Genomic DNA, 144,179 nt, shown 5'->3' with positions numbered 1-144,179 from the left:
TCAAAAACTGTAAATTTAAGCTAAATTTAATATAACTGATTAAACAAACTATACCTCATTTGATTAGCCTTCCTCTATAATTTTACCTGTACATATGTGGCATTTTTCTGCCAGTATATATATATATATATATATATATATATATATACATATATATATATATATATATATATATACATTTGTGTGTGTGTGTGGGTGTTATCAATAAAATACTGTTTTATAGAAATCAAATGGTTTTGCCTATAATGATCACACATATTCCGTTATTTGATGTTTCTTAGTACGCTTCTAATCTATTTAGTTTATGTTAATAACTTTTTAAAGTTCATTTAAATAGCTTCAGAAATGTGTTATGTTTATTGTATCGCAATATTTAAAAGAAAAATAGAAATAATAAATATTTATGTAAATAAAATAACTGTGTTATGTTTACAAAAACACGCATGCATGCATATATAATTTGAGAGAAATTAAATGCCTACCTCAAAGGACTTGAGTGAAGACAATTCGAATGCATAAAAAAAAGTATTTGCATCCGCACTGGAGAAAACTTGAATGCGTACCGGAGAAAAATTGAATGCCTACTGATAGTATCAGCAATGCTTACTAGACAATGGACATATATGTCTACTAACAATTTGAGAGAATTCAAGTCCCTACTAAAAACAGGAAAGTACATGAATATTTACGGGTGCCTAACGTCTCTCTGTATTGGGATTTGCCAGGACAATCTTGCAATAGAATACTTTCCCAGACGTAAACCCTGACTAAATATTCAGAATAACACAGTATTCATAACAAAATAAACTCTCTTTGCTAAGACTAACCTACACCGGCTTGGTCGCAGTATGGTGCACCTTCCCCAAGTAATTGTTTCTCATGTAACAGCACTAAGTTTGATACTCCACAACACTAGAAGAATTATTTTCCTGGAAATCAGTAAAACTAACAGACTATAAGCAATACATTATATCACATATTTAAATGATCAGTAAGTTGGTCGTTGGTTGGTTGTTTTTGTTTTACGGCATATCAATATTTTCAGATTATTTAATGCCGAATCTAGTTAGTTTGAGGAAGGATTTTTAATGGAGTATATATATTTTTAAGTAAGATTCTATTTAACCAATAGCTGGGACCCTAACAGGTACTACCACTCCGGATCAGAGTGGACCTGGGAGCAATGGCAATTAAAGAGTGGCTCCACACTCCCCAAGGCCCACAAGGTGGGGCCTCACCATCGGATATAATTTTAGGTCATATCCAGGACCAATGATCAGTGAGAGAAAAAATATGTCCTCTAACTTAAATAACTCATTTTGTGAGAGGTAAATAAGCATTTTATTAGAATATATAAATATATATGCATCTTATATAAAGATCAGGTCCTCTCGAGGTCTTAGCACTTAAACTGAAGTAAAATAAACAAAAAGAAAACTTATATTTTCGGCGGTGTTATCTCACCAGACACAGCGTGTGCTTACTATTGTAAGAACCAGCCAATACCTGTTGAAACTCAATATGCACACTTTCAAATAATATAACTAGATAAAGTGAAAAGGGGCAACAGTACAATCAACATTACCAAACTGAACCCACTATGTAGTCTTAAAATCGAAATAGAATGAGAAACACGTATGCTAAGGAAATAGCTCAAAAGAGCGGGGGGAGAAAAAACAGTGCGCTATTTTCTGAGTGAATCTATCCTTGACTATATTGATAAAACGGCTCTATGGACGTACTAACGAGAGAATCGATCTACTCTGAGCAGAAGGGGGTTGTATTGGCTGCCCAAGATATAAAATTGATGGCCAATGGTTTAAAAACAGATTGTTATCGGCAATGTTAGCAGTGCAAAATCTGACAACAAAATAAATGTTGGAATTACTTGACATCCTTAATTAATTTTCTGCGTAGGCCAGCTACAATGCATATCGACACACTTGAGTGGCACATATACTCAGTGATCGATCAGAAAAATTGTTGAATATCGAAAAGAATATCGGAAAAAAGTCCGAGAAATATATACCAGAAACAACCGACGTTAATAAGCCAGGCATGATCCATTGTAACTATACATATCTTACATCTATGCACCTAGGAAACATGCCCATAAAATCTGGTACAGGAATATAGAATAAGAAGGAAGAAGAAGCAATAGTAGATGTCATTTTCTGGGCAAAACAGAGGTAAGAGAGAAAAACTAACAAAATACAAAGTCATTATATGCGACATGAAAGTGTCCAGAATCTTACGAATATAGATAGCATTCAAGTAATCATAAGCCACACCGGACTCATGAAAAATAATTTGAAAAAAGCAACGGAAAAAATATTCACGGTGAAGTGATAAAGAGATGTCAGCAACCACAATAAAATGTCAGTAAGAAGCTTTAAAATATCCATAGGTTTCAATATATATATATATATATATATATATATATATATATATATATATATATATATATGAAGTGAAACCGATGTTTAATTTTACTTATAAATTAGTAATCATCTTACTCAATATTAAAATAGCTCTAGTATATCTATGCCTATCGAGCTTATTATATATCTACATTACAACGAAAACTGGTTTCTTTTATTTAAATTATATTAATGAATTTACTAATACATTAAAATAAACTCTGCTCCTTAGACTGTTGTTCTAATCCTCTTATAATGTATATATATATATATATATATATATAGAGAGAGAGAGAGAGAGAGAGGGGGGAGAGAGGGAGAGAGAGAACAACGAAATAATATAATCATCAGACAGTTGTCATTCTTGTCTACGATATGTACGTATTGCATGACGTGGCACATTAATATTCTTCAAAAATGATGCTGTCAATATGTTATCAAGGATGGCACGAAATAAAAAATGTTCAATATTACGAATACAAAATCATGCTTACCATGACAGCATGCAGGAGTATATCGATTCTATTAGTTCATATTTATGAAATATTAAAAAGTTTTTGTTGTGCGAAATATGTAAATAGGTATTTTTACGCAATGTAATTAGTTTGGAATAATACCTCAAGATAATTTGTTTTCCTTTACTATATTTTCAAATGAACGAATAAGTCATTTTAAAAGTTATTAAATTACGCTCACTTATCTGATCACACCTTCATCCTTATCGTAGAATACTAATATATTCAGACTGACAGCGATCGATAGGACGGCATTTGCTGTCTGATGTGTCTCCTTAACGATATTAATAGTTGCTAATTATTAGATTTTAAAGCAACGTGTTACGCTAAATAGAGTCTTATCAATAAACACAAGTACCGAATGACCTTATTATGAATAACTTTCGAACAAACGTGTCACAGGAAGATTATAATGTTAAAGAGAAATACATTTGTGAGATAGGTATTGATAATATGTATGTTTATATATATATATATATATATATATATATATATATATATATATATATATATATATATACATATATATATTATACCCTGACATGTGTTTGAATGTCTACTACTAATAAGATTGGGTGAATAAGTCTACAATAAAACTCGTGTCAGAGGACAATTCTATTTTAAAAGTAATATAGATATATCTCCCCATTCTATATATATATATATATATATATATATATATATATATATATATATATATATATATATATAGTAAATAAACACTCGTATAGTTGCTTTCCTGGGCAAGTTATTATATATATATATATATATATATATATAAGCGATCATGTATGTATGTATGTATGTACGTATGTATGCATGTATGTATGTATGCATGTATGTATGTATGTGTGTCTGCTAAAAACTTTCGACTGACACAACGACAATTCACAAACACGGTATCATATCGAAGCCCCATCATTCGCTCGAAGAATATCGAAAAATTGGCCAAAAAGGGTAATTTTTTTACCCCGAAATCGACAATTCTCTACATGGGGAGTCAACAAAAACGGTCTTCTCGTGACGACGAGAGGCTCTACGCATGCGCCAGATGACGTCATGGCCTGATTTACTTTAAATAGTTGAAAACAGAGCAAATTTGATGTACATCACGTTAGGACAGTCGATTAGCGCGTTGGTTCATTGTCTAAACGTTTTGGGTTCAGATCGTGGTGTGAAATCTCTTCTTTTTTTCGATTTTTTAAATTTAAATATTGAACTAGTGTTATTTAAGCCATTTTTCACGTAACGTTCGTTGTTCTGTTTTTTTTTTACTTCTATTATTCACCCCCGACCGCACACCCAAAAACACCCGGGTACCTACCGATTTTTAAAATTTTATTATCGAAACAGGCTTATTTAAGCCAATTTTCACGTGTTCGTTTATATGTTTTCATCGTTCGTTTGCCTTACGTTAGTTGTTTTTGTGTTTTTCAATATTTTTATTACCCCCAACTTAATTAAAACGTTGTTTTCTTTTTTACTTCGCGTATAACAAACACACCTACGTCATCGTCGCCATCGTCGTCGTCATAACGCTTGATGAATTCCGGGCGGGTACCTGTCAATTGTGTTCTTACTTAAATAAATTCAAACATCTTTCACTAACTCATTCTGGTTGGCCGATTTTATTTTCAAACTTCGCCTCAGGGCCTCGGGTTCTATCCTTCCCCCCTCTGCTTTCTTTTTTATTTTATACCACACGCACCTACAAACACCCGAACAACGCCGGATACCCTCGCCGGATATATATATATATATATATATATATATATATATATATATATATATATATATATATATATATATATAACTACTTAATTTACTCACATACAATTAATATAGGAAAGTATAGATTTATGCGTAAAGTTTAAGTATTTATTCAAAAGTGCTCAATACGTAGGTAGAACTAGTTAGTAAGTTATAAAATGTATATGGCGATTAAGCTACACTGAATATTCCGTGCTTAGTCCACTCTAGGATTCTCCAGGTTTATGCGCTTATATATATATATATATATATATATATATATATATATATATATATATATATATATATATATATATATATATATGTATATATATATATATATATATATATATGTGTATGTATATACATATGTATATATATTGAGAGAGAGAAACAGTCAGAGAGACAGACAGACAAGCAGACAGACAGATAGATAGATAGATAGATAGATAGATAGATATATGTTGTCGAAAGGTGAACGGCTGACCGGTTACATTAAATAGTAAAATCTTTTTTTCGCCCGGAAAATATGATATAGGTACAAGAATTTTTCGAATATAAACTTTCGTCAAGGAATTAATGCGGTTCAAGATTACATTTCTTGTATTATCAACATCTTTTATTTTAAGTCATTTCGCTACATTGCTTGACCAAGAGCTGAGCATGTATGCCTTAATGCGCATGTTTATTGCAAGAGGCAATTAAATACTAAAAAAAAACTCTTTTGTAACAAAGTAATAAACAAACACGTTTATATATAAATTAGCCAATTATTTTTAATGGGATGATGACTGTATATTTAAAAGGAAAGCTAGTGATAATTATTCTTTTTTAGCAAGAATGGGTAACCATGTGCTTAACATCAATCCTACAATGAAAATACCCTTATATACACACATACATACACATAATAGATTCTAACGTAATTTTATTAACTTAAATTAAGAAAAAAATCTGTTTAAAACTTAGCATAAAGGCGCCATCTTCGCTAAAATTGTGCTGATTAAATAAAAATTTGATACTAAAATGGATATCAACATGCATCAATAATACTTTGTTAAAATTATTTATTATCTGCGACAGTATATTAAAAACCTTATTTAAATTTTAATTGATTAACAATTTTAAAGGAAATCTATTACAAATTTGCAATTTCAACTTCCTTAAAACCTATTTTAAGACCCTATGAGAAAATGTATAAATGCTTTCACATTATGATCGATTTATGTTTGAGGAAAGGATTGCAAAAATATATCATTAAATGTTGATTTTAAACGGGTGCAATGTTAACTTATGAATTCAATTACGTGTTAATATTTACTTGCTTTCATTTGTAACAAATATAAACCCCACATTATATTTCCAACAAAAATGTCCACCTTTTTTTAAGATGTAAAATGCTGAATAATTATTTATATTTTGCCCAAAACATCAAAACCATTAAAGACCAGTTTTATCAATCTCCTTTAAAGAAACGAAAGAGCAAATGACTATCCTTGGTAATACTTAGTACCATAGCCGTTGTGACGTATTAGGTACCATAATTTCCCTTAGAACCAGCCTCCTATTAACGTTTACTGGAGCGTTAGCCATAGGTTTTATTCACCCTTATTTTTGGCAGCTATAGTTGAGTTTTTCTTTCGTTTTTGTCTTTTTCTTTTGTTTCTTACACAAAGGCAATGTTTCATTTCTTTATGCAAATTGCGTTTTGCCAAATAAATCGTTTTGTTAACTAATTTGATCTTTTTCAACAATTTGTGAAATAAACGAGCAGTATCGTTTCAATCGTTTTTTTTTTAATACTCCTCCTTTCATTTATTTGTTATAGTTAACATTTAACTGTTTCTCTAAGAGATTTGCATATTTCTTCAATTCGCGAAAAAAGAACAAAAAAAACACACACATGCGAAATTAAACGATCAGGACGACTAAAAGCTATTAAAAATAAAAAGGCAACTTTTGAATGCTGGAAAGAAAATAAATTCAACCACAATTTACTAGAATGTGACATCTGACACGGACCAGATTTCCGATGAGGCGCATTCATTTCATGGACATGATAAACAGACACATCTAATTTTTAGTCCAACTACAATAATTTATTATTGGTTGTACAAATAGAAATTTATTTCTAAGAGTTCAATCGAATCCATGGTCCGTTTTTATTCCCTTCGGTATTATTTTAATCCCCCATTATTATCGGTTTCGAATCATTGTTTCCTCGTTATAATTCTGTTTTTACCATAACATTTTAACAATTCGCTTTACCTTCCTTGCGTTATTTAATTACTATTTTAAATTATTTGTGTATGTTTTAATTACTTTAGGCATGCTTATTCATATTTCTAAGATTTTGTGTGTGTTTTACTGGACGTGAATGTATCCTTTTTTCACTTTGATGAGTCTCTGTGGTCAAAATTAAAGTGTAGGTAAACATATAGTTTAATGAATACCTACCAATTTTATGAGTCAATTCGAGAGGATATTTAAATGCCCCTAAAATTTTCTACGTGTTTAATGGAAAAAATTTCATTTCATTTCTATTAAACGTTAACCAGCCCACTTTAGATATTGGTCAGATATTTCGCGAATGTACTTGCATATCCGAGTTCGATCCGTTTTAGTAGTACCAAAGGCTGCATAATAATTCTTATTATAACCCGTGCTCTACAATTATGAATACAAGGTCTAAAATATTAATGAAATAGAGTTAGCTTAGAAAATACGCGGACGTGTTTTGTATATATATATATATATATATATATATATATATATATATATATATATATATATATATATATACATATATATATATATACATACATATATACATATATATACATATAAATATACATATATATACATATATACACACACACACACACACATATATATATATATATATATATATATATATATATATATATATATATATATATATATATATATATATATATATGAATGCCTTATAAAATCGCAGCACTCTGAGCGGCATGGAGTGTTAATTTGATATTTACATAATTTACAACTTAACATTTGTATGATCTTCTATTATTATCGTTTACTTTCATGGTGTTTAATAAGCATAATCAAATAGCTGAATTGAACGATCAGAAAGCAATACAACAAAATGGAATAGATTGATGTAAGAGTATCGTATATCTGTATTACATGCGAATCAACATACTGCAAATCGGTATTAAATTCGAATTGTTCATTCGAATGACATCGCTTATAAAGAGGTGCAATACATTGTTACGTTAGACGTTATTAGATTAGATGAAGAAAAACGTACAGCTAAATATTTAAGACAAGGATTAATTTCTGAAGCATCCCCAATGAAATTGTATGACTGTAACGCAAACTTAGAAAATGATATGTTCCGCTATTACATACGTTCATATCTCCCAGATCAATAAGTTGTGTACAGAACTATTAGTCACGTTCATCTCAATCATTCACCAGTAGTAATTGTTCCGCATGATGTATATATCTAAAGGTGACCTATCGAATAATAAACATACTAATGTATTAGAGAGTCTATGAAAATCATCGGATAAGTGTAAGTTAATAAATAACGTGAACTAAGCAACAAATAAAGAATCGCACGTAAAATAACAAACGAACATCAGAGAGTGTAATTTAGTTTTTCTGTAAATATGTGTTTTTTTTATTTTCCTGTATTCCCTTGTACCAAATAGCATGCACGTTTTATTTTATTCTACTTGTGGTTCAGACTTAATCTCTATATAGGAGACAATTGAAACATTCTAGTAAACTTCATTTTGACATCTCAACCAACGAGTTAGCAAAAAAAAAAAAAAAATAGGAATCTACTTTTACGCTCTATACTTAATTGTTTAATGACTCGGTCATTTGATACATTCGCTGTCGTACAGCTGCTGGTGACATCCGCGCATCCGCAGTGTGTTACTTTAACTGATGAGAGGTGTTCCTTGTCGTAACGGAAATATTTATATGTAAGTAAAAAATAATAATAACAATATTAATTATAATAATAATAGTAATATAATTAATAAAGCTCACATTAATAACAATGATAATAATAATAATTATAAAACACATATCATTAATAATAATAAATATAAGAAGGAGAAGAAGAAAAAGAAGAAGAAGAAGAAGAAGAAGAAGAAGAAGAAGAATAAGTGTACCTTGTTAAGAACTGTCAGAATCTTACGGAAAGTGCTAGAAAACAGTAAAAATGAACTGCTGATTGTGTATGGTAATTTGCTATCATCCGCCTATCAGCATAAAATCATTCGTAGCAACCGGCACACATAAAATAACACGACAATAATAATAAAAATAATAATAATAATAATAATAATAATAATAATAATAATAATAATAATAATAATAATAATAATAATAATAATAATAAAAAGAAGACGAAGATAATCACGAGCATGAAGAAGAAATACACAAATAATATTCAAATAATTGAAAGTTCAATTGCGTTTTCTATAACACATTAAACTATACAGATAAGGTTCTAAACGTTTTATGGGCGGGTTTCTTCCCATTTGCAAATACATGTGTATTGTTTCATTTTCTTTCTTTGAAAATTGTCCTGCTTTTATTGAAACAAACTGAGATCCCTTTTCAGTATGTTACTTTTCCTTGAAGTGCACTTGTCTGAATCTCTTTTGCACTTGGTTCACCAGGGATATTATTTAGGTAATTCTTCAGGTTTTTTTTTATATACGCCCTAATTTTGGTGACATATAATTAAAATATTTTTAGATATGGCAATATATGCCAAATGGTTTTTCATAAAACCTGATGGAGACTTACATCCTTAAATAATGAAATCACATCAAACAATGATGTAAGAAACGGGTTATCTTTCGTTTTGTGTAAGTTAACGAGCTATAAGCGATACTACAGATCGAATAAAAATATTCCTAATGTTTACTTTAAAAATGTTCTACTTTAGAAGGGTAATAACGTTTCAATTTCTATTTTAATTGAGTAAGATAAGAAACAAAAGAAGGACATTTTTGTAGGATTGATTATTGATATTTGAAGTAGCATAGACCTTCAAATAATGCAATAGAATTTCAAAGGCCAATTATTTTCTTACCCTCAATACTGATGTTGAATGCTTACTATCATAGCAGATAATTTCTATTAAACGAACGAGCAGAAGTTTATACTGTTGTTATAAATGCATGTATTCGCTATCTAGAATAAACAATTTCCTATATAGAAGATCATTGTACGAATATCATTTTAATTTTTTTACGTAAATACAACATGAAAAAATGTATCTCACTATCTAGCAACAATTTATAAGGTCGTTTGACCATAGCTTTAGGTTTTATCCTGCCATTTGAAAACTAGCATGCAAACTGCTGGGATCATGTAAATTGCTTTATCTAAATAAAATATATATTGTTCTCCATTTAATAGGCTCTCAGAAATACCCTGTTAAATTCATTAGTTTTCACTGTTGATAAACTTTAACCTGGCATATATATATACACACACATATATATATATATATATATATATATATATATATATATATATATATATATACATATATGATTTTATTTGTATACATTTATTAGATTAGTCATCCCGAACTAATGGGGACACATTTAAAATGTAAATAAGATGTCTTCTCGTTTCAAATGAGGTAAATAATAATGATTCGACGTCCAAACGTCGTCTCTGATCAAATTAATGCTGGCCTTTTCCGGGCCACTTTTAATCCCAAGGGAGGTCGGCGATCGGCAATATAAATTCAATAGAAACAAATTGTTCAGAATATGTTCGCTGGAATTTGTCTGCTACAAGATTGTCTGTTCCGTTCTCCCGAGAATTATTTGATCTTTAGTAAAGTAGCCTGCTTTCATGTTCACTGACACTCACGCTTCAGCTCACACTGAAATGCACATATTAATATGTATGCCTATCTCTCTCTCTCTCTCTCTCTCTCTCTCTCTCTCTCTCTATATATATATATATATATATATATATATATATATATATGTATATATATATATAGATGCAGGTATATATAGATACATATATGTAGGTATCGATATATATCAACACACGCATTCACATATATGTATATATATATATAAATATATATATATATATATATGCTGATTGTCACTTCTTGACAGAAGAATACCATCTTTCTCTTGCTTTATTGTTGATATATATATATATACATATATATATACATATATATATATACATATTTAAATGTGAATGGATGCATACAGTCACACACATATACGCTCAAACACACACATACACACTCACCCCCATATATATATATATATATATATATATATATATATATATATATATTTAGAATGTTTATGTTAAAATTGTTGTTTCTGTGATAGATATGTTGTCCAAAGTCTTGGCAGGAAATGTATTGAAGAAAATATAGACAACAAATGCATATGTTTGGGCTATATTTTTTTTTAAACTGGACTGACTAATGTTTGAAATATAGAATCTTGTTCTTCTGTGGTTAGTCTAGTACCTCACTTATCTGTAGCCGAGGAGGGCTTGTCCCTTTTCTATTATTACAACTTTACGCACACACACTTACACACTTATATGCCCATACACACATACACATGTACATACACAATATGTACGCATGTATGTATATCAGTAATGGAAATTCCATAGTAAATTGATAGATTTTACATACTACATTATTGTTTCTTACACGGGTCTTTTGGATAGAAGAAAATTAACAAACAGCTCATTAAAGACAGTTTATATATACCACGAAAATAAAGCTATTTACCTTACATTCCTTTTGCACTCATAACGTAAAACTAAACTCATTAATAAAATTTGCACAATATAACTTTAATTTTCAAATATATTTCTTATTATTATCTGCGTGCTTGGTAATTTTTTATTTTGTTTACTTTCTTTGCAATGAAATTGTCAAAAAATAGTTTCTAATTTGATCAACAGAGCAACGAAATTGTACATGTTTAGTGTCGTAGGAAACTTCAGTTTGATTTAATAATAACTTTTTACATATATTTTTCTGAATAATAGCCTCTAAATTTTGAATAGTTTGCTGGATTTCCGTTTGAAACAATAATACATAAACAGAACTATAATGATACAAGTTTAAACGTTACACTTTAAATACTGTTCTATATTGACGCCTTACAATTATTTTGATTTTTCTCTAGATCCAATATATTTACAATAATTTGTTTTATTGAAGCGTATTATGTCAAAGGATTTCCATTGCTGTTCACAAACATTTTTTTTTCCTTTTAAAGTAAAGAGGAATGTCTCCATCAACACATTATTTTTTCTCGAGAACAATATGTACATATTTTTGCCTGAGCTGTTGGTTTTTCTTTCTATCTTTCAATTAAACTTGTGTAAATTGCAAGAAACTATTATGAATGTATATATATATATACATATATATATATATATATATATACATATATATATATATACGACATTGGAATCTTCACTATATATATATATATATATATATATATATATATATATATATATATATATATATATATGTTGGGCTTAATTCATTTTGCAATATGCGGGATATGTTTACATTGTTTTATATTTATATAATTCATAATGGAAAGTACACAAACACACACGCACACACACATATATATATATGTGTGTGTGTGTGTGTGTGTGTGTGTGACGAGTATTACAGTTTTATTGAGAGCAATTATTTAACACATTTGCTTTTCGTGCAATTCCAGCAAATGTTATTATACAATTTAATTTTATCATAAACAGCGAGATATTTCTTGTGAGAATTTATTTGGATTAGATGATTACTTTTTGAACCTCAGATATTTTGTTGTGTTTTGAGTTTTTGTGAAATCTTATCATGAAATAAGCCGTTAAACTAAAAACTATTTGTATTGGGGATGCTTTTTTTATCGATGATAAAATCCATTCCTTCCGAACAGATATCTAAAGCAAGTTTGCTGGATTTTCTGGACATGATTATTAATTTTCACCTTGTAATTGCTATGTTGAGACTACTTCTATTATTGATAGCGATACATTCTCATTGAGAGTATAAGATTGATTTGTTCGAATATATCTGCTAACTGACATGAGGAAAATGTTGGTATTGTTCGTCATCTCATATTCCATTAGCTTAACATGTAGATATTACAGCAAATAAGGATATATAGTACATGCATATATATATAAATATATATATGTGTGTGTGTGTGTGTGTGTGTGTGGATTATGTGTGTGCGTGTGTGTATATATGTGTGTGTGCAATTGTGCATTTGTGTATATATCTGTGCAAAGAATAATGTAAAACCTGACACATAGCGTAGATTAATCAATTTGCATCCTATCTTTTCTACGTCTACTCACCAATATTTTTTTTTTACATTTCTTATGTTACTTTAGGCTACTATACTCACAAATCAAAGTATGATATACTCATATAATTCAATATTCAATGATTATTTAAACATTTAATTGTTTTAATGCTTCGTTTAATTTGAACAATCAGGTCAAACATCGCGCTATAATAACAATAGATGCAGTGAAGTATTACTCGAAGATGATATATGTATATATATATATATATATATATATATATATATATATATATATATATACTGCTATAAATTCGTTTTTGTGTATCAATATTCATTGTTTTCTTTTTATTTTAAAATAAATTAAAACTGTTTAACATGTGATTCTGTTATATATATATATGTATATATATATATATATATATATATATATACCTTTATTTGATGTTTAATTAAAAAAAACGTAATCAATTTGCATATTCTTATTAGCATACATTATATTTAATTCACTATCTTTAGATTTTGTTTCGTTTTTTATGGGTATATATTGGTGGTTGGGTAATTCCAAGACCTTTCCGATTCCAATCCAATTGCCGATTCTGTTTGAAATTCCCGATTCCGAATCAGTTCCAGTGTCCAATTCGTATTCTTTTAATATCTAAAATATTTAATAAGATAATTTTTTCGTACATGTTACAATTATTACATTAATCCCCGGGTAATTTCCGGGTATATTTTTCTCACATGGTTTCCTTGTAATGTATTGCAAATTGAAAGACAACAAAAAGTTTATTTTGATTTTAAATAAAGCAAAAATATATCATTTCATCGTTAGTGTACAACTTGCTACTTGAACGTTTTCATAACTATTTGAAAATATTCGACAGTAGGTATATAAAATGAGAAAACGATGTAAGAACATAATATTTACAATGCCTCCTTCTATTGTTGCGAACGAATTTTTAAATAATTATGTTAATATTTAGAAAAACATTTTTAACATGGACAGGACGGTGGGCTTCGTTAACTATTATTTGACTTCCTTTTATTAATGTTAAATTTTATTTTAATTGTATGAATTTGGTGGGTCATTAAATCGATTTACTTTGCTGTAAAAACAACAAAAACTAGATGCAAATAATTACAACTGACGGAACCTGTGGGAATTCCACGGGGGACTCATTCGTATGCAATCTATTTATGTTAGTATTCGTGGCGTAAATAAGGATGCTCTGCTAAAACTGCAAAAGTATGTATCTTAGCTAAGCAGGACGTCCGGGGTTACCAGATCGTTAAGTACGTTTAAATTGGATATTATAATCGTTGCAGATTTCGTATATATTATTGTAGAGTTAATGTTCTATCGCCTTTTTTATATTATAAAGTTGCAATTTCAAATATACAGAAACATATCAACATGACTTGGGTGTATCAGCTTGAGTTTCTTCAGCTTTAATCGGAACCGAAGCCAGCATTTATGAGGTATTCTTACTAAATTATTTATTAATAAAAATTGTTCACCTGAATTCCACCAGATATAAACGAAATCGAAACCAGAACTTGTGAATAGTTCTTGGTAAAACTATTTATAAAAAAATAAATTAAGAAAAACTCGTACATGGAATACTTGTACCCAGAAAACTTGTCCCTTTTGCTAGGTAGGAAAACTGGTTCCTTATTGAGGAAATATCAATTAAAAACACACTTTGGGGCCCTTCTTGTACGAGATATTGTTTTAAACGTAGAATTGTCCCATAATATTAAAAATATATTTGTTTACTGTTTATTGTTGTTTAAAAAAATTAAATTGCTTTTTATAAGTGTTTATTTTCTACCTAGCTGTGTAATATGTAGGTGTTCAACTTATTTTAAAGAGTTTATTTAGTTAAAAAATAATGGCGAGTGTTACTTTTGAACAACTAATGTCCGATGTAAGAGGACTATTTCTTAGGAGTCTCGATAATTGCTCAAAATAGAAACCTGTAGAAAATACTAAGATAAATACAGTTTGAAAACAACACCCCCCTACAAGAAAATACATTTGTATATTTTTAGGTAATATCCAAGATGACTGCTCGGAAAAAAAATCAACTACCGGAAGTGGATACGGTTAATTATGTACCGAAACCGAGACACGACAAACGAGACCATATATTTATTAAAAAAAATATGTTAGTTTTTAACGTTTCGTGCGTTATTACGAAACAAAAAAAAAATATATAAAGAAAACACTGCTTGTATTATCAAATAATAAACACATCTTTTACTTAGAATAATTGTATTAGATTTAACACGTTTTGTGTTCAGTAAACAACAAAAGACACTTGTGTAGCATGCTGACAGCGTACATCTTTTATTAGTGCGTTTTAATTAAACTGTCTCTAGGTGGCCTTTCTCGATCAAAACACATTGACATTATTAATTGTTTTTCACCTTTCAATGTTTTTTTAATCCAAAAATGTTTCATTTATTTATTTATTTGTTCGAAAAAAAAAACAAGAAGCTATTTTAATTAATAAAACTCCTTTGTTTTTTTTTCATTACAAAATTGTTTAATTAAAAAATTATATTTTTACGCGGACTTTTAGATAAACGTTTTACAATTATACATTGACACCTTTTTATACAATAAATCTTGTGATTTTCGCATATTTCTCTGTTCGGAAAAAAATCTTGTTTGTTTCTTTTCTGCAGCATTATTTGACCAAGAAGAAATTTGCGTTATCACCCCCTAACAATGGCCTCTCTGCATACTGTGAAAGTGCACCCAAAATGACTTTTAAACGCTGAAATAGATTTTTCTTTTTGGATTTTTCGTAATAACACAAGAATGTTTTAAACTGAATTAATAATTCCAAATAAAATTATTACTTTCTTTGATAATACGGAAGTGTTTTCTTTATTTTATTTTTGTTCATAACAATAACACAAAATATGTTAAAAATAAATTATTATTCAGTATAAATATATGTTTCTTTTTTGTCTTGACTCTGTGATCAAGTTTATTTTTTTAAAACAAGAGTTAAAATATTTTTTTTTAAATATGGGGGGTGCGAATTCGCCTTTTAAAAACAATATTTCTCTCAAGAAAATTCATTAAATGTGTTTTCAATCAATATTTATTCAATAATGGACCAGTATTCCTACCTAGCAAAAAGGTACAAGTTTTCCTGGCACCAAAAAACAAAAAAAATAGATGGCTTAAGTGATATCAGATATAATTTAAACCGAAACAAAAACGCATGAAGAATTATTTGTAAAACTATTAATGAGAAAATAAATGACTTGTGTACATCAGCTATAATCGAAACCAAGAGAAAAAACTGATAAGGAATTTTTGATAAAATGCTTTATTATAATAAATGGGATTCCATAATTAAACAACAGTCATTCAGATGTAATTGTGAAACACAAAACAAATAACAGACACACTAATGTGTTTATATGTAGTACTGTTAAAAGTCATAAAAAACAATGCTTGTTTCCTCCTATTAACCCTAAGTACGGGTGGCAATACGAAAATATAGCAATTACATGTGATTTTATGATTTTGCCGATCGTCCTTAGAATTTGTGGCGAAAATTACTTAACTGCTTAAAAAGTAATAATACACTGAAATATGATCAGATTACATTATATGTATATGCACATCTTTACCGCATTCTAAATTGTAATAGAACGTGTCAGTGTGTTTACACATAGTTGCGTAAAAAGTAGAATATTATATGCTTTTGGTATTTTAAATGTGAATGAAACTTTTTTTTTAAAGTTTACAAAGTTCTCAATATTTGCTCTTACAGAGTTCTGATAACGTTGTATTTTTTTTATCTATCTTCACAATTCTGCCATAAACAAACCAAATATTAGGAAATATGAAATATTTCCAAGATTGAGGTAATCAGAAAAAACATATAAATTAGGTTTAGAGAGTCTAAGGATTTCCTTGCATCCAAAAAGGTGTTATAAAATGTGTATTATTTCAGAAGAAGACTATGACAACCACCCCAATTTACTGCTGGCGCCAACGAAATCAACCCCCACGCCCAGAGCATTTAAAACTTGTTAATAATCATATTAACCCCCTCTGATGAGGGCACAAGATATTTTAGCGAATAGATGCTAAACGATTACAAAAATAAAAGTAAAGTTATAAATGGCCAATAAATAAAATAAATTAAACTCTGTGAATCTCTGTTAAATCTGTAAATGGGAGTTATAACCCATTCTGTCAACCTTTTCTGTCTTATGTTGTACAGGAACAACTCCTAATAAAAAAATCTCATTTGTGCTTATTTCATTTTTTATGTATATAATTGAAAGAATCGGTTTGGAATCGTAAATTAGAATATAATTTTTCCGATGCGGACACCGATTCCGATACCACAAATAATCCGATTTTTCCGATTCTCGGTTCCGATTCCGACTAATCTTCCAACTACTGGTATATATATATATATATATATATATATATATATATATATATATATATATATATATATATATATATATATAAACTGCCTACTTGACTTTTCTGTGAGTTTTTGTCTACACACATGAAGTGTTACATATAAGGTATTCGAACCCATGCGCTTCTTTATATTTGGCTTTTAAAAGGGAAACTCGGTGCACACTGGTGAAAATTAAAAAAAAAATCCACTATACAGTTTAAGTTGTAATGACAGCTTAACGAATATGCATGCATAAATTAATAGCTATTGGTTCATGATGAAATTTAAGCCTTGAAACACACGTCTTTATAGTACGGAGATTAATTTCAAAGGAAAAAGTGCATCGTAAATGTTTTTGTTTCTATTCTCGGTTGTGCGACAGGAGTCCTATTTTACGTTTAAAAATCATTACTATGTATTGGTTTATATATAATATAATAATAAACACGAAATCTACATTAATAAAAAATATCATATTAAAGCGTATTTTACGATCGGCAATGCAGGGCGGCGTGCTATTTTTTTTATATATCTTGCTAATGGAACCGTTAGATATCTCCAAAATATTAAAACTAGGTTTAACTAATTGAAGAATAAATGCTTGGTTTTGGTGATATATTTTCTTTTAGCTGGTTTACTAGTTACATTAAAAATCATTCTTTTTGGGGTTGCAGGAATGTTCTCAAGTATTTTTATTGTGGAATAATGATCTAGTTTAAGGCGCTGGAGAAGGAAAAAAAAACAGCGTAAGGCCATTGTTAAATATGCAAGTGATTAAATATAAATGCTTTTAGAGTGCCTTTATGACTTAATAGTAAAATATCTAATGCTATAAAATAAAAAAATAAAAAAAATATGTAAGATTATATTATCATTGTTGCACTCATAGACATATGTTAAAGCTAGATGAAAAGAGTATTCTTTTTTACACACAAGTATATATACACAATGATGTGTATGTTTATTTGTGTATCTATGTGTATATATGTATATAAATATATATACATATGTGTACATTTATATATGTATACATATATATATATATATATATATATATATGTATATATATGCGTGTGTGTGTACTCGTTTTTGTGCGTGTGTGTATGTATAAACAATTCTCGTTTTAATGTTTTTTAATACAATGTTTTTTTTTTTAAGGAATTAACATCAACACATTTTACATTATTATCTCTGTCGAAATTAAATATAGGACGTCGAAGGACATATTGCAGACAATGACGAGGGTACAGTCGAAAACTTACATTTCCAACTTTCATGTCTAGCTTTTCAGTCACGCATAAGGCACGTAAGCCTTTATTACATGATTAATGAAATGACGGAAATGTCACTACAAATAATTAAATTAGCGTCTAGCATGTTAAAACTATGCTATTAAAAAAGTGCTCAGCCGAAGTAGCTCCAATTTTCTCCAAACTCTACAAAAAATGCCTTAATGAAGCTTGCTTTCCGGGCTGTTGGAAAACTGCTTCTGTTGTACCGGTATTCAAGAATTCTGGCGAAAGAACTGACCCATTAAATACTCGCTCCATTAGCCTTCTCCCACTTTTTGCCAAAATATGTGAGACCTTAATTAACCATGCTCTAGTCCATCACCTTACAGATGCTAAACTTCTGACTGACCAACAATATGGATTTAGACAAGCCCGTTCCACAGCAGACATCCTAACTGTAATCTCTGAACATGTATACCATTCACTGGACAAAGCGGGGGAGGGCAGAGCGGTAGGTCTAGATATATCAAAGGCTTTTGAAAGGGTATTGCATGAGTGTCTCCTCAGGAAAATGAGATCATACGGGATCACTGGTAGAATACTTAACATAATTAAATCCTTCTTATATAAGAGAAAAATCCAGGTTGTCCTCGATGGGCGTACATCTAAACAATATGATATAAATGCGGGAGTGCCCCAGGGTTCTATCTTTTGACCTGTATTGTTCCTGATATTCATAAATTACCTCACCGACAAAATTGCCTCTGAACTGGGTACATATGCTGATGACACTACACTCTATGGCAGGCACGACAAGAAGACGAATGAACACATTTCTAAAGAGGAATACCTCCAATCTGTAGTGGAATGGGGGGGGGGGCAAAAATAGTTGGCCACGTTCAATGCCACCAAGGCTAAACTAGTTTCATTCAATAATTACAAGAACCCCTCTCTACCACCTATAGCAATGGCCAACGACTCTTTATCTGAGAGTCCATCTTTCAAACTCCTTGGCCTAACGTTCACAGGAAACATGAACTATAAACACGTGAACAATAACATTAAACGCATTGCCAGGGACGCTGCAATCAATGCTGGCTCTCTCTACCGTGCTAGACAACAACTAACACCCAAAAGTATCATGTACATCTATAAGGCCACGATTCGCCCATGTATGGAGTATTGCTGTCACATTTGGGTTTGTACATCTGCTACTTGTCTCTCGCTCCTTGACAAGGTTCAAAAGAGAGTCGCAAACCTGATAGGCCCTGAACTGGCATATAAGCTTCAGCCTCTGTCCCATCGACAAAATGTTGCATCCCTCTGCCTTTTCTACAAGTATTTTAGTGGTGAATGCTCTGACGAACTACAATCACTTGTGCCCCCACGAAGGGAGCATCCTCGATAAACCCGACAGGCTGCTAAATCCAACCCCCACGATTTAGAGATCCCTAGATGTAAAAGATTTTTCTACTCCAATAGTTTCTTCCCCAGAACCGCTAGACTTTGGAATTCCATTCCAGGTCCCTGCTTCCCCAACAGTACTGACGTGCAAAAGTTCAAGTGTAACGTGAACTGATATCTTGCTGCTGAAATCCCTACATAGTACCCCAATAGTTGTTACCCCTGATAGTAGTCCCCTACACCAAAGTGGCAATTTGACTTGTTTGGGGTGAAAATGTAATTAAAAAATATGTTAAAACAGTTTAATAAAAAAAATAATGCAAAAAAAATATATATTTGTTTTGTTAAATTGTCTTGCTTGGGCATTGAAACAATCCATGCGTTTTACACATTAAAGTGTGAAAAATTCTAAGAACGCGTAATAAAAGAAAAACAAAGACGTTTTATAATCAAATATATTTTCCCGTGTTAGATATGCAAATAAATATAAAACACATTTCTTTCTGATTTATATACACTTTTTTTTCATTGCAAGTTGGAATCGTTTTAAAAGAAGAACAAAACACATGTTTACAATTTCATCTACTTAAAGATGTTTATATAATCTGTTTTTGACAGTTTTAAAGATGTTAACATACTCAAATAAGCTTGTTTTTTTTTCTTTATGCCTTCCTATAAATATTTTTCCGATATACTTCAGGAAATGCCGCAGAAGTTTTTTTAAGTATGTTTCTTTAAGAAAAACAAATTCTTTCATTTTCATTTTTAACAGTTTTAAACTCATGTTTTAACATTTTTCATGGGAAAATAGGAACACTAATGTCAGCGCAAAACATATAGCTTTACAAAGACAGTTATAACAGAGAATAAAGTGATTGTTTTGCTTTACAATGAATTTTCTGGAAAATTCTGCGAAGTTAACTGCAGATAAAAATGCAATATTATTAAACAAGTCCGACGACTTTTTAATGAAACAAAGTAAATAACATTAAGTAAAAGGGCTCTAGCTGGTCAACTAAACGTGCCTTTTACAAATGATTGTTATGGGTATACTTTTTTAACTAAATATAAGTATTAAGCAATATAAGTGGTAAAGAAACGGTAATTGTGTATGCATAATAGTCCTTCTTATTATTGTTTACCAGCTGTATTTTTTCGAGAACAATGAGAACATTTACGAATATGAATTTAATCGTATGATAATGTTCGAAAATTTGCATCAAGTGTTGTCAGGTAGGTCTGCTTTAAAACAGCGGGATGTGAGTATGTATATAGTGGCCGGCGAATTTCTGGAGTATTTTCTGTTTTCATACCAGAGTCCGTCTTTAAAAATCTACCAAACAGCAAGTAATAATCTAATCAATATAATATTTTCAGCAATTGATAAGTAAAGCCAGCACCTTATATGGATGCAACGTTTTTATATTCGTTGTATAAATATATTTGGGGGGACTTCATGCCCCCCTTCCTCATCTGTCCCTTTTTCGAGCTTTTAATGTCATAGCGATGCATAAGCACCCACTCATTTTATGGTACGAGGATGAACGTGTGTTGAACCTTTTTATATCATAGCGATCCATAAGCACACACTCATTTTATAGTAGGAGGATGGACGTGGTTTGTTCGATATCGAAGATTAAATTTCTTTCATTTTTTGTATCTTTAGCGTTATGAAGTGCTAGATTCATTGAATATGTTATCAATAATTATAATCTTTCTGATGAAGATATGATATCATTTTTTTACGAAAACGATAAAACAGGCATAATTTTAAATCTTTAAAGATAAATAGTTTTTTTTGTAAAAAGTATATATATATATATATATATATTAACACAGGCATCACCACTTATCAAGGCCGAAGGGGCACTCCAGGATAAGTGTAAAGAGTGTATAATAGTCAATTAGACAATATATATATACACACACATATATATATATATATATATATATATATATATATATACATTTGTGTGTGTGCGTACCTTTCATGTTCTAATACATAAAGAATGATTATAAAAATCGATACCAACATAACTTTAAAGAAAAACAGGCCGTGTAAATTATAATTGATTATTGTATTCGCGTATTACGGTTTTTTTTTTCAGGATACGGCAGCCAGTTACCGTTTTATAAACAGTGTTAAACCTCTATTTTGAAAATTCACTATAACTATGAAGACATGGATTTCCGTAGATGATGGTTCTGATATTCCACCAAGTTGCATCCCTAAGAGGGTTACTAAATACAGCCATTTTAAGAGCCATTAAATTCTAATGAAAGTATTTGTCAAGTTTCTTTATGCTATAATGGATTGAGGATAATATTGTATGATCTGCTTAATAGAAAAAGTGTAGCTCATTGATTATTATTAATTAGAAAATAAGAAATGAAAAAAATGATTTTAATCATGAAATAAAAATGATTAAAATGATATTAACACTGAGAAATATGATGCTAAATTTCATTTTGGATGTAAAATTGGAAAAAAAACAGTGTTTCCTTACTGTTAAAAAGTATTAGCAAACATTTAAAGCTTGATAGATCATCTATTATGAAGAAAAAATCATAAAGCAAGAAATGCAATATCTAAACATAAATGGAGTTTGTACTTAGAATTAAAGTCAATTTGTTAAACAAATTGTAGTCGGCTGTCTAGTCACATAAACGTGCAATAAAATACCTAAATAAATATTTACACACGACTGGTTTTTCATACCTTAAATTCAAGATGGTAGCGATCAGCACATGGTTACTAAAATGTACGAGATCGTGCAAAGTAATTGAATTATTTGAATCTATTTGATCATAAGGTAATTATGTTCTAATATTTTTGCATATTCTCAGAGCCAATCATAGTAAATTTTATTATTAAGACATGAAGAGGTTAGTTTAATTGATTCGAAAACCTTTCAAAATATAATTATGTTTTCTTGATATTCGACAGGTAATGGGGAAAACGTGTTTTCTTGGAAAACTATATAACTTTTAAAATCAATTAAAAATATCGAAAAGTATCACGCTATTCTGATTTTTACATAAAAAACTGCAGGTTTTTTTCATCTTTTTGGAAAAAAAAAGGTGTTAAGAAATAACGGATTTAAATAGATTTTTATAAACTTTCGAAAAAGCAGTTGTCCATCGATTACCGGTATATATATATATAAATATATATATATATATATATATACATATATATATACATATATATATATATATATATATATGAACAAATGATTAATAACACATGTTAAAAGACATCTCGAAAAAGAGTTAAAAACATATTTAATTTTAAAAAGGAAGCACAAGATAAGTGGATAGTCATTCATGTGAAATCTTTTTATCATTTTTCTTTTGCCTCCTGTTCCCCTTACCTCACCCTTTGTTTGACCAAGTAAGATCTGTGACTTACTTGTAGTTTCATTAAGTAATTTTATATGCAAAATCCGATCCTGCATTTTGCTAATTCCTGTCCTCTGATGAGAAGAAGAGTATTTCTTCGAAACTCCGCGGATTAAGGACTATCCACTTATCTTGTGCTTCCTTTTTTCAAATTAAATATGTGTTTAACTCTTTTTCAAGATGTCTTTTAACATGTTTTATTAATCATTTGTTCATATTATAAGCTCTATTTCCTTTTCGGTTTTATTGAGCTTTAACATCTGGCTGAGTTTATTTTACTTGTAAATATTAACTCTTTAATATTTATAATATATTTTAAGTTTACCATTTTGATTACCTTGGTAAACTTATTGTAATTTATATATATATATATATATATATATATATATATATATATATATATATATATATATATATATATATATATATATATATATATATAATGAAATAAGAGTTACAGTTAAGTTTACCAAAATTATCCAAGATTGAAAAACTAAAGGATATGCTAAATATTAAAGAATTAATATTTATAAAGTAATACCAACTAGATGTAAAATGTCGATAAAACCAAATAGGATATAGATCTTATAATAAGAAAAATTAGTTAATATAATATGTTGAAAACACTTTGAAAAAGAGTTAAAACATATTTAATTTTAAAATGGAAATACTAAAAAAGTGGATAGGCCTAAATCGGCGGGGTCTGTATAAATACTTTCTTTCTCATCAGAGGGTAGGATTTATTAAAGTGCGGGATCGGATTTTCCGTGCAAAAGTATTTGAGTAAACTACAATAAGTCATAGCTCTTAATTGAACACAAAAAATGAGGCAGAGGGAATAGGGTGATTCAAAAGGTAATTTCATGTGAATAGATAGTCTGGTGAATGATTCCCGTTTACTTATATCTATTTTTGAATTATTCCACGGATTTCTGATTTTGGATTACGTTGGATCATCTTCCAATTGCGCGATTCTCTTGAATTTTAATTGTGCGAATGGAAATTTAAACTATATTTCTTGGAGTCTGCATTTTTGGATTTTACCCTCATTGAATACTTTATCCTTCACCAGACTATCCATTCACAGGAAATCACTTTTTCTTATTCGCCCTATTCTCTCTGCACCATTTTTTGTTATCAAGTAAGATCTATGACTTACTTGTAGTTTCATCAAATACTTTTGCAAGCAAAATCCGATCCCCCCATTTTGCTAAATCCTACCCTCTGATGAGAGGGAAAGTATATCTTCGAAACTCCGCGGATTAAGGACTATCCACTTATTTAGTGTTTCCTTTTAAAAATAAAGTATGTTTTAACTCTTTTTCAAGGTGTTTTAAACATGTTTTATTAAGTACTTGTTCTTATATATATATATATATATATATATATATATATATATATATATATATATATATATATATATATACGAAGTGCCATAGATCTTTTTTTTTATTTATGCATAAAACGTGAATTTATTCTTACGGTAGTTTTATGGAGGTGTTCATAATAATACAATTTATGCAGAATATCAGATTTCTAAAATAAAGTTTATCAAGATTTGAAGGTATATACATCGCAAGCATTAAAGCACAATAAAGCTGATATAAATGAACCTAATGTTGCGTCGCTCTGCCTGTCCTACAAAGACTTTAATGGTGAATGCTCTGATGGGCACAAGTATTTGTACGTCCTCGACATGATTACTTTCGATATACCCAACAAGCAACTTTGTCCCACGCCATTTACACTAGAGAGCCCCAGGCTTTTACTCCAATAGTTTCTTCCTCAGGACTGCAAGACTTTTGAACTCCCTTCAGGATTCTGTTTCCCGACTCTACTGATATGCAGAAGTTCAACTGTAAGTGAACAAACATCTTTCTACTCATCTCATTCATAATACCCTGGTAAATTATGCCCCCCCTATAGTAGCCCCCTACTTCAAAGTGTTGTTGTGCCTTGTTTGGAGTGAAAATTGATAACAAAAGAAATATATGCACAATGTTCATATTAAGATTAACACTGTTCATACTGACTGCAGCAGTTTATATCAGGACGTCAACCGCGTGTTTGGAAATCTATGTTAAATAAAATCGATTCAATGCCTGTCAGCAAGGGTTTGAGGAACGACATCTACAAAATACTCGTTCAATACCGGACAAGTAACCATAATTGTATGCTGTTCTACTTCGTTCTCTGTTGATTAACTCTCCTTTATACTACGTTATTAGAGTTAGTAGCAAAGGAACGTACCCACTGCTTGTACCATTCTACCAGTCATTACCGGAACAAAAATTGCATACTTTACACTAATGGCGAAACAGCGTATGTAGTATTTATAGGTGCATATAAAAGTCAATATTTTCTCAGAAACTATTGACTGCTCCCTATACATATCCGCCTGTTTATCTACGGTCTATTTATTAGTTGTTCAGGAATAAACCAGTATTCTATGTTTCGCACTTATCGGACACAGCAGAATATTTTCATTTGAGTCCCTGTAGCTGACACACTATATTATTGCAGAACAATTATCCCATTAGTTATATCATAATAAATACATCAAGCTACAACGGAATTAAAGTAACTTTCCTCGAATTATAACTTACGATACTAATGTCTGGCTAACCGCATTCACTTGTCAATCAGACGGGTTTCCAGGTATGTGTTTATTGATCATAGAATGGGTGTGTTAAAGAGCGAGAAAAGATGAATATATATATATATATATGTATGTGTATATATATGTATACATATATATAGATATATATAGGTATGTGTGTGTGTGGACGTCTTGCTATATTTTGCCTTCTTATTTGCGCCTTACAATATTACAATAATTAGACTATTACTTCCTACAGTAGTGATAACAATAATTCATTTCGTACTGAGATATAATAAAAATGCGCGAGGACTCATATTCTATTTTCTATTTATAGTTCATAGTTATTCTTCCAGATATGGAGTTTAGATTGTTAAGATTGGCGCAAATTCTATGGTGAATTCTTTCATGCAACATATGCCTATTTAACTAAATATGCAGGAAAAATATTCGCTGAACACTATATGTAATTTTAACAAGGATAACATTGTGTTTTGTAGTTAATATTTTTTCTAAGTATATTAGCGAATAACAAAATAGATTAGACATGATTTTAATTATACTTTACTTGTTCTGTATTAATATTATGGATTTGAAAATAATATCGATTTAATCAATGTTCTGCAACTTATTCAATTGTAATGCAACGTGTTTGCTCTTTTGCTGTTTGGCACAATTCACTGATTGCTTGGGGCAGATGCTGAGATCGATTTAAGACAACTTGTCTCGCATAAAGGTGTTCGATTATCTGTTTAAATATCAACAAAACTTTCTCACATTTACTTAGCTGGACGCTGACTTGCACGCATATATTCTCTTACGAAATAATATAGTTATACAAATAATAAATTCTACATATTATTAGATTTCCACAATCTAATTACAATGCCCAAGGAATTGCATCTTTGAGATTGATGTTATTGATGTTGACGCGTAATCACTATTGGAACTTAATAATGAAATCTATTTCTACATTAAAATGTGTCTGTATGTAAGTCTCCGTATACATCATGAACAAATTATTAGAGACCTAATGTCGCATGTGATTTTGAATTTAATAAATATATATTTCGTTTGTGCTGAGTAAGTCTTTAAATCCGGTATAAAATTGAAGAGACAGCTTGATAGCTAAGTACTTCGATACTAGAGTAGACCTTCAAGAAAGGTTTTGTAATTGGTTAATACAACGTTATTTTACCGAAGTAGCACTGTGGTATGTATACCTACATAAATCAATACAACACATTACTTTATTTGATTTAGTAGAGGATCTATATTTATAAAAATAAATATAGTTTACACTTAGCCCCAGTGGTAACTATTGAATTGTCTGCCAACTCCGAACATAACACCAGGTTATTAATGTAGAAGGTTTACTATGAATATAAAGTATCATATATTGCACAATAAGCTTAAGAATAGTTTCCAAATTGTCGGAAGAATGAATTCTTGTATGTAACCGAGAAGCGATGCTAATTTGTAATTTATTCACCAAAAATATCAACAAAATATTAAGTAATGTAATACTTAATTGATCTCATAATCAAGTCATATGAAACGACATATTACCATCTGTTTGCATGATTCCGTCTTGCTCTATATATGCGTATTAAACGAAATACAGCTTTTTTATTTTGTTATAGAAATCGTAAATAACTAAACAGATGAGGGTTGCTCCAAGTTTACTATGTGTTCACTCAATCAGTTAAAAACAACGAAGACATTTTTGTTATCCTATAAACGATCGATCATTTTTGCATCAGAATATATTCAGTTAATCCAAAAGCTGCATTGCTTTTTAAGCAATCTGGGCATGTTTTTTTTTAAATTTATGATAACGTATTTTTACGTTTTTGATTATACATACACATGTTGGTAGTATTTCAGAGGTTAGCATGGGCACAATACAATATCGAATATTTTTTTTTACTGAAAACGATTATTTACATCCATAGTATTTAGGTGCAAAGTGTCGCGGTAATTATGTCAGAAGGGGATTAGTTTTTAGTTATAAAACCTGGAAGTATTTAAAAAATTACCTTCAACATGTAATAAGAAAGGCTGCCCTGTGCACGATAAATTGGTGCACTGCAAAGAAACGAACGTAATCAACAACTCTATAGAGGACAAACAGATAATACTTTTCTACCTGCTGCATGTCAAGCTCGCCTTAATCAAACATTTTACCAAAGTTCTGGACAAGAATAGAGATTGCTTAGCTTACTTCTTCTGCAATGCTATTCAAGAATTATGAGCTGACATCTTTGATACTTCTAATATTCGACAGCTTATCGGATATTCATATTTTTAAGATCCAATGAACGAAGTGGAACCGGAAGCCTGAAACTCGGTTGTTCTGGCAGTGAAGAACTTTATTAGAAACAATCTATCTAGAAACTGTTGAAGACAAGTCAACAATATCTCGCTGCTTTTTGTAACCTCGGCTGCAATATTAACGTCAAAATGCAATACTTATTTTCAAGAATAAACCAGTTTCCTGCGTACCTGAGTTAAATTAATGAAAATCATGGTGAGTGATTCAATCAGGAACTAAACGAGATGGTATCATGATCTCTACAAACGTTCCTGATGGCTGACTAATTTTAGAATATGTATAAAGACACCCAGAAAAAATATCACGAGTTCAAAGAAACGAGGGTTCAAACCCTAGAAGTTTGAATAATTGTGAGCATACTATAATGTACCTGTAATTAATTTTATAAATGCATAATATTCAATTTATTGTATTCAAGGTTTCTTCCAGGTAATGGATGTATGATATTTGTAACCATAAGCAATAGCGCCACACAAAAGAAAATTTCCGGTTTGTTGGCTGTCATGTCTTTTGTAAGCTGCGAGATATTTTGACAGAAAATAATTATATAATCTCTCACATTCTGGAAATGCTATTACTAATTGCTCACTAGGATGCGTAGTCGAATTTTGCCGCGGTTTGATTGGCTTGTGTTAGTTAATAGACTTTCTTGTGTATATTGGTGTTTCTCCTGTGCAGCGTACTGACCTTGCATGCAAGAGGTTCGGGTTTTAATCTGAAGTTCGCATATGCCAAACTGATGAGCCCAAATAAGGATGAACCTTGAGTTTTAGACTTCCGGTTTGTTTACTGTCATGGCTCCCGTGAGCTGCGACGTTATTTGACTTGTGAATATATATATATATATATATATATATATATATATATATATATATATATATATATATATATGTGGGCGCGTATGTGTGTTTTTGTGCCCGACAACGAGCAAAAATTTATCACGGCAAGGTGAGGATACAGTATCATGTGTGTAAGGTTGTGATTGAGAAACATTAGTAATCGTTTTCTGTGGTAATTGTTATGGAGCGGAGCAGCAGTGACCTCTTTACCTAGTACATGAAGACACCTCTCTTTTAGTCGGCTGGAAGGCTAGCGAGTGGGACAGAGTCCAATATATGAAAATTATATGAAAGAGTCTGTGTCTATGAAATCCGCGATAACATTTAAGCACAGGGTTTCGGTAAAATATGTTAGTTATTGTAGTTGGACAAGCATCGTACTTAAGCGATTTGCCATTGACGATACATTGAAGCTTAGATAAAAAAAAACAATGTTTGTTATATATCTAGCAAATTGCGAAAAAATTGTTTATTTTTTATCGATTTTATCATTGCCATTTTTATAAAACACATGCCCTTCTAATATTTCGGAGTGTAATACATGCACCTTTTTCAGTAATAGTTAAAATACTATAATTTTGATAAAAGTATTGATGCCTTCAACTACTTTTATTTTTCAAATACAAGACAATCAACTTTAGGAATCATAGATTAAAATTTAAAGTTAGTAAACAAAAGTAATATACTATTGTTCATTCAATTATACACGACGAATAAATAAATGGCCTATGATTCGGTTAAATAATATAAATATAAGTCAGATGTGGTTGGGAATTATTGCTAGCCTTTTTTTGAAATGGTATTAACCATTACATAAGCGAGATTAGATTTTCCTCAATCCGTAAATTAAATTATGTTCAGATTGGCCTAAGGGTCAACTGCAATGTTACTAATATTCATTAATATTGTAATAGTTGTATTACAAACACGAACTCATTAACTATGTTACGAAAATATAATTCAACGTACTTTATATTGGCTAATATTGGTCAGAGATTTAGTCATTGATAAAGTGCGCGTAACGTCAACGATGGCCTAGATTTATTTTCGTATATTATTTACCCCATATAAATTTTAATAGACACCTGTAATTTATATTCTATTCTGAAAGCAAGATTCACAATTATATTAATGCATAACTTTTAACAAATACAACACAATCAGAATTACGCCATTTTTTTAAATATAATGCACACGATACTCGAGAAAGTGAAAATTTGTTAAATTAGAAGTAGTCATAGAATTTCTGCAATACAAGTGTACTACTAACTTTAAAGTATGTTGAGATCTTGTAAAAACTATAATGCAGCGTTTTACGTTGTTTTTATGTGTAAGCGTACAGACAAGAGTACATGATATTCGGAAATTGAAAAAATAGCATATAATTAACATTCAAGAAAACAATAATTAGGTTTTATAAACGGGAAAAAACTTCCATTCAATATAAACAAAGAAATACATAATTTGATTTGGTGATATCTCTGTTTTTTTTTTATAAATGACTTCTGGAAAATTATGAATAAATGTAAACGCACACAGCATATATACATATATATATATATATATATATATATATATATATATATATATATATGTGTGTGTGTGTGTATGTCTGTGTGTGTGTCTATATAAGCAGGTATATTGAGGTATGTATATATAAATATGCATAAGCATTTATATGTATATTCATATATATGTGAGAGATACGTACACACACACACACATATATATATATATATATATATTTATATATTGAAGTATGTTAAGCCTATAATTATAAATAGATGAACAGTGGTTATTCTGCGTTTTTAAGCAGACACACATACAGATTTATATATATATATATATGTGTGTATATATATACAAATATATATGTAAATTATATATATATACATATATATATATATATATACATAAACACGCACCCCGCATATATATATATATATACATATATATATATATATTTTATATATATATATATATATATATATATATATATATATATATATATATATATATATATATATATTACCACATTCTCTTTGGAATTTATATGCGCACCGCCAATTTTATATATACTTTTTTGCATATATACTCACAAACAAAAAATTCAACCCAGTTCTTCACACATGCACACACACACACACACACACACACACACACTCGCACACACACACACGTACACACATATATATATATATGTGGGGGGAGTGTTTGTATAAATAGCAATAATGATAACGTTGTGGTAATTTTTATCAAAATATCCTCCCTTGTGCTTACGACGTGAACAGAGTTGACATTTGTATCATTTTAATTGACAAAAGCAAGCATAGTGCATTTGCTCACATGACAACAGGGTGTTTTGGGCTTACTTCTCTTTCCAGTCGGAGATTTCCCTATGGAGTTAGAAACCGATCAGCTTTGTCGTTGCACTAATTCCGTGTCTTCTTTCTGATTGATTTGTCGTTTACATTCTATGGTCAGAATTGTTACCGTAATTTCTTTGTCTGTTTCAACTATAGACAGTAGATGTGTGCGAATATTTGACTCTCCTGCAGGTTGTAACCCTGAAAATGAGGCATTTGAATTGATCAGTTGTCAGCGATTTCAGTCAAACATTTTTGCATTGTAGATAAACAATTCGCCCATATTTGACAAAATCTTCTCTAGTAGTTTTCTTTAATTGTAAAGCATATTAAACAAAATTGGTGACTTTCACAACATGTCCGATAACTGTGGTATCAAATATCATCAAATGTTATCAAATGTGAAATCTCTTGCTTTTATCGGACGTATGTTATTTGAATGTCTTTCATGTCTTGCTGTCCGGAGTTTACGAAGTAATAAACGCACTTTCAATGATTCGCTCACAGATGTGAACTCATGTTGAAATCTATTCATCCATCGCCCATATAAAGCGATAAAGTAAAATTTTAAACATGGATTGATTGAAAAAATCCGCTATTATTCTTTTTATTGTGTTCAGCGGAATTAATTTCGGTGTATCAATCAATTGCTTGTGGAATTGAGCTGGTAACTTTTGATTTAATTATTGTGAGCTTTTTAATCATTCTTTTTGCAATATTTTTCCAACGATTTTTGATCCATGACTTAAATAATTCAAACTTTTTTTTTTTGTCGTTTTTCACAAAATTGTCCTTTTCTGTTACGAGTTCACAAAAAATATTGTGGAAAAAAGCTTCACAAAAAAAAATCATGTGTAAACATATTTTTTCCCGTTCGTGCAGAAAAAAATATCTCGGACGTACGTTTTTTTTTATTCTTAAATTAACATCTTGTGCGAATTCAGTTTTAGGGGTTTGTTTTGTATCCAATCTCATCTTTGCCCCTTTTCTCTGGAACTCTAAAGTCTTCATCTCTAATCTATATCTAAAGGCAATAACTCTTCCTTTATCAAGGTTATTTCCTCTTTAGCTTTTTATCGCCATAATGCATCAATTGAGAAATATAACATTAAATCTAAATGTCATTAAAGATTTACGGATGCAAATGATCAAATATATTTTTCCACTAATAATTATGAAGAGATTGAAAATTTACAAAATACGAAAATCGTTGGCATAGTTGCTATTTCAACACTTTTTTCTGCATAAATCATTATATACTTTAACGTTACCCAAATTTTTTAGACTCAGTCGCTACTATATTTCAACTCGGCTTTTTTGTGTTGTTGTTTTATAACCACATTTACTTTCTCATTTTCAGCGACTCGCGACAATTCGAAATTGGCTTTCTCGAATGTGCTATTTTTTATAGCAATATTTTTCCTTGCCGTGACAGCACATTATTAATTGCTCCGTATTTGCAAGTAGCCGTCCGCTCAATGTAACACTATGTTAGCAACGACATTATTGTTAAACTTATACATTAAAATGTATATATCATATCTTTCTAATCAGTGGATCACTTACAAATGTTAGCCATACTGGCAAGCAAATAAGTGTACGTGTGCGTTTGTCGTCAGCTGAAGTATGTTGAAAATATTTCCTTGAATATATCGTATGAGTCTATAGAAAATCTCCTTGCTGGCGTTCGTTTGTGTGATGTTGTAGAATTATAACAGGACTGTTAAAACATAACAATTAGAATGTGCCTAGTAGGCAAAATCGATTTTTTTCCCAGAATGGCTCAAGCAACCTGGATAATTTGAAAATATTTTATTCTGATTAATATAGTAAACTGGAGAGGATTTAAACATTTAATATACTCATTTGTTATTATAATTTTGTTATATGTGCATCATGGATTGTATTTACCCAGTGTTAGTTTTTTTTTTTCTTCATTACATTATGAGACACTAGGCTTATGGGTCAATGTAACTGAAAACCGAAAATGACATTCTTTAGTCAAATTTTCCCTCATGTATATTTTATAGTTTAAAATTAATACGTCGCCTGAAAAGGAATACAGTTCTTGAAAGTCGCTTTACTAAACTGTGTTCGTTGTAGGAATATATATATATATATATATATAAACTGAACTTAGGGATGCGGTAAAACCCCTTTACAGGTGGCTTCCTTGGTCGCAATTTATGGTTTAATAAGGCAAGCATATTATTTCAAGAGTGGTGAAATTGGATTTAATTATATTTATTATTTAGAAAAGACACAAATTTACTGGTTCCTATAGAGATTTGCCCATGTAAAACGTTCTAACCTACACATTTCCTCTCAGTTTCGGTTTATTAATTTCCAGGCCTTAAATAGTATCAGTAAAAATTCTTCCGTGTTGCAACTATATTAAATAGGTGTTTCTGACAATACATATACGTTAATGTTGAGTTTCGATGCCATAAGGCATGTTAATATAACTATATTATCATCCAGTATAGCGTATAACAACACATAAGCAAAATAAAACATAATCTAAAACCTACAATAATAACCATAGCTGCCTATAAATTCTTCCTCGCTTTTTCGCTAACTATATTCTCTTCTGCTTCTTGCCATTGCTTTTTTATAATAGAGTCGCCGCTTATCGAGTAACAGTATCTATTTTAGGACAAGAGTGTATGATTATCTATCGGTTGCCGAGGCATAACAACAATGATAAGCAGTGGTGGAAATTGTATAGAATTTCATTGTGAAATATGACGACTTTACTAGGACTTGCTTACATCAGACTTGAAAACGGATATTCTTAAGTAAGATGAAAATATCACACTCGGTAAGGAGTACTAAACCCAGGCGGTTTAAAGAACGGAAATTGTCCAAGAAATGGCGTCTAGTATGAGACACAAATAAAGAATTGGTTGAATTATTATACATGGACGTAAGCACACGAATGTTTCTTTAACATGTTTACCTATAGTAATAGACTTAAACCATGTGTAGTACTTTTCATGAAAAAATATGTAGGATAGATGAGAATAAAAGAATAGAAAACGCAAAAATTCAATGAAAAAATATAAAAAAGAAGCCAAAAAATTGAAGTAAAAAGAATAATAGAAAAAGAACATCGGTATCCCTAAAAAATTCTAGAGAATCATATAAGACGATATATGTTTTTGTATTTAGTATACCTTAATATATATTTTTCGATTTATTTCTAATGGAAATGTTATTACGCTAGCTTTTCTCGATATTGTGTGGCTGTATAATTCTCCCATTTTTTTTCATGTCATGGATTAAAGAGCTTGATCTCACGTATTCTTTTCCATAATTTTATTTGTAATATTACTTGCTCATATACAAACAATATATGTTCTTTATTTTTCGTTTTCTTTTTACAGAAATTATTTTTATTCATACGTTTATATTCAATTAATAATTCTATCACTTTCTAATAATTAATTCTCATATTTTGTTTTTAATTATAGCATAAAATTTGCTATTCGTTAATAATATATAACCACACCTTGTTTTTTATTTCAAATTTAAATGTAACTAAGGGAGCTTATATTTATTTCTTTTTATAATTCTGTCTAATCCCATCATTTAGGGAGATGTATTCGGCTCCATAATACCATGGTTTACGATGCCATTTTCTCCTTATTTAATACCTATTGAGTGATGGAAAAGGTATATGTAAAATGTATATTTAAGATTTTCATATATATATATATATATATATATATATATACATACATACATATACATATATATATAGTAAGTGATAATATTTATATATGGCGATTAAGCTTAATCGCCATATATATTTTATAATTGACTTAATAGCTCTACCTCCGCATTGAGCACTTTTGAAGTAAATACTGAAAGTTTACGCATAAATTTATACTTCGTACATTGATTTATGTGAGTAAATGAAGTAGTTATATATATATATATATATATATATATATATATATATATATTTATATATATATATATATAGAGAGACAGACAGACAGACAGAGAGATAGATAGATAGATAAATAGATAAGCCTACATGATACATATTTCAGAGAAGTAATATAGTTTCTTTTCAATACATCTACTTTTAAACTTGCTTTGTTTAAAAATCCAAACAAATCACCAGCAACTTCTGAAATAAAATGAAATCGAGGAATAACTTTTAAATTCATTTCCACTGCAAATAACTGTGCTGCGTATATTAAATACGTAAAATAGTGTTTATCTATAAATAATATGTACATCTTCTCTCTCTCTTTCTATCACTATATATATATATATATATATATATATATATATAAATATATATATCTTCAATAATATAAAGCTGAATGTGTGTGTCTGCGTGTGTATGTCTGGTCACGAATAGGCTCCTGTATGGTTGACTATTTTAAAAGATTGACTACATATAATGATAGAAGATGTATCCAGACACAGGTTGGGTATGTTTGATCTGGCAGAACGGTGGTTCATAAAAATAGTGTGGTATTCGTTCGCGCCTGGTCCACAAAGTATTGAAATAAAAATTTAAAAAAATAAAAAAAATAAATGTTTACAAGTGTTTTTGATATATATGTACATAATAATACTTTGATAAGTATGTTTTAACTTAAATAGGGATGGTATAATAAAATTGTTGGGTCTGCGTTCGCGCCTGGCAAGCAAAGAATGGAAATAGGAACAACCTTTAATAAAGACTTTTCATATCTATCCGTAAGTATACTTTGATGATTATGTTTCAGTTTTAAGAAATATGGTATAATAATATTATGGGGTGTTCGTTCGCACCTGACCTCCATTGAATGGAAATATGTCACAAATTTTAACAAGGTATTTTAATAGAGATCCACGGAATAGTGTGATAAGTGGGTCAGTATGAATAGGTATGGTATAATAAATTATGGGGTTTATCTATTTTATTTTTACTTTCGTCATATTTTGCTTTGGTTTGGATACCCCCAATTTCGAAGCTATCTCTTTACCACCCTTCCTTTTGATAACCTATCATACTTTCATAAATCAGAGTCCAGTTTCTGTAGGCTTTTTCTGAACTCAGTCAACGACAGGTACTTTTGCATATATATATATATATATATATATATATATATATATATATAAGTAGGTTGTCGTTTGCTTGAAGCATTGTTGAAGAAAATTATAAGGTAAAATTAAAGCTAAGAACAATGCGAGATTTTTTTTATATAGATTAAATTATTTCAACTCTAAACAACAGTATTTTTTTTTTCTGTTGTATCCAATGGTGTTATAAATCTCAATGTATTTCAGACTTATTAGTCCTTTTTCAAGAGAAGACAGCGGAAGAGTGTTCTTCATGAGTGCAAACTCTGTCTGGCCGAGACTGAGGGATATAAGTAGGTTGTCGTTTTCTTGAAGCATTGTTGAAGAAAATTATAAGGTAAAATGGTCAGTCTCGGCCAGACAGAGTTTGCAGTCATGAAGAACACTCTTCCGATGTCTTCTCTTGAAAAAGGACTAATAAGTCTGAAATATATTGAGATTTGTAACACCATTGGATACAACAGAAAAAAATTACTGTTGTTTAGAGTTGAAATAATTTTACTCTATATATATAAAAAAAAAATCTCGCATTGTTCTTGGCTTTAATTTTACCTTATAATATATATATATATATATATATGTATATATATATATATATATATATATATATATATATATATACAGGGAGAGATAGATAGATAGAGAGAGAGATAGAGAGAGAGATAGAGCTGAACATGTTATTTTTCTTAGTAAACCTTATGTAAGGGAGGTAAATATTGGAACATGCCAAAAATATAGTAAGGATTAAAACAATAAAAACTACCATATTAGTCAAAGAATAGAAGACACTTTGTTTATATCGTAGAATTATTGAACCTGAAATTGGTTCCTTAATAACCTTAATTTTCAGACGTTTAACAGCTTTTTTCTATGAAGTTCAATCCAAAATCCGTGTAGTAATATATTAGTAATTATTTTTTGGTCTTTTCATCTCTCTGTCCCCATTATTCTCTCTCTTACTCCCTTCTCTGACTTTTTCTCCCTCTCCTTCAATATATATAATGACAAAATGTGAAAAACACTGAGTTAAAGAGAGAAAGAGAGAGAGACAGACAGAGAGAGAGAGAAAGATTTAAAGCGATTTAGACGAAATAGCTTCACTAAATAAAGCGTAGATGTGATATCTAACGAAGCAAACCATTTCATATATTTTTTTTTATTTATAGGATCATGCCCATTTAAAAAAAAGAAAGTCTATTCAAAGTTTAAATGTTAATACTTATCTTAAGAATCAAAGCGAAGAATACTTAAAAATAGTAGAATAATTATAGTGCAGAGTAAACGCTGCGCTAGTAAAGAGATAATGTCAAGCGTGAGTATATTTACATGATGAAAACAAATAGTAAGATGTATAACAAAGTAGAATTATAAATACATTTGGCAGGAAATATATATATATATATATATATATATATATATATATATATATATATATATATATATATATACTTTTGGAAAGGTGTATGTCTATGTGCGAGCATATTTTGGTGCATCTTTAATGTTCTCTTCATTACTCCCACTGTATAACTGGCGGAATATTCATGTTAAGAAGAATAGTCACACAGTCACACACACGATGCACACACGAAGACAACGATATATATATATATATATATATATATATATATATATATATAGAGAGAGAGAGAGAGAGAGAGAGAGAGAGGGGGAGAAAGAGAGAGAAAGAAAGAAAGAGAGAGGTTTTCACCGACACAAAGCGAAAGTTACAAAAAGTTCCACTGTTTGTCGATAGAATTTATTGGATGTATATCATTTATAATATGTTTTCTGTGCAATTCCCGGAGAATTAGACCTTTGGGTGCGATATATAGACTCGTCTCGATATTTGTATCGTTATACACTGACTTTGCTACTCCCATTGGGACGGAGCTGCTCTACTTTGAAGCCTTTGTAGTTGCAACAATCATCTGAGTAATTCGTCGCGTCCAGACATCAAAAGAGATGCGGACGGTGTGATTGGCTTTGCAGATCGCTTTGCTGTCCACTAGAATGGGACGTCTTTTGTTTGGCGAATGACGATCGATAAGCGTTTCTCGTGTTAGCCGTCCACAAGTATTTACGACAGATTGCAATCCTCTTCCATAGACGAGAAAACTCCTATGAGAATATAACGATAAATTTGCTATGCGTGCAAACTCACATAAAAACACATAATTACAGACCGTCAGACATATTCTTCCATATGAAGTCCAAAACGTCCATATTAACATCAGTGGATACATTCTACATTTCTATGTGAGATAGGCAGAATAGCACACATACACACATAAAAGCACGCACTTGTATACACAGCACACACATATATATGGATAAATATATACATGTTTGTATATGTATATATATATATATATATATATGTATATAAATATTTATATGTATATACGTGTGTGTGTGTGGGTTTGACTAGTTATATATAAATTTATTTATTTTACAATTATTAATCAAACAGCAAGTACGAATTTATGGATGAATATATTAATACATAATGTCATACTAGGAACTCTTCCTTGCATAGATGGTAATGTTTTATCTACTCTCGAAGATATATATATATATATATATATATATATATATATATATATATATATATATATATATATATAAAGAATCCTAGAGTGGATGAAACGCAGAATATGCAGTGTAGCTTAATCGCCATGAACATTTTATAATTTACTAATAACTCTACCTACGCATAGAGCACTTTTGAAGTAAATACTTAAAGTTTACGCATGGATTTTTACTTTTGTATTCTAATTTTATGTGAGTAAATTATGTACTTAAATATATATATATATATATATATATATATATATATATACATATGCACGCACACATGTGTGTGTGTAATTCTACGAGATGAAATACACAATGAGCATCAATGAAACGACCATTTCCCACTAGAATAATGCTGTATCCCATTATCTATTTCTTTCTCTCTCTTTCTCTCTATCTCTGTCTCTATGTCTCTCTCTGTCTGCATTTATGGATGTATGTCTCTCTTTCTCTCAATATATATAACACACACACGCAAGTATATATATATATATATATACATATATATATATATATATATATATATATATATATATATATATATATATATATATATATATATATACAAAGTTACCTTGTGCGTGCGGGAGTTACTTACTCAAAGATCAAAAAACGGCTAAGCATAAAGTTCTCAGCTTTCACAGAAAGAGGATTTATATTTCTGACAGTGTTCCTACATACGTTTTATACAGACTAGTATCGAAAAAAATCCTGTCTTGAAAGGGTTGTTATTCTATTAAAGAAAAAATAATCAGAGTAATATATTGAGGTACACCGTTATAACCTTTATTGGTGTACTCTAAAATATTTTCCCTGTAAAATTATATTTTTTTCATATCTAAGAGCGGAAGGGCTGTCTTTTAAGATCGCCATACTTAATACCAGATTGCGTGCTTTTAAAAACATACACAAGTGTAATTCGATGAGCTACGTTACCATTATGTGTGTTTTTTAGTTTATGTTCTAATTAGTCCACAAAGCAAATAATTCTACAAAAACTGTCTACATAGCTGCATCAAACGTTGGGAGAAATGCATAACTCTGCGTGGTTCCTATGTAGAGAAAGACTTATACTTGTACCGAGTTTCATCGCTCTACCGCTATGAGAAGATGAAAATGCTTGCTTTTTTGCTGGCCAATCAAACCATCTAATATAGTTAGTTTATGTTCAAGTACATTCGAAATATAATACAGTGCAAAGAAAAAGTTACCCATGAAAACGAACCTCCTAAAGTAAAACCTTGAGTTATTATCTAAACTCGAATTTAAATTAATATTAAGCCGACTTTACAAATTTATAATAGTTAATTATTGGAGTTTAATTAATTATAAGGTGCAACTCTAATGCCTCAAACTCGATAGATAACGACAAACTTCCACCAATTAATATGGGAGGGGAGATTATCATCAAAATGTCCTGAATTATTAAATTAGCACCGGACTTAATACTTAGATATAAACAGGTCACATGTCGCCATGCCCTTCCCCCTTTTTTTAAATGGAGAGTAGATAATACAGTGGATGTGTCATCGGCAGCTCCAGTAACTCTCGCTTCTCCTATTTTGTCATTCCGTCCTCATTCAATGAGTGATTTTTCTAACAAAGCGTGAAGAAAAAGTTGCTTAAAGTTCGATAGTACTTGGTGACCAGTAGACTGAGATGTCGGAAATTTTTTCTGTCTCTGTCTGTCCTTGTGGCCATGCCACTAGTAATCGTGGTGGAGGTAAAAGTTTTGTCTGGCTGACGTCATCCGGTTGAGAGTCAGTGACCGGAACCTTGGATTAACCAACAAGGAGGCTGTGCTATCAGCAGGCGCAAAGAACTGGGACTGCTGTATTGCCATTTGGTGAGTGGATCTGCACCATGCAGTGGTCTCTGGTACGGCCTCTCGATGCTATACTAGTGGGTAATTGTTACGGCTTTACCTTTTCGTGTACTACAAAAAAATCCTGTCTTTTTCTCTCTTACTTTCTCTCTCGGTACTGCTCTAACAAAGTATGCCAACATATTCCACAAATCTTAAAACCTCAACATGAAATATCTCCAGAATAAAAACTCGACTAAACCTAGAACCCCATCCTCCTATGTAGACCTCTACTACCAGGTCACCTTCTCCAACATCAGGGGTCTACGTTCCAGCCTTCCAGGGGTTGAACCCCAATTACAGTATACGAAACCGGACATATTATTTCTAAGTGAAACTGGAATAGGGCCGACCACTTCCCTAGATGAGGTCATAATTAACGGATACTCTAATTTAACAGCTAAATCTGACACCCAAGATAGCCATGGGCATGGGATATGTGCCTACATTTATGATGGCTTCCCGTGTGGCAGGGATATCTCTAGAAAATATTCTAATTTACCCTATATGTGCTTGAGAGTTGCACTTTCTAACAGCACTGCATTTATATTTGCCGTCTATAGGCCCCACAACAGCGGAGTTACTATCTTTAAGAGCATATCTGAGAAAATAAACCACATACAGTCTTCACATCCCTCGGCTAACATCAACATCTGTGGTGACTTCAACGTCCATAACGTGGAATGGCTGACCCATTCAAATAAGACAGATGATGAGGGGAGGTTTTGTCATGATTTTGCCATTGCTTATGACCTCACTCAGATTGTTCGCGAACCCACCCATGTGCCCGATACACCCGGACAATATGCAAGCCTCCTAACCCTTTTCTCTCAACTTCCCCTGAGATATGTTCATGTTCCATTAATTCTCCTCTAGGATCCTCCGACCACTCCGTCGTATCAGTTAAGATAAAAACGAAATGTAAGAAGGCCCCTAAATGTACCCCTCCATCGTACTGTATACCGATACTCTATGGCTGACTCAGATAGCTTCCGTACATTAATATCTGATTTAACTCTGCACTCCATGTTTAAAAAAGAAGTGTCTTCTATAGTATCAAATCCGACCGAATGGTTAATTGTAGGTATAGACCAGTTAATACTATCTAAAAAGTTCCAACAAAACCCTAACAGCCAGCCATGTTTCTCCTCAGAATATGCTGCTGCTATCGCACACAGAAATCACTTTTTCCATAGATACCAACGTAATAGATGAACTAAAACTAACGCTACTTTCAGGACTGCCAGCAAACACAGTAAAAGAGTAATAAAACATGCAAAAGAGCTATATGCTTAGTCTGTTAAACCCAAGGTAGCTGATCAGCGGCTTGGTTCCCACCAGTTTTAGCAAATAACAAATAGGATCCTGAACAGAACTGTACGTTCTATCCCAACCATTATCAATGGACCAGAGGTCATCTCGTCAGCATCAGACAAGTTAAACTATTTGCAAAGAAATTTGCAGCTAATTCTACCCTGTGCGTGAAAGGCCATTAACTCCCCATATGTCCGCCTATAACACAGAACAAGCTAGGTAACATACAAAATTTCCGTGCATGAGGTCGCCAAGCTAATCAAGAACCTAGATTCCAGGAAAGCAACTGGCCCTGATGGCATCCCAATTATAGTGTTAAAAAAGCTTACACCAGAACTTGCTTCCATACTTACGAAACTATTTAAGCGCTGCCTTAAGGAGAAGTGCTTTCCGACTCCCTGGAAGACCTCATCAGTTTGCCCTGTATTTAAGAATTCAGGTGATCAGTCATCTCCCTCTCAGTACAGACCAATAAGTCTCCTGTGTGTTATGAGTAAGTTGCTGGAATCCATATTAAATAGAGACATAGTCAACCACCTAAGCAGGAATAACCTTCTTAGTGACACACACAATATGGTTTCCGCTCTGCAAGATCTACCGCAGATGTGCTGACGGTTATATCCCACAGGATTATTGAATCTCTTGACAAAGGCGTCCTTTCTAGGGCAATTGCTCTTGACATATCAAAGGATTTCGACAAGGTATGACCACAAGATTTCCAGCTACGGTATAACTGTAAATGTTTTCTCTATCATTAAATCATTTCTCTCCGATAGGCTCATAAGAGTAGTGGTAGATGGAAAAAAATCGGAGGCCTGCAATATAAATGCTGGAGGTCCTCAGGGGTCAAACCATGGGCGCAACCCTCTTCCTGATCTACATCAATTACCTCCCTTAACACATACTTAAATCATTCGTTGACATCTATGCTGAGGACACGACCATCTACGGCAACACATCAAAGGCTTTAAATGACAAAGTTCTCTCTGATTCTCTCTCCTCTGATCTCGAGCGCGTGGTTCAGTGGGGGGAAGATGTGGCTGGTTACCTTTAATGCATCCAAAACCAAACTCCTATCCTTACATCATCAACGCTCTAATCCCCATCTGGCATCAATTGTGATGGATGGCTTTCGTCTGGGTGAGGCCCCGTGTTTTGACGAGCTTCTGGGTTTGACCTTTTCTCCTGATCTAAATTTGAACACGTATATTAAGTCTGTGGCCATGGTCGCTGGAAAGATGGCGGGATCCTTGTACCGCTCCAGAAGATATCTCACTACTGATGCAATCCTCTATCTATATAAAAGCCAAGTACGTCCAAGGATTGAATACTGTTGCCATATCTGGGCAGGAGTTGCTAAAAACAGTCTATCCTGCCTTGACAGAGTACAAAATAGACTTCGTGGCTTAGTGGGGGATGCCCTTTTCTCTACCCGTCAACCTCTCTTCCACAGAAGAGACGTTGCGAGCCTATCCTTGTATTATCGTTATTTCCATGGCAGGTGCTCATCTGAACTCCAATTACTGGTACCCCCTCGCCAATCTTTCACGAAAAACACCCGTCTAGCTGAATGCACTGTGAAAAATTGCCCCCACTCTATATCTGTTCCTAAACCAAACGCGGATTCCATGAACAAAGCTTCTTTCTTAGAACTGAACGCCTGTGGAACTCTGTACATTCTTCCTGCTTCCCACCGGACTACAACTTGGATGTCTTCAATTCGAATGTTAACAACTTCCTAATGAACCGCCCCCTTAAGTAAACACTTCATCAAATCTCCACACTAACGTAATGTACTTGCAATAACCATTATCCCTGAGGGGCTTCCGGGCCTTGATAAGTGGTGATCATTGTGTAAATACATACATATATATATATATATATATATATATATATATATATATATATATATATATACTCCTTGACATTTCAAAAGCAGGTAGACCTAATCACATCCCAGTGTGCTATTAAAAAATACTCCACCGAAGTCGCTCCAGTTCTCTCCAAAATTTACAATAGATGCCTTAATGAATCTTGCTTTCCGGACTGCTGAAAATCCTCGTCTGTGGTACCGGTTTTTAAGAATTCTGGCGAAAGAACTGACCCATAAAATTATCGCCCCATTATCCTCCTCCCACTTTTCGCCAAATATTTCAGTCCATAATTAACCAACGGTTCTCCATCACCTTACAGGTGCTAAACTTCTGATCGACTATCAGTATGGATTTAGACAACCCCGTTACACAGCAGACATCCTAAATCATATCTATTAACGTATATGCCATTCACTGGACAAAGCAGGCGATGGTAGAGCGATGGCTCTATATATATCTAAGACTTTTGACAGTGTATGGCATCAAGGTCTTCTCAGGAAAACCAGATCATACGGTATCACTGGGCAGTTACTTAACATAATTTGATCTTCTTAGAGAAGAGACAGATCCAGGTTGTCCTCGACGGTCGTGCATCTAAAAAATATCATATAAATGCGGGAGAGCCTCAGGGGTCTATCCTTCGACCTTTATTATTCCTAATACTCATAAATTACCGCCCTGACAAAATTGCCTCTGAGATTGGTATATATGCTGATTACACCACGCTCTATAACTGAGATGACAGGAAAACAAATGAACACATATCTAAGGAAATTGCAGAAAACTAGAGGATTACCTCCAATCTGTAGTGGAATGGGGACAAAAAATGATGGTCACATTCAATGCTCATAGACTAAACTTTTTTCCTTGAATAATTACAAGAAACCTTCTCTACCACCAATAGCAATGGCCAAAGATTCATTATCTGAAAGTGCTTCTTTTAAATACCTCGGCCTTAGGTTCATAGGAAACGTGAGTTGGTACAATTACATTGAAAGCGTCCCCAGGACCGATGCTAAGAAGATAGGCTCTTTCTACCCCGCTAGAATACTACTAACGCCCGAAAGTATCATGTATCTCTATAAGGCCACCATTCGCCCATGTATGGAGTACTGTTGTCATATTTGGGCTGGTGCATCTGCTACTAGTTTCTCGCTCCTAGACAAGGTTCAAAAGAGAGTCACCAGCCTGATAGGTCCGGAACTGTCATTTAAGTTTCCGCCTCTGTCTCATCGACGAAATGTTGCATCCCTCTGTATGGTCTACAATATTTTACTGACAAACTGCAAGTACTTGTGCCCCCATTATTTAAATAGGCTCGAAAACCCGACAAGCAACTAAATCCCACTCCTTCACTGTAGGCATCACTATAGGTAAAACAGATTTCTGCTCCAGCAGCTTGTTCCCCAGTACAGCAAGACTTTGTAATTCCATTCAAGGGTTTCTGCTACCCCTACAGTACTAACATGCAGAAGTTCAATTGTAACGTGAACCAACATCTTGCTGCCAAACTCCTTACATAGTACTCCAGTAGCTCATTGTATAATGTATTATCTATAATTAAAGCAAACTATATTTATTAGTAGTTCAAAACAGTTTGCATAAATATTTTATAGATCCCGTTTATTTACCTACGAACATTGCGCTTATACTTTTTATAATGTGTTCTTATATTGAAAAATTAAAATATCCAGATGGCACAATCTTAATGGCTTACGACTATCCGGAAAGTTTATGCGGTTTTTAAACTTCAATTTCCGATTAAATATGTCTCGGCAGGGCAAGATCAAAGTGTAGTATCTGTTTTTTAGATATTGCACTTCCATTTCTTGTTATCTTTTGGTGGAGGAGCAGTCCTTCACGACTGAGACATTTTTTTTTTATTTTTGTACCTTTTCTCCACGTTAAAAAACGACCCTGGTGTCAAACTCTGTCCTGTGGGGAGGCATTGTAAATAGGTACAAAAAGCATTTATTGACGGAACAAGCACCATTAGAAAAGAAAAAAATGTCTATTCATGCCAGTAATGTAAAAACCGTTGTACTGGCGATAAATTCACTGAAGGCGTTTGTCATATCGCTCAGGATTTTCGAACTATTTCTCAAGCAGCAAGTTGTCCACATTCTTGAAGACGTTGTAGTCGGTAGATGAGAAATGTCTGAAGTAAGGAATAGACTACTTTTCGTTGCCAAATTCGATTAACTTATGTAGAGAGGGTTGGGTTAGCATCGTGCAGCTCAGCATTGTCGTGCAGGAGAATATGTGTTTTTCTGTTAACAAATGTTTCGTATTGTTTTCGAAGTTTCTTATGCCTATTATTTATTTGTTGACTATACTTTTCCACCGTAGTTGTTTCGGCTACATTCAAACAACTATAATGGATGAGGTCGGTCGCAGATTACAAAACTCTCAACACAACCTTCTGTTTGTGAAACTCTCGCTTTGGGAAGTGTCCTTAACCTTTGTTAGCTTCTAACCACTGAGCTGACAGTCGCCGTTTGTCGTAAAGAACTCATTTTATCGGAAGTAACAATTAGATCGAGAAACGGGTCGTTCCTGTTTTGTAAAAGCAAGGAAGATGAGAGTTAATAACTACATTTTTTTCGGTTGTGTTTCAATTAATAAGACACCCATTTTTGTCATTCCAATCCATCTCATGTTCTTGAAAATTACCGTATATGTTACAATTTAATTAGAAAGTCTCAAACAGTTGTATTTAAATTGGTTTCCACTAAGGCTCTTAATTTATTGTTGTCAACATCCAATGGTCGTACATTATGCTTATCTTCAATACTCTAGTCGCCGCACGACTTTTTTTTATAAACAACAATTACGCTGTGCGTTCCGAAGTGATTCCGGGGCAAAACGCTTTGTTAATATCGCGAGCTGTTTCCTCAGCTTTTCTGCATATCTAATATTTAAATGAGAATATTGTGCAAATTTACTTGTGTTCCGTTTTGTATGCAACGTTTTTGCTTTAAAGAAGGCACTAATGTTTTAAATGTCTATAAGTTAGACGGTTATATATAGAGAAAAAGGAATTATAACGAAAACGTATTTGCAAATACACCATTTGAAATCAAAATTTAAATTTCCGCAATTTTTTTTTCAACCTTAGCCATAGAAAGTCTTTCCTATTTATAATTAGGTATGCAAATATAAGCAAATATAAAAATATATACTGATATATGAAACATTTAGAATATACATATAACACTGCAAGAAAACTAAAAACAATGGAATTCGCTAATTAAACTAAAATTTGAACACATGTATAACCCTGTATGAATAACATTCTGATATAATTTCATACTAACGCAGAAATGTACCACGTTGTTATCTAACATTATCCAATATATATTAGCCAAATAATTTAGAGAAAATACGGCAGTTTTCATGTATAGTAATCAGAAATATATTAACTCTTCACAAATCTGTTGCCATTTGTGTCAAAGATTGGGATTACTGGCCATTATATAAGAAGCGATATGAATAATCGAAATAATTTTATAATATTTGCAATCGTTCACTCTACTAATTAAATTCGAAAATGAATATTTTCCTTTTATCCATGGTGGCATTTCCGGCTTTCACTCATTTACTTTTATAATACAATAAAAATTAGATAAATCTTATCTATTTTCATAACATCACGACCTTAGGAACATATAAAATGAAATTTAATAACAAGAGAAACTATGTAAAAAGAATAGAAAATTAGTATAATAAAAACAGTATATGCCTAGAGAAGATCCTTTATATTGTAATACCAATATTATAATTATTAGATAAAAAATATATTATCTATAATTTATGCAAGAATATATTAGTAATTATGGGCAGTTAGTAAAACATGTTATAGATCTCGTTTATTCACCAACGAATCGGATTTATGTGTTTACATTTTAATTTAATTACAACCGAGAAATATCAAGTTATTCAAAACGAATCTCTGACGTTAAACTCAATATTAAATAAAACTAGGCTTACAACCTGTGCGTAAATAATGCTCATTGATTAGAATTCATACAGTTCGAAAATATACTGTTTTAGGCTACACAGAAAAAACATGAGATATATTTAAATCTCATTGAAAAATGGGCATTTATTATTCAGATTATACTGATTATTAATATTATGCAGAGTGTAATATTTTTAATGCCTGCCTGTTTTATTGTCTTCACAGTTAATATGCAATTTTGTATATATAAAATAGAATGAATTGCTGTTTTTCATGCTGTACGCAATCCTATAAATTTAATTGTTAGATATGATTTTAGATTAGTTTTTACTGGCTTGCATTTCCTGACTAGGCACCTTTTCATTAAGAAATGCAATCCTAAGTCTAATAGCTTACTACATTACTGAAAATGTGCAATTGGAAGAGACATACAGTTGGTCTTTTATTAAAGAGCAAAGTGTAGTACCTGTCCTTCAGATGCTGCACTTCCATTTCTTGTTCTCTTTCGGTGGAGGATCAGTCCTTCACGACTGAGGCAATTGTCTTTTTTTATTTTTGTACCCTTTCTCCACGTTAAAACCGACCCTGGTGTCTAACTCTGTCCCGTGGAGAGGCATAGTAAATAGGTACAATAGGCACATAATGTGCGTGAGTCTGTGTGTTACTCTATATTAATACATTTCTATATCTAATCGAAAAGTATTATATCGCTTTATAACTATTAACTTATTATAGTACGTATTTATTCATCAAAAATATGGAAATACGTTGCGAGTGTAAAATTTCAAAATATTATACATTGAGATACTTCTTGACAAATTGTGATCACTCATGGCTGATCTTTTACCTACTGAGCAATCACATTTTAAACGGAAAAGTATAAAATAAAATTAACAAAACATGTTAAATTACAATTGTTCATGAAGACCAACGAACCGATGTGTTTGGGAAAAAGCGGGAAGTAGAAAAGTCGTGGCCAATTGGCGCAACCGGATGTAAACAGTAAGAAAAAAGAGAATTATTTGTCCTCTTTCAGCAGGATTGATTGAATAAACATCATCCACAAACACACCAACAAACTAACACAACACATAAACACACACACACATACATAATGTGCGTGAGTCTGTGTGTTACTCTATATTAATACATTTCTATATCTAATCGAAAAGTATTATATCGCTTTATAACTATTAACTTATTATAGTACGTATTTATTCATCAAAAATATGGAAATACGTTGCGAGTGTAAAATTTCAAAATATTATACATTGAGATACTTCTTGACAAATTGTGATCACTCATGGCTGATCTTTTACCTACTGAGCAATCAACCCAGCTACCGTTGTTATATATATATAGTTTCTCTATTCGTATTCATGTGTATATATTTTAATTTTATTATAACCGAGAAAAATAAGTTGATTCAAAAGGAAACTATGGCGTTAGAATCAATATTAAATAAAACTATTATTTACATAGATCCATGTATTATAATTTACTTACTGACATTCCCCACTTAATTCGATTTTGTGGAGCTCTTTTATCGCACTTAGTAAAAGCGTCAATCTTTCCTAATTTATTGTTTTCTGTCTCGGGCTTGATATTTCACGGACAGAAAGAGAAAAAATACATCGGCAACAACATTCCCAGGTCTAAATACGCAAAGGCCCACGTGCATAGATAAAATATATTGTGAACCTAGTGTGAGAAACGGATGGAAACGGTGATAAATATATTGGGGGAAATACACTATAATAAAGATATTAGTGTCTAGACAGACGGTCTCTTGAGATATGCCAGTGATAAAACGTAAGCATAAGTATATTCTTTCGAGGTGTGGACTAAGAAAATTATATTTGTGTGATTAATTTGAACGGTAATTATGACGACTAAAGTGGATATCAATAATCGATATTTCCTCTAATATCTTTCTTTGTTTCTCTGCTTTTATTCTTTGAAGATTTTACCGCGTTTAGCTTCATTTATCTTAGATAAAGATTGATTAGTACATTCGTTACAAGAAGGTGGACATTAATTTCCGGGTCGATATTAGTATGATTACAAAAGTATTGAATTAGAAATCCACAAGAAAAGAATGGAGATTGTAATATACACGTTCATATTCAGATCAATATAGTACATGTTAAATAGAGGAAAATCGAATGTAACAAATGAAAGCAAAACTTTAGTATACAAATCTAGTGGCGTTACGACTATACGAACGTGACACGCATATTAACTGATTAACATTTAAAATTAAAAATAAATTAACATAAATGCGCAAACTGTAAGAGGATGTTTTCGATTCGGGCACACATAGAGATCTTCAAATCTAATTTAACCAGTTAAAGACACATAAACGTACGGGTAAAAACACGTATTTGAGGCACTTACACAGGTCTTACACTTTTAATTTCGGGGAGATTGAATTTTAAGAAATCGAGTCGAGACAGACAGACGGAGATATCACCTTATATATATATATATGTATATATTACATAAGTATATACATACATACTTATATATATATATATTGTATATATTGTATATACTACACGTTGGGGGAACCTGGCTTTGTCCCGTTGTAAAAGACGATTAAATATGAGATGTTAATGTGTTTTACTTTCGTATATATTAATAGTCGTGATTTCCAAGGTAAAATGTAAAATATATGTAATGGTGTCCTCTAGTTTTTCTTTATTAACCAATTAGAAACTTTTTTTACCGGATAAATAGTTGAAAAAGAACGGCCCATAATAAATGTAATCATTGTATGTAACTATCGCCGCTCTGCGACTTTTAGTTAGATAGAGGAGAAATATATAGAAACAGACATACATAGTGCATTTTATAAATTATGTATATACATATATATATATATATATATATATATATATATATATATATATATATATGCATATATATGTATATGTGCACACATACACCCACATATATGCATTATATATGTGCACATAATTTTCTTATTTAAAACTTGTACATGTATATACATATACATGTATATACATACACCTGTACATGTATATACATACACACATACACACACATATATATATATATATATATATATATATATATGTAGTACATATGTGCACATAATTTTCTTATTTAACACCATGTGTAATTTATCGTTTTTCAGTATTTAATTTAAAGATCTTCAATGCATTCCTATACGAATAAGACATGGTAACTTACATTTCATTCGGTGAGCTTATGAGTATTCAACACTGGAAAACATGTGACTCTTTATTGATATTGATATTTGCAGGACGTTCTACTATGTTTCCATCTATCTTTCTACATCTATCGATCGATCTATTTTCATCTATTTTTGCATTCACAGACATACAAACACACACACAACATACACCACTGTTACACACTCACATATATATATATATATATATACACACATATTCACATATATATATATATATGCATATATATATAATTTGAATAACACTGATGTTATGTAATGATTAGTAAACATACTGGCATTTCGTTCCAATTCTCCATTTTCTTTCTATTTTAATTTATATTACTAACAAAGTACAAATGCATCACAGCGAGGGTAACACAAAAATTCCTATAAAATATCCCCCCTTGTTTCTACTTCGATGTTAAAAAGACTTGAAATGGCGATACGAAGAAAATGCAGAGAAAATATATACTGCAAATATTTCGGTCGACACTTTGCATAGCTATCATCGCCACTGAGAAGCAAAATCGATTAAAATGCGGTCCAAAAATACAGTCGAGGGTTAGATGACAACAACTAGTATGGGAAATGGGAGTAAATGTATGGAAGAAACATAGTCAAGATAAACCCACGGATTTTAACATTATTGGCGAATTCTTTTTGCTTGCACCGCTATCATTTACACAAATCAATAACAACTACCTGTAGACTGTGCGAATTAGTTTATGAGCGTGCTCTGTGAAGAGTAGAGAATACTTTGTCTGTGCACTCTAAAGTGCTGTCTTGAGATTGCAATAACAATTCATTAATACCTTACTTACAAGCTTATAAACGCTTGGACTGTGTTATTTTCTGTGTTTTGGTATCAAAGGTAGATTGTGTCGAGAAATTCACACATCCAAGCGCTGAATAATAATTGGCTGTTATATTAAAGCAATACACTGCCATATTGTACAATGTGACGGAGATAATATCATTCGGAAAATATAGGGAACGGCTTTTCGTCCCTCATAGTTCGACTGGTAATTGGAAAATAATAATTATAAAACGGCTCCAGCAAAGTTTGAGTTCACTTCTCGCTTTTACTACTGATAAAAAGAAGCCCTATATATAGAAGGCCTTCTGAGAGGTTCAAAACTTTCTACGTTAAAAAGCAAATATTATATCCCGTATAGATTCTAGAACTGTGTGTCATTTTAATCGTCGTTAAATAAATACCATAAACATAGAACATCGGTTTACTCAACCAATCTAACCGACTCTATACTGGATATCGTCCATAAAGTGTGCAAATATTGGACCGAAGTTACTTCTCATAGAAACCCTTTCTTGTGACGATACATATACCTGCCAGTAATAAGTTTAACATAGTTGTTGTTTGTGTAAAAGAATGTGCCAACCAAACTGCTTCTTGGTGTTTGTTTTTTTTCTAGCGGCATGATACTTATTAATAGACACCGTGCAGGGCTTTATATTTGGGTTTTAGCCGAAGAAGATTTGTGCAAAATTTTGAAAATTATATATATATATATATATATATATATATATATATATATATATATATATATATATATATATATATATATATATATATACGGAAGTTTAAAACAAAGAGAACTGCGGAAAGGACCGGACCACCAAGAGGAAAGAAAGGAAAAACAAACTATTAGAGGGTATGTTCTGATAGAGAAATATCTAACTATTTATTTATTTATAGCTCCTACTTTCGGTACATAATTGATTTGCAATCAAGTTATTAGTATGTCTGGTGTATATAAATTCGGTGGGGATATGGAACTTGGATTACTTTCGAGAGAAATTACTCCCCCTTTTCAAAAAGAAAACAAGAGTATATTGAAGATGGCGAAAGAGGTTATGATGGCAGTAGAGTGTAGAGCCGCAGAAAGTTGTGACTAGTAAAATCTGCAGGATAATTGGTATATTTTTTAGTATGTATATTTATTGGCTATATTTTATTACATTTTTTCTTGGTTATTCCGTTATCATTTTTTATATTACGATATATTCTTATGATTTAATTTATTATTCCATTATGATAATGTATTTAATCTGATCAATCCATTATTATTACTATTACTATCATTATTATTATTTTTTTTCAAACTAGCGACAGAGCTGAGACCTTTTCTGTCTTTTGGTTATAGTATCGCAGTAAAATTTTAGTAACTAATGGTGTAAGAGAGATAACTGAACTTTTTTTGTTCCAAATTATTTATAATATATTTTATTGTTCATGCTAATATTTTCTATATTTATTTTCATTAATGCGTAATGGAGCAAACTGAACTTAATTTCAGCTATATTTTATCAGAGTTTGTGACTATAATATTCTTTTTTGTTTATATATAATACATTTTCCTTTCTCCTGTGGTTATTTCTTCGCATTTGTGGCTTGTTAACTTAATCCTCTCTATCTCTCTATATCATCTTGCATCAATATTCTCTCATAAACTCCCATATCTATTAGGATTAATTCATCTAGTATTATTATTATTATTATTATTATTCTTATTATCATTATTATTATTATTATTATTATTATTATTATTATTATATAAGTTGATCTAAAATCTGATTCTTATATAAAAATCTGTGTGAGGTTATAATGGCATAGAAGTGAATATTTTGCTGTCTACATATATGAAACCTAAATATATATAAGTATATATATATATATATCTATGTATATATATATATATATATATATATATATATATATATATATATATATATATATATATATTCCATTTGTGTGTATTATTATATTAATCTTACTATCTACTTTCTATCCCATATCGTTTGTTCTTTGGTTCGTATCCTGTTATATGTTCGTATTATAATTTCCTCCCTTAGTTTACCGCAATGTTTCATGTTGATGTTTAATATTTTTATATACCTTGTAATCAATGCCTATATTACTGTGTGTACATGTTACTTTTCTTTTTCTCTTTTTAATATTTATTTTTTTATTAGATCATATATTATAATTTATATTTTATACCTTGTATATCGTTGTTACTATGCCTTCTCTTGTTAATAAGATTCAAAGAATGAATGGAGAGCTTGGTTTAAGCCTGTTATTAAGGGAAGGTGAGTGTTTAGAGATAGGGATTGTTTAAGCAATTTTGAGAATTCCAAGGTTTCTGACTGATGCAAGGGTACTACCGCGCATGTTACATTGTGTATGTTGCATGAAACAATGTGCTTGTGGAATGAGAAGGTTCTAGTGTTTCCATGTTCTTTAATGTAGCAGTCTGGTGGTACTCCCTATGTAGGACTTGTATCATTTAGTGCATTGCGGGTCATAGACAACGTGGGTACACAAACATAAGCCTGTATCTGCAATGGAGCTTTTGGATACGGAGCAAGAATCGGGTGTGTGTAATGACTGTTCCCGAGTGATATGGTGTCGTAAGGATGTGTCTGTGGTGATAAGTAGCATGTCTAGCTTCTCGTGGTTTATTGCTTTACCGATAGCTGAGGAGATTCTATCGTTGAAGAAGGGGAGCGTGAGAAAACAGGTATTCGAGAGATTGGCGTTGGCGTTTGTTTTCTTTTTTTGAGTGAGGATAAGGTGGAATTGGGATAGCCGTTTATCGAGAAGGTGTGTAGGGAGTTGCTTGTGTTCAGGATTTTGTCGGATGTGTTAGTGCATGTGCGTAGCTTAGTTAGTATTTGAGGGGTAACGTTAACGAACAGACGTCTGCACGCTCTTTCCGTGTAGAATTCTGTACATATGTAGTCGTTTCCATTGATGTTGAGTGTAAAATCAAGGGAGGAGCTAGAATCATTAGGGTATTCTATAGTGAACTGCAGGTCGGAGACATTATTGTGGAATGTGTTGATGATTTTAATGGCTTCGTCACGGGAGCATGCAAGCATGAGGATTTTATCGCTTGAAGAGAAGGAAAGTGTTGTTGTCTCTCGAGTTTATTAATGTAAGTTTTAGCTAGGACGACGGAGAGGTTATAACCCATGGGTAGACTATATACTTCAATACAGAGGTGGTTTAAAATTTGAAGAAAGTGGGGGGCGTTGGCAGGGTTTTATCTGAAATAGTGTAAGTTATTTGAGGATACGAGGTATAGCTTGAGGTTGATAGCGGATGTGTAAAGGGAGACGACGTCACGGCTGAGAGAATACCTATTTAGACGTAATTGTTGGGAAGGTAACCTTTCAAGCGCATCAATGACTTTGTCAGAGCTATTCACATGGGATTGAAAGGTAAAGTGTAGTGGGTTATGTAGTCTTGAGAGGGGCCAGGAGATCTTATAGAGGTGAGTGTTGATGCTGGAAACTATAGGCATATTTGTGCGTGTGGATGTCTGTGTTTAGTGAGTTTGTTGAGATGGTAGAAAGTAGGGAGTTTGCTGCTTTTGATAGTAATGTTTATGGGAGCAAATATGTGACCAGGTCTTATTGATAATGTTTCCTATTTGGGTGACACTGATATTATCAGCTAGGGTGTATAGGTGTTATTACTTAGGTAATCTTGGGCAAAGTTGTCATAAGAGTCTTAAGAGATGACACAGAATTCTTTACCATTGTCGGATGATAGATAGACGATATTCTTTCTTTTGAGGCACTCCCGAGTGAGGTGTTGGGTTGTTTACACGTTTTGTATTATGCGGGGCTGCTCATGTTAAAGTATGGCGAAAATCTTGGGTTTAATCTTGTAAGCTTCCTGTTTAGAATTTGGTTATTGGTGTAAAATGTGATCGAGCTGAAATAGAGCAAAAGCGGTGTTAAACTATCAGAATGAATGTGACTGTTGTCATTAGAGGAGGTGAGGGTTACAGCAATTTGAGATGATATGCCGTTCTGTAAAAATGAGTTTCTATGTTGAGTTTTCGTTTGTAAGTTTCTGTGTAGTGATGAAATTGGGACTGAGGGGCAGAAGGTCAGTCTTGATTGTGGATAGGGAATCAGTGAAGTCAGTGACAGGGGGTTTAAGTGTAGGATGGTTGTATGAGGTTGACTATTAAGTGTCACCCTTGTGACTGTTGGGATGTGGTTGCAAGGATTTCAGTTGTACCCATGTACATTTTTTATTTGAGGCGTTTAGTCTTGATATCGAGGCACATGTCGTAGACGCCGTCAATAGCACCGTTTATGTTTCCCAGTGATCGTTTAGTAGACATAGAGAAGTCGAGGGGAGTTCTGATAGTTATGATTGAGTTTATATGTTGGTGAAGTTTGCTATGAACGAGCAAGATAATTTTTTTCGAGAAAAGTTAATAGATATTTGAGAGCGAATGGGAGAAGATTAGTGTAAGACGAGATAGAGAAATAGAAGTGATGAAGTGAACAAGTACAAAATAAGTGGAAATATACGAAGAAAAAAGTAAATATTAATATATGTAAAAAATGAATGAATATAATAGCCACGAAGTATAATAAAAATAGTTGAAATTCAGTCCAGTTTACTCTCTTACACTTTAATACACATAAATATAAAAATAAAAGCATAAACAATAAAATATATTTATAACAAGCTATAAAAAAGACAGAATTAATTTTAGCTGCGCGCTAGTTTGAGACAATAATAATAATGATGATAATAATAATAATAATAATAATAATGATGACGATAAAATTAATAATATTAATAATAAAATTAATAATAATAATAATAATGATAAATTTAATAATAATAATAATAAAATAATAATAATAATAATAATAATAATAATAATAATAATAATAATAATAATAATAATAATAATAATAATAATAATAATAATAAACACACAGAGAAAAAATACATTATCATAATGGGATAATACATTGAACCAAAAGAATATGGCCTAATAGAAAATATAATAACGAAAAAAACAAGATTAAAAATAATAAAATATGGCCAATAAATATTAATTAAAAAATTATCTTCAGTTACCTGCAGATAAAACAAGTAAAATCTTACAACGGTCTAACCATTTCCGCGGGGCTAGCCTCTTTCGCAATCTGGAATATACTTTTGGTTCCTTTTTGAAAAGGGGGGTATTTTTTCTGAAATTAATAAAAGTTCCATATCAGCAATGGGGTTTATCTACACCGGACATTCCAATAACCTGGTTGCAAATAATTATGTAATAAACGAAGGAGTGATAAATGAATAAATATTTGGATATTTCTTTACTCGAACATACTCGTCTATTTATTTGTTTGTTTTTACTCATTTCCGCTTGGTGCTCCGAAATATTTCGCATTGCTCTCGGCTTTTAAAACTTCCATATATTTTCACCTGCAATGTTTACTTCTACTAATGCTATCATATACTTACATATATTGTTTACAAGCCAACTGCCATACTAAACCGCACATTGATTTTATTTCTAATAAATTTATTTGTAAACCAATAAATGCTTAAATCCTTCCGTGTTTAATTTATACTAGAGTATTTAGTTTAATCGATGCTGTAAATAAAGGTTTTACTGTGTTCAGAATCACACCTTTTTAGGTAGTGAATATTTTACTTCTAATTTTTTATTGAAAACAATTCGTTTATTTCACACGAACAGATATCAGCAAACAAGTGGAGAGGGCTATAATGAATACATTATTATACCTTATTAAATGAACAAAAGATATGGCTGAATTCATTATGATTTCTTTTTTTTACAGGGACTTCACCACTTATCAAGGCCCGATGGCCACTCGGGGATAAGGGTTATTGTGTGTACAGTACTCACTGGGACAGTGTAGCAATAGTATTGGTGAATTGGTAAGGTGTCATTACTTAGGGAGCGGTTCATCAGAAATTTGTTTGTGTTGAACTTGAAGACATCCGGGTTGAAGTCGGTAGAGAAGGAGGCAAGCGGAACAGAGTTCCACAGGCGTGAAGTTCAAAGAAAGAAGCTTTGTTCGGGGAATCTACGTTTTAATTTAGGCACAGATAAGGAGTGGGGACAATTATTGACGGTGGTTTGAGCTAGTCGATTAAGATTGGCGAGGGGAGACTAGAGAATAGAGCTCAGTCGAGCACTTGCCATGGAAATAACGATAGATTAAAGATATGCTCGCTACGTCTCTTCTCTGGAAAAGAGTTTGTAGCGAAGAGAAAGGAGCACCGCCCACCAAGCCACGAAGTCTATTTTGTACTCTGTCAATCGTGGATAGGCTGTTTTTAGCAGCTCCTGCCCAGATGCGGGAGCAGTACTCCATCTTTGGACGTACTTGGCTCTTATATAGATAGAGAATTGCATCATTAGTAAGATATCTTCTGGAGCGGTAGAAGGATCCCACCATTTTCCCAGCGACCTTGACCACAGACTTGATGTATGTGTTCCATTTAAGATCAGGAGTAACGGTCAAACCCAGAAGCTTATCAAAACATGGAGTCGCCACTAGACGAAAGTCATCCATTTCAATTGATGCCAGATGTGGATCAGAGCGTTTTTAATGTAGAGATAGGAGCTTGGTCTTAAATGCATTAAAGGTAACCAGCCACCTCTTTACAGTGGACTGTACTACGCGCTTAAGATCAGAGGAGAGAGAATCAGAGAGAATATCATCATTTACGGCCTTTGATGTATTGCACTAGATGGTCGTGTGATCAGCATAGATGTCAACGAAGGATTTTAGTATGTGTTTGGGGAGATCATTGATGTAGATCAGGAAGAGAGTTGGGCCCAGTATGGACCCCTGAGGGATACCAGCATTAATACTGTGGACCTCTGAATTCTGCTTATAAACCACTACTCTTATGAGTCTATCAGAGAGAAATGATTTAATAATTCGAGAATACATTTGCCTTAAATTAAAAAAAACGGAGTGCATAACTACATTGATGGTTCTTTTTTGTTTTTACACAGTGATCACCACTTATCAAGGCCCGGAAGTCACTCAGGGATAAGGTTTATCGTAAGTACATTACGTTAGTGTGGAGATTAATTGAAGTGTTTACTTAAGGGGGTGGTTATTTAGGAATTTGTTTACATTTGACTTGAAGACATCCAAGTTGTAGTCCGGTGGGAAGCAGGCAGACGGAACAGAGTTCCACAGGCGTGCAGTTCTAAGAAAGAAGCTCTGTTCATTGAATCCGTGTTTTGATCTAGGCACAGCTATAGAGTGGGGGCAATTTTTCACAGGGATTCACCTAGACGGGTGTTTTTCGTGAAAGATTGGCGAGGGGGGACCAAAGATTGGAGTTCAGACGAGCACCTGCCATGGAAATAACGATAAAACAAGGATAGGCTCGCAACGTCTCTTCTGTGGGAGGGAGCTTGCAGGGTAGAGAATAGGGCGTCCCCACTAAGCCACGAAGTCTATTTTGTACTCTTTCAAGGCAGGATAGGCTGTTTTTAGCAGCTTCTGCCCAGACATGGCAACAGTATTCCATCCTTGGACGTACTTGGCTTTTATATAAATAGAGAATTGCATCAGTAGTGAGATATATTCTGGAGCGGTAGAATGATCCAACCATCTTTCTAGCGACCTTGGCAACAGACTTGATGTACGTGTTCCATTTCAGATCAGGAGTAAAGGTCAAACCCGGAAGCTTGTCAAAACACGGGGCCTCACCCAGACGAGAGCCCTCCATCACAATTGATGCTAGGTGGGGATCAGAGTATTGATGATGTAAGGATAGGAGTTTGGTTTTGGATGCATTGAAGGTAACCAACAACATCTTCCCCAACTGAGCCACTCGCTAAAGATCAGAGGAGAGAGAATCAGAGAGAACTTTGTCATTTACAGCCTTTGATGTGTTGCCGTAGATGGTCGTGTCATCAGCATAGATGTCAACGAATGACTTAAGTATGTGTTTTGGGAGGTCATTGATGTAGATCAGGAAGAGAGTTGGGCCCAGGATTGACCCCTGAGGGACTCCAGCATTTATATTGCAGGCCTCCGATTTGTATCCATCTACCACTACTCATATGAACCTATCGGAGAGAAATGATTTAATGATTGAGAAAACATGTCCAGTTATACCGTAGCTGGAAATCTTGTGAAGTAGACGCTTGTGCCATACCTTGTCGAAGGCATTTGATATGTCAAGAGCAATTGCCCTAGAAAGGAAGCCTTTGTCAAGAGATTCACTAATCCTTTGGGATATTGCGGTAGATCTTGCAGAGCGGAAACCATATTGTGTGTCGCAAAGAAGGTTGTTCCTGCTGAGGTGGTTGACTATGTCTCTATTTAATATGGATTCCAGCAACTTACTCATAACACACAGGAGACTTATTGGTATGTACTGAGAGGGAGATGACTTATCATTTGAATTCTTAAATATAGGGCAAACTGATGAGGTCTTCCAGGGAGTCGGAAAGCACTTCCCCTTTAGGCAGCGCTTAAATAGTTTCGTAAGTATGGGAGCAAGTTCTGGTTGAAGCTTTTTAAACACTATAATTGGGATGCCATCAGGGCCAGTTGCTTTACAGGAATCGTGGTTCTTGATTAGATTGGCGACCTCATGCACGGATATTTGTATGATACCAAGCTTGTTCTGTGTTATAGGAGGAAATATGGGGAATTGATGGCCTTCGTCGCATAGGGTAGAATTAGCTGCAAAGTTCTTTGCAAATGGTTTGGCCTTTTCTGACGCTTACGAGATGACTTCTAGTCCATTGATAATGGTTGGGATATGACGCACACTTTTGTTCAGGATCCTATTTGTTATTTTCCAAAACTGGTGGGAACCAAGCCGTTGATCAGCTACCTTGGATTTAACAGACTGGGCATATAGCTCTCTTGTATTTTTTTATTACTCTTTTACAGTGGTTGCTGGCAGTCCTGAAAGCAGCTTTAGTCTTCGTGCATCTATTACGTTGGTAGCTATGGAAAAAGTGATGGCTGTGCGCTATAGCAGCAGCACATGGCTGGCTGTTAGGTTTTTGCTTGAAATTCTTTAGATGGCATGAATTGGTCTATGCCTACAATTAACTATTCGGTCAGATCTGATACTATAGACACTTCTTTTTTAGACATGGAGTGCAGAGGTAAATCAGATATGAATGTACGGAAGCTATCCCAGTCAGCCATAGAGTACCGGTATACAGTACGGTTGAGGGGTACGTCTGGGGGCTTTGTACATTTCGTTTTGATCTTAACTGATACGACGGAGTGGTCGGAGGATCCTAGAAGAGAATGAATGGAACATGAACATGGCTCAGGGGAAATTGATAGAAGAAGGTCTAGGCGGCTTGCATATTGGCAAGGTGTATCGGGCACACGGGTCTGCTCGCGAACAATCTGAGTGAGGTCATAAGCAATGGCAAAATCATGACAAAACCTCCCCTCATAATCAGTCTTACTTGAATGGGTCAGCCATTCCACGTTATGGACGTTGAAGTCACCACAGATGTTGATGTTAGCCGAGGGATGTGAAGACAGTATGTGGTCTTTTTTTCTCAGATATGCTCTTAAATATAGTAACTCCGCTGTTGTGGGGCCTATAGAGGGCAAATATTTATGCAGTGGTGTTAGCAAGTGCAACCCTGAAGCACATAAGGTAAATTAGGATCTTCTCTAGAGATATCCCTGCCACACGGGAGGCCATCATTAATGTAGGCACATATTCCATGGCCATGGCGATTTTGGGTGTAAGATTTAGCTGTTAAATGAGAGTATCCGTTAATTATAAACTGATCTAGGGAAGTAGTCGGCCCTATTCCAGCTTCCCTTAGACATAATATGTTCTCGTTCGTCTCCTGTAATTGGGTTTCAACCTCTGGAAGGGTGGAACGTAGACCCATATGTTGGAGAAGGAGACCTGGTAGTAGGGGTCTACGTTGGAAGATGGGATTCTATGTTTAATCGGTTTTTATTCTGGAGATATTTCATGTTGAGGTTTTGGGATTTGAGGAATAGGTCGGCATACTGTGTTAGAGCAGTGCAGAGAGGAAAAGTAAGAGAGAAAAATAGGGGAATCTTTTTTTTTTGTAGCACACGAAAAGGTAAACCCGTAACAATTTCCCACCAGTATGGCATCGAGAGGCCCCACCAGATACTACTGCATGGTCTAGATCCACTAACCAAATGGCAATACAGAAGCCCCAGTACTTTGCGCCTGCTGATAGGACAGCCTCCTTAGTGGTTATTTCAAGGTTCGGGTTCCTGACTATCAGGCGGATAACGTCAGCCCAGATAAAACGTTTACCTCCAGCACCCTTACTAGTGACATGGCCACAAGGACAGACAGAGACAGAAAAATTGCCGACATCTCAGACTACTGGTCACCAACTACTACCGACCTTTAAGCAGCTTTTTCTTCACCCTTTGTCAGAAAAATCATTCATTGAATGAGGACTGAATGACAAAATAGGAAAACCGAGAGTTACTGGAGCTGCCGATGACACATCCACTGTATTATCTACTCTCCATTTAAAAAAGGAGTGAGGAGGGGAATAGGTACAAGTGACTTATTTATACCTAAGTGGTAAGATTTTAATAGAGATACGGCAGTAAAAACTGTACTTGGTGTAAGAAAACATTTTACAAGAAAACACTATTATAAAGGTTCGAATGCCACACTAGTTCAAACGATACATGGTCGAATGCATATTCAAGCGCACATTAAATGCAAATATAAATAAAACAATGGGAGCAACGAATACAATAAATTTAGGTGAAGAATATACATGAGAAACTGTGTAGTAAGTTATTAAACAAGGGTAAAAATTAAAAAATATTTAAATAGCTAAATTGTAATAAAATACCAAAACTAAATATTGAAATAGCAAAATTGTAATAAGATACAAAAACAAAAAATTGGAATAACTAAATTATAATAAAATACAAGAACTAAAAATAGAAACAGTGAAAGTTTAATAAAATTCAAAAACTAAAAATAGAATTAGCAACAATATAATAAAATGCAGAAACTAACAATACAATTAGCTAAATTGTAATAAAGGCAAAAACTGAAAATACAAATAACAATAATTAAATAAAATTAAAAACAAAAAATAATTATAGTTAAATTGTAATAAATGCAAAAACTAAAAATTGAAATAACAAAAGTGTAATAAAATGCAAAAACGAAAAATAGAAATAACAGAAGTGTTATAAAATGTAAAAAAAACTAAAAATAGAAACAGATAAATTATAATAAAATTGCAAAACTAAAATAGAAATAAAACATTCTGACAAAATTCTAAACCTAAAAATATAAATAACTACACTGTAATAAAGTGCAGCATCTAAAAACTAGAATAGCTTAATTGTAATGAAATGCAAAAAAACTAAAAATAGAAATACCTACATTGATATAAAATGCAAAAACTTAAAATAAGAACGGCTTAATTGTAATACAATGCAAATGCAAAAAAAGGCAGGGGCGACTATTAAGAAAATGAAAAAAACTGAATAAATGAATAGCTAACTCGTAATGAAATGCAAAAAGAAAAATAGTGGAAATAGCTAAATTGTGATAAAATTACAAAATCTCTAAGCAGAAATAGCTAAATTGTAATAAAATGCGAAAGCTTAACATAGAAAGAGTTGTGTAAAATATTGAGTACTACAAGGGTAATCAGACGTTTCCCTGGATAAAATAATGGTCAACGTTTTTAAATTTAGTATCATCGAAATACGTGAAATCGTCCATTGTTAAATCAGGTTTGGCCTATTTGGGGACTTACCCTGCGATAAGCAGAAGCTTAAAATGCATCTCTGCAGTGATTTAGTCAACAATACATATTAAATACATTACTGTTTATTTTATCTGACACGTTTTGCTACTGTTGTTGTAATAAACACACTCCAATCCAATTGTAACTTTAGAATGTATAAAGGGTAAACATTGATCCAAATTACAAGTGCCCTTTTTCATTGAATATGGCTATTGTAAATCAGTGATACATATAGAAGATACCCGATATTAAACCTATTAATGACACTGAAAGGTATGTAAAGTGCATTTGCGTGTCAATTAAAAAGTTAGATCAAGTCGTTTTGGAATCCATGGGGAATTCTCTCGCCGTTACGAACTTAGTTCGTTTTATATGTAGACATATAAACCACAAATATGTTAATAGAAGAAATACGCGTTAGTATGTAAAAAATGTTATAAAATTACGTATGGATCTAACATGATACACATGGTTAAAGAAAAGATAACCAGGCATACCTACACCCCACATGTAGTAGCATAATAATGTTTACTGAAACTATCCTAAAATGCATCTTCAACCGTTTCTAATTTCCATCTGAAAACTTTTGAATCGATCGAGTATTCCTGACATTTTGGAAGAACTAGATTTTCTTAATAGTAGTAGAAAGGCAAAAGCGCCGAATTTGCGCGCATGCAGTTCAGCACCCATGCGTAATTGCATAGTCAGCGTCGACTTTACTATAATTGGCCAGTTGGTACGTGGACTTTCTTGTAAATGGCTTATCTCGCTTTTAAATCCCTGTTTAGTGATGGTTGGCACGGACAAGCAGTCAGCAGCCTGCAATGATAACTGGCTGCCTACATTTTGCGCCCAATGAGGATTGAGGTCATTTTACAAGAACATGAAGTTAAAAGAAATATTGCCAAGAAGTGCTTTAGTTTGCAGAGTAAGGTTAGGAATTGCTTTATAGGAGTTCCCTCTACACCCCACTATCTAACAAAATGTATCTCTTTCTCTACACACACACACACACACACACACACACACACACACATATATATATATATATAGTGAGACGATTAAAACAACATTACAGATTGTTTTTTTTTAACCTTTATAGAAATAATCAATTCATTAACTTGATCATGTAAGAGCTGAGATCTATTCGTTTTAACGCCTTAAGCCTCAATACCCCCCCGCCTGATATAATCACTGGTCCGATACTGAGACAGCCTATTCTACAAGTGCCTGTTGAACTCGGCATATACTCGGCGGATTGTGCGATCAATCTTGATTACGTGTTGTGTGAGGTCAGTTGGCCCCCAATATTTATTTCCTAGCGTTGTTTTAATACGATGTTTTTTTTTTATTGTAAAATGTACTTTTGTGGTCATAATATCGAGTTTGAAATCTAAGGAAATCATACCTACGAAATATTTCTTGTTATTCATGTTTTCTTTCGCAAATATTGTGGACTGGTAAACTATGCTTTTGCTTAGGCATTTATTTTGAAGTGTTCGTTATTAGTCCTTTTATTTTTATTTCTAGATTGGTTGGTGTTTCTATTATTATTATTATTATTATTATTATTATTAATATTATTATTATTATTATTGGTAGTAGTAGTCGTCGTCGTCGTAGTAGTAGTAGTAGTAGTAGTAGTAGTACTATTTCTGCTAGTTATATGTGTGTATTCAAAATAGAAGAAAAAGAAATATATCTGGTATACGGCACCATACAATCAAATGTTAAAAACAAAACTTGGCAAGAAGTTTCGAGAACTTATCAAAAAGCACTTTCCCGCAACCAACCCCTTACGAGAATGTTCACTAAAAATACCTAAATTCTCCTACAGCTGCTGTGAAAAGTTTGAGATGATAATTAAAGCACACAATAACAAAATATTAAATAAAAACAATATAAACAACAACAAAATAAACAATAAAAAGTAGAGACCATGCAAAAAATTACACTAACACAGAAGACATATATAACTAGCAGAAATAATAATAATAATAATAATGATAATAATAAGATTAAAATAATAATAATGATAATAATAATACCATTAAAATAATAATAATAATAATAATAAGATTAAAATAACAATAATAATAATAATAATAATAATAATAATGATAATAATAATAATAATAATAATAATAATAATAATAATAATAATAATAATAATAATAATAATAAACCAACTCCGGACAAAAACAACTATACTAGAAATAAAAATAAAAAGACTAATAACAAACAAGATAAATGCGACTGTAGATACCGCACACTTTGCCCACTTCAAAATAAATGTCTAACCAAAACCATAGTTTACCAGGCAACAATATTTGCAAAAGAAAACACGAATAACAAGAAATATTACGTAGGTATGACTTCCTTAGATTTCAAAACTCGATATTATGACCACAAAAGTATATTCAACAATAAAAAAACACCGTATGAAACCAACGCTAGCAAATAAATACTGAGAACTCAAGGAAAGCGACCGTTCGCCGGTAGTCGAATGAAAATAGTAAGACAAGAAAATACCTGTAGAGACATAGACGACCTTTAAACTTGTGCTATCCTCTAATTTAAAGAACCTCAACATCTATTAAAGTATAGGAGAGAAATAGCGACCAACTGTGATCATAGGATAACATTTACTCTAGGATAGAGATACAAAATAACTTTAAAAGTAACAAACACAATAGAAAAAACAAATAAATAAATAAAATTAATAAACATACACATACAAAAACAATAATACATATATATATATATGTATATACATATATCTATATATATATATATATATATATATAAATATAAGACTAACATAAAAGACCTAACCTTGATTGAAAACAGTTCACGACACTAGATATCCAGCCTACATAAAACACACACAAAGAATCAGGTTAATCAGAGGTCAAATGGGCATTTGCCCTTAAAGTGCATGTCGATAAGTTGATAGGAAGTGTGTGATGGATACTAGAATGCTGATTGGATAACTAAAATCTCAATAGTAGGCGCGTATATACAAACGACAGACAACCACAAAATTCGCGCATAAGCCTGAAGAATGCTAGAGTTGATGAAATGTGGAATATTCAGTGTAGCATAATCGTCATATATATTTTATAAATTACTATGTATATATATATATATATATATACATTTATATATATATGTATATATATGCTCCTCACCTTGAGTTGAGCATATTGAGAAGTGAAACACGAATTACCATTAGCATATAAGCGACGCTCTTTGTGTAAACAAATCGAGCGGAGGTATTTCAGACGATATTAAAAATATCGTTAAACTCACTACTCGTTCAAGCAGCCGCCAATAGCATAATGGTTAGAAGCCTTGACTGCGGTACAAACGGTCGGGTTTCAATCCTGGCTTGAGGTAGTTGCCTGTCTAACCGCACTGATGAGCTGTGAAACAGCGTAACAGTACTGTATGTGGATGACTATATATATATATATATTTATAAATATATATATATATATATATACAAATAAAGGTCCCGAAAGTAAGTGCTATATTTTGTATTATGCAACAACTTATAAGAGAATGCCTGTAAATTTAATTATAATGATTATTCAGACTATCCGTTTAATCTCACCATTGCAGATATTGACAGTGTGACTCGCAAAATCTAAAATTCTTGTCATAGACAAGTGTCTAATTAAGAATTATATCATTGATATTTTTCCCGATTATGCATTGAGAATTGTGGTTATTATGTAGGAAAATCGATTTCGGAGGACACATATGGCAAGGGTAACAAAATTGTCTTGTAGCATTCAACGTTTGAAACACGATTTAACTTTTGTGGTTATAATTATTACACTTCTTTATTCTCTGATTAATGCACTAATGTTAGTATTAAAAATTAGTATTCATCATTAAAGTCCTATATCTTATATATATATATATATATATATATATATATATATATATACACACACATATATATTCTAACAAATGCTATTGAGGAGTACTGAAATACTTGTTTTATTATCCTGTTTTTTCTCTTCTCCAATCTCCGAATATATTTCTTTGTGTTTTTTCAAATCGAAATGGAGAATAAGATGGTTGCTTTGATAAGGAAGCCTTTTATTTATGTTAGATATGTGGACGATATATTGATTCTAGCCGATGAGATAGAAGAAATAAAATATTTAAAGAATACATTTCAGAGTAATTTCGTCTTTATTTCACATACGACCTAAGTGTCGATAATAAAATCTCGTTTTAAGACGTTCTCATTGGCTCGAGTCGCGACGAATTTATCACCACCGGTTTAAAAAATCCTACGTGCGCTAATTCCTGTATTTTATATTTTAAAAGTGAATGTGCATATCGTTATAAACCAATATAATAAAGAAACTTATACATCGTGCGAATATTATTTCCTCAAGCAAAACAATATTCTTTAATGAGTTAAAAAATATAAAACAAATTTTATTCAATAACCAAGTTCTAAACTCTCTTGCAGATAACTAAATAAAACTAGAGATCAGCAACTTGAATGAAACTAGTAATAACCAACAATAAAAATCTCAAACTATTAAAATATATTATCGTCATAAGTTACGCAAGAACTCGAAAACAGATGAAAGTATTCTAAGAGATATAACCCGTCGATACCTAAGTCCAAACGATAACAAAAAAAAATAAAATATTATAAAAAACTGCAGACAGCTAACCATCGTAATTAATAACAACATTTCGCAGACAAATAATTTGTTCGAAAAAAAACCCAATGTAGTTTTAAAAATTATCTGCCCATTACGAGAATTTATCTCTAATAATATTAACTTTGTGGGCTATACTACAAACACATTACCTCTCCACCTCACTGAGTCTAGTTCGATGTCAGATCATTTAATAAAACATAAATGCCATCATTAGGATTTCCGAAACATCATGGTAGAAGACACTAATGATTTTGTAATGCGGGAAAAATGTTAATAGACTAAAAATACTCGAAACATTCTATATTGAAAAAAAAACGAAGATCAATAATATCAATTACGAATATAGTTGAAATATTTTAAAATGTTTGGGATAACAGATTTAAAATTTTAAATATGTGTTAAGGAGAGGTTCGGGCGAACTGTGCTCAGGCAAGTAGGAAGAACACAATGGAACTTCCAGGCGAGCAAAAGAACAATAGGAAATACCAAGAAGTTGACCTAGGTTGCATCCAAGCAAGCAGGAAAATACCAATGTGTCGGTTTCAGAAAAGGTGGCCTAAGCTATATCCAGGCAAACAAAAATAAAGAATGGAAATCCCCAGATTTGTAGCGACCTGTATCCATGGCATTATCTGGTCATGGACCAGATAAACAAACAAGCAAAAGTGCAATAAACGAGCTGGCGAGAAAATAGTGATACCCATAAAAAGAAGAGAGCGAAACAAAGCAAGTTAGTCAGACAGACAGAAGCGTGACACAGACTGACACATTATGCCCACACTCTGCCACTAACCCCTACCGCCGTCATTTTGTTGAAGTGTGCATAGTAAAATAAACAAAGTTTTATTATAAACAAAATGTCTTGTATTCATTCATACTTGAAATAACTGCCCATTTTTATAGGTAGATGGTCACCAGCAATAAATATACGTAACATATGTACACATGTATATATATATATATATATATATATATATATATATATATATATATATATATATATATATATATATTACATTTTAACCCCAATAAGGAACATTGCTACTTTGATGTACCTATTTACTATGCCTCCTCACGGGACAGAGTTAGACACCAGGGGCGTTTTTTAACGTGCCACTTTGATGGAGAGAGCAACTATCATGGACATTAGCATCAGCATTACTGTGTAGGGAGTTGGGCAGCAAGATGTCGCTTCATGTTACACTTGAACTTCTGAATCTAGAGGTTCTGGGAAAGAAACTAGTGGAGTAGAACACTCTCTTTCATATAGTAACCTCTACTATGAAGGGTGGGATTTAGCTGGTTGTCGGGGTTGTCGGGAATATTTACGTGGAGGGGGCACAAGTGCTTGCAGTTCGATAGAACTTTCACCGTTTAAGTACATGTAGGACAGACATAGGAATGCAAGATTTCGTCGATAGGACACATACTGAATCTTAGAAGACAGGTCAGTGTCTATCAGATTGGCGACTTTCTGTTTTACCCTTGTCTAGCAGCTAACAATTAGTGGCAGATGCACCAGCCCAAATATGACAAAAATAATCCATACTCGGGCAAATGGGGGCTTTATAGAGGTGCAAGGTAATTTCGGGCATTAGTAGCTTTCTAGCACGTTAGCGAGAACCTACCTTCTTCGCAGCGATCCTGGCAATGCTCTCAATGTAATTGTCCAGCTCATGTTTCTTGTGAACGTTAGGAGTTTAAACAATGGACTTTCAGATAAAGAGTTATTGGGCATTGCTATCGCTGGTAGAGAATGTTTCTTGTAATTATGGAAGGAAACAAGTTTAGTCTTGGCAGCAGGAGGTGTATCAGAATTTTTGACACCCCTAACTCGAAACTGCGAATAAAAAATAATAAAAAAAAACCTCCTAATTTCTCTTTTAAAAGTGGGTTGGTTATTTTACTTATGGATTATACTTCCAAAATAAACTATTTAAGATGAATAAACAGTAAGAGAAATATTTTTTTTTAAAAACAACAATAATGAAATTAATTGAAATTTACGAGTTCAGTATTTCTCAATTTTTAAACTTTACAAATCTATCAACATTTTTTTTATTGATTCTATTTTTACGATCTTTTCAGGGTCAATATAGAATTGTACGTTCTTTCGAAAAAAAGAACGAATACATTATTTTAGACACCCGTTTTTAAATCACCCCCCCATTTCTAAACGTCTATTAAAAAGTAGATAATTATTTTATGTTCCAAAGTTTCATATATCACAAATAAAAGAAAACAGATCAATTAATAATATATTATAATTTAAAACAAAAAAGAACAGGTTTTTTTTTAATTTACCTGAAAAATCCGAAGTTTAACACAATTTCTTTGTTGTATTTGTATTTTTTTTAAATTTTAATGAAAACTTTCTTCTTGCTCCTTAAATTGAAAAATACATTAGGGGTTGAATTACATTTTTCGAGTAGCTATCAGCTTGGAAAGACAGGGGGTCGAATTAGTCAATATTTTTCAGTTTGTCTTAGAGAGAGCGAGAGAGAGAGAGAGAGAGATTAGTAGCAGATGCACCAGCCCAAATATGACAACAATGCTCCATACACGGGCGAATGGTGGCCTTATAGAGGTAAAGGATACATTCGGACGTTAGTAGCATTCAATCACGGTAGAGAGGACCTACTTTCTTTGCAGCGGTCCTTACAATACTCTCCAATTCATGTTCCCTGTCAGCCTTAGGCTGAGAATTAAAAAAAAATAATACTTTCAGATAATGGATCTTTGGTCATTGTGGCAGAGAGGGTTTCTTGTAATTATTCAAGGAAACAAGTTCAGTTTTGGCAGCATTGAATGTGACCATCCATTTTTGTACCCCATTCCACCACAGATTTAAGGGCATCCTTTAGTGTTTCTGCCATTTACTTAGATATGTTCCATTTGTTTTCCCGTTGTGTCTGTTATAGAGCGTGGTGTCATCAGCATATATACCCATATCAGAGACAATTTTGTCGGGGAGCCTATTAATAAATATTAGGGATATTAAAGGGCAAGGATATACATCTGGTGCACTCCCGAATATATATCATATTGTTTAGACGAACGACCGTCGAGAACAATCTTGATTTGTCTCTTATCTAAGACGGATTTAATTGTTTAGTATTCGTCCAGAGATACGGTATGACCGAATCTTCCTGAGAAGACCTTTATGTCATTCCTTATTAAAAGCCTTATATATATTTAGAATTACCGCTCTCCACTCGCCTACATTGCCCAGTGAAGTGTATATACCTTCGTGGAGTTATAAGCTTGGAAAGACTAGAGGTCGAATAATTCACACCTCCCATTTTGAAATGTCTATTAAAATGTAAATAATTTACTCACCAAAGTGTTATATATCACAAATTGAAGAGAAAAGGTCAATAAATAATATATTCAAATTTAAAACAAAAAAAGTAGTGTTTTTTACCTGCAAAGGTCGAAGTTTAAAACCTTTAAAAAAAACCAGTTGTTTGTTTGTTTTTGTTTTTTATTTTTTAATGAAACCTTGGTCCTTGCTCCCTTAAAAATTAGGGCTTGAGTTGCATTTTTTGAGGAGTTATAATCTTGGAAAAACGGGGTTGAATTATTCACTATTTTTCACGAAATTTCTGACACACCCACTAATCTACCCATGTTAAGAACGGCTTTTTGAATAGACACCCTAACCTTGCCAGCATACCCGAAAAGATATAAAACTTGATGTGTCGAATGTGAACGATGAGTTGGACGTGATGTAAAAATGTACCGAATTTAAAAGGGAACGAAATGCAAATTTTCGTTCCATTTTTTACAACAACCGTAAAGCAGAGCATTCTATGCAAATTTTACCTAACTTACTCTATTAGTGCAATTTTTAAGCAATATATATATATATATATATATATATATATATATATATATATATATATATATATATATATATATATATATTTATATATATATATATATTTAGGTTTGGCTGTAAATTCCTAAACTCATTTAACTCTAAATCATGTAGGTGACTGAAACAGGAATCTAATTGAATCTTTAATTTCCTGAATAGTATGCGAGAATTCATTTTTCTTCGAGTTATATCGAATTCATTAATAGGGACTTTAGGGGCTTTTTTCGTAATGTTACTGTAAAAATTATGTTTTATTGTTACAAATTGCGATGCTTTAAAAAAAGCAAAAATAAATTCTTGCGTTTTTTTTATTTACTGCTGAAAACCATAACTTTAGTAAAGTTTTTTTTTTGTTTAAACACAATAAAACATTTTCACTAAGAGTTAAGTAAAAATAATTCATTCATTATATCATGCAATAATTATTGATAAATGCTGCAATTTTCATTAAAATTGGTTAATTTCCTGATTTTTGGTGAATTTTGAAGTAAAGGGAGGGGTCAAATTGTTTATACACTTTGAGCGTTGGCATTCATTTCATCTGTACCTAAGATTTTTCGATAAATATTTGATATGAAAACGACTATTTGTGGCTAATTAAAATTACAGTGCAATCATGTGGTTACATTATCAATAATCATGTGATTAAACCCATTGAAAATTTACCGATATTGTAAACGCATTCTGTTTACATTAAGCCTGTAGTGTTTTTGTTTAGTGATGCAGTGTTGGCAACTGAGATTTAAAAAAAACCGCGAAATCAGGAGAAAGAAATGTCCAGAAAATCGCTAGATTTTTAACTTTTATCATCTGAAATTTTAAAAAATCGATAATTCCCCCCCTAAAAAATCCATATTTTAACTTCCTTCCATATTTTTTTTTAAATATAGTATATTCAATATATAAAATGTTCCGTGTTTTCTTATTATATTCTTCTGGAATATTTTTTTTTGCAGAAAACAAATCATAAACTCAAACTTTTTATAATAAATTTTAAATTGAAATATACGGCAAATTAAACATCACAATAATGGTGCAACATATTTTGCAATTAGAAAAAATGTTTTAGCATGTTAAAAGTATGTAGGTTGGTAGATAATTAAATCCTACTGGATTGCTATAATTTTTTTGCTGTTGTTTCTTGCTTTTTACAATTTTCGACCAAATACTTCAAAATGTCCTATTTTAAACTAAACGCTGAAGGCTGGAATGCCCACCCCCAACTAAAATGTACTGTGAAAAATCGATTTTACAGCGAGATTTAAGAATGGTTAGCCAAAAAAGGGGAAAACAGAACAAATTATCAATAAATAATTGTTACCAAAGGCAATAAATGCTACTTTTTTTTTTACTTACATGAATGAATTTATTTTATGATTTAAAGTATTTTCAAGCGCTTGCGGGTGTGTGGGTGCGAAATATCTCCAGATTTTCTAGAATTTCCCGCTTGATTGCAAACGAAATTTCCAGATCTAGCAGGAAACCCGCTAAATTAGGAACACTGGCCACGTGACAGGAAGCGGTAACAAATAATTGTCCCTAAATAAAAAATGGCCTATCTGTACAAAGAAACCCACCTATTTATCATAGAAAAAATTAAGTATAATGTTATAATTAAAAAGAAATATATAAAAACACACATGGATATAGTAAACATATTATACCAAAACGTGGAAGCACTCCATCAAGTTGTCTTTTAGACAATTAATTGCGAACGAAGCAAGAGTTACACACACACCAACACATACACACACACACACACATATATATATATATATATATATATATATATATATATATATATATGAATAACATTTACTTCATTCTTCCGGCCTTGACAGACGTGTTTTAAATATTCTCTCCGGTGCTTTTTTTGTGCACATTTGAACTTTTCTTTTAATGAGTTTGGACTCATTCCATCTGTGATTTTTTCCAAGGAATTTTGTGTTTTGGATCATTTTGGACCATCTTACAGTTACGCGATTCCTTTGGAACTTACTTGTTTGATTGCAGGTGTTTAATTTGACAGTGTTTGGATTTTACCATTCTTGGATTTTTTACCCTTCACCGGACTATCCATTCATGTGAAATCTTTTTATCATTTTTTTCTTTTACCTCCTTTTCTCCTTACCTCACCCTTTTTTTATTCAAGTAAGATATTTGACTTACTTGTTGTTTCATTAAATATATTTACGTACAAAATCCGATCCTGCATTTTGCTAATTCCTGCCCTCTGATAAGAAGGGGAGTATTTCTCCGAAACTCCGCGGATCAAGGACTATCCACTTATCTTGTGCCTTATTTTTTTAAAAATTAAATATGTTTTAACTCTTTTTTAAGATGTGGTTTAACATGTTTTATTAATCATTTGTTCATATATATATATATATATATATATATATACATATATACACACACACATACACACACACACACACACATATATATATATATATATATATATATATATATATATATATATATATATTCTAGGTTAAAGGTATTCGGGAGGATAACCCATAAATGAAAACGAGGTCATTATAAGTAATCTATAAATAGAAGCCAAATATAATATTTTCATTTATATAAACATATCTTGCATACTCCTTACACTGAACATGCGAATGTTTCGGAGTAAACTGTTTTATAGAAAAAAGACAACTGTTCCTCATTAAGAAAGAGAAATAATTAAACAATTGTATTACTCTTGACTAATCAGAAACAGTTGTTTTTTTATAAGCCAACTTTCTCAGAAACCTAAGTGTAGCCAGTGTGATATATTTCTTTTATAAATAAAAAATTATATATATATATATATGTGTGTGTATATATATATGTGTATATATATATATATATATATATATATATATATATATATATATATACGTGATAAGTGAAAGATCAGGTGAAACATCAGCCCCCTCAAGGTTATCCACCATGCCATGGCAGGTTGCTTTTCTATACCAGCAACCAATCTACATTACCTGAAACATAGATTGCAAATAAATTAGAGTGTTTGCCCCGGGGGAATTGTGTTATGGTGTCTCTGTGCACAGCTCTATGCCGTTTTTTCTCAACTGCTGACGTAACCTTTCTGCAACACATAACACAATGTTTCTCATCAATTCGTAGAGGTAAGAGAACATAAGCGCGTCTTTCCTCTTACTTTCTGTTGTCAACGTATCACGCTTAAGACATTAGAAGGCACCAACATGATCCACACTTCCAACAAGCTTCATGTTCTTCTTATTCTTTCACAGCGTTTTCTTAGCATATGCTTGTTCGAAATTATTTGCCTCGAATTCTTTGCGACATCGAGACAAATTTTCGCCTGCCATATGCATTCTTAGCTATTTCTTTCCATCTCTCAACATTTTTGTTACACTCCTTTAGATTATTATTCACGCTATCAAGTGGATATATTCCTTGGCTTGTACTGTTAGCACTCCATCCTGATCGAAGTTACTTCAGTGTGTGTTGATAAATGTTACACGGTTCTGATGAGTACATATGGCGGTAAGCATATATCCGATAAACAGCTAATTTGGTATGAAAAGTAACCATTCTCTTACGCAAAAAACAATTCTCTAACATGCCAAAGACAACAGAAGCCTACTGGATGTGGGCATATATCTCAGATCCAAGGGAGATCTTCCATAATAGGATTCTACCTAAGTAAACAAATGCGTCAACGACACCTAATCTAATGGCATCAATATAAATGTTAGTTCCGTGGTTCGGAACAACCATTGATAGAGTGCAGCCGCAAAATATATTGAGCCAATTAAGATGGAAGTACATCACCGTGCTTGCCATAACTTTTAACACTGAACCCTGCTGATAGCCCCCGTTGAATGTAATATGCCCTTTATATGCCGATGCATTTCTTTCAGCATGTTGTTTTATGCGTATGCATACGCATATGTGTATATGTAGATAATAAATATAAATATATATATATTTATATATACACATGCACATATATACACATATACATACGAGTATGCATATATATGTGTATATATGCATATAAAGAGAGAATTCGCACATTGATGGACGCATGTATTTCATAATAGTGAATACATCGGTAGACAGTTATGAATACATACAGGAATATGAAGTGTTTTTTTGTCTAATTCGTCAATGATTTCTGTTCATCATTTATGAGAAATATGGAGTTTGTTTTGAAAGAGAAAAGCCATAAATAATCTGCACTTGCAACTGCCTGAATTTTTATGACGGAAACTCGCCAGTTAATTGCCTTCAGTAATTGGGTTCTACATTGTCAGATGATTTAGATTTCGACCATGTCAATAAACCGTAAATCACATTGATAATAGTCAATAAACCACCAGCTATTCTCACTTTAAAATAACATACAACATACACTCCACATGCATTGTCGCTTTCTTTTTTTAAATTTTATTTAAAATGAATTTTGAATTTTATGTTTTAATGCTAGTTCGGATCTGAATAAGAGGCTGTAATCGGCAAAGCGCCTGTGCAACGATCTTATGATAAAATAGTCCCGTGATCTCATTGAGATTAATCTACGATATAGACGTATTAAACATTCACATACATAGATAGCGAATTAAAATATATTATTATACATTTTAATTCAAGTGGCAACTGATACCACTCTAAATAACGTTAGAGTATATTAAAAGACACACATTCTTATGGATACATTTAATGCATATTCAATCAGACTCCATAAATTGTCACCTAAAATCTTTAAATTTAACAACGGATTTCGCGATATAGTAACTCGGGTATTTCAGTTAAAACATATGTAAAGCTCTCTTACAAAGATTTAAAAAAATATATGTTTTTACATTATTGTATATCTATTCTAAAGATTCTAATTGATGTGGTGCGATGATTATTAATGTCATGACAGTAACGATGAAATATGTTATTGTTCTATTTATACAGAGAAATACGCTTATTTAACTAAAAAAGGAGAGAAAAGCAAACAGGTATTGCATTTACACTCCTCATTGCTAATTGTGAGCTGGTGTTAACATACTCCATAAATACGTGTGGATCATCTGAATGATTTACGTTCAGATTCTTCACAGTGAGCAGCTGTTGCTTGCAAGATCGGGTTTCTACATGTCTTTACTAAAAGGTTTTAGTTCAAGTATAAGGCAAAGGGGAAAAGAGATAAAACACAGTGGGTACAAAAGGGAGGAACACCTTTACATATGCAACCGTAAAAAAATTATTTTACCCATGTTGTCAGATGAATTTTGTATATGGGTCCACCGCCCCGTGTACAGGGGAATATTGGAAATAGAGTAGTATAAACAATTCGATTTTACTCAGAATGGTGCTAGGTATTGTATGATTTTCTACATTGAAATTTTGGAAAATTATACAATCTGCGGCATCATATCGCCAGTTTTATTTTTATGATGTATTTGTTATCCCCCACTCTCTAGTGTAATGCAATAATATTCACGTTTGTCAAAGTACGTGATATATATATATATATATATATATATATATACATATATATATATATATATATATATATATACATATATATATATATATATATATATATATATATATATATATATATATTATCAGACCGCCCAGGAGTGCCCGCCCATAAATAGGTTTAACTATTATATTTGATTAACGCAGATTTCGTATTTATTATTATATTATATTGTCATCAATAGAGAGTAATGGTTTATTTGTTTTAAGATTGGCTCCACCACGCACCACCTACAATCAAAACGACAACGTTCAGCTTACGATTTATCTTTTCCTCTGCTGTTAATGCCTGAGCTATGAAGACATGTTTGCGGCAAGTCTAAAAATTAAAACAGACTAATAGCTAATACGTTATACATGCATATTTGTACCGCCGGCGTTCTACCTTCATCTAGCATTTTTTTTGTTTTAATTGTCACATATGTGTACCAATTTTTCTTCGCTAAAAAAGAAATATAACGTTTTAAATGGGTTTTAGTACGTTATATACGAGGGTTTATGTCTTTAGAGAAAGACGAAAAAATGTGTGTGCTTGCTATAATCTTTTACGCGCACTGCATTAAAATAATTACACAAAATAGTCAACTAAACATCATCAAATAAGAAAACCGAAAATAAGAAAACGAAAAAAGGAAACACGACTAAACATAGAAGTCCATCCTCCAACGTAGACCCCTACTACCATGTCTCCTTCTACAACCTCAGGGGTCTACGTTCTAATATTCCAGAGGATGAAACCGAATTACAGGAGACGAAACCTGACATATTCTTTCTAAGCGAAACTGGAATAGGGCGGACCACCTCCCTAGATGAGTTCATAATTAAAGGATACTCTAACTTAAAATCTAAATCTTACCCCAAGATCGCCACGGGAATGGACTATGTGCCTACATAAAATATGGCTTCCCATATGGTAGGAATATCTTCAGAGAAGACCCTAATCAATCTCATATGTGCTTCCGGGTTGCACTTGCCTACACCACCGCATTTATATTTACTCTCTATCGCCCCGACAACAGTGGAGTTACTGTCTTTAAGAGTATATATGAGAAAATTGACCACATCCTGTCTGCTAATACCTCGGCTAACATTCACAATGGTGTGACTTAAATGCCCATAATGTGGAATAGCTGACCCACTCAAAAAAGACTGATGATGGCTGGAGGTATTGTCATGATTTTGTCATTGCCTAATACCTCATTCAGATTGTTCGCGACCCAGCCTTTTGCCCGATACTACCGGTCAGTATGCAAGACTTCTAGACCTTTTTCTAACCACATCCCCTAAGCTATGCTCATGTTCCGTTCTATCTCCTCTGGTATCATCCGACCACTGCATTGTATCAGTTAAGATAAAAATGAAATATAATAAATCTACAGACGTACCTATCCACCGTACTGTATACCGACACTTTATGGCGGGCTGGGATAGCTTCCGTACATTCATATCTGATCTACCTCTCCATTCCATGTTTAAAAAGGATGTGTCCTATATAGTATCAGACCTGACCGAATGGTGTATTGTAGACATATACCAATTAATACTATCAACAAATTCCAACAAACCCCCAACAGCTAGCCATGGTTCTCCCCTGAATGTGCTGCTGCCATCGCACACAGAAATCACTTTTTCCATCGCTACCCACATAATAGATGCACTGAAAGGTGCTGCTTTCAGGACCGCCAGCAACCTCTGTAAATGAGTAATAAAAAATGCAAGAGAAATATAAGCTCAATCCGTTAAATCCAAAGTAGCTGAACAGCGGTTAGGTTCCTACCAGTTCTGGCAAATAGCAAATAGGATCCTGAACAGAAACGTGTGTTCTATCCCAACCATTATCAATGGACCAGATGTCATCTCGACAGCCCCCGACAAGACCAAACTATTTGCCAAGAAATTTGCGGCAAATTCTACCCTGTGCAACGAAGGCCATCAACTCTCCGTATTCCCTCCTATAACAGACAACACGCTATGCAACATACAAATATATGTGCGTGAGGTCGCCAAGCTAATCAAGAACCTTGACTGCAGTAAAGCAACTGGTACTGACGGTATTTCAATTATAGTGTTATAAAAATTGCTATCAGAACTTTCCCCCTACTTTCCAAACTGTGTAAGCGTTGCCTTAAGGAGAAGTGGTTCATAACACCCTGACAAACCTCATCAGTATGCCTTGTATTTAAGAATTAAGGTGATAAGTAATCTCCATCTCAGTACAGACCAATAAGTCCGCTGTGTGTCATGAGTAAGTTACTGGAATCCACAATAAATACAGAAGTAGTCAACTACCTCAGCAGAAATAACCTTCTTTGCGATACGCAATATGGTTTCTGTTCTGCTAGATCTACAGAAGATGTGCTAACGCTTACATCTCACAGGATTAGCGAATCTCTAGACAAAGGCTTAATTTCTAGGGGCATTGCACTTGACATATCAAAGGCCTTCGATAAGGTGTGGCATAAAGGCCTACTTCACAAGATTTCCAGCTACGGTATAACTGGAAATTTTTCTCGATCATCAAATCATTTCTCTCTGATAGGCTCATATTAGTAGTTGTCGATGGGCAGAATTCAGAGGCCAACAGTAATTATGTTGGAGTCCCTCAGGGGTCCATACTGGGCCCAACTCTCTTCCTGATGTACATCAATGATCTCCCAAAACACATACTAAAATCTTTCGTTGACATCTATGCTGATGACACGACTATCTATGGCAACACATCAAAGGCCGTAAATGATATGATATACTCTCTGATTCTCTCTCCTCTGATCTTGGGCGCGTGGTACAGTGGGGAAAGAGGTGGCTTGTTACCTTTAATGCATTTGACCAAGCCCCTATCTCTACATCATAAACGCTCTGACCCCCATATGACATCAATTGAAATGGATGGCTCTCGTATAGGGGAAGCCCCTTTTTTGATAAGCGTATGGGTTTGACCTTTACTCCTGATCTTAAATGGAACACATACATCAAGTCTGCTGCCAAGGTCGCTGGTAAAAATGGTGGGGTCCTTCTACCGCTCCATAAGATATCTTACTAATGATGCAATTCTCTATCTATATAAAAGCCAAGTGCGTCCAAAGATGAAGTACTGCTGCCAAATCTGGACAGGAGCTGCTAAAAACAGCCTATCCTGCCTTGGCAGAGTACAACATAGACTTCGTGGCTGCGTGGGGAACGCCCTTTTCTCTTCCCTGCAACCTCTCTCCCACAGAAGAGACGTAGCGAGCCTTTCTTTGTTCTGTCGTTATTTCCATGGCAGGTGATCGTCTGAGCTCCATTCTCTGATCCCCCGTCGCCAATCCTTTAAAAAAAAACACCCGACTAGCTGAAACCACTGTCAATAATTTTCCTGACTCCTTATCTGTGACTAAATCAAAACGTAGATTCCATGAACAAAGCTTCTTTCTTAGAACTGCACGCCTGTGGAACTCTGTATCGCTTGCCTGTTTCCCTCCCGACTTCAACCTCGATGTCTTCAAGTCTAACACAAACAAATGCCTGATGAACAGCCTCCTTTAGTAATGACATTTTATCAATTCCCCAATACTATTACTACACTACCCCATTGATTACTGTACACAAAATAACCCTTATCCCCGAGTGGTCCTTGGACCTTGATAAGTGGTGAACTCCATGTAAAAGAAAACTAATTTGGAATTAATTAATATAACTGGGTAAAAGCATATGCAAATTAGCTAGATCGTTTGCTAGTCAATGTAATGAGACAACATATATATTAAAAAGTTGTATTTTCCTTGTAAATTAATAGAAAAAGGTATTTGGTTTTCGGGACGAGATTAAGGTGTTGTATCCGTTCAGATTAGGCACTTGGGTTGACGTAGCCTTAGTAAATGGAGGAGGAGGCCCTCTATACTGAGACAAGTATTATTTTTCGCTACATCCAGAGTTCACCTAATTGCCCTTTTGGAGGGAACTGGTTCACCCACACCTCACACATAAAAAGGACTTTGTGTCACATTTTTGTGAGGGAGCAAATAAATTCAAATAGAAAAGGGTGAGTCAATATGAATATCAATACAAAAAACACAAATTTATAAACTCTAATATGTTACCTACATGTTGTTATGATTTTCATTCGATGTAGATTTTCACTCAGGATTACAACGTTAGTTTTTTTTTTAATAACCATGTGTCAATTGAAACTCTATAACACTTGGACACATAGAATAACAGGGACTAATAATTTTAGAATTACAATGCAGATCTACAATATTAGATAACAGAAGCGAAGAATACATTTTCAGTGCATTTCGACAAGATGACAAGAAAACATTGATAAGTAACAATATCATACGTATAAATATCATTGTTATGCGACTAAAATGTGGGCGAGATAGAAATTTGAATAACGACTATAGATTAGCTTTGAAGAAAGTGTCTCTTCATCCTCATTCGAATAGTGGCACGGAAAATGGGATCTGAGCGAACGTTTAAGAATGGCCTAAGTAAGGAAAATCATACAAAATGTAAAAACAAACATTATTAAAAAAACACGGTGTGTAATGTCTAAAATTGACAAAACGAAATACTTAGTATTACCTCACATGTGTGCCACATATGACATTATTTCATTAGCAAATCTATAATTCAACGATTGCAAAAGCGAAAATTTCTACCACGAACAGAAATTGTAACCAGGCTTTCGATTAAAAAATCTGGCCTGATAAGAACATTTTTAAGGAGTATTGTTATCTGATGTTGGAACAATTTAATCCAAGCCAAAGCAAAATCGTTGTTTAGCAATAGTCGAGAAAATACTTTTTTCATTAGAATCAAAACATGGTCCATCATTAAAAAAAAATACCCCAACCTCCAGGCGACCGTCGAGCGGACCTTATTTCGGCAAAACATATTTCTGTCTAAATGAGATGCGTAACAATCGTTGCAAAATAGCAAACAAAGAAACAATAGAAAACGGAAAAGGATAGAAACAGAAACAAGCAATATAGTTAAAATAAGAATGACAGAATCGACGAAAATATAACTAAATCACCGTTCGAAATAAAATGGTTAGACTAAAACAAAAGTTCTGTACGGATTTCTCAATCGTTTGTTTTAACATATCAATTAACTCACATCATTTAACATCTTACATTTGAATCAGGTGTTGGGATCTGTTATTTAAAACGTCTTTAAAAGAAACACATTGGAATAACGTAAGGCAGAGATTGATATATTTGTACCTTACAACATTTCAAATTGTTCTGTTATGAACATTTTTTGGTTCCTTTTATTTAAAAAAGAGAGATGATATTCTAGAAATGTTAATACCTCCACCATATTAGTAATATCAAACAGTAAATTAATACTTACATATTATAATGTGATATCTTAAAAAATAAATGTATGTACGGAGTTAAAAAAAATATGCAAAAAACATTTCTTGTGTTTGTCTATTTGTGTTCATACATAACCCCAATATAGGAACTGCTACTCTACGTTGCGATGGACGGTTAGGATTTTTCCATATATATCCTCTCTTAAGAAGAAAATCGATAGAAAGGGATGAAATATTATTGACTAAATTAAAGTGGAATTCAGATGGGCCTAGAATAAGAAAAACACATTAAAACGGAATATTTCAATCGGTACAAAAAGCGTTTAAAGGCGACTAAAATTTGCGGAACGAGGGGATATAAACACACACACACACACGTGAAAAAAGGGTAAAAATTCTCCAAAGAAAAATAACATTGTTGTCGTTCCCTTTGCCGGCATAAAGACGGTTTTCGAACCGCAATAGGGACCGACTCCAAATCGTTGGATACATGTTTTAGTTTGCTCGAAACACTCTATTTTTATTCATCTGCCCATCAATGATTGTCAAACAAATGCAGGCCAATAGCAGGGTCCAAGGCTGTAGATACAGGAAGACTAACAAATCATTCCCTCCTCTGTCTAAATTCGGATGAAACGCGCTGGTTTACACGAGATAATAATCGATTTTTCCTAAAGAAATGATAGACGAAAGAGCTCTCGAGAAATTTCCGCATATCTTATTTAAATCTCAATAAATGCCTCAGGAAACAGTGTATATTTAGTGAAAGGTATTTCTTTTAACAATTGGGATTTGTAACTGACAACTCCCTTGTACATACACCCACCACACACATATATGTGTGTGTGTATGTGTATATATATATTGTCTGTAGAAATATGAGTTATTAATTAAAGTTACATTTTTATATGCTAATCTATAGTTTATGAAGCTCAATGTAATAAGAGAACATATGACCAGCTAAAGATCAAGGTGTTTAATTCAAATTCCATGATGTTAATGATATGTTTAATTTAATTCGTTTAATTACGTTGCCATTTTACAATTCCTGTCAGTAACTGTTTCGTAAAAAGATTTAATGCAATGTAATTGCACCTCTATATTCCACTTTTCAAATTCGGTAATCATGCCAAAAATAATGTTATCATCCTTTGGTACCTTGTTTTTGCTATTTCTTCGGATTAGTAAAAGGCAAACTTGATATATTAATTAATATTATAATAAATGAACGATGTTTCGCTACGAAAAACTCACTGCGAATAAATTAAAATGCTTACGTAACTGGTAGGATGACCAAAATCATGAAATTTTAAATATAAAATGTTGTCTTTTGCGATATATATATACACACACATATATATATATATATATATATATATATATATATATATATATATATATATATATATATACATATATATTTATATATATACATATATATATATATATATATATATATATATATATATATATATGACGGATAATTTGGATGAGTCTTTCCTCTTAGTTGTGTCAATTTGCGGCAAATAGAGAAGTATACTAACATTCCACTAAATAGCTAAAGAATATTATTTTTTCTGTTGAAATGTTCCGTTTATGGCTGACAGATTTTACACTTAATCAGTGAATTGAACATTGGAGTTACTAACAGATATTGATATATGAAATGCATTCTATCGAGTTTATTAACAGGATGCTCATCTGTAGATGTTTTAACTTCGGTATTTATGTAAGTATCTCCGCTGCAATTAAAAGTAGTCCTCGATCGGCAAGAACGTGGAGCTAAAATCATTTACACTCACGTGTGCGATGATAAATATTATGTCGAACTCTCTTCTTGAAACTAAGTAATAATCTTCGAAATGACATACTAATGTCATGTACCATAATATATTCCATAACAATTTCACATATATACAATCTTTAAATGTCATTAATAAAAAAAGTTATCTCTTACGATTTTTCTTCTTAAATTGTGCCCCTGGTGCAATGAGAAAACCTATTCTTGCTAATTATAAGCTGCTATATTTAACTATCGACAGACTTTGCCACAATTAAAATGAATCGATCTCATATCGGGGAAGTATACTGTTTCGATACGTTTCTATTCCCGTGTTTGAATTGCAGATTTACATAAAATCATTCGCTAAAAATAGGGCTCTCTGTGTTTTCGCCCACGAGTATATCTGAGTCTCAATCTTTTATCTGAATAAAGGAATCATATGCCTGAAAAATCAAATTGTTATAACATCATCAGATGCCTCTTTCTTGACACGGAATTGTTTAAACCCGGTCTTATAATCTCGTGATTTTCTTCCAATTTAATTCTCTTTCGAAACTCATAGAAAATCTAATATATATTTACACCCCCCACACACACATTATCAAAAAGCAAGGACTTTAATTTTGTAAAACGTCTTTATTAAAGGCAGATTCAAATCAGTCTAGAAATGCCTGGTTTGTATAAAATAACTTTAGTGATCAGAGCTCAATAGGGATATTTTAATATATATATATATATATATATATATATATATATATATATTTATATATATATATATATATATATATATATTTAAAGTGATGGGTGTGTGGTTCCACCGGGAGAAAAATGTATTTTTAAAAGAGGGGAGACATCACCAATTGTGGGCTTTTCAGCCTTTTATCATATTTTTATTTTAAAATATTTTTTATAACGCGTTTCAAGCTTTGTTTTGCTCTCCTCAGATATTTTCGTAAAAAGTTGTTTTCATAAATGTGAGTTTGAAATGTTTTGTTTTTTACATCTGCTGATACTAAATGTGTTTTTTAGAGTTATGTGGTCTCAGACATTCTGCCTCCAACAGTAAGTGCTGCTGATGTCCAGTCAGAGTTACGTTCAAATGGGGGAGGGTTTTTTTTGTCCATTTGGTGAAGGTTCTTATAGTTTTTATGAGTTTCTTTCCCCATGTATAGCACATACTCACACACACAATCACACACATACGTATGCATACATGTACATATACATATACACCCGCATACACACGCAAGTATATACACGTATACACACGCATTTACACAGAAATATATGAAGGAGCATACATATATACATAACCAGCACACACTTACACACGTATTCACCCACATCCACCCACTAACATATCACACACATTGATTAATTTTTTTTGTCTTTCCCAAGCAAAACACGCATGCATACATGCACTTAATCATTCAAACATAAGTACACGCACACCCAGACAAGTAGGATGGAGAATAGGTAGGAGATGATATATACAAACACACACGCGCACACACAATCACACACATATACATGCACACACACACATATATATATATATATACATACATGTATGCACATACAGACTATCATATATCCGCATACTATACAGGCAAGCACACATACATACAAACACACGCATATATAGAGAGAGACATATGCAGGGGCTCACCCATACACATACATCCATATACACACATACACACATGAATGCATTTACCCACCCATATATATGCATATATATATACACACATATACAGATGAGCATACATCCATCCACTCATATATATATGGGCACATGCACCCACAATCCCACACACATACATATTCATACACCCATACCTTATATATATATATATATATTGGTTGAAGTTTCTTTCTTTCTTAATCCAAATACATATGCATACATATATTCAGTCACCCAAACAAACGTGCACGTACTCACACAAACAAGTTGGAGGATAGATAACAGATGATTTATATGCACACACACGTATACACAATCACACACATACACACATATATGCACGCACATATATATATATATATATATACATACGCTCACATGTGTGTGTACATACACATACACATATGCACGTAGAATTTCTAATTGTTTGTTTAGTTTAGGGGAAATGGTATTATACTGGATATGGATGTGCGCGCCCGTGAAAGTGTGCACGTGCTTTATTGTGCTTGTTTTGTTTCGTGTGCGAGGGTGCACAGTTACGTAAGTATGCATGCGTGTAAGTGTATTTTGTATTTTGCCTATTTATGTGTATAATTGTTGAGAGATGTTCAAGGCGGAGTTGAACTTTTCCATGAAGTTTTTTTTTCTTGTGTTAGTAAAAAGAATAGTTGTCAGTTTAAGAAGATGGACATTATCTCGAATCTGCCTCAACTGCATGGGTGTATATGCTCTGATACATGCAGATTTCTATTTTCCGCGATTTGGATATTGGATCGGTATAGGGCTATGCTTTTACTAAGGTTTTTTTGTGACGTTTTCTTTAGGTGCAATCTAGATTTTTTTTAATTTTAAATGTTTGTATGGGGGTCGTATGTTTATCCGTTCCCTCTAATATTATGTGGCAGATGCCACATCGTTGTCAGTGGCATTTTGTGACTCTTTTTGCTGTGTCTTGATTGAGTTTGGATGAAGTAAGAATGCGTGTTAGGTATTTGGAGTTTTTGTTGTTTTAAGGAAGTTGTTTAGTTTGCTGTTTTGGTTAAGTAGGTCGAGTTTTTTCGTTATCTCTGTGAAAAGCTTTGGGTCGTTTGTGTTGTGCGTGGAGACGTATGCTAGAATTTTTTATTACACATCGATCGCCACTTATCAAGGCCCGGAAGCCACTGAGGGATAAGAGTTATTGCAAGTACATCAGGTTAGTGTGGAGATTTGATGAAGTGTTTAGTTAAGGGGCTGGTTCTTTGTTTCGTTGTTGACGTGTTCGCAAATCTTCTACTGGTATATTTATCGCAAGTTGGATCCCTTTGGCTATAAATTGTGGTGGGTATTTTCTTTTTCTTAGATTCATTCGAAGTTCATTGAGTCGGATTGTCCGACGGGTTTTGTTCGTTATTATGTATATATATATATATATATATATATATATATATATATATATATATATATATATATATATATATATGTATATATATATATATATATGTATATATATACATATATATATACTCAACTAATATATATATATATATATATATATATATATATATTATGGTAGGTCGATTTTGGAACTGTACAAATAGGCTTTGAAGAAAGTTACAAAATAATGTCAAAAGTTATCAGAAGAAAAACTTTTATTTAACATTTTGTATTTTGTCGAGCATTCCAACTTAAATATCAAATGAATTCCAATTTTATCGGTATCACTTCGGGTACTTATCGCTTAATTAAAATCCGAGTATTAAAAAAATTTACAAAACAATACATTATAATAATAAATATTTTAAAGCTCCTTTATTTTAGAAATTAGATGAAAATATCGAAAATAAAAATATCGCCCAGATTTTTCATTAAAACAGGTTTAAATATGAAAAAATACAACGTGTATAAGTGTTCTGCTTTTTTTATTTGAAAAATATAGTATTCATAAAACACTGTACAAACCGAACTCAGATTTATCTTTTAGGTAATTAAACAGTCCTTTAACTTATTGTATTTATTTCAAATGTTACCAAATTTATTTTTTTTTAAATTGGTACATATGCACTTACGTTTCCTGCTGAAATAATTACATTATTATTTAGAAAAATAGTGTAACATCTAGAAAATAGTTTAACATTATAAAACTATTTTTACTTAAAATTCGATTTTAAACATAATAGACAGGAATGAAAATAATGGATAGGCACCAAATTTTTTAATCCATTGTATTCAAAAATTATATATATGTAATTTAATATCTGAGTGTATTTTTTCAGGTATTTTATTCAAAATGTCCCGAAAACCTAAAATTTCAACTCGCAGTAAAAATGCAATGTAAATTTTAGGTCTATGAACACCATTAAATAAAACGGAACCTCCAATTTACCAATAAATTATTTAATATTGTTACTATATAATAAAATAAAATTACACATACTTATCCTCACCTTTCAAATTTTGCTATTTCTAAATTAATAACAAAGGGAATCATGGGAATTTGAAAAGCAGTTAATCTATGTTAACGTATTTTAAGTGAAATCCCTATTTTTAAGAAAAAAAAGTGGCTCTACTATGTTTCAAGAAGGTCATACAAATAAATCGAAAATCTCTCTCCGCTTCCCCAAATAATTCTGGATAGAAAAGCTTGGTGCACTGTTTGATATTTCGTTCTGTGCTTGCAATCGGTCAGTTTCAAGGCGTGATAATCCTCATGAAAAATGCAGTAAAGGATATTGTCATATTGAGAAAATTATTTGCCATTGTCCTCCTCAACAAAATGTAAGTTATTTTCTGTTTTCCAATGTCCTCGTCAGATAAACTTATATCCAAACAAATTCTCATGTTTCAATGCAACCTAATTTTGTATTAATCTGTTTAGATATATTTTAATGTAACATCGAATTTTTTCAGGTTCCTTGTGTGGACCGTAAAACTAAATTCAATAGTCATATCTGAGGAATTTTAAGTAAGAGAAGACACTTAAAAAATGATTCTGGCAATTAGGTAAGTACAGATTTTTTCATGTATCAATGACCCTATTATTTATTCCAATTTATACAAACATTTTTAAGATTTTATGTAATTTTACCATAATTTTTCAAGCAGTACACATTTAATTTTTTTAATATGTAATTACTTTTTTATATTCTTTCAGGAGTGGGGAGTCAACCAAAAACGATTAAAAATTATGCCAAATATTAATTTTAATGCAACTCATTGGACACAAATAATAGATTTCACATTGTGTGGTATTTTGAATCAAGCATAACGGAATACCTTTCTGATTCTGCACTTCGAGAATCATTATTTAATGGGAACAAGCTTGACTTGTCAGATTTGCCCTCACATTTTCAGGATGTACAACGGGAAGTCAAGTGAATAACGGAAGCATCGCAAATTGTATATTGTTTACAATGAAGACATTGACACATAACTGCAAAAGTTTGGAGTCAGAAATTGAGATCGCTATTTTTGTATATACGGAGCAATTTTACTGTATATATTAAGCTCTATCAATATAATATTTAAGCTTTTACTGATTTGTTTGTTTGTTATGTTTTCACATATTCAAATTTTAAGATATTAAAATGTTACTGCTTGATTCAAGACACGAAAACATAGTATGCAAATGCAGCTCTATGATAAATGGAGAACTTTCAGTCATGTCAACAAAAAATATATTTAGTGGCATGCAATATGGTTTTCTGCATGAGAGATCTAGGGCTGATGTGCTTTTTGTGATATCACACATAATCAGTGAATTTATTGGCTCATGCTTAATTCCTAGAGCAATAGTTCTTAGCAGATCAAGCCACTTGATAGGGTGTGATATTCATTTTATAAAATCTCTTACTATAGGATAGCTGGAAATTTCCTGTCAAGCATTACATTATTTGTGCTCTGATATATCTATAAAAGTTGGCATTAATGGGTAAATATACGTAGTTTACCGTCCTGATGATGACATGCCTCAAGGGTACTTATTAGGGCCAAATCTCTTCCTTATCTTTATCAAGAACCTCACAAACAATAGTATTCGATCCTTTATAAGCATATATGCAGACAATACTACCATCGATGAGAACACTACAAAAGCCGACAAAGATAAGAATTTTCTGATTCTCTCTCCTCTGACGTTAAACGTGTGCTGTATGGGGGTAAGGAGTGGCAGGCCAGTTTTAATGCACCCAAAATCAAACTGTTATCTGTTCGCTACAAACGCGTATATCCCCAGTTTACCTCAATTGAAATGAACATATTTTGCCTTGATGAAGCACCTTGTTTTGACAAAATTCTGGGACTCACTTTGACTCTGAATCTGAAATGAAATACCTACATCAAATCCCTTACCCCTCCAGGAAGTATTTCCCTCACGCCGCAATCCTCTACCTGTACAAAAACAATTTTGTTCTAAGAGTGAGAACTCCTGACACATCTCGTATTGAGCTCCAAAAATACACATCCCTGTCTTGACAGAGGACAGAACATCTACGTAATACTTAAGTCTTATCCTAGAGGTGTAACAGAGTTTTGATAAGTGGTGACTCTCAAAGTAAAAAAATAATAATATCAAGGGGGGTCAGTGTTTCAATTTGAAGATTATTGATGATTTGTTGTATTAATATTATTTTTAAAAAATAAAAAAAGACATTCCCTGATTTGAAATACTGAAATGTTTTGAGGTTCATAGAAATATCAACATCGAACCTTGCACAAACGAATACTTTTCAGTATATATTTCTCTACGACTTTAATACAAAATGCTAAATAATCGTTAAAGCATGAGATCTAATTTTTGGCATGTGAACTTAATAAGCCCAGCCGTAATGAGTGTAATTTTTTAATATTCTGAGAAAAGTGAAAGTCGACCAACCCTAATATATATATATATATATATATATATATATATATATATATATATATATATATATATATATATATATTTACACACACACAAATACACACACTAACACACATACACCCAACCCCACACACACACACACACATATATATATATATATATATATATATATATATATATATATATATATATATATATATATATATATATATATATATATATACACCTAAAATAAGGAAATACAGACGAGGCCATTCTGGATTGATTGGAGTGTGTCCTTAATAAAAAGATTTTACAGAAATAAACAGTTTGCTCTTCGATAGAATTTATACATATATATATATATATATATATACATATATATAAATATATTATATATATTTATATATACAATATAATATATATATATATATATAGTTTGAAATTGGTATATTTAGGCAGCATTTTTTCATTCAAGCAAATATTATTAAATACAACGGAGACTTTTTTTCTGATAATTCTTTTTTTTAATTTTTCAATTTTTCGTATTGTCTTTTTTGTTTCAAAATCAAAAATATTGATAAAGGATCCATACATGTTGCTGTTACGAGCGCTTTCGATTCGTCCATGAATCAGCATCAGGTGTTAAAAATACAGGATTGCGAAAATGAGGATTGAAAATGAAAACTAAAATATATATAGTCAGTGATGAGTTAAAATAAAAGTCGATTAAGAATAGAAGTCGAAAAAAAAAAAAAAGTTGTCCCGGCGAATAACTATGCACCTTAACGACACAAGCGCGATTTACAAACATTTAAAAAAAGAACATAGCTGTCCCCCCTCCAATGTTAGAAAGGTCCTCGTTGACAACATAAAAATTATACAACGGGAAAATAATGTAAAAAAATTAAAGATTCTTGAAGCGTCGTACATTAGAACTCTTCAACCTAATATAAATGACATTGCATTTCAAAAAGTAGTAACGTTCTGAAATGTCTTGCGTAGTCCGTGTTGGACGGACATCGTACATGGTGTCTACGAACTTGCTGGTTTTAACACTCGATTTTTTTTCGACTTTTATTCTTAATCGACTTTTATTTTAACTCTTCACTGACTATATATATTTTAGTTTTCATTTTCAATCCTCATTTTCGCAATCCTGTATTTTTAACACCTGATGATGATTCATGGACGAATCGAAAGCGCTCGTAACAGCAACATGTATGGATCCTTTATTAATATTTTTGATTTTGAAACAAAAAAGACAATACGAAAAATTGAAAAATTAAAAAAAAAGAATTATAAGAAAAAAAGTCTCCGTTGTATTTAATAATATTTGCTTGAATATATATATATATATATATATATATATATATATATATATATATATATATATATATATATATATATATATATATATATATATACTGGTCAATATTTTAGACATTGATTTCATTAGTTTATTTATAACAACGTATCAGAGATTTACATTCGTTTACCGATCGTAGATATTCAATGTGTGAAGACCCGCAACTATTCAGATCAAACAGATATACACACCTACACGCATGTATATATATATATATATATATATATATATATATATATATATATATATATATATATATATACGCACACACATATGTGTGTTTGTGTGGGGGTGTGTGGGTGTAATTATTTTTTAAACAATGGAATATTTTTACTTCAAATATCTAGTAAATATTTTTATGTGCATAAAAGTTATCAATGGGTATGCATGTTTCTAAATATCACTTCTAATCAACCAAGAGTTTTTTTTTTTTCATTTTACTATTATGGATTCAATGCAATTCATGCAAACATCTTTTAAGATAAATATGTAAACAAAGGGCAGATTACGTTAACATTTTTAATAAGTAAAAAAAAATAACAAATAATTAATCTAAAATGCAGACAATATATTATGTAGGTAAATATTATTTGATAGATATAGTAGAGAGTATTTAATAGATATTTGAATAAGAAACACATTCTAATGTTTAATAAATAAAAAAAAAACACTTTTTTTACCCAGTGATCCTCACGTATCAAGGCCCGGAAGCCACTCACGGATAAGAGTTATTGCAAGTACATTACGTTAGTGTGGAGATTTGATGAACTGTTTAATTAAGGGGGCGGTTCATTAGGAATTGGTATACATTGGACTTGAAGACACCCAGGTTGTCGTCCGGAGGGAAGCAGACGGACGGAAAAGAGTTCCACAGGCGTCCAGTTCTAACAAAGAAGCTTTGTTCATGGAATCCGCGTTTTGATTTAGGCACAGATATAGAGTGGGGGAAATTTTTCACAGTGGATTCAGCTAGACGGGTGTTTCTCGTGAAAGATTGGCGAGGGGGGATAAGTGATTGGAGATCAGACGACCACTTGCCATGGAAATAACGATAAAACAAGGATAGGCTCGCAACGTCTCTTCTGTGGGAGAGAGGTTGCAGGGTAGAGAAACGGGCATCTACCACTAAGCCACGAAGTCTATTTTGTACTCTGTCAAGGCAGGAGAGGCTGTTATAAGCAGCTCCTACCCAGATATGGCAACAGTATTCAATCCTTGGACGTACTTGGCTTTTATATAGATAGAGAATTGCATCAGTAGTGAGATATCTTCTGGAGCGGTAGAAGGATCCCACCATCTTTCCAGTGACCTTGGAAACAGACTTGATGTACGTGTTCCATTTCAGATCAGGAGTAAAGGTCAAACCCAGAAGCTTGTCAAAACACGGTGCCTCACCCAGACAAGAGCCATCAATCACAATTGATGCCAGATGGGGATCAGAGTGTTGATGATGTAAGGATAGGAGTTTGGTTTTGGGTGCATTAAAGGTAACCAACAACATCTTCCCCCACTGAACCACGCGCTCGAGATCAGAAGAGAGAGAATCAGAGAGAACTTTGTCATTTACAGCCTTTGATGTGTTGCCGTAGATGGTCGTGTCATCAGCAAAAATGTCAACGAATGATTTATGTATGTGTTTAGGGAGGTCATTGATGTAGATCAGAAAGAGAGTGTGGCCCAGGATTGACCCCTGAGGGACTCCAGCATTTATATTGCAGGCCTCCGATTTTTGTTTATCTACCACTACTCTTATGAGCCTATCGGAGAGGAATGATTTAATGATTGAGAAAACATTTCCAGATATAACGTAGCTGGAAATCTTGTGAAGTAGACCCTTATGCACTACCTTGTTGAATGCCTTCGATATGTAAAGAGCAATGGCCCTAGAAAGGAAGCCTTTGTCAAGAGATTCAAAAATCCTGTGGGATATTACCGTAAGCACAACTGCGGTAGATCTTGCAGCGCGGAAACCATATTTTGTATCACTAAGAAGGGTATTCCTGCTGATTTTTTTGACTATTTCTCTATTTAATATGGATTCCAGCAACTTACTCATAACACACAGGAGACTTATTGGTCTGTACTGAGAGGGAGATGACTTATCATTTTTACTCTGAAATACAGGTCAAACTGATGAGGTTTTCAAGGGAGTCGGAATTCACTTCTCCTTAAGGCAGCGTTAAATAGTTTCGTAAGTATGGGAGCAAGTTCTGGTTGATGCTTTTTTAACACTATAATTGGGATGCAATCAGGACAAGTTGCTTTAATGGAATCTAGGTTCTTGATTAGCTTGGCGACCTCATGCACAGATATTTGTATGTTTCCTAGCTAGTTCTGTGTTATAGGAGGAAATATAGGGAGTTGATGGCCTTCGTCGCATAGGGTAGAATTAGCTGCAAAGTTCTTTGCAAATAGTTTGGCCTTGTCTGACGCTGACGAGATGACCTCTGGTCCATTGATAATGGTTGGGATAGAACGCACACTTCTGTTCAGGATCCTATTTGTTATTTGCCAGAACTGTTGAGAACCTAGCCGCTGATCAGCTACCTTGGATTTAACAGACTGGGCATATAGCTCTCTTGCATTTTTATTACTCTTTTACAGTGGTTGCTGGCAGTCCCGAAAGCAGATTTAATCTCAGTGCATCTATTACGTTGGTATCTATGGAAAAAGTTATTTCTGTGCGCGATAGCAGCAGAACATTCTGGGGAGAACCATGGCTTGCTGTTAGGTTTTTGTTGGAATTTTTTAGATGGTATGAATTGGTCTATGCTAACAATTAACCATTCGGTCAGGTCTGATACTATAGAGGGCACATCCTTTTTAAACATGGAGTGCAGAGGTAAATCAGATATGAATGTACGGAAGCTATCCCAGTCTGCCATAGAGTATCAGTATACAGTTCGGTTGAGGGGTAGGTCTGGGGGGGCTTCTTACATTTCGTTTTTATCTTAACTGATACGACGGAGTGGTCGGAAGATCCTAGAGGAGAATGAACGGAACATGAGCATAGCTCAGGATAAGTTGAGAGAAAAAGGTCTAGGATGATTGCATATTGACCTGTAGTATCGGGCACACGGGTGGGTTCGCGAACAATCTGAGTTAGTGAGGTCATAAGCAATGGCAAAATCATGACAAAACCTCCCCTCATCATCTGTCTTATTTAAATGTGTCAGTCATTCCACCTTATGGACGTTGAAGTCACCACAGATGTGGATGTTAGCCGAGGGATGTGAAGACAGTATGTGGTCTATTTTCTCAGATATGCTCTTAAAGATAGTAACTCCGCTTTGTGGGGCCTATAGAGAGCAAATATAAATGCAGTGGTGTTAGCAAGTGCAACCCTGAAGCACATATAGGGTAAGTTAGAATATTCTCTAGAGATATCCCTGCCACACGGGAAACCATCCTTAATGTAGGCGCATATTCCATGCCCATGGCGATCTTGAGTGTCAGATTTTGCTGTTAAATGAGAGTATCCGTTAATTATTAACTGATCTAGGGAAGTGGTCGGCCCTATTCCAGTTTCACTTAGAAATAATATGTCCGGTCTCGTCTCCTGTAATTGGGTTTCAACCTCTGGAAGGTTGGAACGTAGACCCCTGATGTTGAAGAAGGAGACCTGGTAGTAGGGGTCTACGTTTGAAGATGGGGGTCTAGGTTTCATCGAGTTTTTTATTTGGAGATATTTCATGTTGACATTTGGGGATTTGTGGAATAGGTCGGCATAGTTGGTTAGAGCAGTACAGAGAGGGAAAGTAAGAGAGAATAAGACAGGATTTTGGTAGCACACGAAAAGGTAAAGTCGTAACAATTACCCACTAGTATAGTATCGAGAGGCCCCACCAGAGACTCCTTCATGTCCCAGATCCACTCACCAAATTGCAATACAGCAGTTCCAGTACTTTGCGCCTGCTGATAGGCAGCCTCCTTAGTGGTTTATCCAAGGTTCGGGTCCCTGACTATCAGGTGGGTAACGTCAGGCCAGACAAAACGTTTACCTCCAGCACGCTTACTAGTGACATGGCCACAAGGACAGACAGAGACAGAAAAATTTCCGACATCCCAGACTATTGGTCACAAAGTACTACAGACCTTTAAGCAACTTTTTCTTCACCCTTTGTCAGAAAAAATCACTCATTGAATGAGGACTGAATGACAAAAAAGGAGAAGCGAGAGTTACTGGAGCTGCCAATAACACATCAACTGTATTATCTACTCTCCATCTAAAAAAGGGGGGGGGAATTGGTACAAGTGACTTATTTATATCTAAGTAGTAAGTCCGGTTCTAAGTTAACAATTCACGACACTTTTGATGATAATCTCCCCTCCCATATTAATGGGTGGAAGTTTGTCGTTATCTATCGAGTTTGAATCATTAGAGTTTCAAATTATAATTAATTAAACTCCAATGATTAACTATTATCAATTTGTAAAGTCGGCTTAATATTAATTTACATTCGAGTTTAGATAATTATTCAAGTTTTTACTTTAGGAGGTTCGTTTTCATGGGTAACTTTTTCTTTGCACTGTATTATATTTCGAATATACTTGAACATAAGGGTAACTGTATTAGATTGTTTGATTGACCATCAAGGAAGCAAGCATTTTCAATACAGGCAAGCTTGCTGTAATAGTATATATTAAGTATACTACTTAAATAAAGTCCTAAGTTAATCTACTCTAATAGAATAATTTCCGGCATTTCTATTTTTGTCTTTTATCGTTAGTTTCCTGCATTTTGTTTTTTTATCGTTTAACTTTGTAGCATGGGGGGTGACGGATAAGACAGGAGTATGCAGACTAAATACATAAATAAAACAAGAAAAACAAGTTTAAAAGACGGTTATTACAAGGTAACATGAAAAACATTTAGGATTAGTTTAAAAAAATACTTAACGTGTTTGCAGTAGTGTTCCGTCCGCCGTCTTTTTGTCAACTGGTTGCTGGCATTATCGCCATGTCTTTCTCGAGCGTAAGAAGATTTCTATTTCCGGATAACTTGGCCGAGTGCCTATCTATTTATAGAATAAAAGTCGTTATGTTCGGATGTGTACTATATTTAATCAACATTTTTATTAATTTTTGGTTTATTGTTAAAAAGGTTCTTGCTTTTTTTTTATAAAGTCCTAAGTTTATCTACTCTAATAGAGATTAATTTCCGGCATTTTTATTTTTGTCTTTTATCGTTAGTTTCCGGCATTTCGTTTGTGTTTATCGTTTAACATTGTAGAATGGGGGGGGGGAAGACGGATAAGACAGGAGAATACAGACAAAATCCATAAATAAATAAATAAATAAAACAATACAATTGCAAATTATACGTCCTAAACGAGGGAGGAGTTTTATGCGTGTAAAAAATATTTAATAAATATTTGAATAAAAAACAGACTTATTTTTAATCAAAATAAAAATAATAATATTTTAAAACTATACGCCCTAAATGGGGCTTTTAGTATGTAAACAACGAACCTATAACTTCTCTCCAAGCTCTCAGGGTTCGAAAAGAAAAGACCACAGAATGCTAAGAAAAAATACAATCAGTCAAAGTTTCGAATATAATGTATTAGGTTGTTACAAAAAAAAATATCGTTTTCTTACATAAATTTATATATGAACAGTAATAAACTATTTTATTGATGAAAATCTGAGTGTTATTTTGTAATGGTATTCATTCCCTTCTCTTTAAACTGCATATTGAGATGTTTTAGTACCGCCTTCCCCGACAATAATCAAATATGATACCGTCCACTCTTTTCGGGAACGGAAAACAAGCAGGGCTGTCTCTAATTGGGATTGGGATGATTTAGTAGAGGATGTGCAGAGAAAATATTGAGGAGGGAAAATAGTCGTGGAAGGTGAACGCTGAGTCGGGAAAAACGTGAGGTAAAAGAATGGGATGTAACAGTTTGACAAATTCGGACTCCTCTAGTACAAAAAAAAAAAAGGAACGGGATCTCATTTGTGTCACCAGCCAATATTCTGTTAAAAACAATGTTAATCTACGGGATGAGTTCTGGAGGATCCAGGACAGCTGGTGCCATGCTTTACTTAGGGAGCTGGAATTTAAACCTTGCCCCACGACGGATACTTTATCAAGAATTATGCACCCACCTCTTCTTGAGATACACTGCTACAGCTGCATCTGATTTTTACTTGAAGCAAATTCTTAAGGTAAAAAATAAGAACCCGATCTGGAACAGATGCCCACTCATAGAACATTTTGAGACGGATGATTCAAGTCATCAATCTCGCTACTGCTAGGTGGCCAGAATAAAATTATTTCTACTCTGACAGCAGCGGATTTATGCTGTCAATAACATATGTTGCGTAAAGGAAAGGCGGACGTTTGGACTCGATGCGAGCCATTACCTCTTTCGACAGGTCTATGTACCTGAAGTCGATTGCAATAGAAAAAATGCGTTCTCGGTTGGTTTTATGGGCATTGTAGCACAGACACCATCAAGCTTAGTGGCATTTCGCAAGTAGGCGCAGAGCATAAACGGAGGACGTCAGTAGCGCATACCTCCGTTTGACCATTCAATGACAATCTTCTTCGAATCCAAGTCTCCACGGACGATATGACCTTTGTCTGAACTTTTCACCAGTTTTAATCAAGCTATAGACCCGGCTCCAATCAGATACCAAAAACGTTGCCCGAGCCATCAGTCCAGCTGAATATACCAGGGAGCATAGATTCACCGCTCCAGGCACCAACGGCATGCCCACAAACTTGCTGTGCTTTAAAACAGCCCCCCTGACTTTTTCCTATCGCGTAAGCGCCTTAGTAACCACATCGATGTATGTGTGGTTCGATACGCACACGGTGACGTCACTAGCAAGGACAATAATTATTGCCTCATGCTGAATAAACATCAAAATCGTTCACCAGCACCAGATAATCCCCGGCTCCGTCACCTCAATCCCTACGCGTGGCTAGGTTCAAATATATGATCACCACCTCTACGCAGTCTCACAACACAGTACTGAATCTTCGGAAGTGAGGAAGTGGAAGGGCTGGTCGAGATTTCATCGTGTTCGTCAGTTTGGGAGTTTCTACCACCATCTGTGCAACGTCGATAATGCTCCATATAAACTAAGTCCTATTGTCGTCTCCGGCACTTAAGAATGTAAACGTCATTGGGCATCGCGGAACTCTCTGGAGTGGGTTACGTACTTTCCTCGGGTGTGGGTAAAGTTTTATATCTTCAAGAATTGACTCCTGTGCGCTTTCAGGTCGGGGATGGCCCGCAAAGGGTCAGTTACTCAAAGTTTGTTCTCTTCTAGAACGGTGGTGTTTTTGTCAGTTCTCTTTTTGCCGGGCTGAGATGGTGATAGGGGTTTTGGTACGATCGGACAAACATTGAAACGACAGTCTTTTGAAGGAGACTCAGTAGCCGGGCTTCGTCTTCCCTTGTTCCGTTATGTTTTTCCATATGCTTAAGTTTTTTATTTGGTGCTGAATTTTGGCTGCTTTTGTGTCCTAGGTGGAGTTCGTAGATTGCTGTTTCGCTCTGGTCGGTAACTGATTCTCGGTAGTAGTGCTGTGGTTCGTCGACTTTACCTCAGAATTTCAAACGGGTAGGTATTTTGTTGAAATCGGTGCGGTCCATGCTCATGACAAATGTATAATCTCCCGTCATGAGATTAGGTGACACGCTCACCAGTAACACACTCCACGTCGAGCTGCGTGGATGCAAGGTAACACGGTACCTCCATCACCAACTTTTTTTTCATTCTTTTGGTATTCTTGCTTTACATTGAGATTAAAATGTAGACTACGAACGTAGCCAATATTTCATATTCTTCTAAGTTCAGAAACAGCAGCTCCCACAGGCTTAGCTTCTCCTGGGCATATAGATCGCCGGGTTATTAACCTCCAGGAGATCGGCATCACACTTTACTAAGCGACCTCACTGAGACATTTGGTCTGAGCATCAGAGGTGGCCAGAGAGAAGACTTGTTCAAAATCCTGCAAGGTTCCCGAAAGTTGTTTTTGGGGAACCTAGCTGCTGATACTTCTTCTTGCTTTTGCCGTTCTCTGATTCGTGGGATGAAGTCATCGCTGCTACATTAATTGGTTTACTAAGGGGATAAAAATCACATGGGGACACAGTTGGTTTTGTCAGGACAGACCACTCCTGTTGCACGCCCCTGACTTTCGGTATACCGTGCAGTTTACTCCCTCTTTTCCATTAGATGTTCTCAATTTGCAGGAGCTACCATTCTGGGAGTTTGGGTTTGCGGGTTGTTGTCCTGATGTGTTTAGGACGCCCTTCCTCTCTTGTGGCTCCTTTTTTAAGAGATTGCCCTCTTAGCGAGCGTCTTGTGGTCCATCTCCTTTTAACGTTGTTGACTCCTGTCTGGAATCCGATTCGCTTGAGGAAGAGTCGTCCTTATGTGGAGCGTCGGCCTGACTGGTTTCCGGTGTGGGGTGTGGTGTCACTGGCTGTGATTCAACTCCCACAACTTTCGCTTTGTCCGAAATCTGAGAGGCTGTAACATCTGGGGAGCTCATCTGTGGGTGGAGCTTGATTGTTTATATCTTTATTAGGTGGTCCTTGCATGGGTAGGGTTCCATGGGCTATGGTATATCTTTCTTGTTAGATGGACCGACAGTTCTTCTGCGGCATCCTTTCTGGAAAAAACTTTTCCTCGTGGGGAGTGTCTCGAACTCGAGGCTCTTCCGGTTGTTCCTGAGGTATCTCACAACCTGGTTTCCTGTTTTCTCTCTTTTTCTCACCGGGTTTCCTAATTGACGGTTGGGTACACTTTCTGAAAATAATGGACGTGTATACAGCGTTTAATATGGGGTGCCGATTTGACCCCAAAACGAAAAATGACGGTAAAAGCGACAACAGGGGTCGATAGCACTTGAAAGCGGGAAAAGGTAAGAAATGTTAGCTGAAGAGAGACATGGTGGCTGACCCCCTTGTCTCACAAGGCTTACGTGAAGGCCGAGTTACACCTCAGATATCCCTTGGGAGGGGGAGAGCAGAGAAAGATAGACCAAAGTGACACTAAGCAGACGGTGTTGATAGTCCAAAACTTAAGGTTGTATCTGTCTATCCCGAACATGAGATTGTTTCCGAGATAAAACTGGCAAAGTCAAAATTAATGAGACAGGTTCTACACTCTGGCCTTCGCCAAAGGACGAGCCAAAAAGCAAACGAGTTTCAACTCATGCATTGCCTCATTTATTGTCTGGTATTAGTTGAATTTAAGTATCTCTTACACAACTCAATTTATTGATGTGGCTATAGTTAAGCAAGTGTTGTCTTATCACTAACTGCACTTTGAAATATTTATTTGTCGAATAGTATGAAATTTGATTAAAGTGCTCTACACAATGTTATTAACATTGAAAAGTAACAAGCAACTTATAACGAAACAATGTTTTTATGCATACATTAAGATACACTGATGTACAGTTTAATTTTCCAATAAACAACAAGTTTTTTACATTAGGGGCATCACTTATCAAGGCCCGGAACCACTTGAGGATGATGACTAATAAGTGTACCGTAGCCAATGAAAAAATATCGTAATAATCGTTAGAATTGGAACTTTGGTAAATTGGATTACTTAAGGGGCAGCTCACCAAGTACTTTCTTACGTTAGAAGAAGACGACCATATTTCGTCAGCTGAAAAGCCGGTGTGTAGTACAAAAAAAGAAGTTTCGTGTATGAAAACAATGTTTAGGTTTAGACACATATAAATAGTGGCGACACGCCTAATAAAGTTTTAGCTTGACAGGTGTTTCTAGTGAATGTGAGGGGATATAGATTGACAAAAAAAACGGTAAAGCAGAAACAGGCTCGCAACGTTTCTTCTTTGGAAAATAGGTTGCAGGGAAGAGAAAGAGGATAACTCCCACTAAGCTACGAAGTCTATTTTGAACTCTGCCAAGGAAGGAAAAGCTGCTTCTTGCAGTGTATCCTGTCCAGCTGTGGCACCTGTACTTCTCCTTAGATGTACCTGGTTCTATATAGGTAGATAACTCCATCACCAGTGCGATATCAACTGGAGCGGTAGAGTGATAACACCATTTTTCCAGCGACCTTGATAACAGATTAGATGTACGTGTTCCATTTCTGATTGGAAGTAAAGGTCAGACTCAGAAGCTTGTCAAAATATGCAGCTTCCAGAAGACGAGAACCATTCATTTCAATTGATGCAACAGAAGGATCACAGCGTTAATGATGCAAAGATAGTACGTTGGTTTTTGGGGGATCATTGGTGAGATCAGGAAAAGAGTTGACCCCCTGAGGAACAACAGCATAACAACTGTGAGCTTCAGATTTCTGGCCTTTGACCGCTACTCTTATTAACCTAACATGGAGAAATTATTTAATAATTGAGAAGACAGTTGTAGTTGCGCCGTAGTTGGAAATCTTATAGAATTGATTTTTATGCCATGTCAAGAGTAACGGCGCTAGAAAGGAACCTTCCGTCGAGATATTCGCTAATCCTATTGGATATAACTGTTAGCATATATGCCGTAGATCTAGCAGAACGGAAGCCATATTGCATGACACTAAGAAATATATTTTTTCTCAGGTGATTGACTACTTCTCTATTTAATACAGATTACAGAAGCTTACTCAAGATATATTAGTATGTACTGAGAGGATGACTGATGACATGAATTCTTAAATACAGAGATACTGATGATATGTTCTCGGGTATTGGGAAGCAATTCTCTTTAAGGTAACGCTTAAACATATTTGTAAGTATAGGGGCTAGTTATGATTGAAGCTTTTTCAACACTATAATTGATGATTGTTGAGATAGAAATAAACTTTAGTACTAGTCTCATATTTAACCCAGAAATAAGGTACTGTTACAGTATAGTACCCATACGAAAAAACAGCAAACATTTTACCTGTGAGGTACAAAACGTAATTTGCACGGATAATCATGTAATATATTTGACTAGTTCTATTTGTAAACAAGAAACAACGTGCTTTTGAAATATAGCTCACAGCTAAGAATATATATATACTGTTGTCTGAGGGAAAGTTTGCAGAACAGAAAATTACCTAAAATAATCGAATATCTTCATGTTTTAAATTTAAATACTGGTACAGTATAATTCTCCCCAAATAAGGCACGTATACAGCATAGTATACATATGAAAAAAAAGGGCATCTTAGATATGACGTACAGAAATTTAGTAAACCAAAAATCACATAGCATATTCGAGTAGGCTGATTTTTTTAAAAAGTAAGGTGCTTTTTCACTATAGCACCCAGAAAAAATATACACACTCTCACCTGTAACGTACGGAAAAGTTAGCACAACATAATATATATAATAATTTAGATTACCTGGAAAATCATTTTCCAGAAATTGCATTTCTCCTTATGTTGTCGATGGTGTGGATGGAAGAACTACAATAATGTTTACATCTATGGTGAAGTAATGTTTTGTTTAATCAGTTTCCGTGTTAATGCGTTCAAGTAATTATTTGCAAAAACCTGCTGAGTTCTTTTCCAGAAATGATATTATTTCACTTCAAACGATAGTTTCAGTAGTCTCAATGTGATTATTTATCCTTTTGTAAAACCTTCCGAGTGATCTTCGGAAAAAAAAAGAATTAGTGGGTGTAGTAAGGAAAGAAAACAAGCACAGTAATGACGAATTTTATTGTAAAACAATGGTTGTCTAATCACTAACCGTATCAATGCATTTATGTATTAGTTGAAAAACTTGCTGAGTCCTCTTTCAACATGACACCGTGCTTTCTTACAATTATAGTACCGACGGTGGGGAAGGTAAGAGCCCCCGTAATGTTAGCATTTATAATGAATCAAATGTTGCCTAATTGCTAATTGTAACAATTTATTTATTAATTAATTTTAAAAATCTGCGGAGGTATCTTTCGGAACTGACATTATTTCTCTTAAAATTATCGTGTCGATTGTGAGAGCAGAAGGAAATACGACATCATTGAAATTTATCTTAAAGCAAGAGTTGCCTAGTCTTAACCAGGACAGTATATTTATATATTAATTTCGAAAAGCTGTTGAATCATCTTTCATTTCTCTTGCAATCATTGTGTCAGTGATTTGGAGGAAGGATGAACACAGTGATGTCGAATTATAATATATCGTGAAAGAATAGATGCCTAATCACTAAACGTGACAATTTATGCATTTATTTGGAAAATCTGCTGAGTCATATTCCTGGAATGGCATAATTTTTCTTAAAAAAATATAGTGTCATAGGTGGGGAGAGAGAATCAACAAAAATACTGTTGAAATTTATGGTGAACTAAGGGTTGTCTAATCACTAACTGTGTTAATATTTTAATGTATCAAATTGGAACACCCTCTGAGTCATCTTCCAGAAATGACGTAATTTCGCTTAATAATAGTGTCGATAGTGTTTGAGATGGGAGAAAAAACACAGTAATGACGAATTTTATGTTGAAGCAAAAATAGCTTAATCACTAACCAAGACAATGTATTTAGTTGAAAATCCTAATTAAAATTCTTCAAAAAATTACAATGTTTTTCTCAAAATTATCGCTGTGTTGGTTAGAAAGGAAATAAGTTCATTCATGTTGCACAATACCTGTGGAGAGTACATAAAATGGTTTCATATATGTATTACCGTCCGAGGGTAGGAAAATATTAAACATTACCCATGGAAGTGAAGGCAAAATTATTCATATCCGTGTTATAAATTATCTGTCCTAGGGAATGGTATAATTATTTCATGCATGGCTTGTGTAATACCCGTCCTAGGATTGGTAAAATATTATTTAACTCGAGATAGCAAATCTATTTATTTTATATATATACTCCTATTCGTTTTTCTTTTTGGGATATTGATATTCATATAAAACCCCTCTTTTCTATTTATTTAAAAAGAAAATACAATTTTCTTATATATGGGTTGTGGAATTGCATTCAGAGAAAAAGATCTAGCTAAATTGCATATTCTTTTAAATATCTATTTTAATTAATTCCCTATTAATTTTTTGAGTTTTCTTATCGGATAATCATCTTTAGTTAACTATTACGTGTAATTATATTCATGCATATATTCTACATGATTTATCCTTGCATAATATCTGCATAAAATGTTTACAGGAAACACAAAATCGTTTGCTGTATATTTATGTATACGTATATATTTTAGTTTAATCTATCTATCTATATATCTATCTACCTATGTATAAAAGTGAACGTGTCTGTGTGTCTGTGTACATTTCCCTACACAATAACTCTGTTAATTTTTTTGTCTACAGACTCCAGATTTGATATTCATGGTACTGAGATTTGGAATCGGTTTTCGGCCAGAAATGTAGCTATTAAAGGGGTCAATGTTCAACGATTTGACCTTTGAGAACTCTATCAAACTCCTCCGACAACTTGGGATCTACACACTTGCAATTTTCGATATCGGTTCCTTGGACATAAATCTAACTTAATTACTTAATTTGAGCCCAAAACAATAAATGTTAAAGGGTTATAATAGGGGTCAAAGTTAAAACAAAAGGACCGTTTGTGTTTTTTGGGGTTTTTTTTATCAGCATACACCTCCAAACACCCCGGGCAACGCCGGGTTGAAATGATAGTATATCTATAAAAGTGAACGTGTCTGTGTATCTGTGTGTATGTGTGTCTGTCTGTGTGTCTGTGTGCATTTCCCTACATAATGACTTTGTCAGTTTTAAGTCTACAGACTTGAAAATTGATATGCAGGTTACTGAGATTTTGGAAAATCGTAGTGATCCGTTTTCAGACAGAAATTTGGCTGTTAACGGGTCAAAGCTAAAAGATTGGACAACCAAACTCGTCCGACAATTTTGGGTGTAACCACGTGAAATTTTAGATATAGGCTTCTTGGACATGAATCTGACTTAATAACTCAATTTCAGCCAAAAGCGATAAAATTTAAGGGGTCATAATAGGGGTCAAAGTTTAAAAAAAAATGGCCGTTTTGTTTTGTTTTGTTTTGTTTTTTGTATTTCTTTTGTTTTTTCGCTCAGCATACACCTCCAAACACCCTGGACACGCCGGACACTCATGCTAGTATATCTATAAAAGTGAACTTGTGTGTGTATGTGCGTATATATGTCTATATGTGTGCATTCCCCTATGCAATAACTCTGTTAACTTTTAGTCTACAGACTCGAAATTTGATATACCGGGTACTGAGATTAAGGAAAATCTATGTGATCGGCTTTCGGTTAGAAATTTGGTTATTAAAGGGGTCAAAGTTTAACGATTTTACCTTTGAGAACTCTACTAAACTCCTCCGACAATTTCGGGTCTATATACTTGAAATTTTAGATATAGGTTCCTTGGACATGGCTCTTACTTTATCAGTTGATGTGAGCCCAAAACAATAAATGTTAAGGGGTCATAATTGGGGTCCAAGTTTAAAAAATGACCTTTTTTTGCGCAGCATACACCCCGAAACACGCGGGCAACGCCGACCACACATGCTAGTCTATCTATACTCTTATAAATTCGGTTTTCTTTTGGGTGTATCGATATTCATATTAAAACAATATTTTCTATTTATTTAAAAAGAAAATACAATCGTCTCATATCTTGGTTGTGGAATTGAATTCACTAGCAAACGATCCAGCTAATTTGAATATACTTTTTAATTAATCCGCTATAAGTTGCATATTCATTTTAATTTATTCGCTATTAGTTGCTTCGGTTTTTAATGGGTTAATCATATTTAGTAAACTATTACCTGTAATTATATTCATGCATATATTCTACATTATTTATACTTGTATACTATTTGCGAAAAAAGTTTATAGTAAACACAAAATTATTTCCATATATACGTATATATTTTTCTTCAGCAAATCCATCTACCTTCTATCTATCTATCTATCTATCTATATCTTCTATAGTCCTATAAATTCGTTTTTTTTTGTGTGTATTGATATTCATATTAAAAACTCTCTTTTCTATTTAAGTAAATGGAAAATACAGTTGTCTTATATATGGATCGTGCAATTGCCTTCATCTGCAAAAGATCAAGCTAATTTGCATATTCTTTTAAACATTCATTTTAATTAATTCCCTATTAGTTTCTTCGGTTTTCTAATCGGATGATATTCTTAAGTTTACTATTACATGTAATTATATTCGTACGCTTGTTCTACATTATTTATACTTGCGTAATATGTGCGTAAGAAGTTTACAGTAAACACAAAATTGTTTCCATATATATATATATATATATATATATATATATATATATATATATATATATATATATACGTATATGTTTTTGGTTTAACAAATTTTGCCTACTAAACTCCTCTTAGAATTGTTGGTCAACAGACATGAAATATAAGGTATTTGAATCCATGCGGAACTTTATATTTGGGTTTTAGCCCGGAAAAATATGTGCAAAATTGTGAAAATTAAACAAAATGAAATATGCCACGTGAAGGTCGAACGTCGGCATTACGAACTCATAACGTAGTAACTATTGGTTCATGTCGTAATTTTTAGCATCAGAGTAAATAGATATTCATAGCCCAGTCATTGACGGCAGAGGCAAAAATAAATAGTAAGCTGAGCATTTTGGTTTCGATTCTCGGCAGTGGCACACGAGCTTTTTTTTCTTTTAACTTTTTAATTCATTACTATATATTGTGTCCAATATAATCTATAATAATAATCTCGCCCATCTGTTTAAATATATATATATATATATTTGCGTATGTTTGTTTGCCTAAAACCTTGGACAGGCGACGGATTTTCACGAGATTGGAATCGTTGTGAAGTCGACTCTTCGGATGACAAATACGGAAAAATTGACTAAAAATAAAATAAAACCCTCAGGTGAGCGTTTTCTCGGCGATGTTTTCGAAAGCCATCCTCTCTTTTCGATTGAATAACTTTAATTTAACCCTACTTCCGGTCGACGATGAGCGCAATAGCAAAAACATCACTTTTATCAGGTCCTTTTCCTCCTTCCCGGTATGGGTTCGCGTTCGCCTGCCTTATACTACTTTTTTTTGCTCAGCAAATACCTACAAACAACCGGGCAACGCCGGGCTCGCAGGCTAGTATATCTATAAAAGTGAGCGTGTCTGTGTATCTGTCTGTGTGTCTGTGTATCTGTCTATGTACATAACTCCTTCGACAATTTTGGGGCTAAATACTTGAAATTTTAGATATAGATTCCTTGGGCATGGATCTAACGTAATAACTCGATTTCAGCCAAAAACAATAAATTTAAGGGACCATAATATGGTTCAAAGTTAAATAAGATTGACCACTGCGGCCTCTACATAATTACTCAGACAATTTCTGGTTTAAACATTTGAAATTTTACATACAGAATATTCAGAGATGTGGCAAACTTTTTCATCGGTTTCAGTCGAAAAAATTTAGTTACCAATATATAAATGTGCATATGTATGTATGTTTGCCTGTCTGCTAAAAACTTTCGACAGAGGCGACGGATTTTGCCAATATCAGTATCGTTTTAGAGAGTGACCTTGCATACGATAAATATCGAAAATTGGCTAAAAACAGTAACATTTTAACCTTCAACTTGGCACATTTTTACAGGAGGGGGGTCCTTTTTTCGCCGATATTTTTGAAAGATACCCCCTCCCTTCGATTTCTTAGCCTTAATGTAAACCTGTGTCACTTCAGGTGTGGCGGTGGTCGTAACCGCGAATAGGTCAGATCTGTTTCCCCTTCTTTTCCTCCTTCACGTTACGGGTTCGAGCCTGCCTTCCTACTACCACTTTTTTTTGCTCAACATACGCATCGAAACACTCGGGCAACGCCGGGCTGAAATGCTAGTAATATATAAACATAAAAATCCCTCCATCCAAAGATTAACAGTTAGGCTCAAAAACAACTTCGCTTTTCTCATCGTTTCATACAGTCCCAAGCAAGGCCGAGTAGCTCCGTTTTTTAAAACTGGTGACTAATATCATCCGGAATGAAGTCATCTCTTTTTAATAATGTTTATTATTACACGATAAAACTCAACGTTTATTCAGAATAAAACCGAAAAAAATACTTATTTTCAAATAAATCAAATGACACCTACGTTATTGCGCGTGTCAAATAGTAGACTCCCCTAGAATCACGATAACCAATGAGGTAGAAAGAAAGTATCCAGGGAAAACTGTACCGAAAAGCAGAGCAGAATAAAGTGTACATGTTTACAAAACAAATCAATGTATTTGCGTATAAAGTGAGAAAGATGTTACCAAAACTGACGTCATTTAATTTTATCTTAACGGGTATTTACTATTGTTTATATTGAGTTTGTTAATCCTCAATTCTTTACATGGGGAATAGAGGATATTTTTAAAATTATTCTCTACTTTCCCCTTGCAATTTAATAAGCAAAAACATGACTATATATAAAATAATATAAAATAAATGAAATAATATATACCATTCGGTACGGACCCGACCATACAAGACCAGTTAATAAAAATAATATAGGCCAAAAATTTAACCTTGATCGCCCCTCGGGCCTCGTGGTCCAGTTGAATAGAGTCGTTAAAGCTTTATTCTTCCAAGTGAGAATTGTCTGAAGATAGCGGTTTTAATCCTACCCAAAACCAGCCAGAGGATACTTGGCCAAAACGCGGTGAGACGACAACAACTGCAGAGTGCAGTAGTTGCAGTGGATGCAGTCAGGAGATTCAGAGTTCCTATTTCGTCGCGTTTACCACCTGACGAAGCCAGAGGAATAATTGATCGGAACGTCGTGATACAAATAATAGAAAGATGAAAATAATAGTCCGCAATAATAATAATTTAAAAAAAATATGAATAATACTCATCTCAATGAGAATTCAAATTAAATAAAAACATGACTAATGCAGAATACGGACCGCGGTAAAAAATCAACGTTATTTTTTAGAAGGTCATTCTTAACATGAGGAGCGGAGGATAATTTTAGCAAATCTCTACTTTCACCTAACAATTTAATACATAAAAGTGACTTTATCAAAATATTAATTGTGCTGAAATAATGACCTCATTATTTAGAAAATCATTCTTAATATGGTGAGAAGAGGGTTCTTTGTAACTATTACGTACTTTAAACTCACTATTTAATGAACAAAACTGTCTCAGGCAGAATACGGACCATGCTGAAAAAAATAACGTTACTTTTAAAAAAACATTTTTGATATTGAGAAAGAGAGACTGTACTTTCATCCAACAGTGTAATAAATAAGTTACTTGTGTTAAATATGGACCCGGCTGAAATAGTAACATTATTTTTTGAAAGCCATTCATAATATGGAGAGAGGAAGAAATGGTATCTTTTAAAACAGTATGTACCTCACCTGAATATAATAAATAACAAAAAGTGATTTTTCACCTAAAAAATAATAAATTAAAAAAAAAAGTGATTTTTCACCTAAAATATAATAAATAACAAAAAGTGATCCATGCAGAATACAAACCGTACTAAAATAAAGTAATTATTTACAAAAATATATTTAACATGTGGAGGGAGTGCATTACTTAAACTATTCTGTACTTTCACCTTACAATTTAATAAATAAATAAAAAAATAAATTGTTAAGAATACACCCGGTGCTGAAATAATGTTATTTTTCGGAAGCCATTTTTCATAATAGAGGTTTGTTTATCTATTTTGCACATTCATTTAACAATTTAATGCATTAAAAGTAATTTAGGAAAAACGGACAGTGCTGAAATAATAACGTAATTATTGAGAAAGCCAATCTTTACATGGAGAACGAAAGAGTGGTTTGTAACTATTTTGTAATTTCACCTAACAATGTAATAAATAAAAAAGTGACTGATCTAGAATACGAACCGTGCTGAAATACCAACATTATTATTTAGAAAGGCATTGTTACATTCTCATATGTGGGAGGAAATTACCACACAAAATTGACTTAGCCAGAATATAGATAGTGATGAAATAATAACATTAATATTTAGAAAGCCATTCTTAATATGGTAAGGGAATGCACTTTTAAATATACTGTACTTTGATCTAACAATTTTACACACGCACAAAAATAATTACTTAGAATAGGTACCGTGCTAAAATAATGACGTTATTAATTAGAAAGTCATTCTTGACATGGTGAGAGAGGGCATTCTTTAACTATTATGCACTTTCACCTAACAATTAAATGAATAAAAAGCGACTGATGCAGAATGCAGACAGTGCTGAATAATAACATTGCTATTTAGAAACTCTCCTTAATATTGAGAGAGGATGGTATGTTTTTAACTACTATGTACTTTCACGTAGCAATTTTATATATAAAACGTTACATATGTAGAATACGGCCCGCGCTTAAATAATATACCTTGTTATATAGAAAGCGATTCTTAATATGGTTCGGAGATAGTACTTTTTTAAAACTATTCTGTAATTTTAGCCAACAATTACATAACTAAAATGTGATTTGGGTAAAATACAGACCGTGCTGAAATAAGAAATTTCCTGTTTAGAAAGTTATTCTTAATATGGAAAATAAATTAGGAATTACTCCTCCTAAAAAAAAACAAAAAAAAACGGAAATACAAAAAATCGACGCGAAATATATTACGTCTTATTTGTCATATTTCAAAAATCACTTATGTCCGTTTTGTGGTAACAAAACTACATATAGAATTAAAATCTAAGAAATAAAATTGTATACTGTCAGACCCTGAAACGGCTGAAGCAGTTAACACCCTCCAAAGTTTATTATTTCATGTAAAATTTTAAGAAGAGTGCTACTGAGTCAGTCGCGGAAATGTCTGAAGCTGTTTACTATTAAAAAATGCCTTATTTAATATATATTTTGAAGACAGAGCGGGATGGTGTCAGTCTTTGAAATGTCTGGAGAAGTTTACGATATGGAAATAAAGCTTTTTGGAATAATTCCAAAGTTATGTGTGTTTAAGCATGAAAACGATGTCAGTTTTCGTATTTGATAGTGTATTTTTATATTTAAAGCGGGCATTCGCTCTCAGTCACAAAACCATTTCGCAATGAAAAAAAAGACGTTGAAAAAAAACTGAAATTTGTATTTTGGAAAAAATGTTTGAAAGGGTAAACGTGAATTATTTTTGCCTTTTGCGGGTGACGACGTATTTTGTAATTTCTTTATTTCTGACACATTAGCGTTTATTTCAAACGTCCCCTCAAAAAACGCAGTTGATTTCAGTATATAAATACATAATAAATAGTTAAAAACTGAAAAAATAGTTGAAAGGAGAAAATAATATTATTATACTTTTAATAATAAGAATTGTATTAGTTGAAGGAAACAAAAATATTAGATAAATATAATGAAGTATTGATCAAAATGGTGATAATTTAAATAATAATGATGATGATAATAATAATAATAATAATAATATTAATATTGTTGCAACAATTTACTACCAATTTATACATCGTTATCTTTATCTCTTCTAGTTTACTATCTTTATTTTATGCAAGTCTATGAATATGGATTAGTATCTTTGTTTGATATTATGAGTATATGCGTATGACACGTTTTAAGTCTCCAAGCATAGTTTTGGGACAATTGAAGTCAAAAATCACTGATCAGTCACACAATGATCTACAAAGCTATTCTTGTGATATGTGAGGCAAAATTAAATTGTCTTTCAGTAAATCATAGGTTTATATGGTTAATATACCTGTTTTCAACCGAAAAATAACGATATAACTGAAAAAAAGGCCTAAAATGGAGATATTTTAGTGACAATTTTTGTTACCTCACAACAATGAAGAGCCAGAAATCACTTTTAGACATGAAACTAAGGGAAGTAAATAATCATTTTCGTTCAACAATAGTATAAAATTGCATTTGTGCAAAAAAAACGCTACTCATAGAACTCTCTTCGAATTTTACCTATTCTCCTCAATTACAGGCTGTGACAATTTTTTCCCGATTTTGGTCAAAATATGCGTCTTTTTTGCAAAGATCCCGCTAAAATGATAACAAACGAAGCACACACTGTCCCTATGGTCATTTCTCAGTAACCTTGATCAGTTAGCTTTCATTTAAGCTTTAGAACAGCAGCAACCGGCTAGCGGTTCCCAAAATATTGCACGTTTTGTTTGACCGGGTGAAAAGTGAAGCCGAAAATAATTTTTTCTGTTAAAAAAAAAACCTGCCTTCAATTTTCGAAAAATCAAAAACCTCTTCTATACAACTTGTCACTAATATCAATGTGAACAACTTGTATATCAGGAATTTTTGATTTTAGCCAAATTGAAGACGTACATTTTTTTTACAGTAATATTTTTTCTCCAAATTTGTCCCCCAGCAGTATTTTTCACAGTTGATACCAAATTATGTGCTAACAAAGTGGTCATATCATTTGTGATAGGTTTCCACAACTATTCCCTCCAACAGGGTTGAAAACTAAGTGACTCACCCTTCATTTTTGCTTTGAGGGTTTCCCTTGTGAATGATTTATATGTCAAAGGCAATTTCTCATCAAGATCTGCTATTCTCTCCCTTATTTTTGGATTCCTCACAAAATTCTGGTTAAGAAAGATGGCCTAACACTTATGATTGATAGGTTTTGAGTAATTTTCTTACATAGTTTCGCAATCTGCAGGATACGGTCCTTGGGACAAAAAAACGGGAAGTGCGATTCCGGTCGTCATGAAAGAATTGCTTGAAAACATGGTTTCTCATCAAAATGTTGTATTCGTTTTTGTTTTATTGGATTCCTCGTGAAATTTTGGTTTAGAAAAAATGGTATAACACTTATACATTATCTGTTTTGAAAATTGACCTAAAATGGCAATTGTGTCCCAAAACTATGATTGGAGTCTTGAAACGTGTCGTATGCACCTGTATATGTATGTGTATATTTATATATGAATGTGTATGCATATGTCTGTATATGTTTTGATGTTTATATGTATGTATATGTTGTGTGTATATGCCAATTATACGGTATAATCACGGTACCACACCGGTTCCCGTCAGATCACCGAAGTTAAGCAACGTTGAGCCTGGCTAATACCAGATGGGAATTCTAGGCGCTGTATGCACTTTCCGCTTATCTCGGCCTTTTTTCAGTTGTGTTGATCCTCCGTTTGCCAGTGGTATTCAACAATGTTGACTCAGGAGAGGTGTGGTTGGAGATTGTGCAACTCTTGCCACAAAAATTTCACGCGCAGGCACCCTTACCGTGGGTATCCATAGTCTGTCAAGACTGAAGGAAGCCTTTTTTTTATATGCCAATTAATATATATGTTCAAATGGGTGTATGTATATATATATGTAATAACTACAAGGTTCGTTACTTGCTTTATTTGTTTCCAATACCATTTGCATTTACGTATATATATATATATATATATATATATATATATATATATATATATATATATATATATATATAAGCATTTTACATACTAGCGTTTGCACCATTTCCTTTTTCTATATAAATAATTTTTAATTGATGTAGATAATGTATTTTACTGGCCGTCTGTGACGTTTTGTTTCGGAATTTCTACCGCTGAACTTAATGCATTAATATTAAATATTGAATAAACAATTATGTACACCTATACATGATCATAGTTTATTTGTACTATCATGTAAAACGTGTATATGTATTAGTGTGTAGATTATATTAAATTATTTTCGAATAGAAAACTGGAAAACATCTCTTTATTTGCTACACTGATTATGTTGATAGAAATAAAATCGACTCTAAAGACAATAAGGCTTTACAATAAAACGCCTTAAGTTGAACACCCTGAATTCTTTTGTCATGCGCAGCATTTGATGAGACTAGTAGTGTATAGTATGTCATTGAATCACGAGTTGTCAATCCACACATTTATACAATTATTCGTGTGTGGGGGGTGCATGTGAGTTCACAAGAAAATTAGTTCATACATAGTCATCTCCCAACACTAACAAAAGATATGAAAGTCGTTCACGTCAAACTAGTTATTAAGTTCTTATAACAAAAGAGGTATAAATAGTGCAATTTGATGCTATTGTTAGTGCATACAAGTTTTCTGAACGATGGCGTCGAGTGCATCTCTCAACTGATCAAAGGTATTTTTATTAAATGGTATTGAATGTTGTATTTTTATGTAATTCATTCGCTGACCATTTCTCAACAATTCTTTTATTCATTGAAATGGCACATTCTTTGGAAATTTTTTTTTTCGTTTTTTTTTTTATTTTCGTTTGTAACATTGCCTTAAACTACGTCAACAAAAGCCCAGTCACGGTTAAAAACCATCGTTTCCTCCTTATACAGATATTTTCATAAAAGGTTATTTTAAAAGAATATTTGAAAATACTTGTTCATTTTTGTGAGCTCTTTCTATATTCATGACAACCATATTTTTCGGATTTTATAGGAACTAGCAGTTTTACTCTGCGACGATAGGAACGCACAGCAATACACCTTGATATTTCAAATTAGTCGTTATTTCCGTTTAGTGAAAAGCATGCATTTATAAAAAATGATAAAATACTATTGTAATATTTTTACACTTATCATCAAAAGCCTGAAAATTGTATGTGTTCCATTATTAATGGTAGGCAATAATTTCCTAACTTTTTAATGCAGGAAGCGGAAACAATGTCCATAGGAATGTAATCACAATTTTTACTGTAGTGATTTTGATTTGTTTTGTATTCACACACCATATAAATGAAACTCCTAGGGACACCCATGCTGTAATATCTATGACGTTGAATAAAATAAACTCATAGTCAAGAAACTTGATGTGTTTATTCTAAGACAAATACTCTCAAATAAATACTGTTTTTTATTGAATAATATAATTTTTGTTCCAATGTCCATGACCTTTAACTTACCACTGTAGTCAAGCAATAACTGTTCAGAGGAGGCGCTGTTGTATATTGAACAAATTTGTATCAATTTAAACATTATTAAAAATAAAATAAAATGTTTGGTCTTGAAACATTAAAAACTAAATTTGTTTAATTTTTATAATAATAAGTCAACAATCCTTAACGGATATCTTAATAAATATCGATTTATTTATGCGAATGTCAATTGCTTATGAGTACAAACTATTTAGGGATTTACAATGAACGTAAGCAAAATGCGTTATACAAGCTTCTATATTGTAATAATAAATTTAAATGTCAAGAGTGGAAAAACCTATTCCATATTAACTTTTGCATTGTATCATATACATATTGGAATAAATCATCTGTACGGTTTTCCGTCAAGTATTCAGTTAAAATTACAATCTAATTTGGTGGTAGTGTTTTAGAAAAAGTTGTTAATGAAATTGCTTTAATTATTATTATTATTATTATTATTATTATTATTATTATTATTATTATTTCATATATACACTAGGAGTAGTCACAACAGGCATAATGATAATAACTTCGAGTGTTCTGTAGAGTCTGAGCAACACGTCTCGTCAGATTTCCAGCACTTCCCATCTCTTTCGATAGCCTTTGTAGATGAATTTGAGTTATTGTAACAGCCGATTTCCATTTATTTATCATTGGTGGCAACGTCTGGCCTGTATTAGAATTTGGGTGGCGAAAAACTCCCCAAGGTCGCAGCTTCTTTTTGCACTCATCTACCGGAAGCTTGTTCAGTGCTTTCTGTCTGTTGTCTTTTAGTCCTCCTTGACGTTTATGTTGTGTGGCGTCAGATGTTGGTGACAGACACACGAAGGGGGGGGTCCAGGGCGCAGGGTGTTGTTATTGTTTTTTTTAATTTTTTTGTACATAAGCATCACCACTTATCAAGGCACAGAGACCACTCGATGATAAGTGTTAAGAGTATACAGTAGTCAATTGAAAGCTATAGTAATAATTAGTGATAGAAATTATGTAAATTTGTTCACTTAAGTGGAACAGCTCATCAAGCATTTGTTTACGTTGGACTTGAAGACAACCAGATTGTAGTCAGCTGGAAAGCAGGAGAACGGAAGAGAGTTCCACAGGCGTGCAGTTCTAAGAAAGAAGTTCTTTTTTCATGGAATCTACGTTTAGGTTTAGGCACAGATAATGTGTGAGAGGAATTATTAATAGTGTTTTCAGCTAGACGAGTGTTCTTGTGAAAGTTTGGCGAGGGGGACCATAGATTGAAGCTCAGTCGAGCACTTGTCAAGAAAATAACGATAGAGCAGAGACAAACTCGCAACATCTCTTCTGTGAGATAGAGGTGGCAATGAAGAGAAAAGGGCATCTCCTACGAGGCTACGAAGTCTATTTTTGACTTTATCAAGGCAGGACAAGTCCTGTCTATCAGTTTCTGTCCAAATGAAGCAACATTACTCCATCTTGGACGTAACTGGCTCTTATATAGATAGAGAATTGCGTCAGCAGTAAGATATCTACTGGACCGATAGAAGGATCCCTCCATTTTTCTAGCGGCTTTGGCCACAGATTTAATGTGCGGGTACCATTTCAGATCAGGAGTAAAGGTCAAGCCCACAAGCTTATCAAAATATGAGGCCTCCTCAAGACGAGATCCATTCATTTTAATTGATGCCAGATGTGGATCAGAATGTTGATGATTAAAGATAGAAGTTTGGGTTTAGATGCATTAAAATTAACCAGCCACCCCTTTCTCCATTGTACCACATGCTCAATATCAGAGGAGAGAGATTCGGAGAGAACTTGGACATTTACGATCTTAGATATGCTACCAATATACTATTAATCATAGAAATTCAGCTTTCATGATTCCCTGCAAATGCTCTTTCGTGTTTTATACATGTAGCAGATTTAGTGTGTCCAGTATTTTCCTGTAGTCATGTGTTTGTGTTAGTATACGAACTCTAGGATTTTCCTTGATTTTTCAGCCGTTTACATTTCTCTAATTTGTTGTATCTTCTTAACCATCCCTGTGATTTACAACTCTCTCACTCCCCTGTCAAAGATTTTTGGTATTGCTCCTAGCGTTCCCACGATTAATGATGGTAACTTTTACATCTTTCAAATTGCGTTGAGCTTCTGAGCCAGTTCAGTGGATTTGCTAATCCATATCCTTTGTCTTTATTTTGTGATCGGCTGCGATTCCAAAATCTAGAATCTGGCAGGTTGTTTCCATCTTGTAAATTAATATGTTATCCGGTCTCCTTGCTTGATTAGATTTATTTGTTTGTACATTCATGTCCCTTAGGATATTGTGACATTTATATTCAAATATGCTGCTGGTCTGTGATTGTACCATCTGTCTGAGTGTTTAAGATTCACTTGTCTGGATAAGCGATTTGTTTTTCTATCTCCATTGATTGTGCCTATGCTTATATTCTTTTCGAGCTGGTTTGCTGCATTTGCTTATGCGATTTTTTGTTACGTCCCTTTGATGACAGAGTCAGCATTTGCTGTGCTCTTATGTCCTGTAGATTCTGTATTTCATGTTGTTAGTTCTAATTTCATTATCTTGTGCGGCTATCATAAAAAAAATGATTTATTCTGTTTAGGTGTCTCGTTTCAGGTTTCCTTTTTGTACATATGTCCAAGTATTTTCGTTAGTCTTATATCTTTTTAATTCTTATAATTCGTCCATGCAGTTGTTTTTATTTTTAAACGCTCCAGAGTATCTTCTTAGTGACATTTCCCACGTGTGTTCTCCTTTTATTAGGTTTCTACTATATAGACTTTATTTCGGGGAGTTTTCTTGTTTTTCTGGTGTAATCCTTTGCAGTTTCTCTTTCATGTCTGTTGCTCTATTAACTCTCAAGCATTTATAGCTATCATGAAAATCTAGTGCCCTAATCCCCATTCTGTCATTTCTATTCTGAATTCCTGTTGGATCCCCGGGCTGAAGATGTTGGTTTTGTCTCTAGTTATGTCTTTGTTTTTGCAAACAGTTTCCGGTGGTCATTTTACATAAGGTTCTTCATTTTATCTATTTGTATTAGGGAACGTGCATCCGGCTTGATATTTTCTTACAATTTGATTAGTGGGGTGGATGGCTCAAAAACATTGTGTTTTTGTAGAACTGGGAAGCGAATATGTTGCAGTTTGTATTTCACTGACTTTTGACAAAATTATGTACGTTTGCGATGGCGCCTAGTACATGATTAATAATTTATTCTGTGAGTAAAGAGAAACCGTTATAATTGACAGTATTTCAATTAAGTGGTCATATGCAAATCACCTTCATTCTATGATTGAAATAATGAACGCAAGAAGTATCCTATACGGGTAAGTATTTTGAATAGCTACATGATCATGCAAATATGTGCACTTAGTTTAGAATATCGTTGTATAATAAAGGTTATATGATAATGTGAAATAATATGGTAATAAAATGCATTAAAATAATGATACTATGAAAACACATTTTTTAAAATTGCTAGTTCAATTTTCGTCCATATTCCTCACGTGAGAAAGTAATCATTGCCTCTATTTGTCAAACAAATATTAAGCATTATTCTTAGTGTTTCAGTTGAAAACTAAATTCAAATGTAAGTCGCAATCAACTCATTCTTTTTCTGATGGCATAATGCGTGTGCTGATAAGTTGCGGTTCTAATTAAACATACCGTATGGAACTCATGACCTGTAATGACTTGTTAATGAAATAAAATCCCTGTGACTTTCCATATATCTGACGCGTGAATACACGAAATCTTGTCTCTAGAGAGAACATGTTGGGATGATTTTTGATAAATCCCTGTGTGGGTTGCATCTGAATATGATCGTTCGTACGATGTTTCTGACAATTTTATATACGACGGTCATAAAACTGTCAAATTCATGTCTGATAAATGTCATTATCATGCATGCGTTTATTTCCGCTATGTTAATACTCGTATCAATAAGGAATTAATATCTAGAGGATACGGATATACGCATATCTGGAATGTAATGACATTGATTTTCATTTTTATTTTCATGTGTTTAGCCCAAATAGACGAATATATATTTTAGCCTTAATAACCTACACGTGTACCACTTATGAAGGCCCAATGGCCACTCCGGGATGAGGGTTATTGTGTGTACAGTAATCAAAGGGATAGTGTAGCAATAGTATTGCACAATTGGTAAGGTGTCATTACTTAGGGGGGCGGTTCATCAGGAATTTGTTTGTGTTTGACTTGAAGATATCCAGGTTGAAGTCGGGAGGGAAACAGGCAAGCGGAACAGCGTTCCACAGGCGTGCAGTTCTAAGAAAGAAGCTTTGTTCATGGAATCTACGTTTTGATTTAGGCATAGATAGGGAGGGGGGGAATTATTGACGGTGGTTTCAGCAAGTCGGGTGTTTTTTTTTTAAAAGATTAGCGAGGGGGACCAGAGAATGGAGCTCAGACGAGCACCTGCCATGGAAATAACGATAGAACAATGACAGGCTCGCTACGTGTCTTCTGTGGGAAAGAGATTGCAGGGTAGAGAAAAGGGCATCCCCCACCAAGCCACGGATTCTATTTTGTACTCTGTCAATGCAGGATAGTGTTTTAGCAGCCCCCGCCTAGATGTGGCAGCACTACTCCATCTTTGGAGTACTTTGCTCTTATATAGATATAGAATTGCATCATTAGTGAGATATCTTCTGGATCGGTAGAAGGATCCCACCATTTTCCCACAAACTTGATGTAAGTGTTCCATTTAAGATCAGGTGTAAAGGTCAAACCCAGGAGCTTATCAAATCCTGGGGCCTCCCTTAGACGAGAGACATCCATTTCAATTGATGCCAGATGGGGGTCTGAGCGTTTATTATCTAGAGATAGGAGATTGATCTAGGATTCCACCTCTTTAGCCACTGTACCACGCGCTCAAGATCAGAAGAGATCGAATCAGAGAGAACATCATCATTTACGGCATTTGATGTGTTGCCATAGATGGTCGTGTCATCAGCATAGATGCCAACGAAAGATTTTAGTATGTGTTTTGGGAGATCATTGATGTACATCAGGAAGAGAGTTGGGCCCAGTATTGGCCGCTGAGGGACTCCAGCATTAATACTGTGGGTCTCTGATTTCTGCCCATTAACAACTACACTTATGAGCCTATCTGAGAGAAATGACTTGATGATAGAGAAAAAATGTCCAGTTATACTGTAGCTGGATATCTTGTGTAGTAGGCCTTCATGCAAAACCTTATCGAAGGCCTTTGATATGTCGAGAGCAATTGCTCTAGAAATTAAGCCTTTGTCGAGTTATTCCCTAATCCTATGAGATATAACAGTTAGCACATCTGATGTAGATCTTGCAGAGCGGAAACCATATTGCGTGTCGCTAAGAAGATTCTTTCTGCTGAGGTGGTTGACTACTTCTGTATTTAATGTGGATTCCAGCAACTTACTCATGACACACAGCGTACATATGGTCTGTACTGAGAGGGGATGACTTATCACCAGAATTCTTAAATACGGGGCATACTGATGAGGTTTTCCAGGATGTTAGGAACCACTTCTCCTTAAGGCAACGCTTAAAGAGTTTGGAAAGTATGGGGCAAGTTCTGGTTGTAATTTTTTTAACACTATAATTGGAATACCGTTGGAACCAGTTGCTTTACTGGAGTCAAGGTTCTGGATTAGCTTGGCGATCTCACGCACCGATATTTGTATGTTGCAGACCAGGGTGTCTGTGATAGGAGGGAATATGGGGAGTTGAGGTCCTTCGTCACACAGGGTAGAATTTGCCCAAAAGTTTTTGGCAAATAGTTGGCCTTGTCGGATGCTGGCGACATGACTTCTGGTCCATTGAAAATGGTTTGGATAGAACGCCCGTTCTGTTCAAGATCCTATTTGCTATTTGACAGAACTGGTGGGAACCAAGCCGCTGCTCAGCTACTTTGGACTTAACGGATTCCGCATATAGTTATCTTGCATTTTTTATTACTCTTTTACAGTGGTTGCTAGCGGTTCTGAAAGCAGCTTTAGTTTCAGTGCATCTATTACGTTGGTAGCTATGGAAAAAAGTGATTTCTGTGTGCAATGGCAGCAGCACATTCTGGGGAGAACCATGGCTGGCTGTTAGGTTTTTGTTGGAATTTATTGGATGGTATGAATTGGTCAACGCCTACAAGTAACCATTCGGTCAGGTCTGATACTATAGAGGACACACCCTTTTTAAACATGGAATGGAGAGGGAGTTCAGATATGAATGTACGGAAGTTATCCCAGTCCGCCAAAGAGTATCGGTATATAGTATGGTGGAGAGGTACGTCTGTAGATTTATTATATTAAATTTTTATATTAACTGAAACAACGCAGTGGTCGGAGGATCCCAGATGAGATAGAACGGAACATGAGCATAGCTCAGGGGAATGGATAAAAAAGGTCTAGGAGGCTTGCGAACTGACCGGTACTATCAGGCACACGGGTGGGCTCGCGGACAATCTGGGTGAGGCCATAGGCAATGGCAAAATCATGACAGAACCTCCTCTCATCATCAGTCTTATTTGAGTGGGTCAGCCATTCAACATTATGGACATCGAAGTCACCGCAAATGTGAATGTTAGCCGAGGGATGAGCAGACAGGATGTGGTCAATTTTTCTGGTATGCTCTTAAAGACGGTAACTCCACTGTTGTGGGGGCGATAGAGGGCAAATATAAATGCGGTGGTGTAAGCAAGTGCAACCCGGAAACACATATAAGCTAGATTAGGGTCTTCTCTGGAGATATCCCTGCCACATGGAAAGCCATATTTTATGTAGGCACATATTCCATGCCCGTGGCGATCTTGAGGGTCAGATTTAGATGTTAGGTTAGAGTATCCGTTAATTATGAACTTATCTAGGGAGGTGGTCGGCCCTATTTCAGTTAAGCTTTGAAAGAATATGTCAGGTTTCGTCTCCTGTAATTGGTTTCAACCTCTGGAAGGTTAGAACGTAGACCCCTGATGTTGGAGAAGGAGATATGGTAGTAGGGGTCTACATAGTTTCCCAGCACTTCTCTGTAAATTACAATGTATTGTGGACTAACTCACTACTGCAAGGTATGTTATGCTTTTTCCTGGTGCAGTATGATTGATCAAAACTAGAGTAGGCCATAAATTGTTCTGATTGAGTTATGTGCGATTTCATTGAATTCAATGACAATTAAAATTTGAAAATGTGAGCAATTTCGAATCTCCCTGATAATGATTGGAAAGAAACCAACGCCTACGAATACAACAACGAGAGTCAATATTATTTAATTGGAATTCACTATTGAGATGTGTATTATTCAGTTATTGTTATTCATTGCGGAATATCATCCTCATCTTTTTCTTTGTTATTTCACGACGTTTCGGCCGATTATTCCTCTGGCCTTCGTTAACGAGTATGCCGTCGCGGGTACCACCTGACGAAGTCCAGATCAATAGTTGGCCGAAACATTGAGAAACAACTAAGAAAGAAATGTGGATAATAGTCCGCAATAAGTAAAAATTCAAGAGATTCAATATAATCATATTATATGACACATAATTATTGTATTCTGTATAATTTTTTGTCCACACTTTAAACGTTTTAGATAAGGATCCTCACCGGTGGAAATAATCTAATGTAGTTTTAGTTGTAAGGATCGATTCTTAAGGGTCAAAATAAGAAACTTGTTTCATGGCAAGAGAGAGTCGACTACATGCGTGTCTTTTTACGCATGTGTAAATAAAAATTCACATGTAAAACTACGTTAAATGATAAAATATTGACCTGCATATAGACTTAGCTCAGTTACAACGAATAAGGCCGGAAACTACATGGTATAGCCTGGATTCTTTCTGATGGCACATAAATAATTAATTCATTTTGTTTTATAAAGATTCCAACAAGGTCACGTATGGCATAAAAGTCTTCAAAAACAACATTAAAGTAGTTTTAACCAAAGTTAAACAAAAACATGTCTTCAATCTATACAATATCGTAATCTATCTTAGCGTATATTCATATTATATTTTTATTTACATTTGCTTCATATTTGACCGTTTCTCATGAGTCATTCCATAAATCATAGAACCACGACCATAAACTGTATACTTGATTCAGATTAATATATCATAAAACATACAACGAATCCTAATTAAACAGCATCTATATTTTATATATTAAAATAGTTTCGAAATGTCAGAAAGCTACTGTAGGTAAGCAGGTAACAAATGAACAAAAAAAAGCCCAAACATTTGTGTTTAGAGATTTTGGTCTACAAAACAACTTCTTAATCTGTTTTCCAGAAACATCTCTTATGTAAGGAAAAGACTAAATTAATAAAATAAGATAAGCAAGAGTTGCGACGCTGGCGAATGTAATCCTAATGTGCATTTTCTATTCAACTTTCTATTATAGAGAAAAGTCACTGCTTTGAAAAATGGAAAGATGTAAAGTATGAATGAAATATGATTGCGTAGATGTGTGAGGTTCCTAAATGTAAGAAATTTTTCGACTTTAATAGCTTTTCTAACTAAATGGCTAGACGTTTGAACCCTTTACCTGCTACCTGCTCCCCAAGCTGTACCGACATGCAGAAGGTAAAATGCAGCGTAAACCAACATCTTAATCTTTTTTAGGCATGGCCCTATTTAGTAACTCCTTACCTCCAAATAGTAGTATGCCTTGTTAAATATGAAGGGGAGTAAAAGCAACAAAAAGACTAATACTAATACTAAAACTATTTGTTTTGAGTGTGGTTGCCAGGCGGCAAAAAGTCCTACTACCAATATATACGTACGATGTTGAAACACGGGCAGCATTTAGACTTCTCTATTATATAATAATGAATAAGCATTAATAGTATTGGTGTATTATAAATGCACACACACTAAACCACATGTCAGAAAAAGAAAAATTCCATTTTTAGCTAGCTTCCCAATTATTTGAGAAATAATTTAAAAAATTCTATTTCCATTTCTGAAGTACTTTAAATATATTAGTTCATACTCCAAAAGATGTGTTAAAATTAACTTTGCATTTAAATCGTAGGCTATGTTAAGAGCTAAAATAATTACTTTATCAATAATTGACAATATTCATTAATATTATTATTACTCATGCCTATGCGCAATCTCATCCATAAATATAATCTAAACAGATCCTCGAATGATATTGCCTAATTATGCGACTTGACGGCTACGCTATGACAAATTGCTACACAAATTCTCTGAATTATTCGAAAATTAACAAGTTGTTTTTTAGTTGAAGTGTATATTTGACAACGGGTTCTACATATAAAAGTCAGGTTTGAAACGTATCGCCTATTCCCTCTCAGGTCACGTTGACACACTTTGTATACAGCATGGTCACATTCATTTATTTATGCATTCTCAAATATGAATTGCTTATGATATTCTTTGATTATCTGTCAAGTTCTTTACTTGTTTTGCACATTGACGAATGTTCTGTTCTAATGGTTAATGACAATGACCGTGGAGTTGCCATGCAGTGTTCGTATTGCTTTGATCCATAGAATGGCTTATCGGAAACCTAAAATATTCAACAAATGATAAGTGAGAAACCAATGCCGACAAACACAGCAGCGCGAGTCAATATAATCATATAATATGATATATAACAGTTTTATTATTTTAAATATCAATATTCACTTTCTCTTACTCGCCATACACTATATCCGTGATTCACTAAAATGTTACATTAAACATACTTTTCTCTTAACAAAATAGAAAAGAATAGTTCAATAATCCTTGCGGTACACACAGATTTATTATATCTTGTTATTTTCTTGTTTTTTATCATATTCCTTTGGAAGAGCGTTTTTTTTTAATTGCATATACACATTATACTTTTCGTTTCTCATGATATATTTAAAAAATAAATACTAAGGGAGATTATGGGAATCAGGTGCGGCACAGTGTTCTTAAAAGGTGTCAAAGTAAAATATTATAAGACTATTTAATTATTATTTCACAATGCACATTTTAATGTAACAAACATTTCATTTCAAGAAAACATCAGATATTTAAAAGAAGGAAAGCCTGATAGTTTTCGGCATTCCCAAGGAAAATATTACTGTGCAACTAAACAGATTAGAACTAATATTGCATGTTCGTTTCATTATTAACTTAGTTACTGCTATATTTATGTAATTTATGTGTTGCCTACAAAAGAAAAAAAGGAAAATCCGTCCATCATAATAATATAAATTAAAAGTACATTAATTTTCCTCTTTATTACAATTGCTATTGTTCATTGATATAAAATATTACGTAACTTACTAAGTTATCCAACGCAAAGGGGTTTATGGTAAAAAAACAATCATGTTAATTTTAGAAAGTAGTAGTATTTTATTCCTCCCTTTCAAGTGTGTACACGCGCAATATTAAAGGTAGTAACTTTTACCAGGCTTTTCTAACAAGACACAATACTGGAAGTGCTAAGAAATTAGTATGTATATACAAAAAAAAACATTCAGATGCGAGAGTTTACACAAAAGCTGGACGCTTCATTTATTGATACTAAAAACACGCAGTACAAAAAAGAACAGTGGTAAATAACAATTCAATTGGAGGCGAATGAATTAATGTTTAGATTATTTACTAAGGAGAATGCACACGATTTCGTGATTATTAAATAACGTTTTAATGTCACATTGGCTACAGTGACCTGAAACTATAGGCAATGAATAGAAAGTCAATGTCAGGAAAATGCAACTGCCTCAACGTGATTAATAGCGTTTAGTACTTGTCAAATGAAAAAAAGTTGATGATTCTTCAATGGGAATAAAACTTAACTGGGTATTTAAATACTTTATTATTTTAACAATAATTTTTTGAGTAAGTTGTTAGGATTACTTGACCCTATGATATTTTGGGCGCATATTTTCTAACTCTAGTGTACATTAAATAAAGGTTTAAATTCTTTGTGCAATATTAATTAGATTCTCCTACGCATGATAAACAAGAATCGAACCATCTTCTTAATGTATTTTCATTTCCCACACCATGGTCTGGAAATGGAAGCTTAAAATACAACCAAATAATAATTCTTTTAATTTGTTATTTTACTTTTTCGAATCTTAATCATGCATTTCAACGCAATGAACTATAAACACAACGCACTCTATAGAACGACCAAACCTAGCAAAATAAATTTACATTTGAACGAATGAAAATATTAAGTGCGAGCACCATTTTATTATAAAAATTATAGGAGTCAACATTAATAATACTAAATGGTGTGATATATTGCGAAACTGAATAACCAAGCAAAACGTTAAGTATAAATATATGGAGTTATAGAAAACAAGGAAAAGAAGTTTGGAAAGGATTCTGAATTAAATAAACAACGAATGGTTGATACATCATAAACAAAAAAAAAAAGACTAAAACAATGCAAAAACATTCGAACATATGTATGACTTTAAAACACTTGGTAACTCTATTGACACGCTGATAAATTGAAAAAAAAAAAAAACTAGAACAATATATTAGCATAAGTTATAAAATATATGGACTGGATTTAGATCCAGTCCATATATTTTATAATTGATTTACTCTAATGGGAAAAAATTTCATATATACCTCAGAATAAAATGAGATAATTTTCTTAATTGTTAAAATATTACCAATGAATAATAGACATCAAACCTGGCTTTTAGAGTGTTATTTATATAACACACACATGCAAACACATATGTGTGAATGTGTGTGTTATATCAAGAACACTATAAAAGCTAGGTTTTATGCCCATTATTAATATTTTAACAATAAAGACAATTATCTCATTTTTACTGAGGTATATATGGACTTTTATCCCATCAGCGTAAAGTCAATTATAAATATATAATACATTGTATTAAAAAGAATAACGTGTGCGCAATAAAACAGAATCGAAACCAAACGGTGAGCTTACAATTTACATATTCCTCTGACGTTTATGCCTGACTTATGAAGGCATGTTTGCTGCAGGCTAAAAATTAAAACATGAAGCAATAGTAATTACGTTACTCATGCATAATTGCCATGCCGTCTTTCGCCTGCCAACTAAGAAATTCAATTTCTTTTTAAATTTGCACATTTTTGCCACGATTTTTATCGACTATAACACAAATTTAAAGTTTCGCATGGGTAAAATATCCTATATATTAAGTTTCATGTTTATAGACCAAAAACTGAGGGATGAGTTTTGTATACAATTCTTTAAACATATATATATATATATATATATATATATATATATCTTTATATATATATATATATATATATATATATATATATATATATATATATATATATATATGCGCCTACATAAGTATACAGGGTGAACAGAAAGTCCTTGGACCATTTTTAGTTTTAAAATTAAATATTGTTAAAATCACTTTTTCTCTTTTAGAATAAAGTAAGTATTTAGTCTAATTATTGATCTAATTATTTTCAACAAAATTATTAAAATAATTTTGTTTAAACTTTAAGAAAAATGAGCAAACGAGAGGCCATAATTCAGCTTCATTGCGCGGGAAGGACAAACTCAGAGATTATTAAGCTCTTGAAAGTGGCTAAATCAACCGTGTACCATGTTGTGAACAGATTTAAGGAACTTGGTACATCTGAAGGCCGTCCTGGGAGTGGATGACCTCGCACTGCTCGAACATAGAAGGTGATTAAAGCTGTCCGTGAGAGGGTTAGGAGGAACCCGAAGAGATCTGCAAGACAAATGGCTAAAGACATGAATGTGCGCGTGACCTCGATGAGAACCATTGTAAAAAACGATCTCCAGTTGTCCCCCTACAAGATGAGAAAGAGACAGTACCTCACACCTGCCCAAAAGCACAAGAGACTTGAAAGAGCAAATCTTCTTCTTGGAGAACTGAAGGCTGGCACGGCAGAGCGAGAGATCGTTTTTTTCTGATGAAAAACTCTTCACAATTGAAGCGACTGTTAGCAATCAGAACGACAGAGTTTACGCAAAATCTTCAGCAGACATTGATGACTCTGTGAGAATAGTTTTCCGCCGACAAAAGCCGTCTTTTCTCATGGTGTGGGCTGCAGTCTCCAAATCTTGGAAGTCGCCTCTGATTTTTGTGGAGCAGGGGATTAAGATCAACACAGATCGCTACATTAACGATATTTTGGTTCCAGCATTTGAAAAGATGAAGAAACACTTCAAAGATCAGCCTTTCACCTTCCAACAAGATGGAGCACTATCCCACACCTCCAAAAACACTCAGGACTGGTGCCAACGTCATTTTCAAAGATTCTGGAGTAAGGAGATGTGGCCTCCTGCATCGCCTGATTTGAATCCCATGGATTTTTCGATGTGGTCTTTGTTGGGGGCAAAGGTCTGGTCTGTTGATGCTTTGAAGACATCTCTTCTGAGTGAATGGGATAACATACCTCAGGAAACGCTGCGTGCCTCGGTTGGTAACTTCAGACATAGAATTGAACGTCTAATCGAAAGGAAGGGACATCACATTGGAAATAAATAATTTGAATTTATTCTTGGTTTCCTAACTAATAATTTTCATTCATGTTTAATTTATATTTTTGTAATTTTCTATTAATAAACCACTTTTGAATTGGTCCAAGGACTTTCTGTTCACCCTGTATATAGGACGAGGTTTGTGTTTACTATAAGCTTTTTACGCACATATTACGCAAGTAAAAAAAAAAAACGTCGAATAACTGCATAAATTTAATTTCAAGTAATACTTAATTAAAGATCATTATCCCATAAGGACACAGGAAAACCTAATAGGGAATTAATTAAAATAAATGCGTAAATGTGCAGATTAACTAGATCTTTTCCAGAGGAATACTATTCTACGATACATATATAACAAAGTTGTATTTTCTTTTCAAATCAATAGAAAAAAGTGATTATAATGGAAATATCAATTCAGAAAAAAATACTAAATTTATATGAGTATTGATATATACGTGTGTGTGCATGTATCTATTGACAAGACTAAATTTATAAATAAATATATGTAAATTCCATTCCAATTCGATACAAACTAAGCAAGGCCGATGTATGTAAAATTAGAGACAAACCCAAATGCTTGAAAGTAAATGAGAATTTCTATTACCAGAAGTGTGAGTATATTCATTAGACTGGCTAATTCGCTAAAATTACATGAAACTACTAGTTTGATAAAAATAAGAAGCGTGTACGCCATACAAAGGCAGGCAACAAATTCGCATACTGCCCATAAGTTTGTACACGCAAGATCGCTACTTTTATCTAGGTTTTCTTTTCTACAACTGTGGAATTATATTCTTACCTCGATTACTTTCACAGTTTTCCTCATTGGCAGCTTCATGAATATAGAAAACCTATATTAGATTCAAGAAAAATCCTAACACTCAATATATTTCGCTTGTCTTTGATCTCGTACTACTTTAATATACTATAGGATACACCGTATTTTTAAGCAGGCAACGTTGCAATAATCCTTCCTTATTTTCAATATACTGAGTAGGAACGATAAAAGTGTCCTCCCCCCAAAAAAAACAACACTACATATTTTTGAAAAACTTTTATTGTCAAAAACTCATTCCAGCTTACTTGATGATGAAGTAGAGCATACATCTATTGACTGTAGCAGCGATACGGGTCCGGAACTAGGAGCACACGTTTTTTACATGCGGCGGCGGGAGGCTGTACAATACTCGGTGGCTGGTTGCGATCACTTTGGTGTTGTGGGAGACCATGCTTTCAACGCAGGATTAAACAGAGTAGTCCAGCGGGTAATGTTTGGGGGAGGGGCAGTGAGAGAAAGATAGTACTTCATATCACTCATGCTGAAGTCAACTCTGGGTCTCTTTTGATTTGCGAGCCGTCGCAGAGTATGGCTACCACAGCCAGGATGTGCCAGCGGCTACCTGACTGTACCAGATAATCACCGTACTCTTCAACACATCTTGATACTTTTAGTGTCCATTTTAAGGCGACTTCGATGGTGCGAGAGGGTATGATGTGCCCCTCACTTGAAACCACACTAAAAATCATAACCGTGGCCAGAAATCTTGTTTTCATCACCTGAACGATTCCCTGTTATTGGGGGCAATTCAATGCCAGCAATGGTCCTGTTGTCATGAATTGGATCGTACAGACTATGAGTTGTATATTCGTGCATCTCAGAGTTTGCTCGTTAAACAATGTGCAATTTTTTTCTGAAATGATAGAAGGTTACTATCTCTATTGGGATTTGTACACAACTGCCTGACGAGTAGACGGTCTACAACCAAAACAAACAATCCGATTTTATCAAACAGTCAATGGACTCATTTTGTCTTCTCTGCAGAGCGACATTTTTATTGTTCAAATCAAAGGTCGTTTTACTCAAAGTAGGAACTACAATTATTCGTTTTTTTTATTTTTCTGGAAGAAATCGTGATTAAGACAAGACCTATCACGTTAATCTACTAAAAGGGAGGAAATGAACATTCAATAAAATTCTAATTATCTAGGGAACTTATATAATTATGCTTTATTTAATGGAAAGTTGAAAACACGTAGTACGAATGATTCGAATGCTGTTCTTGTCTTATTCGTAATTATTAGTATCATAAAAAACAAATATGAAACGTATATAGATTTCAGAAACTAAGCTGGAATACACATAATATTTATAACCAATACGTACAGTAAATAAAACGGTGTGTCTCGAAATGGATTACATTTGAATAAGCGTTGTGTAAATCGGTAAATTAGCGACTTTAAAATGTAATATATGTATATAACCAAAATATAAATATTTTATAGGGATTCGAAAAATAAGTAACTTTATAAAATCATTAGTGAAAATCGCTCGGAGGCTATATGCTTAAACAATAATATTATCCATACTATTCTCAATGTAACTGGCCGATATGCAAGATTTTACAAGTGCCTCTTCATTTGAATATGTGTTCTCCTGAATTGGCTAATGTAGCATATTTCATTATTTTAAAGAACGTGGTATGGAATATTTTTGTAATCTTAGAATATCATATTTGTTGTACTTTACTAACATCTTAAAGGTGATTTTTCGTTTACAAAATTGATGTTCTGTACGGATTCCACTTGAATAAGGTGTGTACACACCTTAATATTGAATATTATAATACATAGGGATATATATATATATATATATATATATATATATATATATATATATATATATATATAATACGTGCATGTCAGAAAATCGCATGTTTGGAATAACTTAAACAAAACATTTATGTTATTTATATATTATTCTATCAAAAGAACTTTAATTCCATGAAAACAGCATTCTATGTATATATATATACATATATATATATGTATATATATGTATATATATGTGTGTATATATATATATACACACGCATATATATATATATATATATATATATATATATATATATATATATATATATATATATTTGCGCGCGGGTGTGTCCATGTTATGTATGCTTTAGAGTGTATGGTTTGTTTTAAGGTAAAACGTACGCATGGGATCATGATACGAACATGGAAGCAATAAAATAAATCAATTTGCGCAAAAATTTCGCATAGTATAACCCTCTGAATTAAATTCAAAATACACATATTTCCCCTCTCGATCATCGTAATAGATATAAGTATTGGATATGTATTCGACAGGCAAACTTGACTACAGCGACTTCTGTAACGATATGTATAATTGATGCATAAAAGAAATCCAGGATCAACTAGAATACATCCTCCACGAAGCCATGTCAGATATATTGCCCATTAAAATCCACAAGATCTACTTGCAACGGTCGGTGCTCTTTAGCCCGACCGGACAGCGTCAATTTGGGGTCGTAAATTTCACGCCACGCATATAATAAGATGGGCCGATGCTGGTCATGTTTGGATGAAATGTCACGTGATGTCAAGCTGGATCAATCGGCAGAGAATCACGTGGGGTTGGAAACTGTCCAGTGTCGCTCCTATCTGCCAATCGGTGACTCTAATCGATTCTTTGATTGACTTTATCTGAAAGACATGCCGGCACGTGTAAATATACACAATTGCACGCGGTGCGTGCCAAGATAGATCGGATTTGTTATGCACTTTTACACTAGTCGGATAAAAGACGTAAGCACAGTTTATCTTGACAGTTAAAACGGTTGAAAATAAACAAGAGCAAACTTCTAGATACATTAAATTATTAATTTTTATTATAATATAATAATTATGATGGTCTAGTAGAATGAGTAAACTATATATTAGATCCGAGTACAAATTCCGAATATCTTCTTTGTGATGGGGTAGTTTAACATTATATGTCGCTAAATTCCAATGCATATTTTGATCGCCTAATTTACACATTATATAGCATTGAAATGCCTTATGTTTACCTGGTAATTTTTAATATTGAGCATTCCTATTTGTTTAAAATGTAACGTAATCTCCCATTGAGGAACGTTAGAACTACGCTGAGGTAGCTTTGTATTACTGGGTGACGCCAGATAACCCAAGATGTTGTTGAATCCGTGAAGAGACGTGACTCCTCCTCACCTCATCCATCCGTCGGTCGCTCTCTGTAAAGAGAGTTGAGACTTTGAAAAGAACTTACAAAATCTGAATGAGAATTGTAAAAACAGTTTGTACATAATTTTGTGAAAATTAAGATTCTGTAGATAGACTACAATTGCTTGCCTGTCTTCCTGCGTGCCGCTTCGATATTCGCTTTCAGCATACCAGATTTCATGTAACAGCCTCAGAGGAGTCTTGACGACACGTGCCGAGAATCCAGAGAAATAAGAGTCCTTAACCACCTCCTCGAGGGAGGCGTTACAATTGTCGCCGTTTGACCAGGATTTGACCATGGGTTGCCACGGAAAAAAACGGTGTTGGGATTGCGTTATAATTCTACATTATTGGGGGCAGAAGAAAAGACGTACTAAGAAAAAGACAGATAGACGGGGACTTCTGAAAACAAAGAAAGGAGAGACAGAAAAGAAAGCCGATAAAGAGACGCCCGAAGAAAAAAAAAACAGCGCCTGAAGAAAGACGTAATGAATTCGCACGCGTGAAAAAGACATTTCGCTTTGAAAAAATGAAAGAAAACGTTTAAACAATTTGAAAAAAAAGAAAAGGAAAACAGAGAGAGAAAAGAGACAAATTTGTAACCTTCAACAAGTGCGCGCTGCGAAGCGACGAGAAGAGAGAAAGAGACACTTTTGACAACTTCGATAAGTGCGCGTTGCAGATAGGAAAAAAAGAGAACGACACAGGCAGATAAGCGAACTTTTTTCTCCTTTCTGCTGTCCGTGCAATTTGGCCTAGAGAGAGAGATAGATAGATAGATAGATAGAGAGAGAGAGAGAGAGAGAGAGACAGACAGAGACAGAGACAGAGACAGAGAAGGATTATATTGAGAGAAAAAGAGAGAGAGAAGCCGTAAGATAGTTTTTTTTTTTTGCTGTCGCTGTGAAAACGGTTCGGCGTGCATGCTTCCAACCCCATAGCAGTAATATCAATGAAATAATGAAAGGAAGGGGTGATGGTTGCAGGTACAAGCGAAGGTTGTTTAAAACGGACCAATCGCTGTCGCGTAGACTTTTCCTGCTGGGATTGAGTTATATATGTTTTGTTGTTGAATTAAAAGGCTTGAGAGAGAAAGCTTGTTGTTTTTAATGCTAAAACAATTGATTGTGATCCAGTTGAGGCTTAAATGAGGCTTGTATTATGTTTCTTTATTGAATTAAAAGTTTGAAGAAAAGAAAAAAATGAAGAAAGTGGAAACAGTTGTTATTGTTTTTTTTTTTTGGTGATTGAATAATTGTGTTTGTTATTATTCTGTTGATGTTGTAATTTTTCTCTCTTGTGAAGTACTTGATATTGCAAATATTTGAATATTTTACTATCATGGGGGCGCAAATAAATCCTTGTGTAGAAGGGATTTCGAGATGCAGGCATTATAACAGCAAGAAGGGGTCGAGTCTGGAAAGGTAGTGATGGTGGCAGAAGCCAGTGTGGAATTAATTTTTTACGCTGAAGGAGGGATGGCTTTAGCAGCCCTCTCGGCGATGCTGACTTACAAAGATATCAAAAGACAACCCGGCCGCTCAGAGAAATATATGGAGGGCCGGAAGACTGACTTGATTCTGGTTGATTTCACCAGGAGTCAACGACAAAGGTTTCGACTGACCCTGAGTGACATGTGGTCAAGATTAAATGAGATTTGTGGGAGAATGATTATCTTCTGGGGAACAAAAAATCGGAAATGGGATGATGTGTGGTCCCATGACCTACCCGCTGTGAGATTAGAAGGAAAAATGAGTATCCTACCTCGAGAATAGCTTAATACAAGGGTATAGAGTTTGGTTTATTTTAAAGTAACTATTAGTTGAGTTCTGTCGACAGCGAGTTGGCTCTGATCGTAATAATTTACTGTAATTGCATTACAATTTTAGATTGTGAAAGAAGAACACCGATGATAGAGTTTAGTTGAAGACAAAAGTTTTTTTTAGAAAAAAAAAAACGAGAATACTATTTTTAACCAGTTCGTGAACTTTGACGAAACATTTTAGCTGGACATCGGCTGTGTATTTATGTAGCTATGTTGAACGCTGTTGTTGAGAATTAAACTGTTCAGAGTTATGTCTTTTATGTATTCAAACGAAAAAAATTGGAGAGATTAATTAAATTTTAGGAGTTGAATTGATTTTTGAAAAGAAAAATGTTTTTTGTTGCCCCAGTCTAGAAGGATTTCGTAAGTAAACTGATTAAATTTTTGTGGAGTTCAGTTGTAACTAATGAAAAGCATTGATTTCGGCGATTGAACTGACTATTGTAGGAATTTAAATTTTTCCTCAGTCAGAAAGGATTTCTTAAATTGCGAAATAAGGGCCAAAGAGGCCGCAAAATGAATGAAAATATTTGGAAATAATTATTAGCGTCACTGAGTGAAGGTGGTACACTCAATTGTGCGCGAAAAGTGAGTTATTATTTTTTAGATGGATTTTTCCATGTGAGTAAATCAGGTGCGTGATGTTCGCACTTGGAGATATTAATGGGGAAAGAAAAGATAGAATTTCTCATGCGATAACTAAGTGTTAACTGAGTCTCCTTGAAGGGCGCGACCTGCGGGGTCGTTGGATATCACGCATTTTTGTAATTAATTTTTTGTAATTAGTTGAAATGAATTACGGAGCAGTTACATTGAAATTTAAGTTGAATTTTGGGAATAAGAAGTTCGCCGATCCTTACTAACTTCGTGGTGCATTTCTGGATACGAGACCGTTCGGACAGGCTGCATTTCTGGATACGGGTCCATTCGGACATGCTGCCTAGGAGGACGCTGGGAGCGTGTGGATAACTCCCTGTAGTTTTTTTTTTTAATTAATCCTCCATAAGGAGACAGATGCTGAAATTGAGGTCGTTGTCTGCACGAGCGTGTGTGTGTGTCACACGGAGAACGAAGTTTGTCATATTAACCGTTCATAAGGAAACGGATTAATTATGTTGAAATTGAGGTCATGTCTGCAAGAGTGTGTGTGCGTACCACGGATTAAAGCGTTATTATGAGAACCTGTTTTGAAATATCGAGGGGAATTAAATAAATTAGGGGGGGTATCTAGCTTTTTGTACTTTTGTTTATTATTTTGACTATCCACGAGGGTACGGAGTAATTTTAGTGAAACTGAATTGGTTATTTAAACAGTCTGTGACAAAAAGGTACTTGACTTTTTTTTTAAATAGTTGTGTTACTGACAGACGGAATTTCCCTCGTTTTGTTTTGGGGGTGGGCGTGATCAAGCTGGTGTATCTGTGGAGACCAGGAGAGATGGTTTGTTAGCAGAGCGGCGAACGGTAGCTGGCAGAAGGAGGGAACTGTGCAACGCGACGTGGACAGAATCCCGAATTGTTAACCCTTGGTGCCCCTGAGCACCCCGTTCGCCCTGCTTGTGGTTATGAAAAAAAAAATAACATTGATGAACGCTCCGCGTGGAGGACGGTTGAGGAGATCGATGCCTGTCAGTCATAGCTGTGTTAATAAATACAAGGTTTAGCAGTAGGATAATACATCCGAATATTAAACTCTTGGAGGATAAAACATTAGTGTTTGTGGTTGAATTTTCGAAGCGTATTCGATAGAACGAAGAACCAAATATAAGTTGTACCCTAATCACTGGGCACAACCAAGTTAGGCTTGGTAGCCAGTTGCAGTGTGGAGTCAGAATATGTAGCGTTTAATATGGCAAGAGATAAATTCATGCTGTTAAATCAGCGAGAGGTAAGGATATGCCGTAAAAATGGTGTTGGGGTTTGCCGGTCACAGAGTCCGTTGTATGTTACTGGAGATCATTGTTTCAGGGGGATGAGAGAATGATAAATAGCGTCTGCAAGGTTGAAGTGGCAAATGAAGGTCTATGCGAGTAGCTCAAGGCACCTGGTTGGTATCCACGCAACAGAAGATGGAATTGTCTAAGATATGCGGTAACATGGCTGCTGGGATATTCAAGGTGGACCACCTTTAAGTATTGTAGAACTGGACAGGGGTTGTGAAGTCCGGGGAAAGGGCATAGGGTTACCCGCATATTATCAGGTTGAGGAACGGTATTTGTTAAAAGCACCTGAGTTGAGTGGGCGAATTACCAATTGACTAACCCCACTGACCTCTGTGATCCCCTGATCCATCGTTCACCGCCACATACCAGACTAAGTCTACCAAAAGCTATGGGAGGAGTTAGACGAATAGATTTGATTGAATTACAGGCCCGACTGAACGGTCTGGAGAATACAGAAGCTAAGGATAGGATTCATAAGGCAGTAGTTACAGGAGCGGGAATGAGCACACAGTAACGATAAGTGTGCTGTTGTAGGTGGTTGCATGGTGCGTGAAAAGAGCGCAGATGAGAGGAGGGCAAGGTGATAAGCATCTCGAAGCCAATTGCATACGTGGTAGGAGAGGAAGAGATCCTGGTTCGAGACCGCCTGTGGTTCTGGAAGATTCAGCTGCTGGTGCTGACGAAAACCTGAAGACCTCCCTGATGTTGAAATCCAAAGGAACTGAAGACTACTTGAAGATCTTCTTTTCTTTTGTTCTTTTCTTTCTCTCTGTTTTATCTAAGATTCTTGCAGGGCGCTGAGCTGAGAACCGTCGAAAGGAAGTCCCAACGATGCCTCGAATGACCGTCTATTGAGGTGAGAAGTCATTAGTGAAAGAAAATCTTACAAGATGCTTATGAAAGAAGACTTGAACTGTGAAAGAAAAGGTGAAGGTTCACACATATATATAAATCTAATACCGAGCACAAAATATTAATGTCGAAACTACAGATTCGTTTGTAGACAATCCGATGGTTACCGAGAGAATTCGGACTACGAATAAGATCTCCCAGAGATTGAAACTCATTTGAAACGAGAGATGAAGGATTTTAGTGTCCAAGCTTCTAATAATAAGGTTTACGAATAAGTAGCTTAGTGAAAAGCATAGGAGAAATTAGAAGTATTAACTGACTAGCAATAGTGCACGCGTTTAAAGAGGAGACACCCAGCAGTTAAGCTCAGTACAGAAGGGTAGATCTGGAGTGTGATAAAAGTAGAAAATACAATGTTTGTTGCATGATTTGTCGATATCCTATTAATAAGAAGGAACAGAAAATGTCTCTGGTTCTTTCGAACCAGATACATTTTCTTTCCATGTTCAGGTTTCAAGCGAAATCGTCTAGATAAAACTCGCTAAAATGGCTAAGCATATGAACCAAAAACATCGGCGTTTATTTGTTCCAATAATGTTGCTACAAAGCAAGGCAGGAATGACAAAACGCTTGGCAGCAAAACTAAACAAAATGTTGTATTAATCAGAATCATCTCACTTAATCCAGCCATATATGGCTGAGCAGCTAAGGGAAAATATAGATAGATTAACAAAGATGGTGCGCTTACTAACGTGGTCAAGAGTTTCGGAGAGTATTTTAACTAAAAGAAAAGTATTTGGGCAGATCACGTACAAATCGTCTATCAAACGTTCGCAATGCGAGAAATATTAATATTCGGAAAGATAAAATGCGCACGATATTATCGACATTTCAGAATCAAAAATGATAAAAAGAACCTATAAATAGAACATACGAGAGAGAAAAAAACGTAACAAACGAATGATGACCTACAGTTTTCAGTAAAAATATTATGAGACTGCCGAGATATACTGATATTGTTTTACTGAGGAGTAATAACACGTGTTAGTCTGTTGCAGCACTGGCACAAGACCAACAAACATCAAAGTTTCTTAAATATAATTTATATTTGGTCCTGACACGATTTTACTCGCTTTGTAACATATTTAAACCTTTATTTTAGACAAACAATCTCGAATTTAAATCGATTGAATTGTAGTCTAGAAAGATCATTTGGAAAATATTATGGTCAATGAAAAATCTGGAATAGCATTTTTTTCGTTAATGATTATGCGTTTTGCGAAAAAAAAATAGGGGAATACGTATTTCTCAGTTAAATACGTAGTTTATTCCAAATATTCACAACTTATTTCCGAGATGATAAAAATACCGCTTTGTTATTTTAACACGACTTCCAGAAAAGTTTGCATTTTTGTACACGGAATTTGCAGTGAAATTCTAAAAAAAATAAAATGCACACGAATTTGATATTAGCAAACAGAACGCCGTTAAGTTTGTAGAGAATGTCCCTCGGTTCCACGTCACTGTTTTTGTCTATTAATCTAATATAAATCGTTGTTGTAAATTGTAATTTTTTAAAAAAATTTCAACCAGCTATTTAATGTATTTATCGAAATATGTGACGAGGTTCATGCCTTATTCTCTGGCACTGGTTATCTTGATGGAGGTCCCGACAAATATATCACCCTTACAAAACAAAACCATGTATATTGCAAGTGAGTTACTTCTTACATGTTTGCGTTAGATTATATTTAAAATATACGACAAATTATAAATGTTCATATAATGAATCTTCCTTATGTATGATCTGTCGAGCAGATAGGTCGTTAGCATTCAGTTTTAAATCGTCTTCTCCAGCTGGTTATGAAATATTTCATTCTTGCTACATATTCAACATATCTGGCGATATTCTAGTTATATACAACGATTTTACTTTATTGAATCCAAACACGAATTGATCAGTGTTATGTACTGCAGTCCGAAATTTAGTTTACTAGTCCCTTTCGTTTTAGGAAAATGTGTTTTTTTAATGAAGCAATGATAAACATAATATGAAGGATCTTTTATTTGCTTAAAACTAATGATATCAATGCGGCTCGTAGCAAATACCGTGAACACGAGCTATTATACAAAAAGAAGATGGCAATATTAGAAAGAAATTTTCAATAATTTACAAGTGTATTATGCTTATTCATCAACATAATGTGTCGTACAATATCGTAGATATTCATCTTCCTTTTTTCGAGAGTAGTATCTCTCCATCACGGGATAAAAAAACAACGTTTCACAACTATTCAGCGAGACATTTCCTTTATATGTTTTTACATTATTTGTTTCTTTATTTCCGGAAATAAGTTCCGCAGACTGGCTCTGAAATCAATTTCCAGGAAACGTGTGTTGGTGCATTGTTAGAAAATATGGTAGCTTTGTGAATGTGTATGAATGACTATTTCTTGCATATTACGTTTGTAGTGGTATAAACAAGTGCTATATAATTTAATAAATGGTGTGTGGTTTAGGCAATATATGGTTCCACAACTATAAGTGCAAAAGGTGAGCGGTCCGAAGATGGAACATGACTACTAACTAAATGTTAATTCCATTTAATTTGACCATACTTATTTTCGCTATCACCTCATACAAGAATGAAGATTAATTAACATCTATAAATATTATACGCAGGCATGCTGTACAACAGTTTATCACACACACACACACACACACACACACACACACACACACACACATATATATATATATATATATATATATACATATATATATATACATATATATATATATTTGTATGTGATATATATATATTAAATATATATACATATATATGTATATATATATATATATATTTGTACGTGATATATATACTCTCATAAAAATCATTAGACTTATAACTAACATGACTTACTTTCATTTCAATAACATTTTCTATAAACAAAATGTTGGTCTTCCTATGGGTAACCCTCTTAGTGGAGTATTAGCTTGCCTTTTCTTAGAATTCTTAGAATCTGGTCCTTTCAAATTAAGATTACCTCCAAACACAGAGCATTTCAGATACATTGACGACATCTTAATTTTTCTTCCTGAAAATACGCGCATAAATATCATTAGAGACAAATTAAACTCAGTCGAACCTTCCATAAAGTTTACCTATGAAACAGAAAACAATAACTCATTACCTTTTCTTGACATACTTATAAAAAATCCAATAATAAACTATCCTTCAAAGTTCACCGCAAAACTACACACAAAAACGATTACATACATTTCTATTCACACCATAGCAATAAAATAAAAACAGGGATGATAATTGGTTTCTTCTTACGCGCTTTCAGAATTTGCAGTCCTGAATATCTGGACGAAGAATTCAAATACCTTACAAACATTTTGAAAACCTTTCAATATCCGACATATTTCATATTGAATGCTAAGAGAAAAGCCACACAAATATTTTCCAGAATAAATAATAATAAAAAATCATACACACCAGACCTTTCTCTCATAAACAGACATCTCCTTTTACCTACACACACCAATAATACAATAATCTATAACACACTGAACAAACTAAAAATTCTCATCGTTCAAACCACATCACTAACCATAAGACATATATTAAAAACCACGAAACATCTCTATAACAAACCAGTTTCCGATGGAGGTATATATACTATTCCTTGCCATAATTGCCATCATAAATACGTTGGTGAAACTCAGCGTAAATTGGAAAAAAGACTCAATGAACACAAAACGAATATAAAAAATAACAATTCTCCAAGTGCATTATTCTCTCATAACCACACCTTTGACTTTAAACAAGCAAAAATAGTTAAATTTATTTCAAATAAACCGCGCCGGAGACTTCTTGAATCTGCGCTTATCGCAATTTCAAGCACTATTAAACAACGTGGAGGTTTCTATAACACAGCGTCATTAATAAGTAAACTGTTATTAAAAGAACATTATTTAACTGTGGACACAGGTTAACTTTCTCACCCCATTCAAACACCCCCTGTAATAATTAACACATAATCTCAATCAATAAATTACATAAAAACACACTCATTTCATTGTTGTTACAAACTTCTATTTGAATTTCAACAGATATATCTTTTTCCCAATAAGAATATAAACTTGTGTTCATAGTTTTAAAATTAAATTAACGACTATATGACGTCACTGAAATTTCCTTTTCTTTAACAGTGCCAGCCCCCCTCCTTTTTGAGTTTCCAACATCAATTTTCCGTTTCTCTGAAATAGAACTGCGTCACACTGTGCACGTGAAACATTTTCAAATATTTAGTACTGATATAATTTTTGGTTTCTTAATCTCATTCATCCAGAGGAAGTCTCGAAATAAAGACGAAACGTTGATGAAAACATAATACGGTGTGTTCCTTTTTATTTTATATATATATATATATATATATATATATATATATATATATATATATATATATATATACATATATATATATATTATAATCGTCGGCATTTGCAAGGGTACACATTTTCATTAATTAATCAAGCATGAATAATCTTAATTTAGCGAATTTATAAAATATAGAAGATATCATTTTTGGAGGTGTATTACTTACGAAATAGTAGACTAGAAAGTATACAAAATTTATTTTTCCTTCATACATTTAATTTTCATAAAAGTGTTAAAATATTTGTTCTGATTATAATTCCAATGAACCTATTTATTTCCAAAACTAAAAGATAATGCTCTATGTTCTCCTCATTTTGCTTTAACTGATATTCAACGTGCGTAGTGTTTTTTTTATCAAAGATTGATAGAAAAAAAATATTATAATGAAAAAAATTGAAAACCTGTTAATTTACCGTCGTTGTATATGTTTCTATCATTTTATACTTATTTAATTTTATAATGGTGTTTCATATCCCAATACGTAAAAAAGCCTAATCAATTGTATATTCAATGATTAATGTAGTATTATATTGTATATTTCAGAAAAGTTTAATATTAATATATATTTTGAGGATAGATAAAGTCAGGTAAAT

Source organism: Euprymna scolopes, chromosome 8 (assembly GCF_053919585.1).
Source record: "Euprymna scolopes isolate OS-2025 chromosome 8, ASM5391958v1, whole genome shotgun sequence".
NCBI classification, from domain to species: Eukaryota; Metazoa; Mollusca; class Cephalopoda; order Sepiida; family Sepiolidae; genus Euprymna; species Euprymna scolopes.
The sequence above is the reverse complement of the archived record's forward strand: the minus strand, read 5'-3'. Positions refer to the sequence as shown.